General features: G+C 41.6%; 2 protein-coding genes and 1 long non-coding RNA gene across 3 annotated transcripts; all 3 read left to right on the top strand.

The window, feature by feature from the left end:
• The first annotated feature begins 17,745 nt into the window (after positions 1-17,745).
• Positions 17,746-25,111, top strand: LOC118986923 (uncharacterized). Its single transcript, XR_005066484.1, has 4 exons — positions 17,746-17,911; positions 18,794-18,995; positions 19,122-19,246; positions 23,605-25,111. It is a non-coding gene; the product is annotated as an uncharacterized LOC118986923 (long non-coding RNA).
• Positions 25,112-48,285: 23,174 nt separating this feature from the next.
• On the top strand, positions 48,286-121,433 carry MTMR8 (myotubularin related protein 8). Its single transcript, XM_037046000.1, has 14 exons — positions 48,286-48,309; positions 66,473-66,595; positions 70,348-70,510; positions 75,709-75,866; positions 78,373-78,501; positions 79,656-79,790; positions 82,775-82,907; positions 84,507-84,616; positions 93,890-94,015; positions 94,879-94,928; positions 101,552-101,752; positions 103,714-103,842; positions 118,354-118,477; positions 121,044-121,433. Exons 1-14 carry the CDS (start codon positions 48,286-48,288, stop codon positions 121,431-121,433), a joined length of 1,995 nt encoding a protein of 664 aa, XP_036901895.1.
• A 2,407-nt stretch (positions 121,434-123,840) lies between these two features.
• On the top strand, positions 123,841-130,083 carry ASB12 (ankyrin repeat and SOCS box containing 12). The gene is made up of 3 exons (XM_037045993.1): positions 123,841-123,995; positions 128,559-129,405; positions 129,838-130,083. Exons 2-3 carry the CDS (start codon positions 128,610-128,612, stop codon positions 129,969-129,971), a joined length of 930 nt encoding a protein of 309 aa, XP_036901888.1. The 5' UTR covers positions 123,841-123,995; positions 128,559-128,609; the 3' UTR covers positions 129,972-130,083.
• Positions 130,084-133,590: the final 3,507 nt, after the last annotated feature.

The raw sequence follows: 133,590 nt of genomic DNA, 5'->3' as shown, positions 1-133,590 counted from the left end.
TTCAATGGAACTCCTAATGTCAACAAGCTCTAGAAGCTTTAAAGAAAAAAATGACTTAAAGCTTCCACTTTGATAGGCCTTAATTATCAGCTTCCTTTCTTCCTTTTCATGTACAAATACAGAGAAAATGCTTTAGGAGTTTTAACCCAGAAACATGGAGATACCATAAACTGACAGAATAGTATAGCCAGAAATTAGATTTAGTAGCAAAAGGGCTTCCTCCCTGCCTGAGGCCCACCTCTGGTAAGCCTTGAATGCAAACAAATGGGAGAAATAGTTAAGGGGCTCCCCTGCCATTATCTATGTTTCTCATTGTGTTGAATCTTTACTAAACTCTCATGACTCAACACTTCTCTGTCAGTCAACTGGCTTCTTATAAAGTACTCCTACTCTCTGAACCTAATATTACCTTAACTCGGTGTAAAGCCTTAACTCAGAAGTTATGCTACCTTGTTTATAGGATACAGACATTAATGACTGTGTATTTATTACTGACTCCCTTTCTGTTCCTAGGAACAGTTTATAGGAAACTCATATTGACAATGCTGTTATCTTGTTTCACACCTATCATCTGTGTGTGCTGTAAAGTTAAATAATAACTCTCCTGCACCCACCAGTGTAAAATAAGTATGTGTTTCTCCATTTTGCTTTTTATTCAATCTGACAGATTTCTGTTTTCTTTTTCTCCTGCTCCCTTAATCTACCATCAGTGGATTTCATGTAACCCTCTTTACAGCTTTTCCTTTGATTGTAATGTGTAAAATTGCCATGCCCTGGAACATTTTCCTTTTTAGTTTCACTGTTGTTCAAGTACAGTTTTCTGCCTTTCCCCCCCACCTCCCTCCCCTGATTCTAACCCCCTTGGTTTTGTCCATGTGTCCTTTATAGTTGTTCCTGAAAACCCTTCACCCTTTCCCCCGCATTATCCCCTCCCATCTCTCCTCTTGTTACTGTTCTGGAACATTTTCTCTTTTTTTTAAAGATTTTATTTATTTATCTTTTAGAGATGAAGAGAAGGATAGAAGGAGAGAAATATCGGTGTATGGTTGCCTCTCATGAGTCCCCTGCTGGGAACTGGCCTGCAACCCAGGCATGTGCCCTGACTGGGAATTGAACCGCAATCGTGTGGTTCACAGGCCCGCGCTCAGTCCACTGAGCTACACCAGCCAGGGCTGGAATATTTTCTTAATTTGTTGAGATTTTGCTTCTGAGAATGTCCTCAAATTTTCATTCTTTTTTATTTTTAAAATGTTTTTATTTTTATTTTAGATTTTAAAGAGGGGGAAGGGGGAGAAAAAGATGGAGAGAAACATCAATTGGCTGCCTTCTGTATGCACCCCAACTGGGGACTGAACCTGCAACCCAGGCATGTGTCCTGACTGAGAATTGAACTGGCAACCCTTCTGTTTGTGGGACAGACCTAACCAACTGAGCCACACCAGTCCAGCTGTCCTCAAAATTCTAGCTCAAATAAAGTCTTATAAGACTTCTCTGTAGATTGGGCATTCTTTTGTCAAGAATAGCAATAATTTTTTTCAAGCTGTACCCAGATTCCCACAGTGAAAACTCTAGCATGAGGGGAGACCCCCAAAACAGAATTTATATATAAAAATTGTGTATTTATTCTTAGATGTTTAAACTTCAGTCTCCTTCAAAGTACTCTCCATCCAATGCAATACACCTATCTGGATGTTTTTTCCCACTGCTCAAAACAGTTTTTGAACTCTTCGATTTTGATGCCCTTTAGTGCTGCTGCTGGTTTTTGTTCACCCCTACCACATCAGGAAAACATTCCCTTTGAGGACTTTTATCATCCAGGCAAACAAAAACAAGTCACTCCAGGGCAAGACCAGGTGAATAGGGAGGGTGAGGCACCAGGGTCATGGGCTTAGGGAGTGATTCAGATAGGTTTGGCCTTTGCCGCACTGCTCCTGAGGTGCCATGGCTGACAGTTAATCCCCAAATGCTTTCCAGATCACCCCTTCCCTCTTACACGCATATTTGCCTACACATTGGAAGCAACTCCTGCCTCTCAGTGCCCTTCCTGCTCTGCAGAAGCCGCTACCAACTGTCAATGATGTTGAGCTTCTCAAGGTGAGGACTGTTTTTGCTGAAAAAAATGATTGATGGCTGGGTGGGAGGGAGTAGTGGGTGGGTGATGGAGACAACGGTACCTGAACAACAATAAAAAATGCCATTAACAAGAATTAAAAAATAAAAATAAATATCAAAACAAATTATTGAACATTTATTATGGGCCAGGCACTGTGGTGGAGGTTTTTACATACTCCATTTACTTTTCAAGACACAAGTCTGCATGCGAGGTGTTATTATTTCTTTTTTACAAATTCACTTATTCACATAAGGTCCTGGCTGCATCTTTCATTCATTTAATTCAGCCATAAATGTTTATTGAGCACTCATCACATGGCAGGCACCTCTTCCAGGTGCTGGGAAAGTAATAGAAAACAAAACGAACCAGAAAGCCCTTTGAGGTTCCTTCTTACAGAGGGGGAAACAACCAGATAAACAAATATATATAAACTGTGAAGTAAAGTAGAGCTGGATAACAGGGTAGAGTGACTGAGGGGGTACTTTGGACAGGTAATTCAGAAAAGACCTTTCTGAAGAGGTGAAATTTGAACAGACACCTTGAATTCATTTGATGAGGGAGGAAGTCAGGCAGAGTTGGGAGACAAACGTTCTTGGCAGAGAGAACAAGTACAAAAGGGCTAAAGGCAGGGATGTGTTCAGTGTGCCCAGGAAACTGCAAATAAGCCAGTGTGGCTGGAGTGCAGTCAGTCAGTGAGGAGGAAAGTAGTAGGGGATGTCAGAGAAGAAACAAGGCGCCTTTTTCTTATTTTTACCCTGAGATGAGAATCACTGGAAGGATTTGGGTGAGGGAGTAACGTGATGTGACTTACATGTTAACCGGATATATCAAACTGTTGTTCTGAGAACATGCTGTAGGGGGCAACAACAGAAGCAGGAAAGAGGTTGCTGCAGAAATTAGAACTAGTGGAATTATTTTCTCCCGCTACCTTCAAAGAGTTGACGAGGTAACCCACAAATACAGATATATTGTACATGTAATTGCATTCGGTCATAATACACACAAATCCCAATACAAAGACATATTGAAGCAGGCACATTTACATGTAGGTATATAATACACCAACATAAATACCAACATCCACACATGGACCCACACATATCATTGTACATCTAGACACAAACACATGTATACAGAAGCACACACTAATTCACATATATATTCACAGGCACAAATAAATACAAATTTACATATATACATATACATACGTATGTACATAGATGGGCTGTTCTCTGTCTGGTATATGCTGGTACTACCAGACAGATTGCTCAGTGTCTATGTTGCCTAGGTCTTAAATATTGTAATTGTCACCCCATCACAACACATACACATACACAGACCCCCTCCCCCCGCTTCCCTGACACTAGTGGAAACATATTAAAATGGTCACATCCCACTTATGAAGATTTTTACCACTATGTCGCAGAAGCCAGTGGTTTTGTGAAGGAGGATTCCCACCATGTGTGTGGCCAAGAGAGCTGCAGCATCAAATGGCCCCTACTGATTCTGTATCTGAAGACCACACAAGGAAACGGGGATGATGGAATCCTCTGAAGTCATTAAAAGGCCTGGGGAAGCTTCAGACATCCTGATAATGGAGTGATCGGCCAGATGTATTTATTGGTAATGGAAAAGAGCAAAGTGTAGAACAGTATCATGGTAAACTCTCATTTGGGTAAAAAGATTACACACAGACACACACACAGGCACACAGGGTAGGTTCTGGACAATAAGCTCTTTTTACTATAACTTAAGTGCCTGATATTAAAGCTTTCGATTGCCAAGGTTTTCACTTCAAGGGTGTCTATTTCAAATGAATGTGGGTCCAGCTGTGTGACACAGTTACTAGCTATACCCCTAAATAAGGATACAGGCCCCCCAACTGCCACCCATAAAGTTTTCCTTTTAGAAAGCCCTGGTTAACGTAGATAATGATTAAATGGCCCCACTTTTCCCTTCCCACTTCCTAATTCCCACTCTCATTCTTTAATTTCCCAATAAAGACTGAACCTATGAAATTTTAGTCACTCAATGCTTGGATCTCAATAAAGGCAGAGCGCCCTCCCCCACATCCCCCGCCAATCCCAACACATACACTCTCTGCACCTACAACCTCGCTGTGTGGCCCCACACATGCCGTGTATTCTCTGTGACCCGTGAGTAATACACTTTGGTTTTCAAAGTTCCCTGATGGTTGTTGCAGAGGTGTATCTTACAGTCATAATAAGAACCATGAGGGCTGGCCCAGCCACGACAGTCACTCTCGTGGGGAAAATCTCTATGGAACTGTCACGAGTAGTAGGGCCCAGGTGAGCGTCGCCGGCATTCCTAGCTGATAGCATCACTATCAGATAGTCTGAGATCCACATGAAACAGCACAAAGGAATAAACTGTATTTCCATTCTACTTTTAAAGAACATGGAATGAAAACAAAGATTGCCAATTCGTGCGATATCTGCCCTTGCAACATCATTCCTCTTGAGTGTTTCACTGGCTGATTCATTCACCTCTGAAACAACATGGCAGTCTCTTCAGGTGTAAATATAACCAGCATGTTCATACTCTCTTCCATTGCCATCATCTTCCTTACTCTTTTCAAATATTTCTAGTAGCATTCTAAAAATATGTAAATGCCATCATAAGGGCCTCCAAGGCATGTATTTATAATGGGGTGATCAACAAAGAATTATAAAAACAACAATGGTAAACGTGAGTGGATACAATTGAAACAAGAAAACCCCAAATCCTTACAAAAGCTGTACAATGTCTGCAGAGCAATAGAGCTTGATTGTTACTACAACCTGCATAAAACTCAGAGGGTGAAGTCTAGATAATAAATCTCTGTTCCTCATTCTCTCCCTCTTGTGCACTTACTCACTCTCTCCCCCCCCACCCCACTCCCACCTCACAGAACAACCCACACACATTCACACTCACACAGAGTCTGGGGGAGGAAGAAACAATAATTGCCATTATCTTCTTTCAGAAAGCTTTTCTGAACATTGAAGAGATTTTTAAATGTCAAATTTTACAGTTTGAATGTATAAATAGCCTTTGTTCTCTCCAAAGCCAATATAACAGTTCGTAACCTTTACATTTCCCAACGTAAATAAAATCACCAAACCAGAGAGGGAATTAATAGAAGGCACTAGGCCGAGAGCAGTACCTGAGTTCTGTGGAAAAACTGACTGGTGAGGAAGAATGGAGGGAGGAATGAAAGGGGGTTCAGAGGAAGAGAGTATTTACTCTCTGCTGCCTTTTTATGACATCTCAGTGATATTTCTGCAGCAGGAGACAGGTTTCCAGACTTACACTTCTAGCCTAAACCTTTCCTAGTGGACCAGGTTCTGGAGCTGGCTGGGAGGTGAGGTCACTGGAAATCTAGCAGTTCTTAAATTCATTCATTTTCCCTATCTTAGGTAAACTGGAGTGCTACTTGCCCAAATGGTACCTTTTTGAATATTAGAAAGATTGTAAAGGTTAAAAGATTGCTCTTTGAAAAGACAAAGCTCTGGGCAGAAGCAAATACCTTGGTCAATGATGGATGGGCTGATCTTATCTCTCAATTGCCTTTTTACTCACGTCCATGAGTTTCTTGGGGCCTAGCAGTCCATGCAACAACTTCTTGCCCCAGACCCTGGGGCACCAGAAGGAATCAGAAGACAGAAGCTGAGTGGCCCAGTATTTCTTTTGCCCTGGGTGGCGTAGCTCAGGGGATTGAGCACAGGCCTGCAAACCAAAGGATTGTGGTTCGATTCCCAGTCAGGGCACATGCCCGGGTTGAGGGCCAGGTCCCAGGAGGGGATGCATGAGAGGCAATCATACATTGATATTTCTCTCCTTCTCTCCTTCCCTTCTCCTCTAAGGATAAATAAAGTCTTTAAAAAAAAGAAATACTTTTTACCTTGCAACCAGGTACATACTCACCTATACCCATACACAGACATATTTATAACTGAAACCAAACTTCCAGCAAAAATTCTTTGGTACACTCTGATATCTCCTATTCTATTCTAAAATCTGGTAAAGATTCAATAAACTGATTGCATGACCCTCTAAGGTGTTGTAACATATTGTTTAAAGAATCAGTGTTTTACTAGTGCTCATAGTAATGCTATGCTAATAGGAGCTTCGGGGAGTTACAAGTCTCAGTTTTCTCATCTGTGCAGTGGGAGTAATCGTGCTGGTTATTTCATATGGCTGTGGTGAGGACTAAATGAAAAAATACAGAGCACTCAACAAAGGGTCTGGCATATTCTCAGTGCTCAGTAGTTTCTGGGAGCTGTTACACATTCTGTGGCAGTGAGCTGAGTGGACCGGTCATGTTGGCAGGTGGATATCCAACATGAGGGGTGTTTCATTAAGGAAATGATTTGTAAACTGCTCGGAGAATCCCTGAGTATTCCATTAAGTGTTCTCAAGTACATCCATCAAGGTTATGGTGATAGCTAAGAGGGTAGTGTCCAAGGCCATTCATTTCAACCAAGTAATATTAATTTACATCATGGTTGATGGTTTCACTTGATGGCCTTTGAATGGGAAAACTGGCTTTGAAAACTCCTGAGGAAGAATAAGAATTGGTCTCTATCTGAGTGGTGACAGAGGCTGGAAATCCTTGCAATGAGCAAACTAGCTGTGCCTCTTCCCAAGCTGGATAGTGGGGTGGAGGCAGGGGTTGAAATGTATCATTTTCTGAAGGTATCCACCACATTCAAGATGATGACAAAGCAGGGAATGAAAGTAGATTGGACATCCGTTAAATTTTAAAAAGAATGAAAATACACGTCAATATGTCTTTTGTCAGCATGTTGCTAACCAGAGGTATGATTTCTCCACCAAATGAATTGATTCTTTTCCCAACAGTAGTTGCAATTGGGTGGGGGAAGAGACAACATGAGAGGTACATAACTGACGTAAGGGGGGTGTCACAACTTAAACAGTCCCCAGGCCTGAGGAAGAGGCTGAGGGTAGACTCAAGAGGCCAGCTTGATCTATGGGAGAGGCTGAAGGTGGCTCTGAAACCTGATATCATAACCCACATTCCCAATTGTGTGTGCTGGGAAAGAAGGTAGTGGGGACTGTGTTATAGCATCTCCTGGGGTGGAGTATAGTCTTTCCTCTGTTTATAGAGTAGCAGTTGCAGATACTTGTAACAATTGATTAATGACACTAATCACATCTTGACTGGTAGGAAAACAGAGAACTGAGAAATAAGTGGGGGCTTCCACAGCTGGCAGAAGGGCTGTTAATTCAATTCAATAGGCAAAGATGGTACCAGAGGTTGAGGAGTTGAAAAGGGGGCGGGGAAAGAATGGAAACGATCCAAATTGTATAAGGCTTTAGACTACAGAGTTCTAGCATTCCTCTTGGCAGCTGAGCATCTTTGGGCAAGTTCATTCATTCATTCATTCATTCTGTGATTCACTCAACAAACATGAACTGGGCACCTAATAAGTGCCAGGCACTGTAGTTAAGCTAAGAGTAGTTCAATAAACATCCTCACAATCTGACCACAACTGAGCCCAAACAATGGACTTTATTTACCAAGTATATAATCAACAGATATGATCAAGTACCTACTTCATATGAGGTCCTGAGCTTGTGGCTGAGTATGGAGTAGTGAACAAGACAAAGACTCAAGCCCTAAGGAGCTTACTCTCTAGTGAAGGATGGTGGGCAAGAGAGGAGACACACAATAAATATGTAGCAAATGAATAAAGAGAACTAACGCTTCTGTTATGTAATGTTCTGAGGGAATAAATGGGATGACATATTTGAGAGTAACTGAAAAGCAAGGTAGTTATTTAACACAGGGTGGTAAGGGAATGTTTCTCAGCTGAGACCTAAAGGATAAAAGAAAGCCAATTATGCAAAGAAGCAGGAAAAGAGCAATTCAGGAAGAAGGAACAGCTAGTACAAAGGCCTTGAGATGGGAAGGGAATTGGGCTGTTAGAGAAACAAAAAGGAGGCCAGTGTGGCTGGAACATAGTGAGAAAGGCTAGGTGGGCAGACCTGAGTGGTACCAGAAGAAATAGTGCAGATAGAGAAGGGGTTCCTTCTGATATTATTTATCTTTAAATTGGATATAATAAAAACAATAATAGGTCTATAACTTTAGTGCCTAGTACAGAGCCTGGCACAAAGTGGGCTCTCAATGAGTGTCCGGTTGGTGTATTTTTTGCCTGATAGCTAAGTCAAAGTGAAGAGCGGAGGGCAAGACCCACTAAAAAGTGTCTCCTTAACACCTATGCCAGAGGGTGCTGCAGATAGTGGAAAACACATGGGAGAAAACATAGGGTCTCTGGGAAGTCCGCTTACCGCCATCTCCAATGCAAGATCTTAGAAGGAAAATGTGGTGCGCTGGGCTTTCTAGAAAAACCAAAGCTCCTGGGACCAGAAGGAGTTTCTGCTGGCACTCCTGAAGTCTACAGCTAAGCCCAGTGACTGGGCTAGTGTCTATGTCATATTTTGGGATATTAAAAGTCTCCAGTCAAGCCCTGGCTGATACGACTCAGTGGATTGAGCTCCAGCCTGCAAACCAAGAGGTTCCCGGTTCAATTCCCAGTCAGGGCACATGCCTGGGTTGTGGGCCAGGTCCCCAGTTGGAGGCACACAAGAGGCAACCACACATTGATGTTTCTCTCCCTCTCTTTCTCTCTCCCTTTTCTTCTCTCTGAAAAGAAATAAAATCTTTTCTTAAAAAAGTCTGCTGTTGAATAGCTTAGGATTGCTGGCATGCAAGGACCAGGGTGGTTTCTCAGAATCTGTTTCCATGTGACAGGGCAAAACATCTCATCAGCACATCCAGACATGATGATCACATATTTTAAAAATGGGCTTTCATTTCTTTTCCCAGCTCAAAATCTGACATGATTTTCCCATTTCCCCAGTCTTGAAGCCTCAGATCCTAGACCCGTAGAACTTCTGGGCAGAAAGAACCCCAAAGGCTACTTTATCCAACTTGTCAGCTCCCTGCTAGGTGTGATTACACCCCCTCAGATGCTCAGAATGCCTCGATGTCTTCTATGACCCTGCCAAAAAACAGGGACATCACCATGAGTGACATGTTTACTGTGTGTCAGACCCTTGGCTAGACATTTTGCACACATAAAATAATTTATTTATCAAAAAAGGTTAATTTCAAGCCCTGGCTGGTGTAGTTCAGTAGATTGAGCGCGGGCCTGTGAACCAAAAGATCGCGGTTCGATTCCCAGTCAGGGCACATGCCTGGGTTGCAGGCCAGTTCCCAGCACGGAATGCATGAGAGGAAACCATACATTGATATTTCTCTCCCTCTCTCCTTCCTTTCCCCTCTAAAAGATAAATAAATAAATAAATAAATAAATAAATAAATTTTTAAAAGGTTAATTTCACAAATGTGGAAATTGAGGCTTAGAGAGGCGAAGAGATTTGTACAAAGCTATACAGTTTCTGATTGGGGCAGTATTCACGCTCAAGTTTTCCATGATGTCACACTGCCACTAGTAATCTTAGTCTGTTTAGAAATCCTCCAGGTATAAGGAACTCAGAGGAATCAGACTGTATTCATGATACTTCTGAGAGTAGAAATCTGAAGTTGGTTCCCTCTGTCTTCTATTCTTGGGGCCTCACATGAGTTGTCAGACTTTAGATGCTCAAAGACAAAGATCATGTCCTTCAAAAGTTTATCATGAGTCCTGCCCTGGCTGGTGTGGCTCAGTGGATTGAGCGCAGGTCTGTGAACCAAAGGGTCGCTGGTTGGATTCCCAGTCAGGGCACATACCTGGGTTGCAGTCCAGGCTCCCAGTAGGGGGTGTGCGAGAGACAATCACACATTGATATGTCTCCCCCTGTCTTTCTCCCTCCCTTTCCCTCTGTCTATAAAAATAAATAAAATATTTTTTAAAAAGTCAATCCTGGATCATGAGTTTGAATTGTCTCTACAATGTGCTCCTTTCTTTCCAAACCTGTACCAGTATCCTTCAGTACGTGTACATAGATTCTACCCCGTCTTAGTCAATTTAGGCTCCTATACTGGAATACCATAGACAGGGTGGCTTATAAACAATAGACTTTTAGTTCTCACAGTTCTGGAGGCTGTGAAGTCCAAGATCAAGGTGCCAGCAGATTCAGTGTCTATTGAGAACTGGCTTCCTGGTTCAAAGATAACTGTCTTCTCACCAGGTCCTCAGAAAGCAAAAGGGACAAGGAAGCACTCTGTGGTCTCTTTCTTTAGAACTCTCATCTCACCCATGAGGCTCTTGCCTTATGATCTTATCACGTCCCAAGGACCCCCACCTCCAAATACCATTTTGGGGGGTATTAGGTTTCAACACATGTATTTGTGGATGATACAAATATTGAATCCATAACATAACATTTACTTTGATCTCCACATCCCCAACAATCAGTTACTTGCCAAGTCCTGTTGATTACAATACTGTGAGATAAATATTGTTAAAATTATACTCGGTTGCCTCGGCTGGTGTGGCTCAGTGGATTGAGCGCCAGCCTGCAAATCAAAGGGTCACTAGTTCAATTCCCGGTCAGGGCATATGCCTGGGTTGTAGGCCAGGTCGTCAGTAGGGGGCACACAAGAGGCAACCACACGCTGATGTTTCTCTTCCTCTCTCCCTCCCTTCCCCTCTCTAAAAATAAATAAATAAATAAAATTATGCTCACTTGACAAGATGGAGAAATTGAGACAGAGCAACTGAGCAACTTGGCCAAAGTTCAAAGTCACACGGCTAGCAAATGGCAGAGCGGGAAATTTGAACCTGAACCATCTTATTCCATATATGTGTTATTTACTATCACACTAAGTCACCAATCAAATGACGATCATTACAATAATGACCACAACTCCCAACTCCATCTCTACTGAGTTTTATAGTTTTCTCAGTCACATTCACCTGTGCACTCTCATCAGCTTTGCCCAGCTACATGTGGTGAGTAGCCTCGTGACCCTATTTTATAGAGCACAGGTGGCAAACACAAGGTCCATGGGCCCAACTGGCCTTGTTTCATCCGGCCTGGCACCTCGTTTCTACCTAGTGGCAGGGCCTAGTTCTCACTTAACAGTTCAGGAGTGGTTGAGTTTATACAGTCCTAAAATTACATTCAGCCCTTTGAAGGCAACCGCGAGGCTGATGTGCCCCCCTACCCCCATGAAAATGAGTTTGACATCTCTGTTATAGATTGGAGAAATTGAGGCCCAAAGAGGTAAGTGTTTTGCTCGAGTTTACAAAGCAAGCTAGTGGCAAAGTTGGGGCTGGACCCCATGTTCCCTGATGTCCCATTTCTTATCCCTTTCATTTCAACAATAGCCAGGGTTTTACTGTGTACTTGGCTCTGCAGGGTACAAGTAGTGATTGCTGTGAGTATCTGTAGTCTGGAATTTCTGTACGCTGTGTTACATTTAAGTACCAAATTACCTGTCTGAAGTATAATGCTGTTATTCTTGGTACTTTTAGAAATCTAGGATGTGAGTCATAATGTGTTCAGATGTACCAAGAAAATTATATTTTGCATTACTAAAGTTTTAAATTGGACGAAGTTGCACTTGTATGAGCATCATGACCACAGCACTCTGCTGTTTAAAACTCTTCTGCAGCATCTTGTTTTTGTATTCCAGTTTCCCCAGGATTCTAGCAAACCTGAACATCTTTTCTAACGTTTATTAATTATTTTTATTTCACTCAAGTTCATTTTGGGCCTTATTCTACTTCAGAGGTTCCAGGAGGAGTCATCTTAGATTTAGAGGTGGGGGTGGAGGAAAGGGAAAGATGTTAAGCAACAGAGGAAGAGCTGGAATTGGAGGACTAGGGGAGGATAGAAATGGAAGAAGAAACGTAACCAAATCCAGTTCTCAGAAGTGTGACTTGTTGCCCACCCCTCTCCCTATTCTCTCCACTTCTTTCACTTTGTTTTCCTCCAGAGGCAGATCCATTCTCTGAGGTCTCATCCCTCTTCCCCTAAAATATTTATTTGTTTATTTATTTTAATCCACACCCGAGAATATGTTGATTGATTTGAGAGAGAGAAACATGCTTATTGATTTGAGAGGAAAGGAGAGATAGAGCAACATCAATTGGTTGCCTCCCATATGTTCCCCAAAGGAAAATGGGGGTGCTTACCACCAAAAGAAGGAAGGATGCTATATAGATAAAAACAGTAGATACCTACTAACATATATAGTTTAATTTATTTTTTCTTCCCAAGGGGAGAGCTAATTATTCCCACACATTTTATCAAAGGCTCCATCTTCTTTCCCTTGAATTGAAGTGCTATCTCATCATATATTCATTCTTACCCACACATAGGTCTGGTTCTAGACTTTCCATTCTGTTCCACTGATATATTGTTTTGTTTCATTTGTCTGATCATCTACTCATACACTGAGACCACATTCTTTTCATTATTATGGCTTTATAATCATTTGGATGTCTACTATAAGAGCCCTCTCACTGATATTTTTATACTTTATGCAAAATTTCAGGTAGGCAAAATAAATACTGAAACATATTGCAAACATCTAGGTACCCATTCCTACATTGCAAATAGTCAAAGACCCTTTCTTTATGACATGACCCTACTAACTTCCCCAGAGATAACCACTCTCCTGAACATTTAATTTGTGTAGTATTTGCCACTGTGAAATAGAACACGCACAGAGAAAAGTGCATACAACACAGATTTACAGTTTAATGAACAATTATGTAGAGAATGTAACCACCATCTAGGTCAGGAAATAGAACACGATCAGCTGCTCCCATCCACACCCACGGACCTTCTGTGTGCCCCTTCCTCATCACAGCATCTTCTTACCTGAGGTGGCAACTGCTCTCCTGACACCCTAAATAATCCCTAAGGAATATAGTCGTGCCTATTATTATATTTATTGTAAATGGAGTTATATGATCTATATTCTTCTGTATTTCTCCTTTCATTCAACATTTTGAAAGCTTTATCCTTATTGTGCATGGCTCTATTTTGTTCATTTTTTGGATGCATTTTTAAATTTTTTTACGTCGTATAATTCAAAATAATGTTAAGACTTGCTTTTCTTACTCAATAGTATATGTGTGAGATCTGTCTCTATTTTTAAGAGTAGCTCTAATTCATTCATTTCTACTGCTGTATTGTAACCCATCAAATCAGTGTAGAGCCATTTATATTTCCAACTTGGCTCCTCTGTTGATAAATATGTATATTGTTTACAATTGTGTCACCATTTCAAACAAATCTGCTCTCAACGTTCTTGCACATGTCTTCTTGTAAATGTGTACAAGAGTTTTTCTAAGTCATTAACAACTTTACCAGATGATGCCAGGATCCTCTCCAAATTGGCTTACTATAATGTACCCCAACCAGCAGTGTCCAAGGACACCCATTTTCCAAACATCCTCATACTAATTATTCCAGGACTTTTTAATGCTTGCCAATACAATGGGGTGCAAGGTTAATGCACTGTGGTTTTAAGTTTCCTTTTGTGATTACTAATGAGTTTGGGTATCTTGTCTTGTATTTACTACACATCAACTATTTTTTGGGTTTTAACAGCCTATCCATGTCATTGTCCATTTATCTACCACATTGATTTTTTTTGTTGATTAGCATGAATATCTAGTATTCTGTATACTAATTTTTTGTTGAATATATGTGTTGAAAATATCTTCCCCCAGTCTATGGATTGTTACTGTACTTTGCTTTGTCTGTCAGCACAGAAGGTTGTGACTTGAAGGTTGTTAAATTCATCACTATTCTCCTAGATGCTTTGTGATTGTGTCTTCTTAAAGTAATCCTTCCTTCTCCTAAAGATTAGAAAGGTAGTTTCCTCTCTTTTCTTCTGAAATATTTGAAGTTTATATTTTCAGATTTAGATCTATGCCTGGTGTGTGTGTGCGTGTGTTTCTACATGAAAATAGTCCTAGCATTGTTTGCTGGAGACTCCATCATCTCCACATGGATCTGCAATGCCACTTCTGTCACATATTTTTTAAAGACTTTATTTATTTTTAGAGGAAAGGAGAAAGAGAGGAAGAGAAACGTTTATGTGTGGTTACTTCTTATGTGTCCCCTCCCCACTGGGGACCTGGGCTGCAACCCAGGCATGTGCCCTGACTGGGAATCGAACTGGCAACACTTTGTTTGACAGACTGGTGTTCAATACACTGAGCCACACCGGCAAGGGCTTCTGTCACGTATTAATCATCCACATATGTATTGTTTTGTTTCTGGGCTCCCTATTCTGTTCCAAAAGCCTTTCTGTCTACTCCTATATCAACACACCACTGCTTTAGTTCCTATGTGTTAAACTGAATGTTGATATCTAATAGAGCAAGTCCTCCAACTTTGATGTTTTTCATGGGAAGTATCTCTTGCTGCATAAAAGCCCCCCAAAACTTAGTGGCTTAAAGTGACAGCTTTTATTACGTCTAGTGATTCAGTGAGTGAGTCATTTGGGCAGGGATGGAGTGGCCATTCCATTGGTACCAAGTGGGGTTAGTTGTTGCTTTTGGTGGGGAGCTGGGCTGCATTGGAGGGTCCAAGATAGCTTCACTCATACGTCTTGTGCCTTCTAAGAGACAGTTAAAAGGCAGAAATCAACTGGATTTTTCTCTCTAACCATGTAGCCTCAGGGCCAGCTCACTGGTCTGTCCAGCAGGTATTCAGATTTGTTACATGGTGGCTCAGGGCATGAGTTGCCATATACGGCATATAACAATAGGATATCTCCAGAAAAAAATTGTTGCTCACATAAACAATAAATATTGTTTTTAGTGTAAGCATGTCTATACAAGATTTGCAACATACTCATGCTAAAGTTTATTTGCTGTTTTTCTGAAATTCAAATTTAACTAGATATGCTTATTTTATTTGGCTGCCTTCTTCAAAACTTGTATAGCCCAAGACAGAAACTGTAGTCTCTCTTAAAGTTTTAAGTTCTACTTAAAGAACACATATTCCTTAAAATGATCTGATTCACATTATAATGACAACTTTGTCTTATCAAAACAAGTATTCATACAGCACTATTATCACATACTAATTCTGCTTCAAACATGGACAACATTAATAAATATTAACTTCAGGCAAGCCATTACTTAAGAAAATCCTCAGGGGGTGGGATAATTGGTTGTTGTAATTTGGGAGTTGGTTTTCTTTTCCCTCCTTTTTTTAAATAAAAAGCACACATTACTTACAATTCAGCACATTTACTTACTTGGTTATAGTCAGTGCTTAAAATATAAACTACATGTGTCGAGATTATAGAGTCCTTATTACTGGCCAAGAAATAAATTACCATATTATGAGCCTGACACTAAACAACATTCCTGTCTGCGTATTCAGCTGCCCACTCTTGGTAAGTAAATGAGTGGTACAGAACTTCTATTTATTCACATCCACCACCAAATTAAAGGTTAAGAGTACATATAATGTATTTGTCTTTCTCCAACTAACTTCACTCAGCATAATACTCACTAGGTCCATTGCAAAAGGACCTAGATTGCAAAAGGTAAGATTTCCTTCTTTCTTACAGCCATGTGGGATTCCATTGTGTAAATTTTGTACCACAGATTTTTTATCCCCTCATCTACTGATGGGCACTTGGGTTGCTTCCAGATCTTGGCTACTGTAAATAATACTTCAGTGAACATAGGGGTGCATATATTCTTTTGAATCAGTGCTTCAGATTTCTTCAGGTATATTCCCAGAGGTGGAATTGCTGTATTACAGGATTGTGTATCCAAAACGTATATAATGTTATTAACCAAGGTCACCTCAATTAATTCAATAAAACACTTAAGAAGAGTCAATAAAATGTAGATGTAAAATATGTGATAGCTTTACTTCCATTTTACAAAAAAGCAAACACAAAAAGAAACCTTCCACCAAGTTATCTGAAATAAAATGGTAGACAGCTTTCAAACAATCAACAACTTTGATTAACAGATCAGCTCTGATATGAAGCCTTGCTTTTGGAATTCACTGTACAATTGTCATTCTTCTGTCCTTTCACTTCATGTTGTTATGCAGTATGTCATTTTGTTGCTTGTGGTCTTACTTCATGCTATTTCATTTTCTGTTGTTTCATGTCCAATTTCTTCTGAAGTCAATCCCTGAAGGTCATAGTCATACCTTTTATTGGCAGGGTGAAGATGATAAAACCCAAGCCCTCCTGCCACTGTCTGCCTCTCCTAGCATCGCTCTTCATCACCGGTGGATATTGCAGCAGCTATGTGAGTCACTTTTGCCCAGTTCGTAGAAGCACAGACACAAGAATAATTTCCCAGAAGTGAAGTTCATCAAATATTGCATTAGTGTGTCCAGAAACTTTGGGATCTCTCATAGGGATGTCTTGTTAAACCTGAGGTCCTCCAGCAGTCTCAGAAAACTTAAGTTGGAAAAATAAGAAGCGGCATGGATCCATGGTGGTTTTTAGGCAAAGGATTATAGATAAAGGGGTGAAATTAAATGATCTTTGGAATGCTATGGATATCTGCATTCCCATCAGCTGGACATTACCAGTAATAGAAACCCGAATAGAATTGGACTTGGAATTCCTTACCATCCCAAATCTGCATTATTTTAATTTTACAAAGAGAAATAGCTGAGTGTCTCCTCATTTCCACCCTATCAGAGAGTAGGCAGCTCTCCTACTCTTTTGACAGGAGGCTTTTCCCCCTTTGCATTGGGGAGGGTCATCTACTAAACTTATCTCTTCCCCTAAACTAGGGTCTTGGTCTTGCATTTTGGTAGGGACAATGGTTTGAGATTATCTAGAAAGAATGAAATTAGGATCCTCCTTACAACCTGAGCTTTAGTGAACCTGGCTGAGTGGGGGAGGAAATGAGGTTTGGCTGTGGGTTGTGCCTCTGTAAATTGAAGATGTTGGAGATCTTTTTGTTTTTAATTTATTGTTGTTGGGTTACAGTTGTCCTGCATCTTGAACCCTAGGTCTGCTCTGGTTCTGATGGTCTGTCTCTGTCTTAGTCCTTAGCCTGGGGGACAAAGAGGAGGACACAGAGTGCTTCAGGACCATGGAGAGATTACCTGGTGCCTCATTCCACCCATCACCTTCATCTCAGTGTCCCAGAACAGACTCTCCTGGGAATTGGACATTGCTGAGAGAAATAGGAAGGGGAAGGGTACCTCCCAGGTGAGGTTTGGGCTTAGTTCAGAGGAGAGAGGTACAGGTTAGTAAGGGTGCAAGTGGTAGACTCAAAGAACCAGAAGGGACATCGTCCAGAGCTCCCAGAGAGAGGGCACCTATGCTGTACATTCTCTCCAATGCAACCAGCTGTGGTTACCCAGCGCCTCCTCTGTGCCAGGCACCGTTTTAGACACAGAGAACAAAAGCAATGAATTACACCAGGGCTCCCATTAAGGTCCACTCACGTGGGGTGGTCAATCAGTTGTTGCCCTAATCTCCACTTGTCTCTCCACTTCATAATCAGCAAAAACCTGGAATAAACCAGTCTCCCCGACCCCGCTAGAAGCCGTAAGGCGGCTTCCAGGCGAGCAGTGGTGAGAAGGGAGGGGCAGGGCGGAGGCAGCCAGGACGCCGTGACCTGATTTCAATTGCCACGTTTCTCCTTTCTTGGTCGCGCCCACGTGACCACCTTCCCCTAAATAAAGTTGAACAGTTCTAGGCTGTGCTCAGTTGCTGAGGGAGACAGCACTAACAGTGAGCTTCCCTGGCTGCAGCAGTCCTCTGCTGGCACCCGACCCCCTCAACACACACACAGCCCTGCACCCTTGGATCTGAGGCATCATCCAGAGCGCAGCTCAGTTCCTAGTACACGAACTGCACAGGTAGGAAGCCTCGCTCACCCATTCAATGAAAACGTGGGTGGGTGGGTGAGTGGGTAGGTGGTGGGGCTTTGGCACTGTCAAACAGAGCTGGGCTGGGGGTAATGGGGAGTCAAGAGGTAAAGACTGAGCTCTAGGCATGAAGAAACACTTGTAAGGACCGGATGAGGTTTGTGCGTGTGGGTGCTGCTGAGCGCGCGAGGCTTTGGGGAGGCGGCGTTGGACTCCAGATGAGAAAAGTGCAGTGTTCTGGGACACCAAAAGCCTGGGATTTCTCCCTAACCCAGCCTCAACCTTGCAACATAACCTTGAGCCAGGAGGCTGTCTTAACCTCTCTTAACCTCATTTTACCCATTTGCAAGAACCAGGCTCAGGCTCCCGCAGATTTCAGCTAGTAATGCAGCTGAAGGCGCGGAAGAGACAATGGCGGAAAGCGTGGCGCACCTGTGCGGAGGGCTGCGGACTTGAGCCTCTGTGACAGAGCTCTCCTTTGGAATGGGGATGGGACAGGCATACGGGGGCGGAGCCGGGCGTCCACCTCTGGGGCGCTCGCCCCTTGTCCCCCGCATCCGGATCCAGCTGCAGCAATGGACAGAGCTGGGGTCTTTAGGGCCCTATCCCCAGGCTGCTGACTCCCTGCAATCGGGCCAGAATCCAATCAGATTCCTGGGCCCTACTTGTGGCGATGGGACCCTAACTTGCTATATAAGGGTCCCCAGAATGCCTAGGCTCCTCCCTGGCCACCCCTCCCCAAGGATGCTTCTGCTCTGGGATTACTGGGAGAAAGGGAGGGGGAGGGGATGAGAGTGGGAACCGAAAGGGAGGGAAGCAGTATCTGTGTGTGTGTGGTGGTGGGCGGTGATACTGTCCCTCCGGAATTCTCAGTCATCCAGCTGGTGCCAAGGACGCCGGTACTAAATCTCCAATTCTTCACGAGGGCCCTCTACCCCAACACACTTCTGGAGGTAACAGCTGAGACGCCACGCCCCGCCTGGACGAGGGGTGGGAAAGCAGGAAGCTGACCCTCGGGGAGCCCAAGAGCAGTGATCCCCCAGCCCAGACCTGAGAGCGCTTTTGAGACACACAGGTTTCATCCCACATTGAGGGAGAAGTGGTGGAAGGAGGGAAAGGGCGGGGTGGGAGGGGCGGGGCGGGGTGGGGTGGAGCAGGCACACTACTGGCCTACGCAGAGGATGGACCCTATTCATTTCAGATCCGTATCTGGCATCTCCGTCTGACGACAGTAGCAGCTGCATCAACCATCTGAATGGCCCAGAAGATGGAAGCCTGAGGGAGAGAATAGTGCCCTGAGACTGTGCCTTCTGCATCGGACCTCAGGTATCCTGGGGAAGGTTGGAGCCAGGGAAGAGTATAATATCCTTCAGTTCTTTCCTCCCTTTGAATCCTAGACTGCCCTACTCCCATTACCTTCACGGAACTATGACACAGTAGTGCTCCTGTCTTCCTATCTTTTTTTCTATCTTCTTATCTTGAAAGTAAATACCTTATTCTGCCCCTACTAGCAATGCGTTTTCATATGCCCTGACTTGGGAGTGGTAATAATTTCCCTCTCAGAGTACCTATCACCTCCATTTCCCATCAGACCTGAGGTAGAATTCGAAGAAGAAATAGTAGTTCAGTGATGCATTCTGGGGGGTAGGGCAGATAGGTAACCATTAAGGTGATTGATTACCCCTCCTCAGATTAAAATGGAAACCAATGTATACCCACCAATAACCCTGATTTGGGGTGGGGGCAGGGAATTCATCTGTGAAAGCAATACATCTAGACTTGGGCAAGAGAATAGACTCACAGATAGTTGTGGAAGAATAAAGAGGTGACAATAATTTTCAGTGTGTGGTTTTCAAAGATGGTCCCTAAGCATGTGCAGACCTGCAATGCAACCCTGGCTGTCCCATCTCCCTTCCTTTCTGGTGGCTTTAACTGGAGACTAGCTCAGCATCAGGCTACCAAAATAAGAAATGTGCTGGTGCCTGCCCCTCCCTAGGACAACTGTAGTCCTAGAAAACTTGACTGGGGACTTAGAGCTTAAGTGCCATGCTGCTTTAAGGGTATCTGTGTTTTATGTTTTTATTTTAATACTATCTACATTTGAAAACCTTTTAGATCCAGATTAATGGAAGACATTTTTATTACCACCTATGCTAAAGTACCATTAAAATAGACACAATGGTCACCAATGACTCTTACAAACATATATAAAAGAGAAAGTTTTAGGCCATGGAGTCTCAATTTCTGCTTTCTTTTTCTTTTCCCTGTCTACTGAAGTAAAATCCATAAATCATATGGGAGATAATTTTTCATGGGGAGGGCTTATAGGGTAGAGAGGAAGGGTGTGGGAGGAGGGAGTGAAGACAAGAACATATTCTTAGAGACAGTGGTAAGTGATCAATTTGAGTTGGTTTTAGGAAGTTCTTTGAACTTCAGATGCTGAATTTCAGGAATGAGAAAAAGAACAAGCTGATAGACTTGGACATGTAACGCATACATTGATAGGACTCATTTTCACGATGGTACCCGAGGCAGGGTACTGAGGCCAGGAGGCTGGAGGCCTTCCCTGTGTCAGTAGCTGAATCCCGCCCCTCTGTATCCTCTGCATGCACCACACACACGTGCACACACACACACACACACACTTTAGTTTGATGAACATTTGTTGGATTCACTTGAAATCAAGGAGTAAGTGCCTAGAATTGGCATAGGGACTGATTTTATCTGTGGCCTCCAATTACCCCACCCCCACCTTCATTCTCTGTCCCTTGGAATTTCTCCTTAGAGTTTAAACTTTGCTAAACAGAGGAAATGTGACAGGACATTGCATAGACATAATGAAATCACTACTTGTCTCATTTGAAGCTTCATTATGTACCCTCCGTTACTTAAAACCAAATCTGTACTTACACTGAATGACTGGTATGGCCAATTGTGAAAGCTCCTTCTGATGTAAACCATCATTCACTCATGTGATTTGACAGTGGCATGGAAGAGAGCGGGAGCTCTGGGTTTGTCTTCCCTCTCTGGGCTACTCCATTACGTTAATGAGATTCCAGTTTTGGAGGGCTAAGGTGGGGGACTGGGCACAGAGCTGAATGGGGACAGTTTTGCTTTGGTCTGAGAAGAGCGTGTTTTATTTGTAATGAGCTTATTATTATTTTACACAAAGACATTATAGATGGAGAAGAGATGGCCTGGTAGAAACCACCATCCAAGAAGTTTGGCCCCAGCACACGACAGTTGGTGACAGAAATTATTTTGTGGGTGGTAGTCTCCTAGTGGAGCCAAAGTCAGTTGCCATGAGATGATCTCCATGGTCTATTGAGCAGCAAAGGTGAGACTGGCTCATGGCCACAAACTCAACTGCATAGTCAATAAGATCTGCTTCCATCAAACTGAGACTGCTGTAAGGAATGGGGACAGTTTTTAAAGGTTATTTGAAAAGCAGTTTGCCAGAGCACACTACTTCCCTTGCTTGCCAAATCAAGCTCAGCAGCAGTTCTCCAATCCAGACAAGTACTTCACGCTGAATCTTTAATCCATGACTTAACTGGCATTGGAAACTTGGTATTTCATTCTCTGCTGCAGGCAGTGTATCACTTTAAAAGTTCCAAACTGGTCTCCCATCTTCCTAGTTGGACTCTCAGCCTGTTAAACTGAAAAATAAGGGGAGTAGGTTTAACTGCTTTAAAGCCTCTGCTAGCTATGGCAGTCTAGGACTCTATGATTTGATGAAACTCCAAAGATATATCTCCAACTACACAGGTTCCTTTAATGAAGCCAGAAGACAGATCTGAAAGGCGGGGTGGGGGGGGGAAGGGAAGATGATCTTTAAAGAATAATCCGGGCCCTGCCTGGTGTGGCTCAGGGGATTGAGTGCCAGCCTGCAAACCAAAGGGTCGCCCATCCGATTCCCAGCCAGGGCACAGGCCTGGGTTGCAGGCCAGGTCTCCAGTAGGGGGCGCAGGAGAGGCATCCACGCATTGATGTTTCTCTCCTTCTCTTTGTCCCTCCCTTCCCTTCTCTCCAAAAATAAGTAAAATCTTTTTTAAAAAGAATAATTTGGCCTCTTGGGGGGAAGAACATACCCAGGGCCTCAATACATCTCTGCCTTCGAGTATCTGAAAAGGCCAAGGGAAGAGAAATGTAAGCCTTCCCTTTTGCCTGCCTTGCTCTACCATGATACATGGGTCACTTTTAAAAGCAGAAGCTACAAGGTAGGGGCTGTTGAAATGTAATAAAATGGAACCCCAGTTCCCCTCTCAAAAGCTAAATTTACCTTGTCATTTTTATGTTGAATTTTCTGTTTTATCCGAAGAGATTTACATAATGGTGTAGTCATTCAAATCTTTGGATGTGAGTAAAACATAACCCCCACATACTCATCGAGGGACTCTCAGAAACTGCATTTTTCAAATGGTACCCACCAAAAAGAATAATTGCTCAAAATGGGGATTATTCTGAGTTAAATTTTGGAGTCACTGATGGGAGGATTTTTCTGAAGCACCTCTGCACTGTGTCATACATTTTGGGTGGTAGAACATAATGTGTCCTGCCTGTAACATGAACTTTGACCTTTGACTAGTTTGTTTACATTTCCATAATTTTATACCACTGTTTTATTTCTCATGTGCGTCCCCTTACAACTGCTATCCTATCTTTTTATCAAGGTGCATCATATTTCTGCCCCCGCACCCCACTTCTCTAAAATCCAGCATTTAAACTGTTCTGGAAATTAACATATTGTGGGAGCATATGTGCTTTGATTAGGGAAAAGTGCTAATTTAATTTAGTTCATTTTAATAATAAAAGTATGCCAATTTATAGTAAACAGGGGTGTGTTAGAATTGGAAAGTGCTCAACAACACCGTTAATTAGCAATCAGGCAGTGAGTTCCCCTTTACAGGGAGGGCTACTACAGACTTCCATGAAAAAATTTATTATGTGGGGATGGCTGGGGTGGGGGGGAGTGGCGGGGAAAAGGTGGACAACTGTGCTTGAACAACAATAAAATAAAAATTAAAAAAGAAATTCACTATGATTGTGGTATATATAATTATCCCCCCAAAAAAGTTATCACTCAGAATTCCCCAAATTGTGGAAGGGTCTCAGAGCAGTACTGGGGTTAAGGAGAGATGGCAATTATGAAAATAGCAGCATATAAGTATATGGTTTGAAAAATATATTTTAAGTGTATGTTACCTTCAGATTTGTTGTTATTCTACATTAACTACATTGTCAGAGTCCTTGCATTGAAACCAGCCAATCAAGGGAACTACTCTAGGATGGAGGGTGAAAATAGTATTATGCTGTTTATGCCACAGGTTACATGGGTTGGTGTGTATCCAAAATGACTGTTTTCGCCTGGTTTCAGATAATGTAGTTCTTTAACTAGAGTTAAAAAGCTTACCAAATACCTGCCATTTTGGCTCAGGTTATTTTTTCTAGATTCCCAATTTTCTACAATTTTAGAAAATGCTTAATTTCTCCTTAAAGACTTTAAGGGGCATGCTTGTTGCTAAAGGGCATGAATACTAACATCAAAGAGAAAGGAGACAGGGTTCTGCTGCCTCTCTGAAGATATCATGAATGTACCCTACCCTACTCAATGAACTGCCTGTGTCTTGTGTATGTTGCAGTTACACTTGGGGTTTTAAAACTTGTTTAACATTTAACTTCAGGAGTCCAGTATTAATGGAAAGTTGACTCCACTCTCTTCAAAACCAGCTTCTGAGGCCACCTAGTGGAGATTGCTACCATTTTCCGGAACAGAAAATCCAAGTCTACTCTCCAGCTGTCTTCAAGCCAGGAAGCTGTGAGAGGAACGCTTTCATTGTTGCTTTTTCTTCCAATGAGATCACCCTTCAACTTAGCATTCATGCCTGCCTTCTGGACTTCTGAGGACTATGAGAATGTTGATAAGCTGAATGCAACCATAAAGGCTGAAGCCACCCATCTGGAGGCTCCTCTGTCTTCCACAGTGGCCTTGATAATAGTGTTGATAATTATTTTCTCATTGGTAATGACCTCCTTTGTGACATACTGTTTTCACAAGTGGAGGCTGAAGGGCCGCAAGCTGCAGAGAGCCCAGGAAGAGTATCAAAGAGATCAGGAGAAAAATATATTTCATAGCTTTCCTGATCTTATTTCCTAAAAATGCAGTAAACTGACATGTGAAGTGTACCATCTGTGACAAAGCAACATAACATAATATGACAAGAAATGAAATTACAAGAAAGAAAGAAATTGGACATGAAACAATAAAAAGTGACATAATACGAAATAAAACCCTGGGCAACAAAATGACATACTGCAGAACAACATGAAGAAAAAGGACAGAAGAATGACAATTGTACAGTGAATTCCAAAAGCAAGAGTTCATGTTGTAGCTGATCTGTTAATCAAGCTGTTCATTGTTTGAAAGCTGTCTACAGTTTTATTACAGGTTTTAAGCAACTTGGTAGTAGGTTTCTTTTTGTTGTTGTTTTGTTGTATAGTGAAAGCAAAGCTATCACACATTTCACATCTACATTTTATTTACTCTTCATCTTTGATTTAGTGGTGGGTGTGAGTAAATAGAAGCTCTGTATCGCTCATTTACTTAACAAGGCTGAGCAGCTGAATACAAAGATAGGAATGTTGTTTAGTATCAGGCTAATAATGTAGTAATATCTGTCATGAAGAGGAGAAAAAGAAAGTCTATAATCTTGGCACATGTAGCTGATATTTTAAGTACTGACTATAGCAAAGTAAGTAAATGTGCTGAATTGTAAGCAATGTGTTCTTTTTTTTTATTTAAAAGGAGAGGAAAAAAGGAGAACCAACTCCCGAACGACCAATTACCCCATCCCCCTGAAGTTTTTCTTAAGTAATGGCTTGCCTGAAGTTAATATTAATTAATGTTGTCCATGTTTGAAGCAGAATTAGTATGTGATAATAGTGCTGTATGTATACTTGTTTTGATAAGACAAAGTTGTCATTATAATGTGAATGAGAGCATTTTAAGGCATATGTGTTCAAGTAGTATTGACAATTGAAATATGAAAATTTTCTGGATGTTGTAAATGAAACCTACTAAATAATATATAGATTTATTATAGAATGTGTTGTGAAGCATACCAGTTATTGGATATGAAAGCAAATAAGCAAGCAGTCATACTTTATATGCATTATAAATAAAATGCTAGTATTTGGATGCTAACAAAGCAATTGTCTTTGTATAAAATTGTGGTCATTAAGTACTTAACATAGAGAAGGGCTGGGGGTCCAGGTGTGTGGAAAGCAATTTCTGCACACCAGAGGTTGTCTGAGAAAGGAAGATGGAGTGAAACTGAAGCAAAAAGATTTCTATAGGACAAGCACAGGGTTTTAAAGTCTCAGAGAGCAAAAACAGAGATAAAAATACATTGTCTCTCTTCACAAGAAACATAAATTGATACTGAAAATGGACACTTAGGACAAGTGCTAGGAACATTTACAAAGCACATATAAGGGAATTCAAATACATATAGTTAACCAAATTGCCTCTGGGCCTCACTAGCCAGTGGATACATACACAGTCCATTAACATCAAGAGCATGTGGTTCTCATTCCCACTCCCACTTGCTAACAGGGGGCCTCCAATATCTCTTACAACTTTACTGGGAGTCTTCAACGTGTGGGGGTGAGGTCAGGGAAGGGGGCAATGGTATTTACAATCAGTATTTCCTCTGTAGTCACAACACAGTGATTGCTGTGTTTTCATTCTCATGCACTGGTTCCCATTTGGCAACATCTGCCTCCTGCAAAGCTGCTCTGAGGAGCCTCCCTGTTAACCCTTGAAGATGAGGCCCATGATGTGGAAGCCAAGTGTGCGCCGCTGATGCTACTGCTCACTTCCTACAAATCGCCACTCCCTGAGGTGCCAGAGTAGTGTGAGGCTCTGTATGGAACTGAACAGAAGGACCTTTATCCAATTCCATGCCAGTTGTCTCACCTGGATTCCAAAACAGCATTGCTAGTTCCCATCTAAACAAAATGGTTGTGCCTCACCCTCCAAAACATCTGAGGCTTGCACCTGTCTGAGGTGCACTCTTTCCCTTGAATCTGACTCCCCATCTCTCCTAAAACCCATGTCCCCCCTCCTTTTCCCAGTTGCAAAACAAATTCCTCTCTCTCCTTCCAATATCAGTAAGTTCAAAATGGACAATGGAAGAAAGTAGGAGAGGTTGTAGCCAAACTATTTAAGCCCCTTCCCCTGCCCCCCTGAAAAAACAAGCTGTTATGGTAGTTCGGGATGCCAAAGGGTATGCATAGTAAGAGAGTAATGTAAAAGGTCGTGTGAAGTTATAGGGATTTCATTCCCATAAAAGGATTTTGAATCCTATTTTGAAGAAAAGGAAGAAAGTAATAAAAAGAGGAGGAATGGGAAAAAGAGGATTAGGATTCCTACTGGGATAATGACACTTGCAAAACTTTAAATATTTGAACCACACCCTCCCTTTTTCTGAGGCTTCTAAGGGACATAAAGAGTTTGCTGTGGATGTATGTGGCTTATCCACAGTGGCATGTGAAGCTGAAAGATGGGCAAGCTGCACTGAGGGTCAAGGGGGAGCCTCAGTCTTTAAGGCAAAGAAGGCATTGAAATGAATCGTTCGGGAGAGGGGAGACTTCAGACAAAAAAAGAGCTTGGGAATTAGTGAGATCTGGGAAAAAATGAGTCTGTGGAAAGTCAGTCCCAGGCCAGTCTTTGAGCCATTTGATGTCACCCTCAGCAGCTTTTTACATGCATGCCATACATGCAAACAGCTGTAACAAATAGAACTAAAGTTTACTCCCAAGAATGTCACTAGCAAAAGGATTCTTGTCATCCCCCCTCCCAAGATGGCCATCAGATTCAAAAGAAGGTTTACTGAAAACAAAGTAGAGGGCAGGAAGAAAGGGAGTTTGGTCCATCGAGGGAGCACACACCAATGAAGAATATGGCTGCCCAAACTGCTGCCAGGGTCTGGCTTATATATGGCTGGGTTCTTCACGCAGACATGGAGTCGATGTCTTTGTTTTACTTGACGTGAGCAGGTATCGACTGGCACGGCTGCAGAGCAGAACTCTTTGCTTTTCAGGAGCGCTTTGCTTTTGCTGGCAGGTGTCACCCAGTGCATGCACACACAGCAGAGCTCTTTGGGGAATGCCTCAAGGGAGCTTTTAAACTTATCTAAGAGAGCCTTAAAAATAATTGAAGAGCCTACCCAATCGCTTGAAAGAGGCTCAGCCTAAGAATAACATTTTTTTTTCTCTTTCATGGAACAATCCAATGCAGAAGTTCCAAGCCTGCTGGTGGTGGTAGGAGAGATTGCTTATTGGTGCATTCAGGGACACAGGATAATGGTGGAACTGCTGTCATCTCCACATCACCTAACAGATAAGAGCTCAGACTGGCCAATGTCTTCATTTCAGCCTTGTGAGAGCCAAGACTTCTTGTCTTGTACAACTTGTAAGCAGTGAACCCAGCTATACTCACCCAGACTTCTAACAGTGAATTTTGAGCTAATAAACACGTTTTGATTTCAATTGCCAAGTTTGGGGAACTTGTTACACAGTTCTAGAAAATAATACAATGGTTGAGCAGAAACCTTTGGCACCTATATCTCATCTCCATAGACCACCACTGAGTTTTAGCCACAGCTGTAATGGACAGTCCTGACTCCTTCCTAGCGGCTAGTGTCCTACCTCAAAAACACACAGCATCTTTCTCAAATCTACCCTAGTGCTTTTTCTGTTGCTGGGGAACTTTCTCAAAAGAACCCAGAAGTGAGTGCAGGGAAGATAAGATAAATGCTCCACACAGGCGACCCTCAGTCAGTGGAGGAAGGGGAATGGGATTAGCTGCATCATGGAGCCTCTGAAACATATTTGGGTAGACAGTTCTGGGAGGCACAGAGGTCCTAGTGGAATTGAACTTCTGTTGTCTAGAGCAATGACCTCAATAATGCATCTTTATACTAAATTTGCTCTTTTGATATCTCTCTCTGCTCCCTCACTTGTGATTCCTGGGATCATCTCCTAAATAAATGTTTCTAAATACTAATGTTTCTAAATACTTGCTGTTTCTAAATACTTGTCTCAGGCTCTATTTTTGAGAGAATGTATAGAAGCCAGTGCTGCTGTAAATTAATATGTAAAATACTAAAGCAGAGAGCAGGTATGATGGAGCAAGTAGAGATAATAATTTCAGCTTAAATATAATGAATTTAAGGGTCCTGTAAGATAGTAAGTAATTCATTGACTCATTCAAAAATATTTAGTGATCATCTATTATGTGATATGGAAAAGTGAAACAGTGAACAAAGCAAACTACTTGTAATTTTTCTGATGCTAACAGCTTGACAGGGAAGGTAGACCATGAAAGAGCTCTTTGAATGTCGGAAGAGCAAGTGCAGAGGGCTTAAAGGCTTATACTAGGTGGACCTAACCTAGCTATGTGTACTCTTGGAGGGTTTATTAGAGAAAGCAACTTTCCAAGTAAGATCTTATTACAGAATGGACCTGTGGAGGCGGGGGGCAGGGGGGACAAAATACTATTGTCACAGGTAACCAGGTTCTTGGTGATCCGGGCAAAGAATTGAACTGAAAACCCAGAGTTTATAGCAGAGAACATGGAGCAGGCCATGTCCAAGCAGAGATTGACCTCATGGGCTGGAGAGATTCTATTCTTACAGGGTGGATCCTTCCTGGCTAGTTTTGGTGGGTTTTTACTGCACATGTACAAATAGTTGTATTACTTTAAAGGTACTGCACATGTGGTCTCCCACGATTTTCCATGATTGGCCACCAGGGAAGGGGGGCCTACAATGTTACCAAATTGACCCCCCTTCTCCTGGGGTTCCCCTGCACTAGGTTTGCCTTTCCCTTTGCCAGAGAATTAGAGCTCTCCATGTTAGAGACTGGTGAAAAGGAAAGGAATTATTTATTCAAGTTATACAGCCTTAAGAGTAATGACTTAATGTCTTCATCAAAATCCCAAAGTCCCTTAAAACACCCACAAACACACACAGTCCTTCCTTCCCCCCTTTGCCGGGTCTGGGCTACCATATCTCAGGAAAAGAACTAGAAGTCCGTGGCTCAGGCAGCCCCTGGTTCTTCCCAGTAATCCGTGCTCAGCTGGTAGGCCTCCCTTGATTCCCAGCACCATCACTATGTTGCCAGGATCTTCAGTTCTTATTCCAAAACCACATGGCCAATTGGTAAAAAAGTCCTTTCCCCTCTTTCTTCCAGGAAGACTCTCCTGCTTCCTAAGCCACATGGCCAAAGGGAGCACCCCAAAGCCATGGGGTCCTCACTCTTGCCAAAGTCGCAGTGGTCCCCCCGTCAAAGCTGCGGGGGTCCCCACTCTGGCATAACCGCATAATTCTCTCCTGGCAAAGCCGTGTGGTGATTCTCTGCTAAAGCTGCATGGTGATTCTTGTCATGGCTGCCACACCTGGGTTTAAATCCCAGCGCTAATCTTCCTCTACAGCCCCATTTCCGACTCTTCCCACAATCGGCTACACTTGCCAGCACTCCCATATTTCCCAGCTTTTCTGGGCTGCTGTGGTAAGTCTGGGCACATGTGGCCCTGTGGCGTGGAGCCAATCATCTCCAAGCTCTCCTGCAAGCTCTGTAACCAGGGGGAGTTGCCTCCCAGTTACATCTTGGGTGGAAGTCACTCCCTTCTCCCTGACTCAAAGCATGGCCACAGCTATTTAACATATCTATGAAACCAGTTAAATGTCATAAACATGTTAAATGACTGTTCTAGAGGTTATCTGCAAAACTGTTGCTATGCAAAACAACTCAATGGCCCTGCTCCATGTGTCCCATCTCCCAGCTCAGACTTGTGGGTGTGAGGACAACCCAGGTTTTTAATATTTCCTGGACACCCTGAATTCTGGACTCCATTACAAATCCTTCTTTTGGAGGCCCCCTGGTTGCACCCTCTTATGCTATTGTCAAATGGATCCCCCTCTTCTCCCTGGATCCCCCTGTACTAGGTTCACCTTGCCCGCTGCCAGGGAATAATATCTCTCAATGCCAGAGATCGGTGAAAGGGAAAGGAATTATTTATTCAAAAGGTATACAGACTTAGAGTCATGACTTAATGTATTCATCCAGATCCCAAAGTCCCTTAAAACACCCATAAACACACAGTCCTTCCTTCCCCTGTTTGCCCAGTCCGAGGTACTGTATCTCAGGAAAAGAAATAGAAGTCCATGGCTCAGGTAGCCCCTGGTTCTTCCCAGTAATCCGTGCTCGGCTGGCAGGCCTCTTTCTCAGTTCCCAGCACCATCAGCTGTGTCATGCTGTTGTAACAGGGCACAGCCAAGAGGGGGGCCCCAGAAAAGGATTTGGGATGGGGTCCAGAGCTCAGGGTGTCCAGGAAATATTAAGAAGTCCTCACCAGGTGTCAGTTGGGGGAAGGGACAAATGGAGCAGGGCCATTGAGAGTTGTTTTGTATAGCAATAGTTTCACAGCTAACCTCTGCAATGGTCATTTAATATATCTATAACCTTTAACTGGTTTCATAGATATGGTAAATAGCTGTGGTCTTGCTTTGAGTCAGGGAGAAGGGAGTGGCTTCTACCCAGGATGTAACTGGGGGCTGGTCCCCTGAGATACAGCACCTGCATGAGAGCTTGGAGTTCATTGGCTCCACGCCATGGGGCCACACCTGCCCAGACTAATGATGGCAGCCCAGTAAACTTATAATAATATGGGAGTCCTGGCAGGTGTAGCCAATTGTGGGAGGAGTCGGAAATGGGGCTGAAAAGGAGGACCGGCACGGGGATCTAAACCCAGACACTGCAGCCATTGGGGAGAGAGCCACACGGTTTCAGCAGAGTAAGGATACCCTCTTGGTGAGGTGAAAGAGAGAGCCATGTGGTTTTGGAAGAATGTAGACCCCTGCAGCCAGGAGGAGAGGGCCATGCGGTTTGGGCAGAGTTAGGACCCCCTCTTGCCCAGGTGAAAGAGTACTACTCGGCTTTGCCAGAATGGGGACCGCTGCGGCCAGTTGAAGAAGAAAGCCACATGCTTTTGGCAGAGTGCAGACCCCTGCAGCTTTGGTAGAAGAGGCCCACGTGGCTTTGGGGTGCTCCCTTTGGCCTCGTGGCCTGGAAAGCAGGAGAGACTTTGCCTGGAAAAATGGGTATGAAGAACTCTTGCCAGTGGACCGTGCAAAGGTGCCACATGGCCACATGACTTTGGATTAACTGGAGATCCTGCCTGGACGGCGACACAGATGACAGTGCCAGCGACCTGAAACACAGATATGTGCTTCTTTTTCTGAGATACAGTACCCCGAATTAGGGCAAGGGGGAAGGAAGTGCTGTGGGCATGTGTGGTTATCCTAAAGGACTTTGATATTTTTATGGGGACATCAGGTCACTACTTTAAGTCTGTACGTCTTTAAATAAACCTTTCCTTTCCTTTTCACAAATCTCTGGCATTGAGAGATGTCTTCCCTCTGGTGGCGGACAGACGAGCCCAGTAGGTATTAGTGTATCATCCTTGGGAGGGGCCCCTTTTTTCTGTAGCAGTTTTTGGCATCCTTCAGTGGGCCAAATATTGCCCCCCACTTTGGGCCTCTGTTTGGTAACCTTGTGATCTCCAGATCTTAATCCAAACCCACGTGTCCCCTTCTCTTGGCCCATCAGCAAGAGTCCTTTCACTCCTTTCCTCCCCACAGCATCTCTCCTGCATTCTTCCAAACTACTAAGAGAGAGCTCTGCATCGCTGCTACGTCTTGCTTTCCAGCTTCCTAGGCTGCATGGCAAAGGGAGCCCCAAAGCCATGCAGTCCCCCTCTTTCTTGCCAATGCCACAAGGTCCCCTTACTTCAAGCTCTCACAAAAGCGATATAACCAGGTGGAGCTGCTTCTCAGTTGCCTCCTGGGTAGAAGTCACTCCCATCTCCCTGGCTCAAACCTTGGCCACAGCTATTTAGCATATCCATGAAACCATTTAAAAGATAAATGTGAAATGATCATGCCTGGGGTTAGTTGCAAAACTGTTGCTATGCAGAACAACTCTCAATGGCCCTGCTCCATGTGTCCCATCCCCCAGCTTGGACTTGTGGGGGTGAGGACATCATATATATATCCTTGACACCCTGAGTTCTGGACCCCCATTACAAATCCCTCTTTGCCCCCCCCCTGGATGTACCATATTATAATTTGAGGAATGAGAAGGTATTATCAGGCAACACTCAGGGACAAAAGTGAGGGGGGCAAACAAGGAAAGGTCCAGGCAAAGAGAAATGTATGCAAAGGTCCTTAGGTAAGAAATATCTTGAAACATTTGGTCATAGCTGTAGTTTAGAGCAAAAGAGTATGGTACAAAGTGAAGTTCAAGAGGTAGCTAGGGCCTGACCTTGCCAGGCTTTGTAAGGTATGGAGGGGTTTTCCATTTTTATTCTAATAATAGGATACACACAACTGGAAGCTACAAGGGTATTTTTAGCAGGAGAGTGCCATCAGATTTGCATTTTAAAAACATTACTGTAGCTGCTTTGTGGAGATGAATTGGCAAGGTGGTTAGCCTGAAGGCAGGAAAACTAGCTAAGAGGCTAAATTCTAGGTAAAAGATGTATGTAGCTTAAATTAGTATGTTTCAGTAGCATTGGAGAGAAAGTAAACAGACTCGAGAGATATTCAGGATGTATAATTAATAAGACTTGGTGACTGACTACATGTGAGAGTGGGTTTCCAGGAGAAGGATGCGTTGAGGATGGCTGCCAAGCATCCGCCTAATCATCTGGAGAAATGGAGGTGCCACTTCTATACAGAATGAATAATGAAATCGCATCAGTGTAGATGTATGTAATCCTTCAATATCTCCCTCCCTCCCCATTGCTCCAAATTTGCTGTTCCTGGATCTGATTTCCTCAGAAACCTGTGCTCTACAGATTAACTGACTAGAGCTAATGTGATAAGCTAAGTCATGTATTAATTAAGACTAATTAGGTTAAGACGCCCTCTCTCTAAGACCGAGCTTGGCATTTTGCCAGAGACTTTGAATGAGGATGCCTGTACTCAGAGAGGCACTGTGGAAAATCAAAGACACTGGAGAAGTTTGTAGACAGTAAGGTTTTCTTGTGAGGGGGACGCAGCACCAGGTCTCTGGTAAGTAGGGTCAACACCCAAAGGACTCAAGGCTCATGTGTTTGCAAACCTCATATTCGGTATGTGTCTAATTTGGCCATGTCAGGAATCTTGGGGCTAACTGGCAGGTCCATATCACTGGGATCCAAATTTTATCCTAGCCAATTTGACTTGTATTAGCTAGTGAGAGAGAAATAACTTAAATTTTCAGGAATTTCGTGACTAGTTGATAGATTGCATTTGGTTACAATGGGAGAATTCACTTCATGGAAATTGTAAAATGCTACAAATTAGGGCTTTCCCCCACCTTGAAGAATTTTGCACCTCGTTGCAAAATGCTTGCCATCCTGCCCCAGACTAACCGTGTGGTTTCATTTGTTTTTGTGGTTATAAATATCAAGTACGTTCTGAAAACTCCCAAATTGGTATCTCCACACCAGACCTTCATTCTCAATGCCAGACTCACTTAACCAACTGCCTATTTAACATTTGACATTTCCACTCAGATCTCTAATAGGCATCCTAAACTTAACATGACCAAAAATAAGTTCCTCACCTATGAACCCCGCAACCTCCTCACTACAAACTTTCTTCTGCTGTCTTGTACATTTCATCAAACTGCAAATTCTTTCTGTTGCTCAGGCCCTAAAAAAGGTTGTTATCATCGAATAGTCTCTATCATATTGTAACAGGGTGCAGCCAAGAGGAGGGCCCCCCAGAAAGGATTTGGAATGGGGTCCAGAACTCAAGGTGTCCAGGAAATAGTAAGATGTCCTCACCACCCCACCCCCCAGGTGTCAGTTGAGGGAAGGGACAAATGGAGCAAGGCCATTGAGAGCTGTTTTGCATAGCAACAGTTTTGCAGCTAACCTCTGAAGTGGTCATTTAACATATCTATAACCTTTAACTGGTTTCATAGATAGGTTAAATAGCTGTGGCCATTCTTTGAGCCAGGGAGAAGGGAGTGGTTTCTACCCAGGATGTAACTGGGGACTAGTCCCCTGAGTTACAGCACCTGCATGAGAGGCTCCATGCCATGGGGCCACACCTGCTCAGACTCACTATGGCAGCCCAGTAAAGCTAGGAGGATGCAGAAGTCCTGGCATGTGTAACTGAGTGTGGGAAGAGTTGGAAATGGGGCTGCAAAGGAGGACTGGCCCAGGGATTTAAATGCAGATGCAGCAGCCATTGGAGAGTGGCCATGCGGTTTGGGGCAGAGTGAGGACTCTCTCTTGCCCAAGTAGGAGATCCATGCGGTTTTGACAGAGTGAGGACCTCTGCAGCCATGTGAAGGAAAGAACCATGCAGTTTTGGCCAGAGTGCAGATCCCTGCAGCTCTGGTAGAAGAGGCCCACATGGCTTTGGGGTGATCCCTTTGGCTGCATGGCCTGGGAAACAGGAGAGACTTTGCCTGGAAGAAGTGTGAAAGAACTCTTTGCCAGTAGACTGTAAGAATGGCTTTGGAGTAATTAGAGATCCTGCTTGGATGGCGACATAGCTGATGATGCCAGCAACCTGAAACATGGACGTGTGCTTCTTTTCCTGAGATACAGTACCCCGAATTGGGGCAGGGGGGAAGGAAGCACTGTGGGCATCTGTGGTTATCCTAAAGGACTTTGATATTTTTATGGGGACATTGGGTCACCACTTTAAGTCTGTATAGCTTTAAATAAACCTTTCCTTTCCTTTTCACAAATCTCTGGCATTGAGAGATGTCTTCCCTCTGGCGGTGGACAGACAAGCCCAGTAGGTATTAGTATACCGTCCTCAGGGGCTCCTGTTTTCTGTAGCAGTTTTTGGCATCCCTTGGTGAGCCAAATATTGCGCCCCCCTTGGACCTCTGTTCTGTAACAATATCTCACATCTAATCCGCCGTCAAATTCTGTTTTCTTTATTTTCAAAACACATTCAGATTCTGACTGCTTATTTCCATCTCCTCTGCTACCATCCTACTCTGTGCCCCCACCATCTCCTACTTGGATTGTTGCAGCAGCCTCCCCCAACTGCCTTCCTTGCTTCCTTCTTTGCCTTCGTTGCCTCCCTTAGGTCTTTTCTTTAACATTGCCTATGGGTAAGGTAACTGCTGTGGTCTGAATGTTGAAATCTATAATGTTAAAATTCATATGTTGAAATCCTAACCCTGAAAGTTAGTAGGTGGGGCTTCTGAGAGGTGGTTAGGCATGAGGGTAGAGCCCTAATGAATTGGGTTAATGCTGTCATAAAAGAGATCCCACAGAGCTACCTAGGCCCTTCCATCATGTGAGGACACAGCAAGAAAGTACTGGCTATGAACTAGGAAAAGAGTCCTCAACAAAACACAATCATATTACAGAACAGACCTGGAGCAGGGCAGAACCAAATACTATTACTGAATGGACACCCTCCCCCCACCCTGTTCTCCCGGGATCCCCCTGTACAAGGTTTGCCTTACCCACTGCCAGGGAATGACATCTCTTAATGCCAGAGATTGGTGAAAAGAAGAGGAATTATTTATTCAAAAAGTTATACAGGCCCTGGCTGGTGTAGCTCAGTGGATTGAGCACTGGCTGGGAACCAAAGGGGCACAGTTTGATTCCCAGTCAGGGCGTATGCTTGGGTTGCAGGCCAGGTCCCCAGTGTGGGCCATGTGAGAGGCAACCACACATTGATGTTTCTCTCCCTTTCTCCTTCCCTTCCCCTGTCTCTAAAAATAAAAAAAAAGAAATATTTAGAAAAAAAGTTATACAGACTTAGAGTAATGACTAAAGTCTTCATTGTGATCCCAAAGTCCCTTAAAACACCCAGAAACACAAACACACACGGTCCTTCCTTGCCCCCTTTTCCCAGTCCAGGGTACTGTATCTAAGGAAAAGAAGTAGAAGTCCATAGCTCATGTAGCCCCCAGTTCTTCCCAGCAATCCATGCTTGGCTGCTGGGCCTCCCTCAGTTCCCAGCACCATCAGCTGTGTCATCGGGATCTACAGTTCTTAATCCAAAACCACATGGCCCCTTCTCATGGTCCACCAGCAAGAGTCCTTTCACCCCTTTTCTTCCTGCAGTGTCTCCTGCACTCTTCCAAACAACTAAGAGAGCTCTGCATTGCTGCTACATCTTGCTTCTCAGTTTCCTATGCTGCATGGCAAAGGGAGCCCCAAAGCCACATGGTCCCCCTTTCTCAGCAAAGCCCTGTGATCCCTTCTTACTCCAAACTCTCACATAGGTAGGTGCTATAGCCTGGGGGAGTTTGCCTCCCAGTTGCATCCCATCTCACTGGCTCAAAGCAGGGCCACAGCTATTCAACATATCCATAAACCCCATTAAAAGTTATAGATTTGTTAAAAGACCATGCCTGGAGGCTAGCTGCAAAACTTGCTATGCAGAACAACTCTCAATGGCCCTGCTCCATGTGTCCCATGCCCCAGTTCAGATTTGTGGGGGTGAGGACATCCTATATTTTTTTAATATTTCCTGAACACCCTGAGTTCTGGACCCTGTTACAAATCCCTTTTGGGGGGGGGGGTGCCTGGCTGCACTCTGTTATAATCATGCTTTTCTTTCTGTTTTGCCACTTATCACCATCTGATTCAATTTGTATATTACTTAATTTTGAGTATTATCTGTCTCCTAGACTCAAATGTAAGCTCCATGAGAGCAAGGAATTTTCCCTGTTTTATTCACTGTTGAATTATCAGTGCCTAGAACACTGTTTGAAACAGGGTGGGTACTCAGTAAGTATCTGAATGAATGAATGAATGAATGCATTCTCTAATACCACTTACTACACTGCATTATCATTTATCTGTTCACAATAAGTATACAGTAGGCACTCAATAAATATTTGCCGAATGAATGAATGGCAAAAGCCTTTCATAAACCATAAAGCACTCCGTGCTTTATCATTAGGAAAGGGCCACCCTGTTCTCCTCTGTGTCACAAGAATGAGGCTGCTTGCTGCTCTTCCAAAGAACCACTTCCATCCTTTATACAAGAAGCAACACTTTTTTCTTATCCCCTCACCTCAACCTCTGGCCACCCCAAAATTTGTTAAAGCCTCTGATACAACTGGCACTTAGAACTCAGTTTCCAGACTGTTGTCAACCCCATGGAAGCTCAGTCTGCACCCCCACCCACTTCCAAGCACCTGCCTGAAGCTAGGTGGCTCTAATTTCACCTGCACACCCAACCCCATGGTTGGCCTGATAGCTAGAGCACTTTACACTTCCCAAAGCAGTTTGTGCACATTTTTTCACTTGATCTCCACACCAACCCTGCTGGTATCAACATCTCTATTTTCTAGGTAAAGAACCAGAGGCCCATAGAGGTAAGTGGTTAGTGCATGATTATATACCTAATAAGTAAGAGTTTGGGGCTGGAATTCATGTTCTCAGAATCCAAGCCTTTTTATTCTATTGTAAAGGCACTGATACACAATCCATCTAGAAAATAAATAAACATGAATAAATAAATACACTGCATGTAGCACTGTAAGTTAGTGAAGAGAATGCGTATTCTTTGCAATAATGAGCAAGGGCGGCACCCAAAGGGAGTTTTTCATTCAGTTTCTATACCATTAATTGTGTGTACCATTCGCTTGGCATAGAGTTCATACTATGCAAGGTACATAATAATCACATGAAGCCTCAAAACCATAGCTAAGTATTTCCCAGAGTGAGACACCCCGCTGTCTAGAGGCCAGGGAATTAGTGACTGGTACTGGGGGGTGGGGGAGATGAGGGACGGAGAGCGATCACCAATAACATCCCTTCATTCTCATTTAAACTGCTGGAAACCAAGGAGAAGGTTTGGCTGGAAAGCTATTTCTTTCTCCGTTAATTTATTAAGTCTGCCATTCATTTAATAATCCTGCAAGTTGTGTATTCATTGAGAACTCTGTAGCACCGAAGTCTACTAATGGGGTTGCAGCCACATAGTCATCTCTAGGGGAACTTACAGGCTAATAAGGGAGAGAAGATATGTTCATGCATAGTAATGACTGAAAGTTGAAAGAGTTAAGTGTTATGACAAAGGTGCAAAGAAGGAGGTGAGGGATTCCAAAGCATGGGAGAACACCTCCAAAACTGGGGAATAAATGATATCCTTTGAGAAATGGGGCCAGCGGCTGGGCCTCAAAAAATGAGTGGTACCTGTCCTTGAGGTTGTTAGGGAATGGGAGGCGGAAGGTAGGTGGTGGTGAATTCTGAGAACACTGTGTGGAAAATTGTGAAGCATGTCCAGAAAACAAGGAATTTTGCAGTGTGGCTGAACTGCAAGGTGCAAGAGTGGAAATGTGGGGCACTAGGGCTCCAGAGACAAGTGAAGGCTAGCTTCTTTTTTTATATATAATATTGACACTTTTTAAAAGGATTCTATTTATTTATCTTTAGAGGGGAAGGGAAAGAGAGAGGGAGAGAAACATCAATGTATGGTTGCCTCTGGTGCATCTCCCATGGGGAACTGGCCCAAAACCCAGGCATGTGCCCTGACTGGGAATTGAACTGCAGTTTGGTTCACAGGCCCACACTCAATCCACTGAGCTACAGTAGCCAGGGCTGAAGGCTAGCTTCTGAATCCCATTGTGGGCACCCAAAACACCACGGGGACACAGGATGGATTGAGAAGAAATGGGGCTCCCATGGTGACTTCTGGGCATAAAACAGCCCAAATGAGTTTCTCCACACATTTGCTTCCAGCTTATTTTTATGCAAGACACATTCAGTGTCTATGGAAAGAGTTCACCATAGCAACAGGCTAGGGCCATGGCCAGGTCCCGTGCTTCTCTTTGGCTAGATCAAGGGCAAGGATCTCTGCCGGTTGGCTACAACATGAGCTTGCTTCTCATTCCCAGTTTAGCACCCAGGGCCTCATCAGCCATAGGCCCAATGGAGCTTTTTGTTCAATGGGGTATCTGGGAACTCTAGTTTCATTCTTCAAATGAAGAGTTTGCCTGAACCCCTCTAACTGGCAAGGACATTTTACCTCAATAGCCTTATTTTCTGAACATATGTCTCTTTGCTTGGGAGGTCTAAGCTGGAAAGAATTATGTAGAAGGCTCAATTATCTTAAGGATTCACCATCAGCCTTCATCTCACCTCCCTCTCTTTCTCTTTAGGGAAATGTACCATGCCACAGTGGGGATCTAATGAAGCCACTTCCATGTATAATTTTTTTTCTGACTTATTGACCTGCCACTATTTCAAACTTTTTTCTAAACAGTAGTCAGGGTAAAAAAGCCTTAGGAGGTTTAGTGAACCAGGAGCTCAATGAATTAGAAGTATGATGTGGCTGCCAACAAAGTAGTTGCCGGTGCTTTTCAGACCATAAGACCCACCTAGGTTTTAGAAGGAAAATAGGAAAAAAAATGTTGAAGCAAAAAATGTGGTAAAATATTTAATAACATAATATTTCAGCAATGTAAATGTAAACAGAACTCAACAGAAGCATTAACAACCATTATTCCTCTCAAATTTTGGTGGGAGGGGAGTGTGTCTTATAGACAGAAAAATATGGTAAGCCAATTTCATTAGAGAGGGCCCAGAAGGAGAGCGATGAGAACTTTTGCTGCACTTTGCTGCTCTACCCTGGGAGACAGCATCACTACTATGCTCGAGGATGCTGCAGGCAAGGAAGGAAAGGGAGCATTGACCTCGGAAGGTACAATCCCATCGGCCTCCTGATGGTTCTTCCACAGATCAAGCATGCTTCTGCCTCAGAGCCTCCAAATGGCTCTTCCCTCTGCCTGCAACACATCGCCCAATTCTTGACATGGCTCACTCTGTTACCTCCGTAGCTCTCTGCACAGATATCCCCTTTCCAGAGAGGCTTCCCTGACCTCCATATTTAGAATAGTCTCATTCATCACTCTCTATCACCCTCCATCACCCTCTATACCAGGGATGTCAAACTCTTTCACCCAGGGCCACATCAGCCTTGTGGTTGCCTTCAAAGGGCTGAAATAATTTTCGGACTGCATAAATGGAACTACTTAACTGTTAAAGACTTGAAATTACATTTGGCCCTTTTTTTAAAAAGTATTTATTTATTTTTAGAGAGAGGGGAAAGGAAGGAGAAAGAGTGGGAGAGAAACATCAGTGTGTGGTTGCCTCTCATGTGTCCCCTACTGGGGACCTGGCCTGCAACCCAGGCATGTGCCCTGACTAGGAATCGAACCAGCAACCCTTTGCTTCACAGGCCCATGCTCAATCCACTGAGCTACACCAGCCAGGGCCATTTGGCCCTTTTAATGCAGTCACAAGGCTGATGTGGCCCCTGGTGAAAATGAGTTTGATACCCCTGCAGTCTATACTGTTTTTTGTTTGTCTTCATGACACTTATACCATCTCCTGACACATATTGTGTTTCTCCCGTTAGAATGTAAGCTCCACGAGCAATTAGTTTTTGTGTATTTTTGTCCACTGCTGAGTCTACAACAGTGTCTGACCCATATCGGGGGCTTGATACATATTTGGAAACACGAATTTTTCATAGCATTTACTTCACTGTCCTGCAATTTATCTCCATTAGGATTTTGTCCATGAAGCTTCTTTTTTGGACATTTTCATTAATGAGTTAGCCAGCCAATGCTGGCATAGAGTGTGTTGGTTGGATGGGTGGATGGATGTAGTAGCACAACGTTGCAGAGGGGTGTCAAACATTAGATGAGGTTGCCCTAGACCCACGCCACACAGTCTGGTAGCCACTAGATGCTTGTGACTATTGACCACTTGAAAGGAGGTTTGTCTGAATTGAGATGTGTAGCAAGCGTAAAAAACACACCAGACGTTTGTTAAAAGATTGTATTTATTTTTAGGCAGAGGGGAAGGGAGAGAGAAAAGAGGAAGAGAAACATTAATGTGTGGTTGCCCCCTGAGCTCCCTGCACTGGGGACCTGGCCTGTAACCCAGGTACGTGCCGTGACTGGGAATCAAACCGGCCACCCTTTGGTTCACAGGCTAACACTCAATCCACTGAGCCATACCAGCCAGGGCCAGATTATGAATTTTGGGCATAAAACATGTAAAATATTTCATCAATAATATTTATATTGATCATAGGTTTAAATAATAATATTTTGGATATACTAGGTTAAATAAAAGTATTCCTAAAATTAAGTCCACCTGTTCAAATTTTTTTAGTGTCACTGCCAGAAAATTTTAAATTACATATGTGACTAGCACTATATTTGTATTGAATGTCACTGATGTAGAAATTTTTGACAAACTCCATGTTGAAACCCGGAACTTTGCAAACTCATGAGGTTGTGTGGTTGGGGGGTGGGTACAGGTGGTTCCTTGTGATTAACACAGAAGAGGGTTCTTTTTAAAAAGACTTTATTTATTTATCTTTAGAGGGGAAGGGAAGGAGAGAGGGAGAGAAATATCAGTGTATGGTTGCCTCTCATGGTTCCCCTGCTGGGAACTGGCCTGCAACCCAGGCATGTGCCCTGACTGGGAATCGAACCAGGATCCTTTGGTTCACAGGCCTGCACTCAATCCACTCAGCTATGCCAGCCAGAAGAGGGTTCTTTATACTCACTGCTCCTGGCCACTGGTGACAGCAGAGTCAAATAAGCACCATGGTTTTTACGCAACCTCATCTTTCTCATTTCTTCTTTCTCTCACCCCAGTTTTCCCAGGGCTGTCAGCAATAAGCCAGATCAAATTGTTAGAATGTTTCACCTCCTTTCTTAACTCCTGCCCACCGATACTTTCTGTGATGGTGATAACAATGAACAGATAAATGGTCCGAAAGTGAGCTACAACTTGGAAGAAGAAAATCTAGTCACAAGCATCCTGGATCACCCACACCCAGCAGAAACCCCAGTTTGGAAAAATTTCTTCTTTTCCGATAAGTGATTTTATGCATGTAACGAGCTCTCCTGGCAGATTCCCATGCTGGGTTATCCCAGGAGAGAAAGAGAAAAGTAGAAGACACACCACCTGCCCTTTAAGAGATTATAATCAAGTTAAGAAACAAAAATAACTAACATGTGTGTGAAAGTTAAATTTGAACATAGAACATTCATCCAAGAAATGTTGGGCAGAGTGTAATTAAAGGCCAAATAAATAATCCAGAAAATTAGTACTCTCAGAGTTCAAATCAAAGTTAGCCCCAAGTATCGAGACAGATTCCTTGAGGTGGTAGTGCTTGAGCTGGACCTCGAAGAATACAGTGAGGTTACAAAATTCTGAATTTCCAGAGCTTGAAGGGCTCTTAGACATATAGTGTACTCCTCGTTGAACAAAAAACAAGACTGAGGCTCAGAGAAAGAAAAATTTTATAGTAAGTTGAGAAACAGTTGGTATTAGAACCAAGATTTTCTAGTCCCCTGTCCACTACTTTCAGTATTCTCTCGTCCAGGGGCTGAGAAGGGAAGGGTGATGTTTTAGGTATAAAAAAGGCTAAGAACCCCAAATTTCTTACCCATCCCCCAACGCACACAAAAATACATATACAAGCACACACAGATATACTTACACCCACACATTCCTGCAAACCTGATGAGACCTCCTTTTCTTTTTCCTTCACTACCATGTTAATTTAGCAAGAGAAACAGATAAAACTGAACTCAAATTCCAGGTCAAACAACATCACCTTTTTCTTTTGTTAGAAATGGGCAGCGCATTGATGAAGGACCTCTCCGATGTAATCTGCCATCTCAAAAGCATTCAGATTGAGAAGCAATCCTTCTGGTCCTTTTTGTCCTATCAACACAAGATACACAGACTTGATCTGAATTACTGTCACTTCCTGGCTGCCCCAACTCTGGCTTTTGTTGCAGAGGTCTATGGTAATGTTGCCCTCCATGTCCAGGTTGTCCAGGATCAGCAAGCATTTAGTACCCCCAAGGGTGATTCCCTGAAGAAACAACTTCTCTCTCCATGCTCTCACCAGCAAGCTCTGAATTTCTTCCTGGGCTGCCCAGAACAAGTTGCCTTCAGCATAATAAACTAACAATCAGGGTGGAGAATTGGTGATTAATTGCCACAGCACAGCACATCCTACTCTTCGGGAAGAGGGTGATAGTCTTCGCACACCTCTGGGCTAATGTCCTTTAAGTGCTGCATGACTTCAGTAAGCTGTCTCTTAATGATGAACAAAGTGCCTTCTGGCAAGTTGGTCTTCAAAAGATGTTTGATGGCAATTAGCTCAAGATGACTGAGAAGCAGGGACTTAAACCAGCTAAAAATACAGTCGGTTGCTGCAGACCTCTGGTGGAGAGAGGTCTTGATGACTTGTGTGAAGTTATGACCCAGCTGCCCTCTGCTGTGATTTATCCAGCTACCTCTGGAGCAGGAGTGAGGTCACACAGATTCTAAGAGGTCATCCTCCACCAGATCATGGGTGACCTTTGGCAGTAGCTTTCTGAGGCTGTGTCTCTAGCTGATGAGATGGCTGGGTTCATGGGGGATATACCTACTTACTTTCCTAGGATACCATGGGAAGAACACCAACCCTTAATAATGGAAAAAGCCCTTGAAGTAGAACGTAAGTGGGCAATAAATGAGTAAATGAGTTGGAAGTGTGGATATATAGAAGGACGAGTGAGATTTGCTGCAGCAACTAGTATCTCCAATGTTGGCTAATCTCGCTGAGACTCGAGCTCTAGGTGCAAAGTCAAAAAACCACAGGCTCACCATTCACAACTGCTTTGGGGACGACCAAAATAGCCTCTACATTGTTTCCCTGCCTCTCAGGGGTGTCAGTCTCATTTTCACTGGGGGCCACATCAGCCTTGCGGCTGCCTTCAAAGGGCCGAATGTAACTTTAGGCCTGTATAAATGTAACTAATCCTGAACAGTTAAGTGAGAGCTCTGAGCTGCTGCCGGGTAGAAACAAGGTGCAAACAGGATAAAACAAGGAGGGGGGGGGGGATTCGGCCAGAGGGCTTTGTGTTTGCCACCTGTGCTCTAGGTTCTTTCCTTCTAGTTTATCTTCTGCCCCACACCAGCTGTGAATTTTGAGTCATTCATCATCATCTAGTCCCTCAGCAAGTATTTATCAATCATTCACTATGTGCCAAAGACTGTTCTAGGCACTGGGTTACAGTACTGAAAAGAAAAACCTCATGGAGCTGACATCTTAATGGAAGGAGAGAAATAAATAATAAATAGAAAATAGTATCCCTTTCACTGAAAATACTTTATGAGTCTAATATTTTCATCTTCAAGATTTTCCCAGGCTTTCTTTGCTTCTGTAGGTCCAATTTGACTTCTGGCTCTTCTGCAGCCTCTAGCAAATCATTGCCTGTGCCTTAATTCCTTCTGAAATGACACCAACTCGCTTTAAAGAGGGACTGTTAGAAGGAATGGCTGAAATTAATGGTGGAGAAAATCTAGGATAGCTTTGAAAATCTATTTATTCAACAAATATTTATTGAGTACATACGGTGTGCCAGGTGTATGGTAGACTTTGGAGATCAAGCAATAAACCCAAAGTCCCTCCCCTCATGAAGCTGACAACCTAGAGGAGGAGACAAATAATAAATAGCAAAAACATTTATAGTATATCAAGTGGTGTTAATAAGTATGAAGGAAAAGGGTTAGGAGGGTAGAGAATTCTGGAGGAGTGGTGGTGGTTCTACATTATATAAGGTACTCAAGTAAGGATTCTTTGATATGGTGACACTTGACCAGAGACATGACAGAGATGAGGGAGTGAGCATATGGATATCTAGAGAAAGGATATTCTAGGCAGAGAGAACAGCAAGTGTAAAGGTCCTGAGGCAAGAGCATGTCTGGAATATTTGAGAACAGCAAGGGGACCAATATCACATAAACTGAGAGAGAATTGGGCAATAAAAGATGTAGTCATAGAGGTACTGGGCTTAGATCATATGTAAGGCTTCATAGGCTGTGATTAAGAGTTTGGCTTTTACAACTGAGAAGGGTGGAAATGGGAGGGAGGGGGGAGGATGGGGGGTGGGACGGGATGGGAGTAATAGACAGAAAACTGTACTTGAAAAATAATTAAATAAAAAAATTGAAAAAAAAAAGAGTTTGGCTTTTGTCCTGAGATGGGGTGCAACTGGAATGTTTTAAGTAAAGAAGTGACAACACTATAGAGTCTAGAGACTGAAAGATGCTATGTGGAGAATAAATTCTAGGGAGGACAGGGACAAAACATGGAAACTGAACTGCAACAATGATCCAGGCAAGATAAAGGCTTGGGTGAAGGCACTGGGGTGAGAAGAGGTTGGATTTGGAGATTGTGTTGAAAGATGAGCTGATAGGATTTGATTCTGTGTCAGGCTTGGGATGTGAGAAAGAGGATGCCTCCAAGGCATTTGGCTGGAGCCCCTGGGAGGATAGAGTTGTCATTTCCTGAGATAAATACTACAGAAGAGCAGATTTGAGGATGTAGGTAGAAATCAAAAGTTTGGTTTTGGGTAGAGTAAGTTTGAGATGCCTATAAGACATTCAAATGGACATGTACAGCAGGCTGTTGGATATTATGTAAGTCAAAGTGCTCAGAGGACAGATCAGGACTAGAGACAACATCTTGAAGGTTGTGTAGAAATAAATAGTATTTAAAGGCATGGGACTGGATGACAGCACTTAGGAAATAAAAGTAAGTGGAGAAGAGAAAAAAGGTCTGCGTCCTGGCAGGATTTCAATATGCAGAAATAGGTAAGATGAGGAATAAACAGCAAAGGAGCTTGGGAAAGAAAAGTCAAAAGAAGAACAGTAGTGTCCCTAAAGTCGAGTGCAAAAAAAAAAATAATTGTACAAGAGGAAGACAGTGATCTGAGACTGCTGAGAGGACAAGAAGAGGAGAGAATTGGGTAATAGATTTTGCAATGTGGAAATTACTTCTAAGCTTGACAAGGGCAGTTTGGTGGGGGGGGTTGGGGGCAAAATGTGACTACAGTTGTTTCAAGAGAATGGAGGAGAGGAAGAGAAATGGGGGGAAGGAGTGAATTTTGAAAAAAATATTTGGAGGGGTTTTGCTATGAAATGCAACAGAGAAATGGGGGAGGTGGAAGGTCAAGAGTAATGTGGGCCAAGAAAATGTTTTTCTTTCTTTTTTAAAAAATATTTTATTTTTAGACAGAGGGAAAGGGAGGGAGAAAGACAGGGAAAGAAACATTGATCAGTTGCCTCTCACTCATGCCCGACTGGATTAAACCCACAACCCAGGCATGCACCTGGATCAGGAATTGAACTAACAACCTTTAGCCAATTGAGCCATATTGTTAAGGGCAAGAATGGACATTTTTAATAATTGAGTTGAGGAAGGAATGGTAACTGTCAGTATTCACTATGCCCTTAAGATGCTCCTGTCACCTTGTATTGTATATATTACCTCTTTGAATCCTCAGAAGCACCTTATTAGAATGGGTTTACAGATGATAAAACTTAGATGCAGAGAGGCTGTGTGACTTGCCCAGGGTCATATGTAGCTTGCCTGGGATCACATACCATTAGTAAATAGCAGAGCCGAACTTTGAATTTGGAGTCTACCCTCCTTTTTACTGTCCCAAACAGCATGGAAATGAAGTGTTTTTGGTTTTTTTTCTGAGAAACTGGGTGTATTGTGATGGCATTAATAGGGACAAGGAAAACCTGAGAAATAGTAGGTGACAGAGGTGTGAGAGTTCAGGGATCAGGAAAAGGGTGTGAAAGATGTTGGTTTTTGGCCATTGTGCCCTTAATATGCTAGCAAGAACACCCAAGTGGAACTGGGTGAGAATAGTTGGAAGTTTGAAATTTGAACTCAGAAGAAAACTCACAGGACTTGAGATATAAATTTGGGAGTTTTCTACTAGAGGGTAAGAATTGAACTTGAAGAAGAGATCAAGATTACCAAGGGAAAGAAAATACAAGAGGAATGAGGACAGAGCCAGGGAAGTAGCTAAACAAGGAAGAGGAGCTTGGAGGGAAGCAGAAAAGGAAAGGTTAAGGATGAAGACAGTGAATCTACTTTATAACAAAGTCTAAGTGTTAAAAGAGAATCGATGGTGTTAAATGCCATCAAACAATTGGAGAGTGAGCGCAGAGAAGAGTTTTCCTGGCAATGTAACTCAGGTTTCCAAGGCCCAGAGTCTTTTTTCCATTAGAAGTCTGATTTAGAAGACACCAGAGTGGTTGCACCCATCTGCACCTAATCAGAGATGTGGTCCAGAGGGCAATTGGTCCTTTTGTTAGGCAGGATAGATAGTAAACCAAGGCAGGAAAGAGGAGAGACATGTCTCACCCATTAAGTCAGCAGTCCTGAGCACAGCCCAATAAGATTTTTGGGCATTCCAAACATCACAAGCAATGGTAGCACAGGAGGAGGGGAGTCCTTGAGGTTCTGTGCTAGGAAAAGGAGTCTCTATAGCAATTTCACTAAGACAAAAAGTCTTTACTGCCTGAGAAGGAAAGCTTTTGTAACTATATTGATCCCAAGGTCTAGAAGGGGGAGAAAGAGGTACCTAGAAGCTAGCTAAAGTGTAGAACTCTTGGACCCTAAATAGTGGGGTAGTTTTTTTGCTCAAGTGTACAAATAAACTTGCTATTTCATTTCCACTATATGTGTATAAATAAACTTACTATTTCATTTCCACTATATGGTTGTCTCTGGATTGAATTCTTCTCTTGCACTTGCACTGGAGGCAAGAACTGAGGAAGTGAAGAAGTCCCCACTGCTTCCACCCCACCCGCCATCTCCCCAGTAACACTTTTACCACATTTGTGATGAAAAAAGTTATGACAATACTGCAATTGTCCAGCCCATACCTAGGTTAATGGCAGTAGACTTGTAAAGGAAAGGAGTAAGAGGAGGATATGCTTATAAACCATTTAAAAAATATATTGTATCATGACTTTCTCACGGTATGACAGCTAAGAAGCTCTTCGGAAAGCCAGTTGCCACGAAAGTCCAGTCTGGTATCTCCGCAGGGTGTCATCACTATTAACATTAGAGACTAGTAAAATGATATTGGTGCTCAGAATCCTTACAGCATCAAAAGATGTGAGAAGGGTGGCTGTACTTGGGTTTGAAACTTAAGAACTCCTGGACCAAACCTGGAGTTTGAATCAGAACTCAGCTCCTCCAAGGAAAAGGGCATTTGCCAGACACCAAGATGGCGGGAGCGACCAGCGGGGAACTGTCGCGATAGGAAAGTCCTCGAGGATCAAGTGACGAGAACTTGAGCCTGAGAGCGTTAGCGGCAATCGGAGGGCGGGGGCTGGAGCTCTGGTTGGGTGAGCCGGCGAGGCGGCAAAGGCAAACTGGCCGCGGAGGCAGCCTGTGGAGGGCTGAGAGGTTCGAGCTGGGACCACAGTCATGGACCACATCACGGTGCCGAAGGTAAGGAGAAGAGTTAGGCGAGGCCGGAGCCCGAAATCCCCTGTCGGTCTTGAGCGGGGAGCCCGTAGTTACCTGTCGGTACTTAGCCCGGAGTGCGGGCACACCCCCTCATTTCCTCTGGATGCTCTTTGACGTCCCATTCCCTGTCCCGTCCCGGACCCACATTGTCTCTTCTTACTTCGCACCCCCTTTTAAGGAAACTGAGTTCTTCCCTCAAGTTTTCCCCTTAGAACCCTCCTGCTGGCGGTGGCAGCACGGAGCTAAGGTGGTTTGCGCCAACCGTTCCCCGGAGCCGTGACCCTCACTAGCAACACACCCCAGCCATTACTTCGCACACCCCCTTTTACACACAGTCCCCGTACTCGTCACCGCCTTTCTTGAATATCCTACATGGCATTGCCTCTGGGGGGGGGGGGGGTTACTTCTTTTTTCTCGCATTTCCCGACTCTTCTCTTGACTCGTCTGAGCCCCTAAACCTGCCCAGGGGCTTGTGTGGACAACCGTTACGGCCCCCAGCCCAGCTCCCCAGCATGTGTGGGTGGGTTTGGGGGGGGGGCGACAGCCTCTCTTCAGCCCCACCCGAGCTGTGGGAAGACAAGTTCTACCAGGACCTGGCCCTGCTCAGCCAGGAGCAAAAACCCCAAAAGTAGCATTCACTGCCAGGCTAGTAGGTACCCGTTTTCGGCGGACTCCTAGTGAGAGCGACGTCTTTTCTCTTCTTTCCGAACCCTACTCTTGCCTGTCCTCCCCAACATCAGGCACTTTCCAAATCCAACTCCCTCCTGTCAGTTTTCTTTCTACCATCTGAGGCTGAGGATCAGAGAATAGGTCACAACTAGTCTCTGCTTGATTTTTGTTTTCTGTTGATCTTTTTTTAAATTTAATTCTTATTCAAGTACAGTTTTCTGTTTTATATGATCTTAAGAAACATGTTGGAGGCTAACTGAAGTCCGCATCTAAGTCCAGTATGTTGTCATTGAAAGGGCATGGATTTTGAAGTCACGAATGCTGGTCCGCGCAACTACTAGCTGCTGACTTTTGGATAAATTATCCATATTTTGCCGTGTATAATGCCACCCCCCCCACGTTTTTGGCTCAAACTTTCAGGAATAAAATGTTTATTTCAATAATTAATTAGTTAATATTTAGAAAGTAAACTGATTATCATATTCCAGGGGATTGTTTTGCTTATAGATATCGTTATTGCTTTCCAGAATTACACTTTTAACACATAAAAATAAATAAAAAAATTAAAACATTTATATAGATACAGAATTTAGTACTACCCATGTACAGTGCACATCTCTATTTTTTCCTCAAAAATTTGGGCAAAAAAGTGTGCATTATACATGGCAAACTATGGTATTTAACCTATTTGAATCTTTTCTCCTCTACCAAATGTGAAATTTGCTTTGCTCACTTCAGAGACTGGTTGTGAGGACTAGATAATGTGTGTGTAAGCTTTTTTTTAACTAGAAAAGTGTTCTGTGCCCTTGTTGACTGAAGATCAAGATGCTATGTGATGGGCATCCAACCTTCAAACCTCTTCTTTCCTGACATCTTCTTTTTTTTTAGTTTATTTATTTACCTTTAGAGGGGAAGGGGAGAGGGAGAGAAACATCAATGTATGGTTGCCTTTTGTGCGTCCCCTGCTGGGAGTTGGCCTGCAGGGAACCTACGGGCAACCCAGGCATGTGCCCTGACTGGGAATCCAACCAGGATCCTCTGCTTTGCAGGCCTGTGCTCAATCCACTGAGCTACAACAGCCAGGGCTCCTGACATCTTCTTTAAGCCCATTCTCTGTTAAAGATAACCACATCCCTTGTAGCTTCCATCCTTAACTTTTTCTTGATCTCTTCCTTTCCAGATCATGTCATTTGGACCCATTTCCCTACTGTCCTTGTGCTTGAATGTTATAATATTTAAAATATTAAAATCTCCCTGTTGGGGGACTAAGGCTATAAATTGGGCTAGCTGTATTGTAAGGGAGAAGATACCATTATTCTCCCCATATCAAAATAATAATAGCAGCTAACATATTGAGTATTCAACTATGTGGTAAGCACTGTGTTAATTGCTTTACATGAAATAGGTATCGATCCTTAAAGCAACCTATAAGGGAGGTATTATTATTATTATTATTCCCTCATGTTACACATGAGGAAGCTGAGACCCATGGAAGTGAAATGCCTTGCCTAACAAAGGTAAAAGTGCTCAGTTTCAGACTGGTGGGGAGACAGAGTTAGTGCTCAAGAAAATTTTAATGTACATCATGGCCAGACTTCACTTTTACTGCATGGATGGTATTATAAATCCTGGAATGCAAATTAAAACTCCAAATGAAAGCTTAGTTCTTTAAATAAAATTGACATTATTTCTGGTGCCTGGAAGGGTTTTGAGTGCCCACAGGTGGTATGTTGCCACAGCTCTATTTTTTCTTTTGTTATTATTGTAAGTTGCTGGGAAGGATTAGGCTTGCAGTAATAGCTAGGGATGAAAATGGCCTCTCTCTTGTTAAATTACCATTTCTACAAAAGGGAGAGACTTCAGCTTTCTTCATCTGAGGTCAAAGAGATAACCATGAGCTTGTCAGTTATTAGTTCTGCCTGTCAAATACAAAAGGGACTTTTATTTGTGGTTTTTGCTTCTATTTACTTCTGTTCTTGGGAAGACTTTCAATAAAACTATATTGAAAAATAACATATGTATAGAAAACTTTATAGATTATAAGTTTGTACTTTGTGAATGTTCACAAACTGCACATACCCATGTAACCAACACCCAGATCAAGAAATAGAACCTTACCAGGAGTCTTCTCATTCCTCTTCTAGTCAATACTCCTCTCAAGGGTAACCACTATTCTGACTTCTAACAGAATAAATTAGTTTGCCCTTTTTTGCACTTAATATAAATGGATTCATATGTGAATCCATATGAATTTTTTGTGTCTGGCTTATTTTGCTTGACATTATGTTTGAAAGCTTCATTCATATTATTCCTGAGAGTTATAGATAATTCTCTTTGCTGTATAGCATTCCATTTTGTTAACATGCCACCTGTGGTTTATATTGATTTATTGAGTCTTCTGTTGATGGGGAATTTCTAGTTCTGGCTGTTACAAACAGAATATTTTCTTGATGGGTATACATATACATTTTTAGGTTGGAATATACACAGGAATAGAATTTCTGGATCATAAGATATGCATATATTCAGATAAAGTAGATATTACCAATTTTTCACTCTTACCCCCTATGTGTGAGAGAGTTGTCTTTTTAAGTTATAACCTTGGGATTTAACAACGATTTTTTGTATCACATCAGAGCTACCCAAAGGTTCAATGACTGTCCTGTCTGAACCAGAATTTGTTCTTTGTACTTCCCCCCACCCTGTCATTTCTGTGTGTCAGTTAGCACCTACAATTCTCCTAGGTGTCAGTTAGCACCGAGAATTCTTAATAACCTTTCTGTTCTAGAATGGAACCTTATTAATTAGGATTTTCAGTTAACATTGAGTTTCAGCTGGCTTGGAAATATATACTGTAGTGATTAAGAGTATATGCTTGGAGCCAGACTGTCTGCATTTGAATCTCAACTCTTCTAAAACTTTACTAAATTTGTGATCATGGCAAATATGTACCTTCTCTATGCCTGAGTTTCTTCATCTGTAAAATGGTGGTGATAATAATAGTACCCATTGCACAGGGTTGTTATAAGGATTAAATGAATTAATATTTGTAAAAGTGCTTAGACCATTGCCTGGTACATCATAGATGCTTAATTTAGCTATCAATTACTGTCATCATTATTAGTTATTAGTTACAAAACCCCACAATGGGACCTGTTAGGGTATTAGCTGTCTCATAGCAACTGCCCTCTAGGATCTCTCAATCAAGTAAAGTGATGAGAGCAAGCATAAGATCCAAGGATGAAAGTGAGAACTTTCATAAGAGGGACAAATGAAATACTGTTGGAGTTTAAAGGAAAAAAAGGTTCCAGTTGTAGATGAGGTGTAAGAAAGCTTTGTGGAAGGAATGGCATTTAAGCTAAGTCTGAATAATAAATAGGATTTCATTCTTCTGAGATTGGGGAGGTGAGAGGAACTCCCTGCCAAGAGAAGTACAAGAGCGTAAGCTCTGGGGCAGATAACTCATTTGAGCAAGGCAGTGAGAGAGATGTTTCAAGGAATTAAGTTGGAGAGATACATTTTGTAGATTGAAGAATTTGGTTCTGGTCCTGGCTGGTGTAGCTCAGTGGATTGAGCACGGGCCTGCAAACCACACGATCGTGGTTCGATTCCCAGTCAGGGCACATGCCTGGGTTGCAGGCCAGTTTCCGGCAGGGGACTCATGAGAGGCAACCATACATTGATATTTCTCTCCTTCTCTCCTTCCCTTCCCCTCTAAAGATAAGTAAATAAAATCTTAAAAAAAAGAATTTGGTTCTGTAGGTAGCAGAGCTGCTAAAGCTTTGTAAGTCTACAAATGTAGAATATAAAAGTTAGAATGTTTTAAAAGATTATTTAAGGGGAGAGGGCAAGAACAGTATGGGAAATATAGAATCTAAAGAACTTGTGACATATGGACATAAACTAAAGAGGGGGGAATGGGGTGTGCAGGGTGGAGGGGAATGAAGGGGGGAAATAGGACGACTGTAATGGCATAATCAATAAAATACATTTTTTTTAAAAAGATTATCTAAATGAGGATTGGGAATGCAGTTTCTTTTGTCATGGTGGAAATGTTCTAAAATTGTGGTGTTGGCTATCCAACTCTGTAAATTCACTTTAAAAAAATCATCGAACTGGGTGCTCAAAACAAGTGGATTTTATGGTCTTGTGAGTTCAGTAAATCTGCCAATGAATGAATGAATGAATGAATGAATGAATGAGATCATTTGGTCATAGCCCAAACCTCTCATTTCACAGATGTGAAGGCTGAGGCCCAGCTGGCTCAAGTTTCTTGCTAAGTCAAACATTTAGCAAGTGGCAGAGCCAGCATTGTCTTATTGTTGTTTAGTATGCACGATTGGTTCAGACTGATAAATTGTGTGGAATTAGCATGGAAACAAGAGCCACAATAGTTGGAAGTGCCAGATGGGTATAGAATGCTATTCTGGATAATAATAGTAATAAGTAAAAGTACCTTATAGTACTCTTTACAAAGTGCTTTTCAATCCACCCTATGTGCTCTCAAGATTACTATTTATGTGAGGCTTTCCTAAAAGCAGGCAATTTTTGGCTTGACTTCTAGGAAACTAAGAAACAAATTTAGTGTTCAATCATATTAACTACATTAGCCCTTGTACTTAGCATAATTGCTTCCTCTACCTTTTCATGGCTTTGATTTTCTGTTCTTTTAACCTAATTATAAATCTCTCTTTTATTATAAACTACCTAAATTAATTTAGGGAAGAGGTAGGCTTAGAATAAATGAAGATAAAACTGGGTAAAGTGTTTTTTATTGTCAAGAAAATGTGATTTCCAGAGGTGAGGATAGTAGTCCCCTTCCAGTTCTCAAAGTCCAAATTCACTTGGCTCTCCTTTGATTCTTTCAGTCAAGAAAATAGTGTAACATAGTTGGGGCGGGGTGGGGGTGGGGGGACATGAACAGACAGAGCTGGGTTTGAATTCCAGATCTATTATTTCTTAGCTCTGAGTTCTTGGCCAGATCACACAAATGCTGAATATAATTTTCCTCATTTGTGAAATGGGAATAATACTTACCTCTTGGGACTATGATGAAGATAAGGTATGATAAGGGCCTGGCACATACTAAGTGCTCTATAATTGTGTGTTGCTTTCAGTTTTCATCTGATCCAAATAGTGGTAGAGGCTTTAGTATACACTAGTCCTGGCAGGTCTCAAAGATCTGCCTGTCTCAAAGAGGGAGATTTTCCTGAGCATCCAGAGTGGCTCTTGGACTACAGTGCAAAGACAGAGGCTACTCAGGAAGCTCTGATGGCAGTGGTCTGGCATTTTGGCCACTATTTTATAAGCTTTGGAATCGTATTTCTCACCACCAAAACCTCCTTGGACCTCACTTTGTATTTTGCTATTATTTCTAGAAACCACTGGGATTTGTTTTAGGGTTGTGTGTTTTTAGATATTGTTTTGTGGTACAATACTTGAATGCTTTAGAGAGATTTTTTAAGAGTTAATAGGTTAATTTTAATAATTATAACTATAGACATAGAATTTTTAAAGGTTTTGTAATACTTCCAAAGATTTTTTTTGATCACTGCTAGGTGTTGTCTAGATCTCTTGGCTGTAAGAGGTAGAAAAGAAAAGGTAAACAAATGTAGAGACATATATAACTGAATAAATAGATTTAAACACCTTTGCTCTGGCTAGCATTGTTCAGAAATTTTCTATTTTGGAAGTTCAATTTTTTTTAGCACTTGGTAAGTTTTATTATAAATAAAAAGTTTTCTCAATGGTTTACTATATTTCACCCTATGGCTTTTATGTGTTAAATATTTAGTTTGGTTACTCCTGATTTTTTTTTTTACTGTTCAGTTACAGAAAGATTTTTTGATGAGCTCCAAAGACATTTTCTTTATTTGAGAAATCCATTCTGAACAGGGAGTCAGGAGACCTGGGTTCTAGTCCCAGCTCTGATACTGACATGCTGTGTGACCCTAGGTTTCATTTTGCTTACGCATAAAACAATGTCTACCCTTTATCGAGCAATGACAGTGTGCCAGGCACTATTCTAAATGCTTTATGTAAGCACTACATATTTATATACTCACGTAACACAACAATGCCATTATTATCTTCATTTTTAAATATGTAGAAATCAAGACCCAGAAAGCTTGGGCAGGTTGCTGAGAGCCACAATATGAAGCAGACAGCCCGTGACTCAAAAGCCTGCACTACGGCTTCAATAAAGTGAGCAGATTGGATTATACTAGCATTTCCTAAACTTTGCTCCTGATGATTACTAGTCCCACAAGATACATTGTTTGAAAAAAAATAAAAAGGATTTCAAGGTAAAATATGTTGATACCATACACACTGTGGAGATCTGTAGTGAATTTTCGCCATTAAAATCTCTGAGAAACCCCGTAATAAAGAATCCTACTTATATATGTTTAACCCAGTGTTTTCCTATCCTGACCACACTGTGTGTGTGTGTGCGTGCACCAGTTAACATCCTTAGTTGGAACTAAGCTTCATAGAACCTAGTTTCAAATTTGCTTTAATTGGAGGAGTGCTGAAAAATAGAGTGTGAGGAGACATAAATTCAAGGCATGTCTAGGTTACATTTATTTATTTATTTATTTATTTATTTATTTATTTATCTTTAGAGGGGAAGGAGAGAGGGAGAGAAACATCAATGTATGGTTGCCTTTCCTGCGTCCCCTGCTGGGAGTTGGCAAACAGCCTCAGCCTGCAACCCAGGCATGTGCCCTGACTGGGAATCGAACCGCGATCCTCTGGTTTGCAGGCTTGTGCTCAATCCACTGAGCTATGCTAGCCAGGGCCTTCTAGGTTACATTTTTAACACTTGCTTCAAATGACTTTGTATGTACACAAAAGACTTCATTTGCCCTCTACCTTTTCCTTTCCTCCCTCCTGCCCCTTACATATTTTCTCAGTTATTACTTCAAAGAAGAGACTTAAATTAGAGATGCTTGTTGTGAAAGTAGGTGAAAGCCTTTCAAATATGTGCAGGGCTGCCGCTGTTTTCACGATGAACTCTTTCTGCTGTCCGAGGTGATGCCACATGGGGTAGGGCTTATGTTGGACATGTGTACTGCTGATGGATCTCATTACACTGTTATTTTGCCTGGAGCCAGATGTCTCATTTGTATTTATTTTTGTAGTGTATCCAAGTTATTACCAACAACAGTGGAAAATCAGGATGGTAAATGGATTCTGAGAGCTGTGATATGCACCTGATCTCTTCCTTTCCTTCCTTCTCTTCCTGGAAGGGAAACGGAAAAAAAAAAAAAGCCCAGCTTCCCCTAGAGCAGTGATTTTCAACCAGTGTGCCGTGGCACACTGATGCACCGCAAGAGGTTTTTGGGTTTTGTTTTTAAGTTATTTTATGGTTCTTCAATTATAGTTGCCTGCATTTACCCCCCACCAAGAGTTTTTAAAACATAAGATACCTATTAGGTCAGGGGCACTGATCTCTTTTCCCTTAAATTGTCATACACAAAATGACAGCAGCCAACACAACAATAGCTGTCCAGTGTGCATAAATCAAAATTATACCTATTTTTGTCAGAATGGCAAAAAATTTATTTTTTAATGTGCTGCAGAATTTTAGTAATTAGTTTATGTGTGCCATGAGATCAAAAAGGTTGAAAATCACTGTCCTAGAGCAAAGATTTTGTAAGTGTCAGTGCTCTGTCTATCACCAGGGAGTGCAAAACTAACAAAGCAATTGGGTGTCCTGCTTGGAAATTAGAGTCTGTATAATACCTAGCAGTGGTCAATCTCCCCTCCCTGCCTCCCTCTTTTCTTTCCTTCCTTTCTTCCTTCCTAATACTCCCCTTCTTCTCCTCTTCTTCCTTTCCTCCTTTCTTTCTTCCCTCCTGTTCTCTGTCATTTCTCTCCTTTTTTCTTCATGTTCTTTCTCTTTCTTCCTTCCCTTTTCTCCCCTGCCCTGTCTCCTTCCCTCTTTCTCTCCCTGTCTCTCCTACCTTCCCTCCCCTTTCCTTACCTCCCTTCATGTCTCTTATGTCTCTACCCTCATCCCTTCCTCTTTTTCTTTCTCTCACCCCATCTCTGCTCTACACACACACATATTCTATAGGACCCAGGTTTCTGTGAGATAAAAGCAGGTCTCCTATAAGGTCTCACCTGTAAATGGACACATGTTCCCTGCAGTGTGGAGCCCTAAGGAAGTACATATCAAATCTTTCAGTATCAACAGTCTCCACTCCAAAACTTCCTCCAGTACTACTTACTGTCCAAGATGAACACAACACTCTTCATACATGGACATTGCAGTCTTTTGTTAGGTAGTGTCCTGGGCTTTAGTAGAGCTTCCAAGTGGCCAGTGTTTCCCATTGAGCATCTCCTGCCATTCAAGTCTGCCTGCCCTGGGACAGGTGGGAGAGAGCTAAGGATGGTTTTTGGTTTTATATATTTTTATGGATGTTTTATAGTTTAAATTTCTACTACTCAACCTCTTGCCCATTCTTTTCCTGAATTGTGACTTTTCATGACAGTGAGTGAGCCTCTATTCCAACTGGCACTGATTTCTCCTATTAACTTAATCACAGTTCCTCTGGCAGTAGTGAGCATACTTTCGTTTAACTGTAGATTGGCTAATGAGATCATGTGCTTTTACCAAACTATTCTTATCAAGTTTGTATAGTCTTCTGCATTCAGATTAGCAAATGCCTACCTACAACTGCCCCATCAGGAAAGGAAATTGTATGCACTCATGTTTCTCTTGCAGCATTACTTGTAGCTTTTCCCACATACCTTTTTATGCCCCACCCCCACTCCTACTCTTCTACTTATTCTGTGCCTAAACATTACTGAGGATTCTTTTCCCCCCTCCTCTTTCTTAATCCATTTGGGATGCTGTAACAAAGTACCACAGACTGAGTGGCTGATAAACAACAAATGCATTTCCTACAGTTCTAGAGGCTGGAAGTCCAAGATTAGGATGGTAGCATGGCTGGGTTCTGATAAAGTCCCTTTCAAGGTTGCAAACTGTCAGCTACTCAGTCTTCACATTGTGGAAGGAGACAAGGAATCTCTCTGGAGCCTTTTTTTTAAGGGCACTAATTCTACTAATCCTATTTATGAGGGCTCTGCCCTCATAACCTAATCTCCTCCCCAAAGGTCCCACCTCCAAATACAGTAATATTGGGCATTAGGATTTTAGCATAAGACTTTTGTGGGGACACAAACATTCAGAGCATAGCAACTTTCTTCTCCATTTGGGGTTTTGACCTTAAAATGTCTCCTGGGTTTTAATAGGGTTTTTTCCCCCTTTATCTTACATTGGACCTGCTGAGTCTGGCTTTTTGTTTATTAACTCTACTCCTGCTCTGGCCTTAGCCTTCCACCTTACCTCCCTCCCTTCTACAATTGCATACTTCTTGCTCCCCTTCCTCCTCTTTCTCCAGCCACTGTGTAGCCTTCTGTATCTGTCCTTGTCGCAAGGGACTCTGCTGGAAATACATGCCTTCCTAGCCTGTACAGGAATATGTTAGGTTTTTTTTTGGGGGGGGGCGGAGTTTGGAAATGAGTATTTTTATTGCAGTTAAAAAATAACATTAAATTTATTATTCATTTTTAGGTGTACTATTCAGTAGTGTTAAATATATTCACATTATTGTGCAACATATCTCTAGAACTTTTCACCTTACAACACTGAAACTCTCTACTTACTAAACACTAATTTCCTCTCCCAGCACCCCTCCCCCTAGTCCTTAACAACCATCTTTCTACTTTCTGCTTATATAATTTTGACTACTTTAGATACTTCATACGAGTGGAATGATAAAGTATTTGTCCTCTTGTGACTGGCTTATTTCACTTAGCACAATATCCATGTGGCAGGATGTCCTTTTTAAAGGCTGAAAAGTATTTCATTGTGTATAAATACCACATTTTTTTATCCATTCATATGTGCAGGGACATTTGGGTTGCTTCCAGCTCTTGGCTATTGTGAATAATGATGCGGTGAACAAGGGTGTATGAATATCTCTTCAAGATCCTGCTTTGAATTATTTAGATATATATTCATAAGTGGAATGCTTGGTATATTTGGTAATTCTTTTTAAAAAAATTCCACCTTTGCTTTAGTTTCACTTACTTTTATTGCCTGTGCTTTTTGTGTCATTCACTTTGAAGAAATAATGACCAAATCCACTATCTTGAATCTCTTCCCCTGACCTTTATTGCAGGAATTACATAGCTTTTGGAATTACTTTTAGGTCTTTAATCCATTTTGAGTTAATTTTTGTACATTACATTAGGCAAGGGTCCAACTCCAGTACAGGTTTTTACAACCTTGGTTAGGTTTATTCCTAGGTATTTTATTCCTTTTGTAGCAAATGTGAATGGGATTGGTTTTTCTTAATTTCCCTTTCTGTTGGTTTGTTACTGGCATATAAAATGCAACTGATTTCTGGATATTAATTTTGTATCCTGCTACTTTGCTGAATACATTTATCATTTCTAGTAGTTTCTTGGTGAAATCTATGAGATTTTCTGTGTACAGTATCATGTCATCTGCAAATAAAGACGATTTTATTCTTCCTTTCCATTGTGGGTACCTTTTATTTCTTCTTGTCTGATTGCTATGGCTATGACTTCCAGTACTATGCTGAATAGGAGAGGTGAAAGCAGACATCCCTGTCTTGTTCCCAATCTTAAGGGAATGCTTGTAGTTTTTGCCTGTTGAGTATGATGCTGGCAGTAGGTTTATTATATTTGGCCTGTATTATGTTTAGGTATGTTCCTTCTAATCCCACTTTGCTGAGAGTTTTTATCATAAATCGGTGTTGGATTTTATCAGATGCTTTTTCTGCATCTATTGATATGATCATGTGATCATGTGGTTATAATCCTTCATTTTGTTTATGTGGTGAATCACACTTATTGATTTGTAAATGTTGTACCAACCTTGTATTCCCAGAATAAATCCCACTTGATAATGGCGTATGATCTTTTTGATGCATTGCTGTATTTGGTTTGCTAATATTTTGTTGAGGATTTTAGCGTCTTATATTCATCAGGGATATTGGCCTATAATTTTCTTTCTTTGTAATGTTTTTATCTGGTTTTGGAATTAGGATTATGCTGACCTCATAAAATGAGTTTGGGAGCCTTCCCTCCTGTTGAATTTTATGAAATAGTTTGAGAATGGGAGGTGTTAGATGTTCTCAGAATGTTTGGTAAAATTCCCCTGGGAAGCCATCTGGTCCAGGGCTTTTTTTATTTGTTTCTTTTACTGCTTCAGTTTCACTAGTTGTAATCTGTCTCTTCAGATTCTCTGATTCTTCACTATTAAATTTTGGAAGATTGCATATTTCTAGGAATTTATCCATTTTATCCGGTTTGTTAGCATATAATTGTTTGTAGTATTTTTTTAATAATCCATTGTATTTCTTTGGTGTCCATTGTTATTTCTCCTCTTTCACTTCTGATTGTATTTATTTGGGTCCTTTTTTGTTTTTCTTGATTAGTCTGGTTAAAGGTTCATCAATCTTCTCAAAGAACTAGCTCTTGGATTCATTGATCTTTTGTATCTTTTTTTAGACTCTTTTTTAAAATTTCTGCTCTGATCTTTATTATTTTCTTCCTTTGGCTCAGTTTGGGCTTTGTTCTCTTTCAAGTTCCTTTAAGTGTGAGGTTAGATTGTTTATTAGATCATTGTCTTATTTCTTTGAGATAGACCTGTAATGTTAAGAATTTCCCTCTAGCCCTGGCTGGTGTAGCTCAGTGGATTGAGCACGGGCCTGCGAACCAGAGGATCACTGTTTGATTCCCAGTCAGGGCACATGCCTGGGTTGCAGGCCAGTTCCCAGGGGGATGCATGAGAGGCAACCATACATTGATGTTTCTCCCCTTCTCTCCTTCCCTTGCCCTCTAAAGATAAAGAAAGAAAGAAAGAATTTCCCTCTAAGAGTGCTTTCCCTGTGTCCCACCGATTTTGGATTGTTGTGTCCTCATTTTAATTTGTTTTTAGGTATCTTTTGATTTCTTCCTTGATCTCCTCGTTGACCCACTCATTGTTTAATAACATGTTATTTAGTTTCCATGTCTTTATATGTTTTTCTGTGTTCTTTTTGTGATTGATTTCTAGTTTCATGGTATTGTGGTCTGAGAAGATGCTAGATATGATTTCAATCTTCCTAAATTTATTGAGACTTGTTTTGTGTCCTAACATGTGGTCTCTTCCTAGAAAATGTTCCATGTGCACTTGAAAAGTATGTATATTCTGCTGCTTTGGGATGAAATGTTACCTGAAGATATCAATTAAATCCACTTGATCTATTGTGTCATTTAAGGCTGCTGCTCCTTATTGATTTTTTGTCTGGAAGATCTATCCAATGAAGTAAAGGGGTGTTAAAATCCCCAGCTGTGACTATGTTTCTGTCGATTTCTCTCTTTATGCGCATCAAGATTTGCTTCACATATTTAGGTACCCCTATGTTGAATATGTAAATGTTGACTAGGGTTATATCCTCTTGTTGGATTGTTCCCTTTATCATTATGTAGTGCCCTTTGTCTCTTACTGTAGCCTTGGTTTTAAAGTCTATTCCGTCAGATGTTAAGTACTGCTGCCCCAGCTTTTCCCCCTTTCCATTTGCATGAAATATCGTTTTCCATCCCCTTACTTTTAATCTGTGTGTATCTTTGATCCGAAATAGGTCTCTTGGAGGCAGCATATAAAGACCCAGCATATATGGGTCTTTTTTTCTTATCCATTCATCTACCCCTATGTCTTTTGGTTGGAGCATTTAAGCCATTTATATTTAAAGTGATTGTTGATAGATGTGTATGTAGTGCCATTTTATTTTTAGACTATTTTCTTCCAGATTATAGGGGAAGGGAGGGAGAGAGGGAGAGAAACATCAATATGTGGTTGTCTCTCGCACGCCCCCTAGTGTGAAATTTGCACACATGCATGCAATTAGAGGGAAGACAGGATGAAGAGACCTAGAGAGAAGATGGCCATCCACAAGTGAAGGAGAGAGGCTAGGACAGATTCTTCCCTCATAGCCCCAGAAGGAACCAACCCTGTTGACACCTTGATTTAGTACTTTATCCTCCCAAACTGTAAGGCAATAAATTGCTGTTGTTTAAACTACCTAGTTTGTGATACTTTGTTACAGCAGCCCTAGCAAAATAATAGACTAATTTTTTGTTGATGATTTTGCCTATGTCTTCATGAGAGATATTGGTCTGTACTTTTTCCCCTTTTTATTGTTATTAGGTTATGAATATTTATCATAGTACCTATTCTCTTAATAATTTTTAGAGTATACAATACAGTCCTGATAATTATGGGTACAATGTTGTGCAGCAGAAATCTTTTCTGGTTTCTCTAGTAGGGTAATCCTGGCCTTACATAATGAGTTAGGAAGCATTCCCTCTGCTTCTGTGTTCTAGAGGAGATAGTAGAGAATTGGTATAGTTTCTTTTTTAAGTGTTCAGTAGATTTCACCAGTGAACGCATCTGGACCTGGTACTATGTTTTTTTGAATATTATTAACTATTCATTCAATTTCTTTAATAGATATAAGCCTAATCAGATTATCTATTTGTCCTGTGTGAGCTTTGGTAGAGGTATTGGTCCATTTTATCCAGGTTTTCAAATTTGTAGGTGTACTATTATTTATAATATGTATTTATTATCCTTTTAATGTCTGGTGGTGATGGCTCCTCTTTCATTTCTGATATTAGTATTTTGTGTTTTCTTTCTCTTTTTTTGTGTTGTTAGTTGACCTGGCTAGATATTTAACAATTTTACTGATCCTTGACTGAATTAACTAGCTTTTGGTTTCATTAATTTTTCTCTGTTGTTATTTCTCTATTTATTAGATTACTTTGTGCTCTGATTTTTATTCTTTCTTTTCTTCTTCTTACTTTGAATTTAATTTGCTCTTCTTTTTTCTAGTTTCCTAAGGTGGAAGCTTAGATTGCTGACTTTTAGATATTTCGATGTATTCAATGTTGTAAATTCCCCTCTAAGCATTGTTTTCACAAAAATTTTTATTTTCACTTATTTCACAATATTTAAAAAAAATTTTAAAAGATTTTATTTACTTATTTTTAGAGAGAGAGGGACAGAGAGAGGGAGAGAAATATCAGTGTATGGTTGCCTCTCATGTGCCCCATACCAAGGATCCGGCCTGCAATCCAAGCGTGTGCCCTGATTTGGAATCAAACCAGCGACCCTTTGGTTCACAGGCCAGTTCTCAATCCACTGAGCCACATCAGCCAGGCCTAAAATTTCTTTTGGAAGTTTTTCTTTGACCCATGTATTACTAAAAAGTGTGTTGTTTAATTTCCATGTATTTTGAGATTTTCCAGCTATCTTTCTGGAAGATAGTTTGTCTATTGTGTTCTGAGAGCATACTTTGTATGATTTCTATTCTTTGAAATATGTTAAGATGTATTATATGGCACAAAAGATGGTGTATCTTGGTGAATGTTCCATAGGAGAACTTGAGAAAAATGTATTCAGGCTATTATAGGATGAAGTATTCCACAGACATCAATTAGATGCAGTTGATTGATGGTGCTGTTCAGTTCAACTATGTGCTTAACGATTTCCTGCCTGCTGGATCTGTCAATAGAGAGGTGTTGAAACCTCCAGCTATAACAGGTGATTCATTTATTTCTCTTTGCACTTCTATCCATTTTACCTCATTAAAGTTTGTTGTATCATCTTGGAGAATTTTATGTAATGCCTCTCTTTATCCCTGATAATCTTACTTAATATAGCTACTTCAACTTTTAGTGTTAGCATGGCATATCTGTCTCCATCCCTTTACTGTTTTTTAGAAGATTTCATTTATTTATTTTCAGAGAGAGGGGAAGGCAGGGAGAAAGAGAGGAAGAGAAATATCGATGTGCGAGAGAAACATTGACCGGTTGCCTCTCGCACACCCCCAACTGGGGACCTAGCTCACAACACGGGCATGTGCCCTGACTGGAAATTGATCTGGCAACCTTTGAGTTCACAGGCTGGTGCTTAATCTACTGAGCCAGGGAACCCAGGGCTCCATCCCTTTACTTTTAATGCATATGTGTCTTGAAGTTTAAAGCAGTATTTTTAACTTTATTTTTGTATTTACACTATTACAGATGTCCCCTTATCCCCTGCTTTGCCTGCCTCCCCTACCCTTCGCCTTCTCCCCCTCTCAGTCATCACCACACTGTTATCTGTGTCTGTGGGTTACTTATGTTTATCTGTTCTTTGGCTAATCCCTTCACTTTCTTTCATCCAGTCTACCTCTCCTCCCACCCCTCTGGAACGGGTATCAATCTGTACCATGTATCTGAGCTTGTTTCTGTTTTGTTTTTCAGTTTTTGTTTATTAGATTCCACAAATAAGTGAGATCATATGGTATTTGTCTTTCACAGACTGGTTTATTTCACTTAACATACTAATCTCCATGCTGTTGCAAAGGGTAAGATTTTCTTCCTTTTTACAGCTGCAAAGTATTCCATTGTGTAAATGTACTGCAGCTTTTTTATCCATGCATCTACTGAAGGACACTTAGGCTGCTTCCAAATCTTGCCTATTGTAAATAACACTGCTATGAACACGGGGGTGCATAGGTTCTTTTGAGTTGGTGTTTCAGGATTCTTAGGATATATTGCCAGAAGTGAGATATCTGGGTCAAAAGTCAGTTCCATTTTTTAATTTTGGGGGCATCTGCATACTGTTTTCCATAGAGACTTCACTAATCTGCATTCCAACCAACAGTGTACTAGAGTTCCCTTTTTTCCACAACCTTGCCAGCACTTGTTTGTTGATTTGTTTATGATGGCCATTCTGACTAGTGTGAAGTGGTATCTCATTGTGGTTTTAATTTGCATTTCTCTGATGGCTGGTGATGCTGAGCAAATTTTCATGTCTATAGACCATCTCTATGTCCTCTTTGGAGAAATGTCTTTTCAGGTCCCTTGCATATATTTTAATTGGATTATTTGTCTTCCTGGTGTTGAATTATTTAAGTTCTTTATAAATTTAGGCTATTAACCCTTTATCAGATGCATCATTGACAAATATATTATCCCATACAGTGGGTTCCCTTTTTATTTTGTTGATGGTTTCTTTTGCTGTGCAGTAGCTTTTTAATTTGATATGATCCCATTTGTTTATTTTTTCCTTTGTTTCTCCTGCCCTAGGAAATATATTGGCAAAAATATTGCTTGAAGAGACATCTGAGATTTTACTGCTTATGTTTTCTTCTAGGATTTTTATGGTTTCACAGCTTACATTTAAGTCTTTTGTCTATTTTGAATTCATTTTTGTATATGGTATAATCAAAACAGCCTGGAACTGGCATGAGAACAGGAATATAAATCAGTGGAACAGAACAGAGAGCCCAGAAATAAACCCACACCTTTATGGTAAATATTTGACAAAGGAGGGAAGAGCATGCAGTGGAGTAGAAATAGTCTCTTCAATAAATTCTGTGGGGGGGCATTGAACAGGTACATGCAAAAAATGAAACTAGATCACCAATTTATACCATATACAAGAATATAGTGGGTTCATATAGACAATGTCAGATTGGGTCCTTTTTTTTTATACACACTAACAATCTTTTTTCTTTGGTATATTCAGAACATTGGCATTTAAAGTAATTTTTTAAAAGATTTTATTTATTTATTTTTAGACAGAGGGGGAGGGAGAGGGAAACATCAATGTGTGGTTGCCCCTTGCATGCCTCCTACTAGAGACCTGGCCTGCAACCCAGGCATGTGCCCTGACTGGGAATTGAACCAGTGACCCTTTGGTTCACAGGCCGGTGCTCGATCCACTGAGTTACACCAGCCAAGGTATGCACCTCTTTATTTTAAATGTATTTCTTTTAGACTGAATATTGTTGAGTCTTTTGTTTTAATCCAGTCTGTAAGTCTGTCTTTTAATTGGTAAGTTAATTCATGCACATATGTTGTAATCACTCTTACATTGGGATTTATTTCTGGCATTTCATTTTATACTTTTCATTTACGGCACTCTTTTTTGTTTTTGTTTTCCTTTCCTGCTTTCCATCGGATAGATCGAGTTTTCTCCTGCTTTATACAAAGTTATATATTATATTTTCTTGCCCTTTAGCTTAAGATCTAAACTGTTGTTATTTACCCCTATTGATAAACACATATAGTAACTGCAACTTCCTTCCAATGAGATAATTATCTCAATAGGCTCTATGTCTTGTTTATCTTCCACCCACACCTACCCCATCATGGTAACATCATGTAGAAGGTTAGTCCTTCCTATAAGCCATGTTTTCTTCTCACTTTTATAGTTTCTCCAGGGCTGATTTAGGAAAAAGAAACAGATCATATCAGTTTAACACCTTGGCAGGAACTAGAAGGCCTCAAAGAAGTTCTGTAGCAAATTAACAGCATTAATAAATGGCTTTGAATAATCTCATTTTAAGCCATCAACTCAACACTTGTAATTAATCAGTTTCCTCCCCACCCCCAATAACAGGTAGAAAATGTGACATTACTGGATCATTTTGCGGGTAAGACACTATCTAATGGGATTCTGTATCTTACTGCAACTCACCTGATCTATGTGGAGGCTTCTGGTGCACCACGGCAAGAAACATGGGTAAGTTCATGAGGTTTCAAAGGGTCTTGAAGAGTTGGGTGTATATACTTTCTAATATAGTAGTTTCTTAAAATTTCAAGTAATAAATTGCTGTAAAACCTTTTCTTCAAAGGACCTATTCTAGGGGTCTTTTCATAGCTTGAATTATATGACCTTTCACCCCTCAAGTTAACTTTAGTCATCTTAGTCATTTTCAACCACTTGGGAATTTTCCTCAATACTTTTAGGTAGAGAAGCCTCTGTTCCTTTTCTGATTCTCAACAATAAGCATCCTTATGAAGTAGAAGTAATTTAAAGCCCTACTACCCATAAAATGTGGTCCAACAACTAGCAGTATCTGTTTCACATGAGAGCTTATAAAAATACAGAATCTCAGGCCTAATATTTTGAAATTTCTAGAAAGCTCTCAGGTGATGCTGGTGGCCCATGGACTATACCTTGAGTATCAATGATTTAGACCATCTCTTTGACCTAAGACAGGGTGTGTGTTGTGTGTATGTTTCCCATTACAATTTTCAACAATATTTTCTTTAATTTTTTTCTTTAAAGATTTTATTTATTTATTTATCTTTAGAGGGGAAGGGAAGGAGAGAAGGAGAGAAACATCAATGTATGGTTGCCTCTCATGAGTCCCCTGCTGGGAACTGGCCCTCAACCCAGGCATGTGCCCTGACTGGGAATCGAACCAGGATCGTGTGGTTTGCAGGCCCACGCTCAATCCACTGAGCTACACCAGCCAGCGCTCAACAATATTTTCTAATTAGCTTAGTACCTCTTAATACCCATAGCTTAGTACATGGCTTTACACCTTCCCCATCCTAAAGTAGCATCATTTAATCTTAACTTAATCATTAGCCAGATTGATGCTTAGAAGTCTTTATAAGAAGTACAACATACTTCAGGTGTACAGCATAGCATAGTGATTAAGATCACAGGCTACAGAGGCAGTCTGTTCAGTGTGCAATCCCAGAATTAACATTTGCTACCATTATAATCTTGGGCTGATTTATTTAAGTTCTCTGTGTCTCACTTCCCTCATCTGTAAAATAATGATACTGATAATAACCTTGTTATGAGAATAAAAATGTTAATGTTTTAATCGCTTAAAACAGTGTCTGGCTCATGATAAATACTATTGACTAAGTATAAAATAAATTAAACCAAATTTACATAGGAAATAAGTACATCTGATGCTTGAACAGTGTTAGGGGGTACCAACCCCTATGCAATTGAAAATATTCATACAACTTTTGACTCCCCCAAAACTTAACTACAGTCATCCTTTCATATTAGAGGATGATCAGTTTCAGAATCCTCTACAGATACCAAAATCTAGCAAAGCATGCCATTTTTATGCATTGGACTTTATGCAAAGGACTTAAGCATACAGTTTGCTGTCTACACTCATGGATTTCCAACAACGGATTGAAAATACTGTTGTGGTTGAATCTGTGGATGTGAAACCTGTGGAAACACAGTACCAACTGTTTGTTTATTTTTTTAAAAAATCCACACATAAGAGGACCCTACCCAGTTCAAATCCATTGTTCAAGATTCAACTGTATTTTAATACCTCCTTTTTAAGACAACACGAACTTTCCCCGTCTGATATTGTACTTGCTCCCTTTGGTGTGATGAAAAGAATGCCAAAAGAGGAATCAGGAGACCTGGTTCTGCCTAGACTCAGCTATGCACTAACTGGCTATATGGCCTCAGGTAAGTGACTTGCTCTCTGGGCTTCAATTTTCTTATCTCTAAAATGAGGTGGTTAGATTATATAATTAGCAGGGATTCTTCCATTTCTAACAGTTCGGGAAGCATTTCTTTAGTCCTGTGCCATAAGCCTTTCCTCTTTCTACCTGCATTTATAGACAGCACACATTTCCCTAGATATGTTCCTATTGGGTATTATTTGAAACCCAGGGGGCTAGATCTGGATGGCAAAACTTATATTAATAATTTCTATATATCAAAGGAGGATTATTTACCCAATTAGTATTGTTACTGAAGTTCTTCTCAGCCTTCATCAGCTTCACTTTCCTCTTCTTCCCAATTCACCACTTTTTTGCCTGCTGCCCAAGCTTGGTGATCAGTACTGTACTACCCAAACATACATCTCACGTATTGATCAAGAGGGCTTTGATTTTCCTGAAATTTGATGTATTAATTCCTATTACATTGTCAGTAGTTTTTTTGACCCCTCTACAACTGCCATGGCAGGAACTGAGTTTGACAAAGCAATTAAGACAGAAATTAAGATGGAAAATCCCTGCTAGGAATATGTGAATGATCCCCATACCTGCCCCATTCTTAGATGATGGGTGTGATTGAAAGAGTTCCAGGAAGAGATAGCTTTTCCAAATGAATTAGGGCTGGGGCATGGCATGTGAAGAATGGAGGAAAAGAAAAGACAGTGATGATCAGAAGGCCATTCCTGCCACAGGGCAGGGGATCCAAAGAATGAAAAGATTACATTCAAGTTCTAGTTGCAAGAAATATTACAGACAGAGATAGGAGGAGAACATTAAAGGCTAAAATATAAAACTATGATTCCATGTTTTTTTAATCTATAAAGAAAGAATTGTATTATTTGGATACAATTCTTTTTTACCAGTTTACTTTTCATGCATTTTTTTTTTTTTTTGCTGGCATCAGCATGGCATGGAATGATGCAACTAAAGATTTAATCATCCTTCAAAAAGTCAGATTCCTGCCCTGGCTGGTGTAGCTCAGTGGATTGAGCTCAGGCCTGTGAACCAGAGGATCGCAGTTCGATTCCCAGTCAGGGCACATGCCTGGGTTGCAGGCCAGTTCCCAGCAGGGGACACACGAGAGGCAACCGTACATTGATATTTCTCTCCTTCTCTCCTTCCCTTACCCTCTAAGGATAAATAAATAAAATCTTTTAAAAAATCATATTCCTTAACCTGTACTCCCATGGGACACAACTTTATTAGCTATAGTATAGTGCTTATGTATAGTTCCTTTAGTAACTAGTCTTATAGTCTCTACTCATTTCCTAAGTTACATAGGTCAGCTTTTCCCCCATTTCAGCTTTGCTTTACTGTCACTAGAGTGTAAAATATGGGAGAGAAATTTTCTCCCTAATATTTCTAGTTAAATCCTAATTCCAGGACTAGAGTTTTTAGAATTCTTAGAGAAAGAACCCTGGACTTGGAATTAGACTGCCGTGATTCAAGTCCTGTTTGTGCACTTCTTGGTTGTGTGACCTCTGATGAGGAATTCACTTTTCAGAGCTTTGGTTTCCTCATTCCTGAAACGAGATAATTATACCTCAAAGGGTTATTACAGAGACTAAATAGTTAATGGTCGTGGATCACCTCACGAGAAATAAAGCACAATACCAGTTATTAATTTTAATTAGTAATTTAGTAGAACAAAAGAAAGTCCTATTTTTCTCTGTGACAATTATCCTACCATGATTGTCAATTTCACCATAGCATGCCAGAAGCCACTGTACTGAGCCAATTTACCACAATTGCCCCAAACCTGGTAACCTTATATCCTGAATGAGGGAGAAGTTGTATAACACTGCAATTTTCTTCTCATTGCTTTAGCACTATTTACTTCTGTTTGAGAGAAACCCAGTTGTGCCTTACAAAGAATGGTTGATGGCTATATATGTGATCATGACTCTGGTTATTCTGTTGCCGTTACTGAGAGTCAAGGCCACTGATAATGATAGAACTTATGCATGACTGAATTTGTTTTGGTTCTTTTCTGTTTTGCAGATTGCAGTGCATCACATTGCCACTGTGGAGAAGTTACCTTTAACTAGTGAAGGCTGTCCCTTAATTGTGCGCTGCAAAAACTTCCTGGTGGCCCACTTTATTTTAGACTCTGACACAATTTGCCAGGAGGTTTATATTTCGCTGCTCAAGCTTTCTCAGACAGGTAGTTATGATAGTATTTTTATCTAAAACCATTTTAGGTTTTTTCCCCCAAGAACTGCATACTGGAGAGATCATGGGCTATGAAGTTAAACAGGTCAGAGTTTGGATCTGGGTTCTATTCCATGGTATTTGGACAAGCCCCTCATTACAGCTTCCTCTTCTGTAAAAGCAGTGATAGTATAAGCTCCACTCAGGGGTTGTTTTGAGGTTTAAATGCATTTGTGTATTTCACTCTGTACTTGCTATATAGAGTAGATATGTAATAGAGGTTATCCCCTTCTCTTCCCCCCCCCACTTTTTAAGTATAATCTTTACTTGTGGGCCTCAGTCACCTCAGTCTCCTCAGACACGGTCACCTTAGGCTTTGCCGCCCCCACCTGGATCACCTGTTATCCACCATCTGGCCCATGGGCACACCCTCTGGGCTATCTAAAGAGAGAGATCTTCACATGGTTCCATGTAGGTGGGCTCCACAAGAAAGTCAGCTCTCCCATAAATCACCAGTTCCATTTATGATGCTCTAACTTCTGATAGGTCTGAACATTTTTGTTCATGGATCTGCTCTGACTCTTAGGGCTACTTATGAGGGAAGGGCTCTCTTGAGGTGGACGAGTCAGCTGGTTAACCCTCTGAAGAAAGATAGTTCCCATTTTAAAGGTGGGAAGTCTGGGCCTGGGAGAAGTTAGCAGGCCCAGCTGTAGGGTCTTGATATGCAAAATGATGACAGAGTAGGTAGTTGCTACACTCCCCTCCTCCTAGGACCAAACTGAAATTACAACTAAAGTATAGAACAATCATCCTGAATAACCAACTGAAGGCCAGCTGAAGAGAAGTCTTATAACCACGGATTTACAGAAGAAGCCACATCGAAACTAGTCCAGACAGGTTGCTGAGGTACAGTCACAGGCAGTACCAGGGTATGTCACGAGAGACCTAGAAACAACACACCAAGACAGACAACATCCGAGCAGGACTTAATAAGCTTCATAGGCAGCATATCCAAAGGGAGATCTTGGCAGGCTCCAAACCCTGCTGAAGCAAATCCTGCTTAGTGTGGTCAGCAACAGCACAGCAGCTCGCATGTCGTGGTCAGGGGTGAGCCTCACAGTCAGCCAGCCTGTGGGTTGATCCCATACACAAATGGGCCAATAGCAATCAATACTCATTTACAACAGGAAGGCCAACATTACCCACACAAGGGGCATTCCTGGAGCACCCAGCTCAAGTGGTCAGGAGACTATACCACTGGACCCCACAGGACCCCTAGTACATAATACATGAGGCCATCCCAGGGAGAATGAGAATCATAGTAGATGTATATAAGACATAGAAACAAACACAAACAAGGAGCCAAATGGAGAGAAAAATAAACAGGCCCAAAATGAAAGAGTGGGAGAAATCTCCAGAAAAAGCTAAATGAAACAGAGGCTAGCAATTTATCAGATATTGAATTCAAAGTGATGGTTATAAGAATGCACAACAACATAAAAAAGGACAAGGAACCCATAAAAGGGCCAGTCAGAAATAAAGAATACACTATCTAAAATGAAGAATGCACTGGAAGGAATAAACAGTAGGTTGAATGAAGCAGAGGGTTGAAATAGTGATTTGGAAGACAAGGTAGAAAAATACCCAATCAGCAGAAAAAAAGAAAAAGCATTTAAAAAAATCAGGACAGTTTAAGGGAACTGTGGGACAGGATCAAGCATAACAACATCCACATTACAGGGGTACCTGAAAGAGAACAAGGGATCAAGAAACTATTTGAAGAAATAATGGCCAAAAACTTTTTCTAACCTAGTGAAGAGAAAGAGAGTCCCAAACAAGATGAAACCAAAGAGGCCCAAACCAAGACACATCATCATTAAAATGGAAAAGTGTAAAGACAAAAGTAGAATCATAAATGCAGCAAGTGAAAGACAGTTACCTACAGTGGAGCTCCCATAAGACTGTCAGCTGATTTCTCAAGAAAACATTTCAGGACAGAAGGGACTGGCATGAAATATTCTAAGTGATGAAAAGCAAGCAAGGACTGACAATGAAGACTACTTTTTATCTATCAAGGCTATCATTTAGGACTTCCGCCAAGATGGAGGCATAGGTGGAAACACTGTGCCTTCTCCCACAACCAAGTTTGGATACAACAAAAGTTTTGGAGAACTAAGACACACCCAGAGACCAGAAAACCGAATTATACGGAAGTCCGACAGCTACGAACCGTTCAACGGGGACGGTAAGAGAGGCAGAGCCAGCAGCGGAGCAAGGTCGGGAAGGACAGACCTAGGAGCGCAGGCAGCCCGGACCTAGTCGGGGTGCGGGGCAGACTGACCAAGGTCGCACATTCGTGCGCAGTGAGACGGACCACGCAGGCCCCAGGGGGCGAACCCAGTGGTGGAGGGCTGACAGCGGTGGCACACTCGCGTGCAGTGGAGTGGGGCGAGTGGCCCTGGTGACGGGGGTGGCTGCGGTGCTGGTGGGGGTCGCGGAGGCGGGCGCCGGAGGGAAGCCATTGTCCCTCTTTGACCCCGCCCCCACATACAACGTCACAACCCAGCAACTGAGTTGCCCTGCTCTGGTGAAAACCTAGGGCTCCGATCCGGCTACTTAACAGGCACAAACAACCCAAAAGATGGTGCAAGAACTCAAAGTCCCAGAGCCAATAACTCTAAGCGACCAACAGATTGCCAGCCTCTCAGAAGCCCAATTTAAGACACTATTTATCAGGATGCTCACAGAACTGGTAGATTATAGTCACAAATTAGAGGAACATAGTCACAAATTAGAGGAACATATGAAGGCTAAACTAATTGAAATGAAGGGAGATGCACAGGAAACCAATAGTGATGGAAAGGAAACTGGGACTCAAATCAATGGAATGGACCAGAAGGAAGAACAAAACATCCCACCAGAAAGGAATGAAGAAATGAGAATTCAAAAAAATGAGGAGAGGCTTAGGAACCTCCAGGACATCTTTAAACGTTCCAACATCCGGATTATAGGGGTACCAGAAGGGGGAAAGAAACAGCCACGAGTGGAAAACGTATTTGAACAAATAATAAAGGAGAACTTCCCCAGTCTGGCAAAGGAAATAGACTTCCAGGAAATCCAGGAAGCTCAGAGAGTGCCAAAGAAGTTGGACCCAAGAAGGAACACACCAAGGCACATCATAATTACATTAGCCAAGACTAAAATGAAGGAGAGAATCCTAGAAGCAGCAAGGGATAAGGGGACAGTCACCTACAAAGGAGTACCCATCAGACTGTCAGCGGATTTCTCAAAAGAGACCTTACAGGCAAGAAGGGGCTGGAAAGAAGTATTCCAAGTCATGAAATCCAAAGACCTACAGCCAAGATTGCTTTATCCAGCAAAACTTTCATTTAGAATGGAAGGACAGATAAAGTGCTTCTCAGATAAGGTCAAGTTCAAGGAGTTCATCATCACCAAGCCCTTATTATATGAAATGCTAAAGGGACTTATATAAGAAAGAGATGATGAAAAATATGAACAGTGAAAGGACAGCAAACACACAGTTATTAACAACCACACCTAAAACAAAAGCAAACCAAGAGGACAGCTAGATCAGGAGTGGAACCACAGAAATGAAGAACACATGGAGGGTTAGAAACAGGGGGGTGGGAGGAGGAGAAGGAGGGAGAAGGCACAGAAAATAGCATAGATGGTAGGTAGAAAATAGATAGGGGGGAGGGCGAGAATAGCGGGGGAAATATAGAATCTAAAGAAGTTGAGACACGTGGCTATAAACTAAGGGGGGAGAAGGGTGGGGGAGGGAGTGTGCGGGGGGAGGGGAATGAAGGGGGGAATAGAACAACTGTAATGGTATAATCAATAAACTATATTAAAAAAAAAGGCTATCATTTAAAATTGAAGGAGAAATAAAGAGCTTTCCAAATAAGAAAAAGTTAAGGGAGTTACCACCAAACCAATATTACAAGAAATATTAAGGGGGAAATAGGAGGAGGAGAGGAACATAGTTAAAATAATAAAATGGCAGTAAATATGTACCTATCAATAATCTTCCAAAACTGAATCAGAAGGAATTAAAAATTGAACAGGCTGAATACAACTAATGAAATTGAAACAGTAATAAAAAAGAAAAACTCTCAGCAAACAAACCTCCTGGACTGGATGGCTTCACAGGGAAATTTTGCAACACCAGCCAGGGCTGAAACCTGCATAATTTTCTTAACCAGTGTCATCCCAGTAAATTCAATAAACAGGAAAAGAATTTTTAAAAAGTTTTAACTTGTGAATTTTTTTCATTAGTTCAGGAAGGAATTCTGCTTTGGAGTAAAATCTGTTTCATGTTGTCTCATAAACTTTCTGTTCGGCCCACTGTTCCCACCCTGATCTTCAGTTCCAACTAGAAGACTATGGCCTTTTATCAGAGTCCTTAATAATGCAGTTATCTCTGCTTCCTCCAGTTCACCCTCTCATCCTACAGCCCCACCTCTAGGCCAATCCATCAGCTTCATCTGATTTAGTCTGTGGGAGTTTTATGCTCTTAATTTTCTCTCACCCTTTACCCAGAATAATTTATGAGAATTTGCTGGTATTTTTTTGACAGAGGTTACCTGTCAGCTGGCCCAACACTTTATAAACTCCTGGCAGATTCCATCCATCTCTGGAAAAGTTGTTGCCCCATAAATTAGGCAGATGAGTTATTGGTTGCATGTTGCATCTTGTGAAGGGAGAAGTGGGGTTGACTAGAAGAGAAGAAATGGCCGTTTATCAGCCAGAAGTAGGCATTGGCTTGATAAGCAGATTTGAAAACATTGTTAATGTTTTGCAACGTGTTACAACAAACAGTACTCTTAGGATATTGGAGCTCAGTTTAAAAAAAAAAAACCAAACAACTTTTGTAAGGACCACTTCCCCAACATGTGAATCCCTGAAGCTTCATCTCAGTTCATTATTCAACAATTCACAGAAAGCCAGACAGAATGTTCCTGCCTTGTGTTGGTATCAGAAAAACTCAAATCATTTTTTAAAAGAAAACTCAAAAGCAATGTTCTAGTTCTTATTCCTTACATCAAGGCAACCTTGTATACAAGCCATTGTCTTTTTCTGGGGCTGTTTGACAAACATTCCCCTTGGAAGAAAGGAAGTCTAGCCTTTTTAAGCATTATTTGGTGTAAAGTTTTACTCATTTTTGTTTTTGTGTTTATCTCCATTATCCAGCATTACTTGAAGATCTATATGCTTTTTTTTATAATCCCAAATCTACAGAAGAGATGAGGGAAAATGGATGGAAACTGATTGACCCAATATCAGATTTTGGGCGTATGGGAATACCCAACAGGTACTGGACCATAACAGATGCCAACAAAAACTATGAGGTAATTTTGTCATTGTTGTTTTTCTTTAGATCCACTTAATTAAAACAGAAAAATTTTAGCAAACAAGGTTTTGAAAAAAGAAAAAATTATAATCTCTCCTTTTCATTCAGCAAGTAGTCATGCAACAAACATTTCTTAACTACCTATTGCACTCAAGACACTAAGTAAGAGTTCTCATAGTCTAAAGCAGAGAGTGCTGTGAGAGCATAGATGAAGGATATGGGAAGCCAGAAACAGTCTGATGATTTGGGGAATAGCATGGAGAAGGAAATCTGTCTTAATTTATACAGGGAGAGAAGGAGGTCAGGAAGTGAAGTGAGATCATGAAGGGCTTCATAGCCAAATTAAGGAATTTGAATATTATCATCCTGAAGGCAGTTAGGAGTCACTAGAGTATTTTCAGCTGGAAGGTAATGTGAATATACTTATAGTTTAGAAAGATAACTTTGATAATAGTGTGGAGAGCTGGTTAAGAATGCAGAATGATATGAGAACCTGAACTAAGGCTTTGAGTATGGATGGAGAGGAGGAGATGGTTTGAAGAGATATTCAAGTGGTATACTTGAAAATCCAAAGAATGTGGCTGGGAGAAGGAGGGAGAATTTTAGTATGCATCCCAGGTTTCCTGGTTTCTGGCTTAGGCGACCAAGTAGGTGATGGGTATGTTAACCAAGATAAGGAGCCTGAGAAGAGGGCAGTGTCTTCAGTTTTAGACTGAGTTCCAGGTGGTTCAAAAGATGTCAAGTATATATTTAAGTCTGGATCTTAAGAGAGAGGTCTGGGAATGTGTTGGTGGTTCATAGGACCAACCCTCAAGTTGAGCGATTCACTAGGAAGACTCATGGGACTCAACATGTAGTCATAGTTGTGGTTGTGATTTATTAAAGTGAAAAGATATAAGGCAAAGTTAGCAAAAGGAAAGGGGGCAAAATCCAGAGAAAACCAGGCACAAGCTTCAGAGTTCTCTCCCAGTGGAGTCACACAGGACATGCTTAATTCCTCTAGTTACAAATTGTGGCAATGTATGGAGAATGTTGTCCATAGGGAAGCTTATTGGATAATCAGTGCCCAGAATTTGGAGGTGGGGAGCAGCTAATCACATAGGCACTCTCTGCCTAGTATATACCAAAGTTTTGGATGCCCAGAAGGAAAACAAAAGTGCTTGGCATAAAGCACATTGTACAAGCAGTTTAGACACAATTAGTCACTCTAATCAGTTAAGGGGTGGTGGGAACCCTTCCAAAAGTCAAGTTCCTGGGCACCAGCTGAGGGCCAGACTTACAAGCAGGCCTTTCTAAGGATAGCAGTCAGACTTGCTGTGAAAACTTTTCTGCCCAGGGAGTCATTGGTGTTTAAGTGGTATCTCTGAATCATTGGAGCTTTACTTATAGATTTTTAGTATCGTTAAAAGAAAGAAATTTTAATGACTTTCTGATAACCATTTTGAATATCTGCTAGATAGGAAGATTGATGAACTGTCACTTAGCAGGGCCATTTGTGAGGTGGCTTGTTAAGGTCATTACACAGGAATGAGTAGAGGTGGGGTGAATTCTTTTTGGTTCTAATATGGGGCTAAGTCCCCCAAATGAGCTCTGAAATATATGTATTGGTACCTTGGATGCATGTGGCTCTCTGAGTCGAAAGAGAAGTTCTACTTATTTCTCTTCATATGACTTGCTCCTCCAAAGTTTAAGTCCGGGTAAGAGGATGGTCATAGAACATTTTCTCTGTCAGAGTTCTGCATTGTGAGGACATTGACTTCACTTAGTTACATAGAACATTGAATCTGATCTACCTCGAACTTTTTGCCTGTTTATATTTTTATTTGATCCATTGTCAAATGTTTATGGGTGTTCTTTACTTAGAGCAGTGATTAGAGCTAACTTGGCAATGTCAAGTCTGTGCTATTATAATATTTTATCACTGTCTCTTTAGAAAGATATATTTGGTAACCACTAAAAGCTGGTGAATTTGAGAATATTTATCAGTCTTTTTGTAGAATGAATGTCACACCTAAAACGTCAACACTTCCTCCCCCAGACTAGTGTTTTAAAGGCCCCCAAGATATTTATACTAGGAGCCCAGTATGCATTTTAAGAAAGAGCAAATCATGTTCTCTTCTTTTATACCTGTCTGCTTTATATTTGAGTATATTTGTTTTAATATACTTATTTACAATATACATTGTTTGCTTTGATAGGCAAGTATACAAATTCCAGGATAGGGTTATATGTGTGTTTCTACCCATAATGTGCATTTCTACCTATATTGTTGGTACGTTTTGTTCTTATATGACTTAATACCTTACTTTCTAGAAAATAATGGCATACTTGGCAAAGCTATTACACCAAGGATATTTATGTTCCTATTTCTAAGGAATGGTTGATTTCTGGATGATAAATAGCGGATAGCTAGTGTGTGAGTAATTGCTATTCCAACCTGCTAATAGCAAGTGAAAAATGCAAAAAAATATATATGGAGTTTAAAAAATTGAGTTTTCTTTTAGATATGCAGTACCTACCCTCCCGAAATAGTGGTTCCTAAGTCTGTAACCTTGGGAACATTGGTTGGAAGTTCGAAGTTCAGAAGTAAAGAACGGTTACCTGTGCTCTGCTACCTCTACAAAGAGAATAATGTGAGTTGAGCAAACTTCTCTCGTGAGAACTAAACTTGGCTCTAGAAGACCTGGGTTTCAGTCCCACCACTGCTACTTCATGGCCGTGTGACCTCAAGCAAGTTACTTCCCTGAACTTTAGTACTCTGAGGGTTTTTAAGTGGGTCACAAGAGGGGAAAATATATATGTACTTTGTAAATTGTAAAGTGTTGTGCAAATGTTAAGTGGCATTTTTAGTGTGCTCACTTGTTTCTTTCCTTCTCTGGTCTCCAGCCTGAGGGGAAGTTGTTGAATGAAAGGATGTTTGAGGACTCTGGCCTTTTATTGGAACACAGATGTCCTTGATTCTTTCTCACTACTTTTAATATAATTTAAGGTAGTGGGGAAAGGCACTTAACTCATTCATTTGAGTCCCCTTCCCTAGGAAGGGATAATAGTTCTTGCCTCTTGTGGTCCTTCTGAGATCTGGAGTTAGAGAAATAGTCATTTTCTCAAGTAGGTAAACTATTCAGGTGCTAAAAGAGTATAATGAAATGAATGGGTATTTTTGTGTCAAACTATCAAAGTGAGTAGACCCTTAAAAACCACACTAGAGTGCAGTACAGTCCATTAACTACTCATTACCAAACATACCGGCTAAATAACTGTTTTTATATCAACATGGCTTTAAGCAAAGTAGCCCCTCTGATTTGACATTAATGCGTGAACTCTGCTCTCTTAAGACTAAATCTCTGCCCTATCTTGAAATCTGCTGCCACTGCAAGCCTCTAGTGTATATGAGTGTTATGACTGGGACTCTAAAAGAGCAGGGCAGTTTCAGAAAAATACTGACCCAATACATATTGAGAATAGAATTTTATTGAGGAAGAGCTCACAATGTGGTTTTCCTATTGTCTGGATTTGCTAAGACTAGGTCGAGAATCCTCACCACATAGAAGGGGAAAAAAGACTATTCTGAACAGCAGTTTGTGGTAACACAGCTCTCATGCCTGGGGAAGGCAGGAGACTGAGCTCAATGTCAATGGAACAGCTGGGCTTCAAAGCTACATCTTACTTTGCTTCACTGTCCTGAGTTGGTTCATCTTCTTTCTCTGCTCACCAAACCTGGGATCAAAGAGGCTTTTTGACCACCTGTGTAATATGATCCCTCAACTGACAGATTTTTTCCTTACAGGCTTCCATTTGCCGCTGTAGCCAGCCTCTGTGTGGGTTTTACACTCGCTGCGAAGATGACGAGCGTTTGCTAGAGGCTATTGGACAAACAAACCCAGGGAGCCAGTTTATGTATATTATAGACACAAGACCAAGGGTATTTATCAGTGACCTCTTAGATATTCTTACTTCACTCATTTTGTGATCCCCGCCCCTACATGTTGAGCTTCACAGTGTTATTGGGAAAGTTATGTTTGTGTATGTGGGCTTATTGTGTCAGACTTTGTGTAAAATCATTTTCAAAAGCCAGTGGGAGCCCATTTTTATAGCCCATCATCACTGTCAAGCAAGACATGTCCTTGATGCTTTCAAAGGTACTTTGAACAACCTGGCCTTGCTACCTCCTGAATTCGTGACATCTGAATTAAATGCCTAGAGGCTCTTTGATATTCCCTCCTCTTTTTCACTAAATCTATTCATCAATTGGAATTTTCAGTATTTTCCTTCTGTGGTATAAATTTACTATCAGATAAAGCACTTCAACTTAACACTGGCAACATTACTACCAACATGTCTTTTTGTAAGTAATGCACCAAACCACAGTGGGTAAATGATATTTTGACATCTCCTGAAGGAATTGGGTTCACAAATGTCACTACTATGTGATTAACAGAAATTCTTTAGTTTATGTGGTAGTAATTATTTTAGCACCCTGCGCTATTCACTGATTAAGTGTTTCCCAACTCAATGAAGTGAAGTTTAAATCTTGGTCCCAGAAAAAAAGAAAAGAGCAGGAACATAAGGTTGCCATGGATTTTGGCAGTGGACATGGCCCTAGTGAAATTGTTTGATTTTTCCAAGAGCCAGGTACTGTGTGGTCTGTTACAATGTGTTTTTCCAGGTTCTGTCCCTTTCAAGTGTGAGTGTGACAGAAAGGAGGGTCCTCAGATCAACCTAAGTATCAGTCTAAACTCTTCTTCATTAATTCTTTGACCTTCCTCATTTTGTCTATATCTGTAAGGGATTGCCAAAGAATTAATTGTGTCCCATGAGGCAAGTAAAGGACAGACTCCCTTTTCTTAAAGGATGTCCTTTATACAGACAGCTCCAGAAAGAAATATGTTTGTAATTTGATGTGCGGAGTGTGGCTGACTGGGAGGTTTCATTGTTCACTAGTAATTGCTAAGTCAGTGATTCAGATATAAGCCTGAGCCAGGTGGTTGTGGTATCACAATTAAGCAATTGGCTGTGCATGAAATCAGATGGTGGCCTTAGACCTTAGACCTTAGACCTTAGACCTAACTTCCTATCCCATTTTGGGATCACTCACTGGCCAGTCTCCAGAGTTACTACCTAGGGCTGACTGGGCTCAAGAGAGGAAATCTTTTCCCTTTCTGCTCAGGCACTATCTTTGAATTTCTCCTGAGTTTGCTGTCTTGCTTCAATCATATCTGCATCTGCCATTCCAGATTGGAAAAAGTTTAATCAAATCCGTATTTGTCAAGATGAAGTCATCTTAAAATGGTAAAGGGAAACATACCATGCTTTTGAAAAACTGAATGATTGGTGCTTTCTGTCCAAACCCAAGGCCAAAAAGCCCCTTTAACAGGTCTCCTTTTCCTCTCAGAAGGCTTAGAAATATTGAGCAGCATTCCCCTTCTGGATGGCTACAGCTATACTTTTAGTAGAAACTCTACTGTAGCTGTAAAAAATTACATTTTTAGGAGTCAGACAAACCTGGAGTCAGATCTTCCTCTCAGCCCTTATCCATATGACACTGGCTGAAGTTGCTTCAGCTCTCTGAGATTGTTTTCTTATGGGAATAACAAAAATGCCTATCTTGAGGGGTTGTAGTAAAGATAAAATGAAGTAATATAGGTAAAGGACCTAGTATAGGGTCTGGTATGCTAGGAGCTTGGTAAATAATATATTTCTTACCTGCTTGAACATCAGGCTGCTAATACAGAGCTGTTACTCAAATCTTCCAGACATATTCCCAAAGATTGTATAGTAATGCCATGTAGGTAGCTATCTGCAGTAGCTGGCCTTTTAGTGCTGCCCTGACCAGGAGAGGGGCTGCTGTAATTCTTGGTTTGTTTGCTGAAACATTCATCAGTCATAGCAAACTTCCTTGCTATGAGGTGGCTATTGCTTGTACCTCCACAGGTGTACCTTTGACATTTGTCATTAATATCATGGAATCTCAGTGGCATTGACTGTGTGATAAGTAACCAAAGTACCATCACATTTCTCCCTTTAAAAGTATCTGGCATTCTAAACAGAGCATGTTGACACAGAGGCTATTTTCCCTGAATGTGTTAAAATGAAAGGTTTCTTCTTCTGAGGGTTTAATGGCATTCTTTTCTATCAATACAAAAATGATATCCTGTCCACATATATGCTCCTCCTGTCTTTTAAAATGCATGATACTGGGAGGTGAGAAAACAGGCCCAGGCAACAAACCCATTTGATTAGTAAGATGGTTATCATCGTAGAGGTTATTTTGGCCTTTTTTCCTAGTTATTGTATTACTATCTCCTGACTACATCTCATTTACTCTATCCTGCCCAATATTCTCCTTATGACCTAGAAATATTCTGATTACCACAAGCTGAACATAGTGTTAAAAACAGGTCTGGGTATCTCCATTTCATTTTATCAGTGAGTGAAAGTCATTTGTCTTGTGCATGTTTTAGACATTGTTCTAGAATAGCTATTTAGAATTAATTGTCCCTAAAGTTCTTAGACTTCTTTTTAGAACTTCTCAGTTGAAAGAATTTTTGAACTTTCACATGTTTCCCAGTATAAAACCGTTTCAGCTGAGAAAACATTTGTTTGTGATAAAGCTCAAAATTATTTCAGTTCGACCAGCTATCGTCATAGTTGCCATATCCTTGAGTCTCTTAAGCAGGGTTTTAGTAATAAAACAAAAACACTAAATCTTCCTCCATGCTACTCAGTTCCTTAAGATGACCTTACCTAAAAACCATTGAAATTCTCTCCATTCCAGAACGTGCCCTGATTTAACTTTTTTTTTCAATGGATAAGATTTAAAACTGTTTAGAATAAGGCATTAAGATTGGCGAATCCTGTTATTTTATCACCTGCCCAATCTGCTCTATTATTCCTCAAATATTGCAGTTGAATGCCTTGGCCAACCGAATAGCTGGGAAGGGGTATGAAAACGAAGACTACTATGCCAACACTCGCTTCAGGTTCATTGGCATTGAGAACATCCATGTGATGCGGAGCAGCCTGCAGAAACTCGTGGAAGGTTAGAAGGATTTCACCTTGGATAGGCCAGAGCCCCTAGTGTTGTGTACATATACATACATATGTACATATGTATTTGTCTACACACATGCAACATGCTTGATTTGGGGTAGATCCTAAAAACAACTAGGTGAGCAGGCCCAATAGGTGATAAGGTTTTTAAACTATAGTTTGAACCCAGCTTGCATAGTACCGAATTATAGCAGTCTTGGTCCGGCAGAGGAACTAAGATGTTCAGTTTCACAACCTAGTTAAGTCCATTTGGGTTTAGTTGCTGCCGAAATTATTTCTCTCTCTAGAATTACAGAGTCAGGCATTTAGGGGTGGACAGGTCAACATAAGTATATAAGTGAATTTGGAATTCATTGCATCATCCTCAAGGTAAGAAATCACCTCATTTAATCTACTGTAAAGAGTCAGTCGGATTTTATCACTGTGCTGAAGGGGGTGAATTTAGACTTCAGAGGAATGAAGCTGATGTCAGACAATATGGGTCATCTGTCATCAATGCAAAATAATTGGGGTCAGAGTGGGGGCAAGGTGAGATTGGGGCTTGACAGGACCCTTGATTCTGAAACATTTCTCTCAAAGCCAGTACCCAGGATTCCATGATGCAGTATGACAACTCAGGAAGAGACGGTGAAAACCTGCCTTCTTTAGTGAACTCCCTGTTTTTCCCCTCTTTTCTTCACTTTTGTTCTTAGGTTACAGGCCAAGACCTCTCCCTTACATGGTCCTCATTAAATCCTGTTTCCGCAGTCTGCATCCTTTTTAAAGTATTAGTGTTCCTCTTCCTTGGATCTCTTCTTCCTTTCTTTTTTGTCCCAGAATATTTTACAGGTGTAGAGGAGAACAGGACTTTTTACAGATTTTTTTTGAGGCAAAAGATTGCCCTCTGCTGGATAACTAGTGCAAAGTACACGGAAATAAACTTTTTTTCCCCTAACCCGTTGAGACTGCACAGGGATATAAGGAGTAGGTGAGGGTGTGGGAATACAGCTAGATATTAAGGGCCTGAAGAGTTAGGATGAGTGGGTAGAATTAGTATTAAATGTGTTTTTTAAAGAATTTTTTAAAAAAATTTATGTATTTTTAAAGAGAGAGGGGAAAGGAGGGAGAGAAACATCGATGTGTGAGAGAAACATTAATCAGATGCCTCTCACATACCCTCAGCTGGGAACCTGACCCACAACCCAGGCATGTGCCCTGACTGGGAATCGAACCAGCAACTTTTCAAGTCACAGGCTGGCACTCAGTCCACTGAGCCACACCAGCCAGGGCAAATGTGTTTTCTAATCAGAGGACATGTGAGTGTTTTCCTGTGGTTACTGACTCATTCTTCTGGCTCTTCTCTTAAGAGATTTCTGTGGGCTTGGGGTGGGTTCTACAACTCAAGAAAGGAGAGACCAGTGGTGGAAGATATAGTAGGCCCTAAACCCTAATCCTGTCCCTGACTCACTGTGTGGTTTCTATCTAATCATTTAACCTTTCTGTGCCTCAGCTTTCTTGTTTACAAAATTATGGTCCACTTTTTCCTCTTTCTTGGTGAATAAACTGAGGTTATTGTGAATTTCAATATCTGCTTCCCTTTCTACCTTAGTTTGTGAATCGAAAACTCCAACAGTGACTGAATTTCTTAGTGGCCTGGACAGCTCAGGGTGGTTGACACACATTAAAGCTATTATGGATGCTGGAACTTTCGTTGCAAAGGTAATAATTAGGACTTTTAAGAGCTTGCACTGACTTTAATTATGGGATCTCTTGAGGTAGCAGTGTATCATGATGGGAAAAATATTGAAAAAAATCTTAGTTTCTAGATTCACCTCGGCTACTGATTCACTGTGTGCCCTTGGCAAATTTCATCCCTTTTCTGGGCATCAGTTTCTTTATCTGTGGAACAAAGTGGTCGGACTAGAATCTAATGATATAAAGTTTGTGGGGTCCAGAGAACTATTTGGGAATAGTATTGACCCTCTCCTTCTGGAAAAATATACATATGGCTACACATACAGAAAGTAGGCCTTAATTTCAGAGGCTTCACAGACCCCTGACCTCAGGTTAAAAACTCGTAGATGATGTCTATTGGTCTTTCCAGCTCAGATATTCTTTGTTGTATTTTGGTGTTGATTTTAAGGTATCAAAAAGGTATCTTACTTATACTTACTCAAGTATAAGTAAGAGTGGATGTAAAATAAATGTAGAGCTTGTACATCTATGGTATTCAGACCTTCAAGTATAAAGCAGACCTTTTATGACTTCTTTCTGTAGGTCTGCCTCTGAGTGGAGTCTAGGCAGGCTTCATCACTCATTCATGCTGACATTTATTTTCTGACCTCCAGAACCCTAGCTTCTGTATCACTGGTTAAGTGATACAAAAAAGAAGAAAATGGGAGTGAACACTTTCTTATTTTGAAGTTTTGTGTATATGTATTCCTACATGAGAACTCTCCCTCTTGGCAGTACCTCCCCCTGCCCATGTGTTATTTGTAGAAGTAAAAGGAGAGAATGACTTTTCACCACTCTGCTGTCATTGTCTCAGTTGAAACTAATGAGATATATCGCCTCTGGCTTAAAATGTTTGAAGAGTATATGTCATTAATTGCCTTAAATATCTAGCCCTAATGCTCTTTACTTCCTAATCCTGTTGTCTACATGTTTTATTATAATGTGCTACTAATGTTTACTGTGTGACCCACTTCATTATTTGAAGCCCACAGTTCTAACTGTTCTTCATACTGTTCCTTTTTCACATGCCCTATACCCATACATCTGTATTCCCTTTCTGAAGCTGACTTCATTAGGCCAAAGAGAGTGAGGATAGAAAAGAGGGATCAATTTGGTAGACAGTACAACCTTATAAATATTGGTTGAATGTTTTTTATTCTTTTTTTATTCTTGTTTAAGTATAGTTGTCTCCATTTTCTCTCCACCTCTTTGCCCCGCCCCACCCAACCCCACTTCCCAGCCTCAATCCTTCCTCCCTTTGGCTTTGTCCATGGGTCCTTTATACCTGTTCCTGATGACCTTGAGTGGGTGAAAAAGATAGGCTTGGGATTGCATGGTTATATTGTGCTCCCCGTCTCCAGCACCACGTATCCGTTATCACTAGCTTGAAAATTCAATCAGCCTTGAATTCTCTCTCTTCTCCTCCATCTGGCAATTGCCTACTTCTAGCACTACTACCTCACAGGTGTTTCTTGAATCTATTCATTGTTCCCAGCCTCAACTGCTATTTTCCTATTAAGACATTCCTCATTCCCTTGCTTAATAACTACACAACTTGTTTGCTTTTTTATTATTTGTCACATTTAGTTTTTATTTTTTAAATTTTTAAAGATTTTACATATTATTAGAGAGGGGGGAGGGAGGGAGAGAAAGGGGGAGGGAGGGAGAAAGAGGGGGAGAGAAACATCGATGTGTGGTTGCCTGGTGCATGCATGCCCCCCTACTGGGTACCTGGCCTGCAACTCAGACTTGTGCCTTGACTGGGAATCGAACCAGCGACTCTTTGGTTTACAGGCCGGCAATCCATCCACTGAGCCACACCAACCAGGGCTGATCTTTTTTAAAAATATATTTTCTTGATTATGCCATTATAGTTGTCCTATTTCCCCCCTTCATTCCCCTCCACCCCGCATACCACTCCCCCACCATTCCCCCCCTTTAGTTTATGTCCACGTGTTTCAAGTTATTTCGATTCTGTATGTCCCATACTATTCTTGCCCTCCCCCCTATCTATTTTCTACCTACCGTCTATGCTACTTATTCTCTGTACCTTCTCCCCCCTTCTCCTCCTCCCACTCCCCTGTTGCTAACCCTCCATGTGATCTCCATTTCTATGGTTCTGCTCCTGATTTGGCTGTCCTCTTAGTTTGCTTTTGTTTTGGGTGTGGTTGTTAATAACTGTGAGTTTGCTGTCCTTTCACTGTTCATATTTTTGATCTTCTTTTTCTTAGATAAGTCCCTTTAACATTTCATATAATAAGGGCTTGGTGATGATGAACTCCTTGAATTTGACCTTATCTGAGAAGCACTTTATCTGTCCTTCCATTCTAAATGAAAACTTTGCTGGATAAAGCAATCTTGGCTGTAGGTCTTTGGATTTTATGACTTGGAATACTTCTTTCCAGCCCCTTCTTGCCTTGTAAGGTCTCTTTTGAGAAATCAGCTGACGATCTGATGGGAACTCCTTTGTAGGTGACTGTCCCCTTATCTCTTGCTGCTTCTAGGATTTTCTCCTTCATTTTCATCTTGGCTAATGTAATGATGATGTGCCTTGGTGTGTTGACCCTTCTTGGGTCCAACTTCTTTGGGACTCTCTGAGCTTCCTGGATTTCCTGGAAGTCTATTTCCTTTGCCAGATTGGGGAAGTTCTCTTTTATTATTTGTTCAAATAAGTTTTCCATTTGTTGCTCTCCCTCTTCCCCTTCTGGTACCCCTATAATTCAGATGTTGGAACATTTAAAGATGTCCTGGAGGTTCCTAAACCTCTCCTCATTTTTTTTAAATTCATTTCTTCATACTTTTCTGTTTGGTCAATTTTTCTTGGTCCACTCCCTTGATTTGAGTCCCAGTTTCCTTTCCATCACTATTGGTTTCCTGTGCATTTCCCTTCATTTCAATTAATTTAGCCTTCATTTGTTCCTCTAATTTGTGACCAAAATCAATCAGTTCTGTGAGCATCCTGATCACCAGTATTTTGAACTATGCATCTGATAGGTTGGCTATTTCTTGGTTGCTTAGAGTTACTGGCTCTGGGGCTTTGAGTTCTTGAGCCATAATGTTTTGGTCTGTTTACACCTGTTATGTATGAGGGGCAGAGCCCTAGGTCTTCACCAGGGTGGGGCAACTCAGTTGCTGGATTGTGACACTGTATGTAGGGGCGGGGTCAAAGAGGAGCAATGGCGGTCCCCTCTGCTGCTTCCTGCCGCTGGGGCCTGCGCAGTTTGTCTCACTGCTGTCTCCTTTGCCTGGTTTATCTGGGCACGAATGCATGACCATGGTCAGCCTGCCACCTTGCGCCCTCACTTGGTCTGCCCATTGCAACCTCACCCCTGGGATCTGCCAACCGCCGCTCGTGTGCCTGGGTTGGTCTGACCGAGTTTTCCTGCGTGACCCTGCTCCACCAGCAGCTGGCTCTGCCCCTCTTACCGGTCTGGCTGAATCGTTCGTTGTCATCGGACTTTCATATAGTTCAATTTTCTGTGTTTTGGTTGCGTTTTTGTTACTAAAACTTTGTTGTCTTTAAACTTGGTTGTGCGAGGAGGCACAGTGTTTCCACCTACACCTCCATCTTGGCTGGAAGTTGATCTTTATTGTATTTTCACCTGTTTGCTACATTTGGCACTGTTAATCCCTTTCTTTTTGAACTATTTTTGTAGTTCTGGTTTTAATCCAACTACTCTTTCATGGTTTTCTTTCTACCCTTCAGGCTGCTTTTTCACAGGCTGACTCTCAAAATATCCCCCTTCCTCTACTTTCCCTTTAAAAGTCACTGCTTTTCCAAGTCTTTCCTTTTTTTTATTTTGATCTCTGTCTGGACAGCAGCAGCCATGCCCACAGTTTCCACTACCATCTCTATTTACTTAGTGAGTGGGCAGTTCTGCACTCTGGACTTCAGAGTTTCCAGCCCCCTCTTGGACTTTAGACACACATATCCAATTATCCACTGGGCTCACTATTGGATGTCCCTTAACTACTTCAGACTCACCATGGCCCAAACTGAAATCTTCTTTTTTTGTTTTTTTTTACATATATTTTATTGATTATGCTATTACAGTTGTCCCATTTCTCCCCCTTTATTCCCCCCCGCCCTGTAAACCCACTCCCACCCAAATTGCCAGCCCCCTTAGTTCATTTCCATGGGTCATACATATCAGTTCTTTGGCTTCTCCATTTCCTATACCATTCTTAACCTCCCCGTGTCCATTTTGCACCTACCATTTATGCTTCTTATTCCCTGTACCTTTTCTCCCATTCCCCACCTCCCCACTGATAACCCTCCATGTGATCTTCATTTCTGTGATCCTGTTCCTGTTCTAGTTGTTTGCTTAGTTTGATTTTGCTTTTAGGTTTGGTCATTGATAGTTGTGAGTTTGTTGTCATTTTACTGTTCATATTTTTTATCTTTTTCTTAGATAAGTCCCTTTAACTTTTCATATAATAAGGGCTTGGTGATGATGAACTCCTTTAACTTGACCTTATCTGGGAAGCACTTTATCTGCCCTTCCATTCTAAATGATAGCTTTGCTGGATAAGTAATCTTGGACGTAGGTCCTTGCCTTCCATGACTTTGAATATTTCTTTCCAGCACCTTCTTGCCTATAAGGTTTCTTTAGAGAAATCACCTAACAGTCTTATGGGAACTCCTTTGTAGGTAAGTGTCTCTTTTTCTCTTGCTGCTTTTAAGGTTCCTTATCTTTCATCTTGGGTAATGGAACTATGATGTGGCTTGGTGTGTGCTTCCTTGAGTCCAATTTCTTTGGGATTCTCTGAGCTTGCTGGACTTCCTGGAAGTCTCTTTCCTTTGCCAGATGGGTGAAGTTCTCCTTCATTTTTTTTCAAATAAGTTTTTCATTTCTTGCTCTATCTCTTCTCCTTCTGGTACCCCTAGGATCTGGGAGTTGGAATGTTTAAAGTTGTCCTGGAGATTCCTAAGCCTCTCCTCATCTTTTTGGGTTTTTTTCTGAGTTTTCAAATTTTATTTTATTTTTTAAAATATATTTTATTGATTATACCATTACAGTTGTTGATCTATTCCCCCCTTCATTCTCCTCCACCCTGCACACCCCCTCCCCCACAATTCCTCCCCTTTAGTTTATGACCACATGTCTCAAGTTCATTAGATTATATATGTCCCCTACTATTCTTGCCCTCCCCCTATCTATTTTCTACCTACTGTCTGTGCTATTTTCTGTACCTTGTCCCTCCTTCTCCTCCTCCCACTCCCCTGTTGCTAACCCTCCATGTGTTCTTCATTTCCATGATTCCTCTCCTGATCTAGCTGTCCTCTTAGTTTGCTTTTGTTTTAGGTGTGGTTGTTAATAACTGTGAGTTTGCTGTCCTTTCACTGTTCCTATTTTTCATCTTCTTTTTCTTATATAAGTCCCTTTAACATTTCATATAATAAGGGCTTGGTGATGATGAACTCCTTGAATTTGATCTTATCTGAGAAGCACTTTATCTGTCCTTCCATTCTAAGTGAGAACTTTGCTGGATAAAGCAATCTTGGCTGTAGGTCTTTGGATTTCATGACTTGGAATACTTCTTTCCAGCCCCTTCTTGCCTTGTAAGGTCTCTTTTGAGAAATCAGCTGACAGTCTGATGGGAACCCCTTTGTAGGTAACTGTCCCCTTATCTCTTGCTGCTTCTAGAATTCTCTCCTTCATTTTCATCTTGGCTAATGTAATGATGATGTGCCTTGGTGTGTTCCTTCTTGGGTCCAGCTTCTTTGGGACTCTCTGAGCTTCCTGGATTTCCTGGAAGTCTATTTCCTTTGCCAGATTGGGGAAGTTCTCTTTTATTATTTGTTCAAATAAGTTTTCCACTCGTGGCTGTTCCTCTTCCCCTTCTGGTACCCCTATAATTCAGATGTTGGAACGTTTAAAGATGTCCTGGAGGTTCCTAAGCCTTTCCTCAATTTTTTGAATTCTTGTTTCTTCATTATTTTCTGTTTGGTTGTTTCTTTCTTCCTTCTGGTCCACTCCCTTGATTTGGGTCCCAGTTTCCTTTCCATCACTATTGGTTCCCTGTGCATTTCCCTTCATTTCAATCAGTTTAGCCTTCATATGTTCCTCTAATTTGTGACTATAATCAACCAGTTCTGTGAGCATCCTGATGACCAGTATTTTGAACTATGCGTCTGAGAGGTTGGCTATTTCTTGGTTGCTTATAGTTATTGGCTCTGGGGCTTTGAGTTCTTCTTGAGCCATATTTTGGACTGTTTGTGCCTATTATGTACGAGGATCGGAGCCCTAGGTGTTCACCAGGGCGGGGCCACCCAGGTCACTGGGTTGTGATACTGTATGTGGGGGTGGAGTCAAAGAAAATCAATGGCAGTCCCCTCTGCCCCCTCCTGCCGCCAGGGCCACACGGTCCATCTCACTGCTCACTCCTTTGCTGGTTTATCTGCATGCACGAATGTGCAACCACGGTCAGCCTGCCCCGCACCCTCACTGGGTCCACGATGCTACCCCGGCTCCCTGCGCGCCTGGGTTGCCTGGGTCACCTCAGTCGCCTGGATGGGGGATCTTTCCTGCCCGACCCTGCTCGGCTGCTGGCTCCGCCCCTCTTACTGGTCCCAGTTGAAGGGTTTGTTGTTTTCGGACTTCAGTATAGTTCAGTTTTCTGTTCTTTGGTTGTGTCTTTGTTTACCAAACCTTTGTTGTATTGAAACTTGGTTGTGGGAGAAGGCACAGTATTTCCACCTACGCCTCCATCTTGGCGGAAGTCCTCTCATCTTTTTGAATGCTTGATTCTTCATTCTGTTCCTGTTGAATGTTTGTTTCTTCCTTCTGGTCCAAGCCATTGATTTGAGTCCCAGTTTCCTTCCTGTCAGTGTTGGTTCCATGTGCATTTTCCTTTATTTCACTTTTCACAGCCTTCACTTTTCCTCTGTTTTGTGACCATTACTCAACCATTTTTGTGAGCATCCTGATTACCAGTATTTTGAACTGTGCATCTGATAGGTTGGCTATTGCTTCATCAGTTAGTTGTATTTTTTCTGGAGCTTTGATCTGTTCTTTCATTTAGGCCTTTTTTTTTTTGGTCTCAGTGTGCCTGTTATGTAGTAAGGAGTGGAGCCTAAGGTTTTCAAGGAGCCAAGGCAGGGCAACCCACATTGCTGTGTTGTGGTGCTGTATGTGGGTGAGGGGTTTGGGAGGGAACAGTGCTGCCTGCTTCACTCTCTGTAGGCTTTCAGTCACTTCCTCCACTACCCACAAGCAAATTGGGCCCTTCTGGTGCTGATCCCTAGGTGGGTGGGTTTGTGTATATTCTAGAATCTTATGGGTCTCTCTAATGAACTCTCCTGTGAGGCTGGAAGTTTCTCCCGCTGCCGCCTCAACACCCACAGGTTGTTTTCAGTCAGAGGTTTTGAGGCTTTATTTCCCTGCTCTGGAAACTTGGGTTGTGTGGTCTGTCTCGTGCCCTGGTTGTCCCTTCCATTTTATTCTCATGAGAATGTGGGACCACCCACTCTGCCAGCTGCCACCTTGCCCCATCCTCCAGCCACCACCCTGCTGCCCGACTCCGCCTCTCCTACTGGTCTGGATGAAGGGTTCTTCTTTAACACTTTGGTTGTTGGACTCCATATAGTTCGATTTTCTGGCAGTTCTGGTTGTTTTTTGTTTTTAAATTTGTTTTCTTCTTTTAGTTGTGCAAGGAAGCGCAGGGTATCTACCTATGCCTCCATCTTGGCCGGAAGTCCCCAAACTGATATCTTCTTACTTACTCTCCACACCAAGCAAAACTTGTCTCTTCTTCTGTGTTCGCTATTTATACATTTCAGAATCATCCTTGACTCTTCTCCTTCGTCCCATATCTATTTTCATTCTTACCATCCGTCTTCTCCTTTTCAGCCCCAATACTACTACCTTAGTTCAGACCTTCTTCGCCTTTCACAATTTTAGTGGCTCTGTAACTGGTCTTCCTAAATCCAAACTCATGTGTACCCAATCCATTCTCCTTACTGCCACCACAGTGAGCACCTCTTATCATGGCACTCCTCTGCTTTTAACACCTCAGTGGCTCTCTCTTGTCATCAGATGAAATGCACTTTTGTCAGGCTAGCCCTTGTCCTTCTGGGCAGGCCTTTCTCTCATTCCCTCATTCCAAGCCTAGTTTCAATCAAGGTACTTAAGAGTTCCTCACCTATGCCATACCTCCTTGCCTTTCTACATGCTGTCATGTTGTGCCCCCTGCCTGGAATGTCCTTTTCTCATCAATCTGACCAATGCTTACTCATCTGAGAAGCCCATTTAAACTCCCTCCTGTTCTTTGGTTATTTTGTGCCTTTGTTGTACCTGTATGGACTTTTATTATTTTAATTATCATTGGTTTGTTCATGTAAGTGTTTGTCTCCCTTGTATCCCCACTACACACTGTAATGTTTGTTGAATAGTCACTCAGTAATTATTGGCAAGGTGGGTGGATGAATGAATGAGTGACTACATTAATTTCCTTCTCTTTTCTCCCTTGAGGAAATCCTACTCTTTCTTTAAGGCTCAAGCTTCCCTGGCTCCTACAAAAGGATACAGTTACTGCATATGACTAGAAAGCAGTAGGTTTTTCACTGTATTGTATTTATTTATGAGATATTTACCTTCAATCTCCCTAGCTTGTGAGCTCCTTGAAGGTAGAACTGAGTCTCATCTTTGTATCTCTAATGTCTAGCATGTAACTGGTACTGAGAGATACATAATTAACTATTAGAATGAAAAAGTGAATGCTCAATATCCATCACTGCCAAAATCGCCCAAGTTGGGTCACTACCCAGATCTTTACATCATTCTGATTGTACAAAAACAGACCTAAGACAGGTAAACCTCTCCATCTTGAGTTGGAAATTTGTTAGTAAGACTAAATGTCTGAAGACTCCAGAGGAAATTATTGTCAGATCTAGGACTGGAATGCAGAACCGTTCTGTATTTTGGGGGCATGAATTCTTCCTCTCGCGCACTCCTTTCTCTGCTAGTTGATTCTTGTCTTCAGAAGTTTTGTGAATTTAGAACTCCCTTATTTTTTTAATGCTGAATCATGTATTGGTTTTCCTTTTCCTTTCCTGTTAGGTAAGTTCACCTTTTTTTTTTTGCACTCCATTTTTTCATTCTCCATAAAGTATGCCAATGTTATGATAAGAAATTAATGTAGTCCAGTAAGGACAGGTTTTCTGTGCAGTAGAGATGGTGTTTGGGAATCCTATTTATTCACCAAGTATACTATGTAAAAGTTATTGGTGCTACTTTTTGCCTCTTATCTTCACAGGCCGTAAAGGTAGAAAAAGCCAGTGTCTTAGTCCACTGTTCTGATGGATGGGACCGCACAGCACAAGTCTGCTCTTTGGCCAGCATCCTCCTAGATCCATTTTATAGGACATTCAATGGTCTCATGGTAAGAGAGTAAACACTTGTATTTTACTTCGCATGAGTGAAAGACTGGATAAATCAAAAAGAACTTTCAACCAACTTGTTTTCTGCAAGGAGTTCCAAATCTATAAAAATAGTTCTGTTTTTCAATTTAGCTTCTTTCTACTAAATTAAGCATTTACAGTCTATACAGTTTGCATTACACACTGAGCATAGTTTTTTACCTATCAGAACGTAAGTTGAATGTAATAGACTGCTGTAAAGGGTAGGAGAGACTCAAAAGTGTGCAAAGCTGAAGTGGACGACTATTCAATAGGCTATCAGATGGTTTCATCTTCAACATGTCAGCTATTCAGGTATCACATTTATGATTGTTCTCTGGCAGTGAATCCAAAGCTTCTTGGTTGACCTAAGAAACAGAACTCACAAAGGAGATTATCCTCATTTTTTTAGAAATGCTTTAAAAAAAACAGGTGAAAATAGGGTTGTACCAAGATTTGTTCTTGGTACAAACCCAAGTACTGACTTTGGAGTCCTGTTTTTTCATAGGTTGAATTTGAGATTATGTTGATCAGGATTGCATTTAGTTATGTCTCAACGGCTTGCCACACATCATATAAAGGCCGAAAGAAGTGTGACACTGGATACATATCCAGAATAATTTCTCCTGAGAGCATTTGAAATTTGAAGGAAAACTGTATAGGCCCTTAAAGGAAATACAAGTTACTTACTTAGTAATCACTTGGGAAATTAACATTTTTTATTATCAGTTCAACCCAAACTTGTACAAAGTTCATTTCAGCAAAGTGTTTGAATATTTTTATATATATGGTTAATTCATTTTATATTTTTCCTAATGCAAACTTTTTTTTTGTATAACAAATGAAGATCCTGATTGAGAAAGAATGGATATCCATGGGCCACAAGTTCTCCCAAAGGTAAAAAGATCCTCATTTTAAAGGAGGAGGCTAAGAAGAGGTCACTAGGGTAAGGTTTATCAAAACCCAATATGTTCTTGTATGAAGTAGCAGTAAGTTGAAAATGGCAGAAATCTCTTTTCATCAAGAAGTATTTTAGGCACTATGCTAGGGGACTAGGGCTACAAAGGTGAGTAGAATATTATCCCTTCCTTAAAAGTGTACAAATAATTTTATCAAATTCTTAAATATATTAGGGAAGAACAAGGCATCACAGACCACAGAGGGAAAAAGTGCTTAACTCTGCCTGAAGAAGTCAGGATAGGCATCCAGCAATAGGCAGCATTTGAAGATGAATTTTAGGGGATGAATAGGACTTTGCTAGACAGAACAGTGAACTGAAGAGGGCATCCAGGCAGAGGGAATATGTGTAAGACAATGCACCTTTTAACATTTATAGAACAAAGAAAGGTGCAGATTTCCATTCTCTAGTAAGAAGTGGTGCTTATAAGGCCTTACATGTGTCTAGTGTCTGCTATAAGGAAGATAGCCTCACTGAAGATTTGTTATCAAAATAATCAACAAATATTTATCAAATACCTAACAATATGCTACATACTGTATTAGACACTGAGCTGGTTTCAAAGACACATAAAATGTTTTACCCCCAAGGAAGTTAAAATGCAGGTCGCATTCTTTTCCATTGGTGTGTATCCATTTAATTTCATTTGATTACCAGGGAAAGGGTTTTCAGTGACAACTATAAAGGGCACATGAAGAAAACCAAGGGGGGGTGGCTGGGGTTCAGGGAGAGTGGTGGGAGATAAATGTAGACATCTGTACTTGAACAACAATAAAATGATTTAAAAAATAATTTCAAAAAATAATTGCATTTGATTACAATTCCTAGTCGTTTAAATCTATCCATTTGCTCTTCTTTCATCAGCAAACACTGGGCCAGGAAATATGCTAGGTTTTGAGGAGACTATGTTGAATCAAATACAGTCTCTGTCTCTTCTTTTACACAAAAGAAAATCGGTGATGACATTATAGTTTGATAAATGCTACAACAAAACATAAAAAAAAGAACCTAACCCATTCTGGAGCAAAGAAGGCTTCCTAAAATTGGTGCCATTTTAGAACATTCAAGGATATAAGGTTGAGGATTTGAAAGAGACAGTGGGTGTTTTGTAGAATAGGATTCCTAAAGAGACAAGAGGGAGTGAACACTTCCCTTCAAATGAAAAGATTAGTGAGCCCTGGCCAGTGTGGTTCTGTTGGATGGGCATCATCTCACAACCAAAGCATTGTGGGTTTGATTCTTGGTCAGGGCACATGCCTAGGCTGCAGGTTCAGCCTCTGGTTGGGGCATGTTTGAAAGGCATTCAGTCGATGTTTCTACCTCACATCGATGTTTCTCTCCCGTTCTTTCTCCTTCCCTTCTCTTCTCTCTCTAAAATCAGAAAGCATGTCCTCTCATGAGGATAAAGCAAAGAAAAGATTAGTTAAAGCTATAACTAAGAACACTTCTTTTATGGAGACTGGATGGAAGGACAGGCAGTGTAAGAAGTAACTGTGTGAGTGTCAGAGACAGAAGTTAGATATTTTTTTCTTTTTTTCCCTTTATTTTTAAATATATTTTATTCATTATACCATTACAATTGTTCTATTGCCCCCCTTCATTCCCCTCCACCCACACACTCCCTCCCCCACCATTCTCCCCCCTTAGTTTATAATCACATGTCTCAAGTTCTTTAGATTCTATATTTCCCCCACTATTCTTGCCATCCTCCCTATCTATTTTCTACCTACTGTCTCTGCTATTTTCTGTACCTTCTCCCCATTCTCCTCTTCCCACTCCCCTGTTGCTAACCCTCCATGTGTTCTTCATTTCTATGGTTCCACTCCTGATCTAGCTGTCCTCTTGGTTTGCTTTTGTTTTAGGTGTGGTTGTTAATAACTGTGAGTTTGCTGTCCTTTCACTGTCGATATTTTTCATCTTCTTTTTCTTATATAAGTCCCTTTAACATTTCATATAATAAGGGCTTGGTGATGATGAACTCCTTGAATTTGACCTTATCTGAGAAGCACTTTATCTGTCCTTCCATTATAAATGAAAGCTTTGCTGGATAAAGCAATCTTGGCTGTAGGTCTTTGGATTTCATGACTTGGAATACTTCTTTCCAGCCCCTTCTTGCCTGTAAGGTCTCTTTTGAGAAATTCACTGACAGTCAGATGGGAACTCCTTTGTAGGTGACTGTCCCCTTATCTCTTGCTGCTTGTAGGATTCTCTCCTTCATTTGAATCTTGGCTAATGTAATTATGATGTGCCTTGGTGTGTTTTGGATCCAACTTCTTGGATCCCTTCTTGGGTCCAACTTCTTTGGGACTCTCTGAGCTTCCTGGATTTCCTGGAAGCCTATTTCCTTTGCCAGACTGGGGAAGTTCTTCTTTATTACTTGTTCAAATAAGTTTTCTACTCGTGGCTGTTCCTCTTCCCCTTCTGGTACCCCTATAATTTCAATGTTGGAATGTTTAAAGATGTCAGGATGTCTCCTCAATTTTTTGAATTCTCATTTCTTCATTCTTTTCTGTTTGGTTGTTTCTTTCTTCCTTCTGGTCCACTCCCTTGATTTGGGTCCCAGTTTCCTTTCCATCACTATTGGTTCCCTGTGCATTTCCCTGCATTTCAATTAGTTTAGCCTTCATATGTTCCTCTAATTTGTGACTATAATCAACCAGTTCTGTGAGCATCNGTCACCATCTTGGGATTCCTAAAAGTTCCATCTCTGAACTAATGTTTTGTAAGCAAAGTTTGACGAGACAATGGAGTCTGTAGTGAGCACAGGAGACACGCAGAAGAAAGGATGAGACTTTGTATGTTTGTATTTTCTTTTTTTAAAAAAAAGGTTTTATTTATTTATTTATTTTCTAAAGAGAGGGGAAGGGAAGGAGAAAGAAAGATCAATGTGTGGTTGCCTCTTGTGCACCCCCTACTGGGGCCCTGGCCTGCAACCCAGGCATGTACCCTGACTGGGAATCGAACCAGTGATACTTTGTTTTTTAGGCTGGCACTCAATCCACTGAGCCACACCAGCCAGGGCTACCTTTGTATTTTCAGTGGCACTTTTTACCTACCTTTTGAATAAGGGACCTCCCACTTTCATTTAACACTAGGCCCAGCAAATTATGTAGCTGGTCCTGCCTATTAATGACAGTGGGCAAGGACCAAGGATGGGCCTGTCTTGGTGGTTCTTAGCATCATTGGAGAAAGGAATCTGAAATGCGATGCTTCCAGGCAAAAGGGAGAGGATTGGTTTCCTATTGCTGCTATAACAAATGATTGTGAATGTATCTTACATTTCCAGATGTTAGAAGTGCTAAAATCTTATATTTCTGGATGTCAGAAGTGTTAAAATAAAGTGCTAAAGTCAGCAAGGCTGCATGTTCCTTCTGGAGGTTCTGGGGGAAAATCCAAGTCCTTGCCTTTTCCAGCTTCTAGAAGCTGCCTGCATTCCTTGGCTTGTGGGTGCATTGCTCTGACCCACGTTCATGGGCATGTCTCTTTCTCTTATTCTGATGTTGCTGCCTCCCTCTTTTCCCTTTTGAGGGCCTTTGTGATGACAGTGGGCCTGCCCAGAGAATCCAGGATAATCTTTCCATCTCAAGATCTTTAATTTAACTGTACCAGCAGAGACCCCTTTGCCATGTAAAGTACCTATTTACAGGTTTCAGAGATTAGGACATGGATATCTTCATGGGGGGGGGGCAATATTCTGGCCACTAGACAAAGCTATTTGTTTTCCAGGTTAAATCTTTAAACATCTACCCAGGGTCCATCAGGTTTTGGGGGTTCTGAAGCTTATACAATTTTAACAGCCTTTCAAAAAATTAGAATTTAAAAAAAATATTATATTTATTTATTTATAGAGAGGGGAAGAAAGGAGAAAGAGAGAGCAAGAAATATCAATGTGTGGTTTCCTCTCACATGGCCCCCACTAGGGACCTGGCCTGCAACCTATTGATTCCCTGACTGGGAATCAAACCAGCAACCCTTTGGTTTGCAGCTCAATCCACGCTCAATCCACTGAGCTCTGCCAGCCAGGGCCAGAAATTTTGTCATTAAAGTAAATATTACTTTAGAATGAAAAAGAAATAACAAGATATTAGATTGAGGTCCTTGTCTTCTGAGGCCTCTTTTGGCAGTTATCAGTAATGATGACAAGCACCTTGGTCCTTTCCCCACCTAGAACACTCTCCATTCCCAGCAACCCCTTTGCAGGCGAGGCCCTGAATGGGCCACGTTAATTGGTCAACTGCCTGTCTAGCCACCAAAGGGAGAGGGTTATCTCCTGCTGATTTGTCCTCACTGGCTGGAGCCAGCCTTGGAAGGGGTGGGTGTTTCCTGAGGAATGAGAGAAGGAAAGAAGGAACTGGAAAATACACAACAGCTTTCATGATAAGCTTTCATTTATAATGGAAGGACAGATAAAGTGCTTCTCAGACAAGATCAAGTTCAAGGAGTTCATCATCACCAAGCCCTTATTATATGAAATGTTAAAGGGACTTATCTAAGAAAAAAAGATAAAAATATGAACAGTGAAAGGACAGCAAACTCACAGTTATTAACAACCACACCTAAAACAAAAGCAAACTAAGAGGACAGCTAGATCAGGAGCAGAACCATAGAAATGGAGATCACATGGAGGGTTAGCAACAGGGGAGTGGGAGGAGGAGAAGAGGGGAGAAGATACAGAAAATAAGTAGCATAGATGGTAGGTAGAAAATAGATAGGGGGATGGCAAGAATAGTGGGGAAAATATAGAATCTAAAGAACTTGAGACTCGTCATAAACTAAAGGGGGGGGATGGTGGGGGAGGGGTATACAGGGTGGAGGGCAATGAAGGGGGAAATAGGACAACTGTAATGGCATAATCAATAAAATATATTTTAAAAAAGAATGTACATAAAGATTATTGGGGATCAATTATGTTGTAGGTGAGTATGGAGACTTTGTTTTAAATGGCATCAGTTTGCATGGTTTTATAATATTCTCAAGCAGCATTCATCAGTCAGGGTTTGGGAGTAGAGAACATAGCTTCTTAGGTTCATCTATAGTTTCATTTGAAATGAGAATAATGTCAAGAAAGACCAGAAAGTTGAAGAAAATGGGGAGAGAATAGTTGTTGGAGCAGATCATAGAGCATAGGCTGGATAAGGAAGACAGGGAAGCCAGCAAGAATCTGGCAGGTTGAGAGGTCCAGAGATGAGGACTGGAGGAGGTAATATGAGAAGCCTTTGGAAATACATTATAGGGTGGTCAGAGTAGGATATTGAGATTAAAATTGCAAAGTGGAGTATGAACCTCTAGATAACTTTAAGAACCAGCCTATGGCCATGGATATGGAGGGTTGATAGTGGGGCAGAGGAAGACTTTGGTGAAGGTAATTGGATTTGAGGTAGTTAAGGAACCTGCTAAGTCAGTGTAGGTCATCTGCGTGGACCCCAAAGATAAGACTTAAGACAGGAGTCAGATTCTTCAGGAAACATGGGGGAGTGACCCAGAGATTGGTATAAGACAATAGTGAGGAAGGGGAAGGTAGTGTAAACTCAACAGCATGACCCATAATGGAAGTGTTTTTTAGAGAGTGAAAACAATAGTAGAAAACAGTGGTAGAAGCAAGGAGAAAGTTGATCCCACCTCTGCCCTGTTTCAGGATTATGCTTTCTGAGAGGGGAATGATGAGCATTCTCCATTTGATTTGGGCCCCAGGAAGAGATGGTGTCCTTGGTGAGACATATTTAAGTTAAATAAGAAGGTGGAACATACAGTGTAAAATATGAGGATGCCATGTTTGTTTTCAGTGGATAGTAGAGTTGGTAAAGAGGGCATCACAGGAGAGGAAACATTAAACAATTCTAGGGTGGGGTTTGTTCATTCATATAAGTGTTTATTTTCTATTCCGTGCCAAGAACTGTACTATAAACAACATAGTTATGGTCCTTGTTCACATAGAGTTAAATGTGGCTGTTAAAATTAAATTAATTAAAATTAAATACTACAATAAAAATTCACTTCTTGCCATGGCTGGCATAGCTCAGTGGATTGAGCACGGGCCTGCGAACCAGAGTATCGTGGTTCAATTCCCAGTCAGGACACATGCCTGGGTTGCATGCCAGATCCCCAAGTAGGGGGTGCACAAGAGGCAGCCACACATTGATGTTTCTCTCCCTCTCTTTCTCCCTTCCTCTCTCTCTAAAGATAAGCAAATCTTTAAAAAAATTCTGTTCCTCAATCATACTAGACACATTTTAAGTGCTTAATGAGTTAGTGACTACCATATTGGACAACACAGATATGGGACATTTCTATCATTGCAGAAAAGTTCAGTTTTAAAGATGGTGTAAGAGGAAATTGAATAGGTGACCAAAGGGCTTACAGTCGATGACAGTGAAGGAATGCCAGTAGTTAAGAGGTCTGTTGCTTGGGTTTAACAAGCTTTGAGATTCCACATGACATTTGGCCTGAGATGTTTCTTTCCCAATGCCAACAGAGACAAAAGGTGCCCTCATTATAGCCTATTCCAATAATGTAACACCTGATGTTAACCACTGTCTTTTTTATCTTTATATGTATCTCTCAGGTGTGGCCATCTGCATGGGGACTCTAGAGAAGTATCTCCTGTCTTCACCCAGTTCCTAGACTGTATCTGGCAATTGATGGAACAATTTCCTTGTGCCTTTGAGTTTAATGAAATCTTCCTGCTGGAGATCCATGACCATGTTTTTTCCTGCCAGTTTGGGAACTTCCTTGGAAACTGCCAGAAGGATCGGGAAGATAGGAGGTAAATTCAGTTTGTGAGAAAACACTGAATAGGGAGATGGGGTGAGTACAAAAGGAATATGCTAACACCCTGAATTTAAGACAGAAGTTCAGGAAAGGGGGATAGCATGATAAAAAGAACTTTTGAAGCATAAAGCACTCAGTGTTTGCATGGGGATTCCTCAGAACCTCAGATTGCTCCTCTGTTAGCGGTAATACCTACCTTTCAGAGAAATCACATAATGGTAGCTCATTAGCCAATTCTAGCTCAATAGGCATGTGTTGTTTAGTGCGTGGTGTATTTTTTAAACTGTGAGTTAGTTGTCAACATTTAAATATCAGGATATTTCTCATAAAAATCCATTTATTTTAGGATTTTTGTCCTAAATAGAAAAGCCATTGTGCCAAGATATTCTTCTGCAACCAGACCTTTCTTAAACTCTCTCCCCAGGTGCTTTTAGACACATTAGTTCTGTCTAGGAATTAAAACTCAAGATCTATTTCATATTCTTTTTTCCACTCTCTTAAAATGAAGCTAATATAGCCTAGACCCCATTCCCCACACAAATGTGAATCTCTGTGTAAAATACAGAAGTTGAACATTTTAACACATATTAAAATAGTGATTACTTAGCCCTGGCTGGTGTAGTTCAGTGGATTGAGCGCGGGCCTGCGAACCACATGATCGCGGTTCGATTCCCAGTCAGGGCACATGCCTGGGTTGCAGGCCAGTTCCCAGCAGGGGACTCACGAGAGGCAACCATACATTGATATTTCTCTCCCTCTCTCCTTCCCTTCCCCTCTAAAAATAAATAAATAAAATCTTTAAAAAAATAGTGATTACTTAAAGCAGACAGAAGTATCATTCACTCATAAAAGGAAAAGCATGGGCTCTAGAATCAGAGAGACCTGGGTTCAAATTTTGGCTCTGTTACCCTCTAGCTATATTAACTTTAAAAAATTAATTTTGGGTCTTATTTTCTCATTACTAATTTGGAGATAAAATCTCACAAAAAATGAATGAGGGTATTTACATACAGTCTGAAACAGTATTTGACACATAGTAAATAATAAATATTAACTACCTTACCTCTGCAAGATTTTTTTCTATTTTTACCCAAAAACAAAGAAAGATATACAGGGTCCTTGGCCTTCCTGGAATGGTCTGTAAAAGTTACAAGACTACAATTCTAGGTCCTACCACCCCTACCACTCCTCTTTGCTCTCTCCCTTGAGATGATATGTGCAAATGGCCTCTGACCGCATGGTCATGCAGCAGCTCTCATGGGCGACCAGTGGATCCCACGCTTTCTCAGTTGTTAACTAAGGGGCTTCCTTGCTTGAAAAGCAAGGTCCCATGGTCTCGACTAAGGTATAAGAGTTAGTCTTACAATATAAATATCACAGTCTTTAGGTGTTCACCTAGGATAGCTTACAAGTATTTGCTAATATAAATTACCAACTGTCTTTCACCATTTTATAAACCTTCTAAGAGGAAGAGAAGCTGGCTTGAAATGAAATGAAATATAGAAGAACCAGAAATTCACCCTCTAAGCTATCTGTTAACTTACCAGAATTTTAAAAACTATTCCAGATTTTTTTGAAACTGGAAAGGTGATCAGTTCATAGAGTCCTGGATTTAGAAGAGAAGAGACCTGAGAGGTCACATTATATGAATGAGAAGACAGGCCCAGAGAAAGCTAGGGTCATTCCTAAGATCACATAGCTACCCCACAGCAGAGGCTCTCTGATATGGAACGTTAACTTCTTGCTCATTTAAAAATGAGTAAATTGAAGTCCAAAAAGTTCATTATTCAATCAATGCTCATTAGCCCCTTACTACCATTTTCCTTCTGTCATGTCCTATCCCTCTCCCTTGAGTTGGGTTACTTATTAGTAACATTTGGCTGATTATCTTGTTCAACAGGACTATTGAGTTTACTGACTTGCTGCTTTTAATTTGGGGGCTTTTTTTTTTTACAGAGTCTATTTGAAAACCCATTGTGTGTGGCCTTTCTTGGCTCAGAGGAAACCAGACTTCAAGAACCCTCTCTACAAAGGCTTAAATATGTATGGGATGCTTGATCCTAGTACTATGCCCTGCAACATTCAGTAAGTTCCTGAGCCGTCCCCTCCTTTTTAACAGCAGGCCTCAGGGCCTCAGCTTCTTTGACTCTCCTTGTGTAGCTGCCATTGTCTCCACAAGTCGATGTGGAGTAGACACTCTCCCCACAGCACCCATTCCTTCCTGGCCCCCAAAACAAAGTCACCCTCCTTTTGGTTTTCAGGGTTTTACTGTTACTCATATAGGGAAATAAACAAGAAATAATAGTTCATTTGTAGTAATACAACCAGTCAGGATGTTGCTTCCATCCTTAGTCTATCCGTGTATCTTGCTCTTCTTTCCCATCTTTTCCTCCAACATAGAGAAGGAAAAACAGAGAAATAGAAAGGGTTGGTATTGTTTCCTATACTTTTCCAAAAGAGTATAAATACAGGCTGTTGTGTTCACTGACCACAACTGAATGGAGTATAAGACAGAGCTGGATATGTTTATTATCTCTAATAGTTTATTTTGTGTATTCCTTAGGATTTTGCATATATAAGATTTTGTCATTTCTGAATAGATATTGTTTTACTTCGTCCTTTCCAATATGGATGCTTTTAATTGCCAAATGGCCCTCATTAGACCTTCTCGAAGTTTTTTTTTAAAGATTCCCACTATGGTTTCTTTGATCAATTGGTTATTTAAGAGTGTGTTACTTAATTTCCACATATTTGTGAGTTCTCCTACTTTCCTTTTGTAATTGTAATTAATTTCTAATCTTATTCTACTGTTGTCAGAGAACATACTTGGCATGATTTCAATCTTTTAAAATGTATTACATCTTGTTTTAAGACCTAATATAAGTTATATCCTGGAGAATATAAATAAAACCTATTTTTAAATGATGTGTTATTTGAGAAGAATATATATTCTTTTGTTGTTAGGTATACTGTTTTATTGTGTCTGTTAGTTCAAATTGATATATAATGTTGTTCAAGTCCTCTATTTTCTTACTGATCTTTTTTCTGTTCATTATGGAAAGTGGAATATTGAAGTCTCCAGCTAATACTGTAAAACTGTATATTTTTCCCTTCAGTTCCATCAACTATTTCTCCTTTTGATTCCATCAATTTTTCCTTCATATATATTTTGGGATTTATTATTAGGTGCATATGTGTTTATAATTATATATTCTTGATGCATCGACCCTTTTATGAATATGTAATATCTTTATTTGTCTTTTGTAACAATTTGACTTAAAGTCTACTTTATCTTCATTTTATCTTCATTAACATAGCCACACCAGCTCTCTTTTGGTTACTGTTACATGGAATATCTTTTTCTGTCCATTGACCTTTTTTTTAAAGATTTTATTTATTTATCTTTAGAGGGGAAGGAGAGGAGAGAGGGAGAGAAACATCAATGTATGGTTGCCTTTCGTGCGTCCCCTGCTGGGAGTTGGCCTGCAACCCAGGCATGTGCCCTGACTGGGAATCGAACCTCCATTGACCTTTTTCACTTTGAATCTAAAGTCAGTTTCTTGAAGATAGCATGGAGTTAGATCATGTTTTTGTAAAAGGCGAAAGATTCATGAGATCTGAAGAGAAACCAGAGTATAGAGATCATGTTTTTGTTAACCCATTTTGCAAACTTTGCCTTTTAATTGGACAATTTACTCTATTTATATTTAAAATAATTCCTGATAAGAAGTGACTTCTGCCACTTCGTTTCTTATTTTCTATGTATTTTATATCTTTTTTTAAAAGTGTTTATTTATTTATTTATTTTTCGAGAGAGAGGGGAAGGGAGGGAGAAAGGGAGAGAAACATCAATGTGAGGGAGAAATATCAATTGGTAGCCCCTCACATGCGTCCTGACTTCTTGCACACACCCCAGCCTGGGACGGAATGCAACCCAGGCATGTGCACTGACCAGGAATCAAACCAGCGAACTTTTGCTTTGTGGGACAGTACCCGACCAGCTGAGCCACACCAGCCAGGGCATGTATCATATCTTTTCTGTTCCTTAATTTTTCCATTACTGTCGGAAAATGTATTAAATCAATATTTAAGTATATCATTTTAATTCCTTTCTCTTTCCTTTTCTGTATATTTATTAGTTACTATTTGTCATCCTGGTAATTACAATTAACATCCTACATTCATAACTATCTAGTTTCTATTAATACCAACTTTACTTCAATTGTATGCAAAATCTTATATTCCCATACAGCTTCATTCCCCCTTTATATTATTGTCTTCACAAATTACACCTTATACATTGTGTGCCCATTAACATATACCTATAATTACTGTTTTGAAATTTTTTAAAGAGGAATTACAAATCAAAACTATAATATTGCTGGCTTGTGTATTTATCTAATTAGTCATTTCTGTTGCTATACTTTATTTCTTTGTATGGCTTATAATTACTGTATAGTGTCTTTTAATTTCAGCCTAAAGATCACTTATTTTGTTTTGTTTTGTTTTGTTTTGTTTTGTAGAGCATGTGTACTAATGATTAGCTCCTTTGGTCCCTGTTTATTTGGCAATATCTTAATTTCTCCTTTATTTTTTTAAATTTTTATATATATATTTTATTGATTATACCATTACAGTTGTTCTTCTATTCCCCCCTTCCCTTCCCCTCTAAAGATAAATAAATAATTTTTTTTTAAAAAAGAAGAACAAAGGTGGAGGAAGCATGCTACCTATATCAAACTATACTATAGGGCCATAGTAATCAAAACAGCTTGGTACTGGCATAAAAACAGACATATAGATCAATGGAACATAATAGAGAGCCCAGAAATAAAACCACACCTTCCTAATCAATTAATATTTGATAGAGGAAGCAAGCACATACAATGGACTAAAGATAGTTTATTCAATAAATGGTGTTGGAAAAATTGGACAGATACACGCAGAAAAATGAAACTAGATTACCTTCTTATACCACACACAAGAATAAANTTTGCTGGATAAAGCAATCTTGGCTGTAGGTCTTTGGATTTCATGACTTGGAATACTTCTTTCCAGCCCCTTCTTGCCTGTAAGGTCTCTTTTGAGAAATCCGCTGACAGTCTGATGGGTACTCCTTTGTAGGTGACTGTCCCCTTATCCCTTGCTGCTTCTAGGATTCTCTCCTTCATTTTAATCTTGGCTAATGTAATTATGATGTGCCTTGGTGTGTTCCTCCTTGGGTCCAACTTCTTTGGGACTCTCTGAGCTTCCTGGATTTCCTGGAAGTCTATTTCCTTTGCCAGACTGGGGAAGTTCTCCTTTATTATTTGTTCAAATAAGTTTTCCACTCGTGGCTGTTTCTTTCCCCCTTCTGGTACCCCTATAATTCAGATGTTGGAACTTTTAAAGATGTCCTGGAGGTTCCTAAGCCTCTCCTCATTTTTTTGAATTCTCATTTCTTCATTCTTTTCTGGTTGGATGTTTTGGTCTTCCTTCTGGTCCATTCCATTGATTTGAGTCCCAGTTTCCTTTCCATCACTATTGGTTTCCTGTGCATTTCCCTTCATTTCAATCAGTTTAGCCTTCATATGTTCCTCTAATTTGTGATTATAATCAACCAGTTCTGTGAGCATCCTGATGACCAGTGTTTTGAACTGTGCATCTGAGAGGCTGGCTATTTCTTGATTGCTTAGAGTTACTGGCTCTGGGGCTTTAAGTTCTTCTTGAGCCATATTTTGGACTGTTTGTGCCTGTTATGTATCAGGATCAGAGCCCTAGGTGTTCACCAGGGCAGGGTAACTCAGTTGCTGGGTTGTGATGCTGTACGTGGGGGCCGGGTCAAAGAGGAGCAATGGCGGTCCCGTCTGCCACCTCCCACCACTGCCGCCGCAGCTGCCACCATCACCGGAGTCCACGCGTTTCTTCCCACTGTACTCGAATGTGCCACCGCCATCAGCGCTCCACCACTGGGTTCGTCCACTGAGGCCTGCGTGATCCGTCTCACTGTGCATGAGTGTACGACCGCAGTCAGTCTGCCCCACACCCCGACTGGGTCCGGGCTGCCTGCATGCCTTGGTTGGGGGATCTTTCCTGCCCGACCCTGCTCCGCTGCTGGCTCTGCCCCTCTTACCTGTCCCGGTTGAACAGTTCGTTTTTTCGGACTTCCGTATAATTCAATTTTCTGTTCTTTGGCTGTGTCTTTGTTCTCCAAACCTTTGTTGTATTGAAACTTGGTTGTGGGAGAAGGCACAGTGTTTCCACCTATGCCTCCATCTTGGCAGAAGTCCTTAATTTCTCCTTTATTTTTGAAGGATAGTTCTGCCAGACATAATTCTTGGTTGACAGGTGGTTTTTTCTTTTAGCCCTTTAAATATGTGATTCCCACTGCCTTCTGGCTATGGTGATTTCCAATGAGAAGTCAGCTGTTAATCTTATTGAGGATCCCTTGTGTGTGGTGGGTAGATTCTCCCTTGTTGCTTTCAAGATCCTGTCTTTTGATGTTTGATTCATCCTACTTGGAGTTTCTTAAGGTTTTTAGATGTTTAGGTGCATATCTTTCATCAAATATTCAAAGGCCATTATATCTTTCAATATTCTTTCCCCCCCTTTCTATCTCTTCTGTCCTTCTGGGGCTACCATTATGTGTGTGTTACTGTGCTGGATAGTTTCCCACACGGCCCTCAGTCTGTTCACTTTTCATCATTGTTTTTCCTTTCTACCCCTTAGAGGGGGCAATCTGAATAGACCTCTCTTCCAGTTAATTATTCTGCCTGCTCAAATTGATTGTTGAATTCCTCTAGTTACCTTTTTTATTTCACTTATTGTACTTCTTATCTCCACAATTTCTATTTGGTTTCTTTTTATAATTTCTCTCTTTATTGATACTTGTCACTTGGTGAAATTTCATTTTCCTGGTTTTCTTTAGTTCTTTGAGCATATTTAAGAGAATGGGTTTAAAGTATTTGCTTAATAAGACTAATGTCTGGGCTTACTCATGAACAATTTTTGTTATTTTTTCCCATGAATGGGTGATATTTTTTTGTTTTCCTCCATGCCTCTTATTTTTTTCTGTTGAAAACTGGGCAGTTGGAATATTACAATGTGATATTCTGGAAATCAGACCCCTCCCTTTAAGGTTTGTTGCTGTCTGTCATGGGTTGTACAATAGTCATCTGATTAGTGACTTTTCAAAACTATTTTTGTCAAGACTATATTCTTTGACATGTGTGGTGACTGGATCTTTTTTCCATTAGCTAAATGGTCAGCTAGTGATTTGACAGACATATCCTTAAGTGTCATAAAATAAAAGTAATTTTCAGTCTTTGCTGATTGGCTCTGTGTTGGTGTGCACCTTCAATGCTTAGCCAGGCCATTTATAACTCTCCCTTAGGCTTCACTTCCTGTGGTACAGAGCCTAAAAGTCAGCAATAGGCGAAAGCTTAGAATCTTTTTCGGTCTTTTCTGAGCATGTATCTAGCCTTAGGCATATATACCTGGCCTTCTACATACCTTGTTATATACAGGAATATTTCAGTGCCCTCATTTTCCCATGTACAGGTATTGTCTTCCCAAACCTCTTTCTTCCAAGACTTTTCAGTATGTCTGCTGCTTGCCCCATCTATTATCCCTTGCCTCAGCTGACTTTGTTTAGTACATTTGCCTTTAAATTCTTTTGACCTTGTCTGGAAGGCCACCCCAGTCCTGATAAAGTTCTGAGTAGGGCAAAACAAGCTCCTGAGCCCATGCATTGGGGGATACTAGAGAAGTCAAAATACACAACCACAATATTTTGATAAAAAGGTCTGTATTGTCCCCTCTGGCACCAGAAAGCCACATTGTTAATGTAAACTGCCATTCCCAAAGCCACGACTGGGTTAGGGAGTGAAAGCCAGCAGGCAGGTAAGTCAAAATGTTATAACACATTCTTATAGAAATGTATCAGCTTTAGTGTGCATTGGCATTCTCCTGGTTGTTACAAGTTTTTAATTAGATTCTGAACTTTCAAAAAAGTTTTGATTATACTGTTTTAGCTCTTAATTCTAGGTATTTGATGCATTCAGACCCAATATTTGTATATGGTGTAATGTAAGTGTCCAACTTCATTCTTTTGCATATAGATATCTCATTTTTTCAGCACCACTTGTTAAAAAGACTGTCCTTATCCCCTCTGAATGATCTTGGTATACTTATCAAGAATTATTTAACCATATATGTGATTGTTTACTTCCAAGCTTTCTATTTCTGTTTCATTGGTCAGTTAGTCTCTCTTTATGTTAGCATCTACACTGTTTTGATTCTTATGGTTTTCTAATAAGTTTCAAAGTCAGGAAGTGCTAGGCTTCCAACTTTGTTCATCTTGTTTGAGATTGTTTTAGCTATTTGGGGTTGCTTGAGATTCCATATACATTTTAGCATGGGAATTTTTTATTTCTGTAAAAACTGCCAATGGGATATTACAGCAATTACATTGTATCTATAAATCATTTGGATAATATTGACATCTTAAAATATTCTTTTAATTTATGAAAAATAAATATCTTTTCCTACTTATTTGTATCTACCTTAATTGATTTCAGCAGCATTTTACAGTTTTCTGTGTACAAGTCTTTTGCCTCCTTGGTTAAGTGTACTCCTAAATATTTTATTGTTTTTGATGGGATTATAAATAGAATCATTTTCTGAAATTCATTTGAGATGATAATTGTTAATGAATAGAAACACAGTAGATTTTTGTGTTGTTTTGAATACTGAAACTTTGCTGAATTTAAACTTTTTTGTGTATGGATTCTGGGTTTTCTACATATAAGCTCATGCTACATGCAAACAAAGATGATTTTACTTATCCCTTTCCGATTTGGAAGCCTTTATTTATTTTCCTTGCCTAATTGCTTTGGATAGGACCACCAGTCCTGTATAAAACAAAGTGGCAAGAATAAGCACCCTTGCCTTGTTCCTTATCTTGAAATGCTTTCAGTCTTTCATCTTTCATATATGACCTTTACTACATTGAGATACTCTCCCTCTATTCTAGTATATACATTGAGTATTTTTTATCATGAAAGGGTGTTGAATTTTGTCACATTTTTTTCTGATTATCATGTGTTTTTTCCCAATTATTGTTAATGCAGTATATTACATTGATTATTTTTGCATATGTTAATTCATTCTTGCCTAGGAATAAATCTCACTTGGGTAAAGATTATATTCTTTATTTTTCTTTTCTTTTTATTTATTTTTAAAAATTACATTTATTGATTTATGCTATTACAGTTGTCCTAATTTTTCCTTCTTGGGCTCCCTCCAGCCAGCATCCCCAACTTCCTCAGGCAATTCCCCCACTTTCTTCATGTCCATGGGTCATGCATATAAGTTCTTTGGCTCCTTCATTTCCTATACTGTGCTTTACATCCACATGGCTATTCTGTAGCTACCAATTTATACTTCTTAACCCTCTTTCTCACGTCTTCACCTGTTCTCCCATATACTCCTTCAATCTGGCAACCATCAAAACACTCTGTATCCATGGTTCTGTCTCTGTTCTTCTTGTTTGCTTAGTTTGTTTGTTTAGACTCAATTGTTGATAGGCATGTATTTATTGCCATTTTATTGTTCATAGTTTTGATCTTCATTTTCTTAAATAAGTCCCTTTAACATTTCATATAATAATGGTTTGGTGATGATGAAATCCTTTAGTTTTTTTCTTGTCTGGGGAGCTCTTTATCTGCCCTTCAAGTCTAAAGGATAGCTCTCCTGGGTAGAGCAATCTTGGCTGTAGGACCCTGTTTTTCACAACTTTGAATATTTCTTGCCAATTCTTTCTAGACTGCAAAGTTATGGGCACTTCCCTGTATGTAACTAATGGCTTTTCTCTTGCTGCTTTTAAGATTCTCTCTTTATCTTTAAACTTTGCCATTTTAATTATGGTGTGTGTTGGGGTGGGCCTCTTTCCATTCTTCTTGTCTGGGATTCTGTGTTTCCTGGACTTACATGTCTATTTCCTTCATCAAAATAGGGAAGTTTCATTTCATTATTTTTTAAAATAAATTTCCAATTTCTTGCTCTTTCTCTTCTCATTCTGGCACCCATATGATGTGAATGTTGGAACTCTTTCAACTTTAAAATTTTTTTAAGTATTTTATTTATTTTTTCGAGAGGGGAAGGGAGAAGGAAAGAGAGGGAGAGAAAGATCAATGTGTGGTTGCCTCTCGTGCACCCCACACTGGGGACCTGGCTGGCAACCCAGGCATGTTCCCTAGCCTGGGAATCAAACCAGCAGCCCTTTGATTCACAGGCCAGCACTCAATTGCTGAGCCATACTATCCAGGGCAGTTGTGGGAACTCTTGAAGTTGTCCCAGAGGCTGCTTAATACTATTCCAATTTTTTTTGTTTCTTTATTTTTAGAGAAGGGAAAAGAGAAGGAGAGAAACATCAATGTGTGGTTGCCTCTTGCATGCCCCCTACTGGGGACGTGGCCTGCAATCCTAGCATGTGTCCTAGATTGGGAATCAAACCTGTGACCTTTGGTTTGCAGGCCAGCATTCAATCCACTGAGCCACAACAGTCATGACCCTCATTTGGGGGGATTCTTTTTTCTTTTTGTTGTTCTAATTGGCTGTTTTTTGCTTCCCTAGGTTTCAAATCATTGATTTGATTCTTGGCTTCATCCACTCTACTGTTTCCCTGTAAATTGTTCTTTATTTCAATTATTGTATCCTTCATTTCTGACTGGATCTTTTTATGCTGCTGATATCCTCACTAAGTTCTTTGAGCATCCTTATTACCAGTGTTTTGTGCTTTGCATCTGATAGATTGCTTATCTCCATCTTGTTTAGCTCTTTTTCTGGAGTTTTGGTCTGTTCTTTCATTTGGGCCACGTTTCGTTGTCTCCTTGTTTTGGCAGCCTCCCTGTGTTTTTTCTATGTATTAGTTGGAACTGCTATAACTCCATGTCTTGGTAGCATGGCCTAATGTAGTAGGTGTGTCCTGCAGTGCCCAGTGGCACAGCCTTCCCTATTACCCATCTCAAGCTGGGTACTTGAAATGTGCCCTTTGTGTGGGCTGAGTACACCTTCCTCTTGTAGTTTAGCCTTGGTTGCTGTTGGTAGATCAATGGGAGGGATTTACCCAGACCAGTTAGGGGCAAGGACTGGCTGTGGCCACTGACCATCAACTTCCACCCACCATGGAGAATCAGCTGTGCAGGGGCAGGGTGGTGGAGTTCCACTTGTGTTCTTCCTGGGAGCACCCTGCTTGAGTTACAAAGCAATCTACAGATGACTGCTACTTGTGCTGGGCTTGGAGGTTCCCAGGTGAATTCAAGCTGTGAACCTAGGCTGGCTTCTACTAGTGCCGGGGCTGGGGCCACTTAGCAAGAGGTGTGGGGGCTGAGGGTTCATTGAGGCCAGCTATAGCTTGTTTGAGAGAATTTAGGAAGTTGTGAAGCATGAGCCAAGACCAGCCATTCATATGGAAAAGAAACTGTTCACAGCTTGGGTGGGCCCATAATTTGGGTGGGCTGGAGCCTCAAGGAATCTTCAAGGTGGGGCAAACAGTGTTAGCCAGGTCAATGGAGCCTCAGATATGCCACCTACCTGCCAGCTCTGTGGCCCTGTGGGGAAAGGGTTTAGAACCTCTGCCCACCTTTCTGGAGGGAGAAAGCTGCCCCTAGTGCTCCCCTTGATGCCAGACATTTCATTTCAGTTCCTCCCTGTGTGCCACTGATACCTTTCAAGCTTCTTCACCAGTGCTGGGGCTCAGAGGGAGTGAGTCTGAGTAAGTTCATGTGTGGGTTCTTTAAGAGGAACTGCTTGGGACTTCAGAAGTTTTTGCACTAACTCAATCCCTGCTGGTTTTGAAGACAGAAGTTGTGGGGACTCACCTTCCTGGCACTGGAACCCTGCGCTGTGGGGCCTGGTTTCGGGCTTGAACTCCTCGTTCCCAAGATATCCCTCCTGAATTTTTATCTAGTACATGTGGGTATGGGATGAGCCAGTTTTTCATTTCCGCCCCTCCCACCATTCTGAATGGATGTGGTTTCTTTACTTCCATAGTTGTTGGACTCCCATTCAACTTGCTTTATGCCAGTTCTGAGTGATGGCTCTTCTATAGTTTAGTTGTATTTTGGATGTCGTTGTGCAAGGAGGCAAGCCATGATTACCTATGTTGCCATCTTTCTGGAAGTCTCACTGTTAATCTTTTAATGGCTCTCTCATATTTAAGAAGTCACTTTTCTTTTGCTACTGTCAAGATTCTCTCTTTGTCTTTGAGAAACTGTTTCATTTTAATGTGTTTTGGTGGGGATCTATTTGGATTTATCTTACTTGAAAATTGCTGAGCTTCCTATACTCTATATTAATTTTTGTCCTTAAATTTAGGAAGTTTTCGGCCATTATTTCTTCAGATAGCCCCTACACCCTTTCCCATTCCTCTTCCCTTTCTGAGACTCCTATTATGCCTGTATTGGTATAATTCATATTGTCCATGATTCTCTTAGGCTCTGTTTACTTTCTTTTTAAATATATTTTATTGATTATACCATTACAGTTGTCCCATTCCCCTCCTTCATTCCCCTCCACCCTGCACACCCATTCCCCCCCTTTAGTTCATGTCCATGTGTCACAAGTTCTTTAGATTCTATATTTCCTATGCTATTCTTGTCCTCCCCCTGTCTATTTTCTGCCTACCGTCTATGCTACTTATGCTCTGTACCTTCTCCCCACTTCTTCTCCTCCCACTCCCCTGTTGCTAACCCTCCATGTGATCTCCATTTCTATGTTTCCGCTCCTGATCTAGCTGTCCTCTTGGTTTGCTTTTGTTTGAGGTGTGGTTGTTTTTTTTTTTTAAAGATTTTATTTATTTATCTTTAGAGGGGAAGGGAAGGAGAAAGGGATAGAAACATCAATGTATGGTTGCCTCTCGTGAGTCCCCTGCTGGGAGCTGGCCTGCAACCCAGGCATGTGCCCTGACTGGGAATTGAACCGCGATCGTGTGGGTCGCAGACCTGTGCTCAATCCACTGAGCTACACCAGCCAGGTGAGGTGTGGTTGTTAATAACTGTGAGTTTGCTGTCCTTTCACTGTTCATATTGTTTATCTTCTTTTTCTTAGATAAGTCCCTTTAACATTTAATATAATAAGGGCTTGGTGAAGATGAACTCCTTGAACTTGACCTTATCTGAGAAGCACTTTATCTGTCCTTCCATTCTAAATGAAAGTTTTGCTGGATAGAGCAATCTTGGCTGTAGGTCTTTGGCTTTCATGACTTGGAATACTTCTTTGCAGCCCCTTCTTGCCTGTAAGGTCTCCTTTGAGCAATCCGCTGACAGTCTGATGGGCACTCCTTTGTAGGTGACTATCCCCTTATCTCTTGCTGCTTCTAGGATTCTCTCCATTTTCATCTTGGCTAATGTAATTATGATATGCCTTGGTGTGTTCCTCCTTGGGTCCACCTTCTTTGGGACTCTCTGAGCTTCCTGGATTTCCTGGAAATCTATTTCCTTTGCCAGACTGGGGAAGTTCTCCTTTATTATTTGTTCAAATAAGTTTTCCACTTGTTACTGTTCCTCTTTCCCTTCTGGTACCCCTATAATTCAGATGTTGGAACATTTAACAATGTCCTGGAGGTTCCTAAGTCTCTTCATTTTTTTGAATTCTTGTTTCTTCATTGTTTTCTGTTTGATCATTTTTTTCTTCCTTCTGGGCAACTCCACTGATTTGGGTCCCAGTTTTCTTCCCATTACTATTGTTTCCCTGTGCATTTCCCTTCATTTCACTTAGTGAAGCCTTCATTTGTTCATCTAATTTGTGACCAAAATCAGCCAGTTCTGTGAGCATCCTGATCACCAGTGTTTTTTGGTTTTTTTGGTTCTTTGTTTGTTTGTTTGTTTGTTTTGATCACCAGTGGTTTGAACTGTGCATCTGATAGGTTGGCTATTTCTTGGTCACTTAGAAGTATTGGCTCTGGGGCTTTGAGCTGTTCTTCTTGAGCCATAATGTTTTGGTCTGTTTGCTCTTGTTACTTGTGAGGGACAGAGCCTTAGGTGCTCATGAGGGTGGGGTGACCCAAGTCACTGGTTTGTGACGCTGTATGTGGGGGCGGGGTCAGAGAGGGGCAATAGCGTTTTTTCTGCTCTCTCAGATTTTGGTCCCCTCTGCTGCTTCCCACCAGCAAATTTGGTCCTTCTGGTGCTAATTCCCAGATGTGTGGGCTTGTGCACCCTCCAGGACCCTGTGGATCTCTCCAGTGAACTCTCTGTGAGCCTGGGAGCCTCTCCTGGCACCTCGACCCCCGAAAGTTTTTCCAGTTGGTGCTTTCAGGCTTTATTTCTCAGTGCTGGGGCCCTGCATTGTACGGTCTGTCTCAATGTTAGTTTTTTCACCTGGTTTATCTGCGCGTGAATGTGTGACCACGGTCAGCCAGCTGCCTTGCACCCCAGCTGGGTCTTCCTGTTGCCATCCCATGCCTGGGATCTGCCAACCACTGCTTGTGCACCTGAGTCTGTCCAGCCTCGTTTTCCTGTAGGACCTGCTGGCTCCGCCCCTCATACCGGTCTAGATGAATGGTTTGTTGTTGTAGGACTTCAGTACAGTTTAATTTTCTCTCTGTTTTGGTTTCATTCTAGTTTTCAAATATTTGTTGTTCATAAACTTGGTTGTGAGAGGAGGTACAGTGTTCCACCTACGCTTCCATCTTGGCCAGAAGTCCCTCTGTTTACTTTCCTTCATTCTTTTTTCTTTTGGTTCCCCAGACTCATTATTTTCAAATGACCTGTCTTCAAGTTTGCCAATTCTTTCCTCTGTCTAATTAAATTTGTGTTGGGCCTAGCTAGTGAATATTCCAATTTAGTGTTTTTGTTTCTTAACTCCCGAATTCCTGTTTGGTTCTTTCTTTAACATATTTATTTCTTTAACGACATTCTTATTTTGATTCTAAATCATTTTCTTTACGTTGTTTATTTGTCTTTGTCCTCTTTGAGCTCAATAAACATATTTAAAGCAGTTTTAAATGTTTTGTCAAGTAAGCCAAAGGCCTGCTACTTTTTAAGGTTTCTGGGTATTTGTTTCATTCCTTTGAATGGACTATGTGTCTCTGTTTCTCTGTATGATTCATCATCTTTTCTTGAAATTTGGGCATTTAAAAATTTGATACTGCGCCCAGTCTTTGAGGACTTGTCTCCATTCAAGGGAAGGTCTATACTAATCAACCCAGTTTAAAAGTTCAGGGTCCATTTAAACCTTTTCTGGACACGTATCTCCTCTGGGCTTGTGCATATGCTTTTAATCCCATTCCCCATATACTCAAGTACTTTTACATGTACTAGTTTTCTGAAGAGCTTCACCACTGCTTCTCTTATAAGCCTTGGAAGTTCTATTGTATTCCTCTGTCCATAATCTCTTGCCCCAAGGCACTGAGTGTTGGCACAATCCCTGCACCTCTCACCTGCCACTGCTTTGACCATTCCAGTTAGTGCTTCATGGCAGGGGAGACAGGAATTAATCCTTTGGGCAGCCCATAGACAAGCCAGAACATTGCAAGTAACTCTCAGTCTTTTCCTTGCATCCTGATGGAGAAAGTGGAAACTGAGCACAGTTCTCCCATTTACACTGTGCTGCACTGAGGATATGGCGGGCAAGGATGAGCAAAAGCACTATGAATTTTTCTAAAAATTTGAGTAAAGCCCTGGCTGGTGTGGCTCAGTGAATTGAGTGCCTATGGACCAAAGGGTCACTGGTTTGATTCTTAGTCAGGGCACATGTCTGGGTCGCAGGCCAGGTCCCTGGTGGGTGGGGATAGGTGAGAGGCAACCACATATTGATATTTCTCTCCCTCTCTTTCTCCATCCCTGCCCCACTCTCTAAAAATAAATAAATAAAATCTTTTAAAAATATGATAAAATTCTGGATACAGTTTGTTTTGGTTAGGCATTCACTCGATTGCTCTAGCTTCTTACATTTTTTCGAGTTCTCACAAAGTCACTTTGGTCCATCTGTTTTATTTTTATTTACTTATTGTTTCCATGTGAGAATTAGGACCTGGAGCTTCCAAATTTGCCATCTTACTCATATCATCCCCTATTAACTATTAAAACTGCATGTGAATCTATATTTTTTCAAACTAAAAAGTTTCACCTGCTCTAGCTGGTGTGGCTCAGTGTAGTGAGCACCAGCCTGCAAACCAAAGGGTCACCAGTTCTATTCCCAGTCAGGGCACATGCCTGGGTTGTGGGCCAGGTCCCCAGTAGGGGGTGCCCCAGAGGCAACCACACATTGATGTTTCTCTCCCGCTTTCTCCCTCCCTTCCCCTCTGTAAAAATAACATAAGTAAAATGTTTTTTAAAAGTTCCACTTAGTTTTTAAAAAGACGCTCAAATTTGCTCACATCCGAAGTATCTCTTTCAGCAGAGTTCTTTCTGCTTTGAACTTTACTCTTCAGTTATGAGCATCTCCAGTCTTTTTAATGTCATTAAAATTACCTTATTTTTGATATGTGCCCACCTACCAGGGTAATATTTTCTTGACATAAGGAAAGAAATAGTAATTTCTTTCTATTCCTAGTAATTTCTTTTCTATTCCTCCAGCTAAACTCATGCACTTTTTTCTTTTTGTTTATTCAAGGTTCTGGTGTGGAATGTATAATCGCTTTGACAAAGGGCTACATCCCCAGCAAAGTGTGATAGAGAGCCTCCTGGAAATTGAGAAACAGAAAGTGCTGCAGGTAGGTGTCCACAAACGAGAAATGGTTCTGGGAAAAGTCTCAAAATGAGCCCCTCTTTCCCATCCTGTGTAGGCCCAGCCCACTTGGAGTTGATTTGGTACTTGTGAGAAGGTGCCTGGCTGGCTTGTTATACTTTCTGGCTTCCAAGGTGTCCTGGGTATACAGAGTCTGAGGCACAACTCTTTTTCTTACTCCCCATAGAATGTTGTAGATACCACGCTTAGCTAGTGAAACAGGTGGATTGGTTTCCTTTTTGATTTGGATGTAATTACTAGGAGAAACAAGAGGGAACAACAGGGAAGTCATACTTGGTGTTTGTTATCTGTCAAGAGCATGAGTATAACATATTGCATATACTGGTAAGAACAATGGAATTGTAATATTTTAAATTAGGAAAATCTTATAAAAATTCTCGTTTTCTGCTTCAGAAAGCAGAAAACTGCTTTCTTTCTCTTTTTCTTTCTTCCCCCCTCTCTCCTGCTTCCTTTCTCACTAAAATCAATACATATGTCTTTGGGTGAGGATTTTTAAAACAAGAAGAGGAGGCCCTGGCCAGGTAGCTCAGTTAATTAGAGCATTGTCCTCATATGCCAAGGTTGCAGGTTCAGTCCCCACTCAGGGCACATATAAGAGTCAACCAATGAATGCATCACTAAATGGAACAACAGATATCTATCTGTATATCTCTATCTCTGTCTCTCTCCCCCCTCTTTTTCTAAAATCACTAAATAAACTATAAAAATTTGAAAAGATAAGGAAAATTGAAACATGACTTAAAATGATAGGAAACAAGGGAAGCAAGCAGTCCTGGGAAGACCAAGTCCTAGGCAGAACTGAGAAGTAGGAAAACTTTCCTGGGTCCCCTGCCTCCTCTTTTAGCTATTAGCAACAAGGCCTCCAGAGCAGGCAGGTCACTTCTAGACTCAGCCATCTAACTTATTTCTACCTGATTCCTGAGAGAGAATCAGATTCATTCTAGATAGAATCAGATCATTCTCTGATTATAAAGTAAAAAATTAAGTAAGGCTTTAAAAAATATATACATAATGGTAAACATCATGTTTTACTTTACAGAAGAAAAGAGTGGCCCCTAATGTTGTTACCAAAAAAAAACTGTCAAAATTTTATTTTTTATTTTTTGAAAAAAATATATTTATTTATTTTTAGAGAGAGGGAGGGAGGGAGAAACAGAGGGAGAGAAGCATCAATGTAAGAGAGAGACATCCAGTTGGTTGCCTTTTGAAGGCACCCCGACCCAGGATTGAACCTGCAACCCAGGCATGTGCCCTGACCGGGAATCAAACCAGTGACCTTTCACTTTGTAGGACAACACTTAGCCAAGTGAGCCACACTGGTTAGGGCAACCCTGTGGAAAATTTTTAAAGGTAACTAATGTGCAAAGTTAGAATGTACACAATACAAAAGCATATAAGATGAAGAAATGTTTAAAAAACTTCCCCAGCTATCTACCCATTTAGTTTTTCCCTGCAGGTGTTATCACTGTGTATGTAAGTGCATGAGCAAGATAGAGACAGGAACAGATTGACTGATTAACTGATTTCATGGTATCTGGAAGAAAATGAATATGCCTGTTCTCTAGGGCAGGAGCTCTTAACTGGAGTCCATGAGCCCACAGGTGTCCACAGATGCCTTTGGGGCATCTGTGATGGCCCTGAAATTATATCTAAAATTTGTGTATATTGCTATCTCATGCTCACATATGTGCGTGCACGCAGTTTTCTGAGAAGAAGGTAGTTCCATTATTTTCTTCAGATTTTCAAAAGGGCCTATGACCACCAGAAAGTTAAGTATCGTTGAATCATTGTATTGTCCCTGAAAGTGCAAATATCCATTGGAGGTAGCATGAAGTACCTGACAGGTTATAGACAGATTATAGGCTTTGGCATTAAAAAAGAAATAGAGTCACATCCCAGCCCTACCACTTCCTAAATGTGCGAATTTGGGTGACCAACTTATATTTTCTGAGCCTCAGTTTCCTCATCTGTAAAATACAGCTAATTAGTAGGATTCTTATGAGTATAAGAGGTAATGCTGTATGTAAAGTTTCTGGCACATAGAGACATTCAACAAATGTTACTGAGCCTCCCCCTTGCCCTCTTGCTCCCGGTAATAAAATTGCATTTATTAGAAAAAAAGACTTTTATAAATAAATACATAAGACCCTTGAGGATTTTTTTAAAGTTTATTTGCTTATCTTTAGAGGAGAAGGGAAGGAGAGAGGGAGAGAAATGTCGATGTATGGTTGCCTCCTGTGCGTCCCCTGCTGGGAACTGGCCTGCAACCCAGGCATGTGCCCTGACTGGGAATCAAACCGTGATCCTTTGGTTCGAAGGCCTGTGTTCAATCCACTGAGCTACAGCAGCTAGGCTTGAGGATCTTTTAATGGTTGGACTTTTAAAGCACTATGTCAAATGATAAAGAAAAATGATTAAGGGTAAAGTGGGGAGGACAAAAGTCATTTGATACATTATAAGTAACAGTACGCAGGATCCCTACAGGTCTGTGTGATATTTTCCTAGTTGTTCTCCTGTTTATAATTCTTTTCAACCATTCCTTGCTCCCATAACAGAAATTGAATGCTCTCGATGAGCCACCAGAAGAAATCTTTACCAGCTGTCACTTTGGGGATTTATTATCTCAGCATCCGGAAAGTCCTTTGACCAATCCTCTTGATTTTATGGGAGACCTGCATGCTTTGTCCAGGGAAGGAGGCCTCCAAGCTCAGAAGGATCAAGCAAAATGCCAGTGTGGCGACTGCCAGTATGAACAATTTGAGATTATAGGCAGCTTTAAGTCCATAAGCATTTCTGAGAATGTGGGCTTCTCTGGAGACCCAGGCATCTCTGAGGCCATGGGTGCCTCTGAGGCCACAGGTGCCTCTGAGGCCACAGGTGCCTCTGAGGCCACAGGCATCTCCAGGGCTAGCAGCGAGGAGGCAGGATGCTCCCAGCAACAGTAAGCTACTTATCTGCTTCTGTGCTGGGTGCACCTGTAGCACCCACAATAATCCCTGTGCCAAAGAAGGTTATGCTGTTTTCTAATTGGTTTACATGGGCAGGGCCTGGGCACCCGTCCTCCCACTTAAAAATCTGGAAGGAGATTTAGGGCATTTACTAATTCAGCAACCAGTATATGTGTGTCAAGCTGGCCTGAAATGTAAGCAAGAGAGAATATGTTATTGTTCTAGAATGGGATTTAACTTTAGAGATGTTGAACTGATATATTACACTGGTTCCACTATTCCATTTTCCTTCCCTACTTCCCACCCCCCTCACTGCTGTAGCATGAGAACGAAGTGGAAATGTTATCATAGTGGTGAATTAAGATCCTGCTGAGGGAGGGGTCGGAGAGACGGTGTGTAACAGATAACTGACTTACAGAGTGGTTTAAAAGAAAATTTCACTTTCGTGTATGTTTACTCATCGGATGTAAGCTATTGTTATTGCCAATAAAGACCCTGACATTTGAGAAATAAATCATAATGTTCCTTAACTATTAACATGGGTGCATGAGTCCTTGATGATTTAGAACATACAAGGGAATAATTCTCTTAAATTACACTCGCTTTGTCCAACCCACACCCCAACTGGGTTCTATAATACCCACTTAGCCAACTCCCCTTTTCATATAGTCCATTAGTAAACTTGAACCAGCTGCATTCTAAAATGATCAGTTCCAAATTTGTGGAGTCTGAATGAATAGCACAGATTATTAGCATTCTCAATATCAGTTCAGGAGACAATTGAAAATGTTAGTGCTTTAGACCCAGCTTACATGTGGCCTGTGGGCCCGTCCAAGTTTTCCTGAAACAGGCCTACTCTTAGGTTTTTTGTGAAAACTGGTGGTTTTGCTTCTCTAGCTATCACATCAAGTTTGTGGATTTTTAGATACAGTTGGCACAACTTTTATAATTTGGCCGGTGTATCACTTTGTGCTAATGTACACTTTTCAAAGCCCATTTTTCCAGTAAGCCTAATTACTCCTTGGGTACGGGATGAGTTTCTTTTTGTTTAAACTCCAGATTTTCCCCTTGGGATTGATGACACTCTCTGTACATTTTCCTAGTCGATATTCAGTCATGGTTTATCCACTTTCACCTGCTGGGGGAGGGTAGGCCTCCGGCAGTTTGGGTCATGCAGTGTACATCGTCAGCATTTTCAGAATCCCATCGCCAACAGAATCCGGGTTCTCACCCAAGGTGTCCAAATACTCTGTGTCTGGTTTACACTAAAAAATGAGATACCTTAGTGAAAGAGCCATCTCTGTACTACCAAATCCAGTTGTAAACACCTTTCTAAAGGCTCGCCTCATTAGTTACTTTTCTCTGTGCGAAAGAGGTGCCTTTTAATATAACAGTGAGAAGTAGCACAGGAGAGCCAGTATAGCTCCTTGATTTCTTATCCAGACATAGCTAAACTGGGAGCACAGAACAGTCTTCCTCATTAGAGGAAAAACAGTAAATCATTTTGGCTGTCCTTTTTTTATATGTAAATAGTCTTTTTTACTTACATCCTGTAAATAGGTAAGCCAATTCTGTATTGTTAAATTTTGTATTTTTAAAGAACTAGCTTATTTTGAGTTTTTTTCCATTTGTAAGTAGGAACCATTTCTTAATTTACCTTTTTTTGATAGTTGCCTTGTTCCTTTCATGTTAAAGCAGTAAAGTGATTTCTTGTTGCATCTTCTCTGATCCTTCTCTTTCCACTGTTTGGTCTTTGGCTTATATAACTTAAATCATCAGATGCTTTTGGTTATAATTTGACTTCTGGAAAAAAAGTGGCATTCGTACAAATCATTTTGATCTGGTTTGATGCCTTAGGTGTGAGAAGAGTGGGAGAGCTATGGGCATTTTCTTCAGGCTGGGCCTGGTGGGTGAGTGGACTGAGGAGGACTTTATACATGATCAGGACCTTATTGAACTTCAGAAAACCTTGTTGGTACACATTCCAGTATGGAGGTCTCTGCTTCCCACTGCTCTTGGGAGTGGGGGTGGGGGGATCTTGATGGACCTTCAGGAAAGAAGAAGGAAATCCAGAGAGGCTACGTTAGGGAGGGAAAAAGAGTCTCCTGACCAAAGGCAGGTGTGGCCCAGAGGAAAGAAGCTCAGGGGTCTAGTCATGTAGCCCACTTGAATGGTGGGCAGGGGTACACAGGGACACATTGGGAGCATGAGCCCTGACCTCGCCAGGCACCTGTCTGTATGTCAGTCAGTCCTTCCAGGACTTCCCCATGGAATGGCCCCCCTCCTCTGGCTGAGATCACTCCCAGAATGGCACTAGTAAGATAACACGGCCCTGGGAGGGGGGTGGAGGGCAACCTAAAATTAGCCTTTATGAACCTAGTCAGCCCAGGGGCTGACGCCTAGCCTTTAGGCAGTGCTAACAGTGGGAACTGAGAGTATCTCCTGCTCCAGCCTTGGGGTAGCAGGGGCTCCCCAAGGACGAACCACCAGGGCCCAGTGGTTCTTAGAGAGGTGGGAACAGTGGCAACTCTGGGCAGTGCAGCCGCAGGCAGAAGCCTGGTGAGTACCTGCAGCCTAGGACCCCACAATGCTGCCATGGAGTAGTGAGCCTGCAGGCCCATGGGTTGTTCCCATTGTATGTGGTTTCTGGGGGCACTTGGGAGGTCTGTAGGTAAACCTACCCACAGGGGGAAAGAGGGATATGATGACAGCTTCCTGCTGAGTCTGCCTAGGCTTTGGAGTCCAAATGGACCTACTTCTTGAGATAAATGAACCTTATACAATTCAGAGACTGTTGAGATTTGTCTTTGTGTCCTTGTGTGGTATTTGTGAGTGTGTGTGGGGGGGATGCAGCAGGGTGGTCTCAGGGCAGAAAGGCAGACAGAGCTCCTCAGGATGTGGGAAAGGTGAGTCTAAGAAATGCGCTACTAATGCCTGGGGACTCTTCCGGGGCCTGTAGAAACTAGCCACTCTCCACTAGGAGCTCTTAACCTAGATTTATAGACCCTCAAGAGGGCTTTAGACAGATTTCCAAGGGTGCAAAAATATAGATGGGACCTTTTATTCCCCTCATCTGTGACTAGAAATTTATCATTTCTTGCAAGGATGAATGCAGGCGGCAAGTGATGGCAGTATTACTAGTTTATGTAACTTGGTCACCTGAAGAAATAGCAGACATTTCATATCATATTACAGTCATGGCAGATTTCTGGAATTGTCATTTATATTCATCAACATAGAAATCACTAGATCTTGTTATGTAATGTATTAATAAGGAACATTTGTTACTATATCAGAATCTTTTAAGTATTTAATAGTTGTCTCTCAATATAACTTATTTGCTTTAAGCCTATGTATTTTTACCTTACTTTATTTAATTTTATTTTATGGATTAAGAATCATTCTCAAATGGGACCAAAGATTGTCATAGGGGCCAATGTCTCTTTTACACACACACACACACACACACACACACACACAGCACTTTGAGAATCAGGAAGGAGATCCTTGTATACACCATGGTCACATAATAACTATTGATTAGTAAACCACAACAAGGTGAAGTTAGACAAGTAGAGTAGATTTTCTTATCTAATAAGGCACAACCCACTAAAGTGCCCAAGCCAACCGGGGACCGTGGCTTGATTTCCCTCTGGAGGCTCATTAGATGGACCCTGTTGTGGGTTCCCTGTATGATCCCGGGGAGACCTCTGGCATTTTCCTGCATACCTCCTGCTTTCATCTCCCTGGACACAAGTCCTCCCTCACAAAAAAAAAATATTGAGAAGGAAGTCCTTGCTTTTTGTCTGAAGAAATGATTTGTAAAGAAACCTTCCATGAATGAAGCCCATGGAATTCAGCGTGGCCCTCACAGCTGAGGATTCTGGGAGCTGCAATGTAAATGTGGAGACAAGGGGCAGGAGAGTTGTGTGTTCATTGGTTCAGGTCGAAGTAGAAAAACGGGATGGGGAATAGGGAAATGTGGATAACACCATTGCATTAAAAACAGTTACTGAGTACTCCATTCAGGTGCCATTCTAAACACTTAATGTGTATTAACTCACTTAATCCTAACAATCACCCTCTGAGGCAGGTAGTACTATTACCTTCTCTGTACAGATGAAAAAATGGGCACAGAAAGATTAAGTGATCTGCCCTAGGTCACACAGCTATCAAGTGGTGGATCTGGGACTGAAGCAGAACACCAGAGCACGTTTTACCACTACCTCATATGGCCTTTCGTCTCCACTGGAGCAAAACAGACCCATATAGAAGCACTTAACACAGTACTATGACTCCTATAGTGCTATAAAAGCACAGACCTTGAAGGAACTAACCCGTCAGAAGAAAATGCACGTGACAGAAGAAGGTATATTCATGGAGGTTCATCATTTCTCTTATCGCTGAATCTTAGGGTGTAAGTACAGGATTAGTAGAAAGTAAGGTTGGAGATGTTGGCCAAGATTTGCTCATGAAGGACCTCTGAGCCAGGCTAAGGCATCAGGGCTATACTGTGAAAGAAAGAGAAGCCATTAAGGGATTTAAAACATGAGTGGCACAGATAAGGTTTGTATTTTTAAATAATCATTTCAACCACAATGTGGAGAAAATATTGAGATGAGAAACTAGCTAGGAGACCACTATAGCAATTAAGGCAGAGGATGATGGGGGCCTAGATAAAGTGCTGGCAATGGGATGGGCCTGAGGGCAGCGGCCTGTTATAGAGATCTCTGGGAAGTAAAACCCACAGGACTTGATCAGTTGGATGGGAGTGGAACAAAGGTATAAAAGGACTGAGAGATGAGTTGAGTTTTCGGTTTAGTTCAGGTGGATGGTAGGAAACTGAGTCATGGATCAGGTTTTGTGATACGGCAGCTGGTGGTGGTGTGATCTGCTGACTTTGAAGCGCCTGAAGAAACTCAGTGAATGTATACTATTTTGCTAAAGAGAGAGCTGATAAATATGACAGCAACAGCTATAGGACTGAAAAGAAGAGGATCAAGGAGAGAACTAGGGAAATAACTTTCAAGGGAGAGCAAAGGGGAGAAAAATCAGGAAAGCATGCTGACCAGGAATCTAAGGGAGGACCATGTCGGAGGAAGTGGTCAGTGGGGACAGATGTCCCAGGAAAGTCTGAGAAGGAAATATCTGAGAAGCAGCCAGTAGATTTAACCACAAGGATGACTTTTTAAAAGAGGTATCTCAGTGAGCGATTGAGGGTAAGTAGCGTCAGACTGAAGAGGGGGAAGGAAGGAATAAGAGGTGGGGAAGTAGGCAGTAGGCAACTCTTTGGATATGTTTTCTAAAGAAGAGAGGAAGGGAAAGGTATCTAGAGGTGGGACAAAGGACCATAGAAGTGTTTTATTTTGTTTCCTAAGATGGTTGAGGGGGAGGAGCCAGTGAGGAGATTGAAGGTACGAAGAGAGGAAGCTCCCCTTCAGGCAACAGATCTAATATATGGTAGCTCTCTTCCCTTAACAGACTCATGAGGCAAGGGGCTATTCTTTCTGTCTTGCCGAAAAGGAAACTGAGTCCAAAGACAGGAGGAGTCCTGCCCAAAATTACTCAGCTAAGGTCTGGGGTTGCTAACTTGCCACCTTAGGTCTGCCTTATTTCTAAAATCCTCTTAAAATTGCACCCCAAAATGAGTAACATATTTTTCAGATCATAAGACGCACCTAGGTTTTAGAGTAGGAAAAAAATGTTGAAGCAAAAAAGGCGGTAAAATATTCAATAACATAAATAACATAATATTTCACCAATGTAAACATAAACAGAACTCAACAGCAGCATTAACAACTATTATTCCTCCCAAATTGGGGTGGGTGTGTCTTATAGTCCCAAAATACGGTAAATATTAAGACCATATATGAAGTTGATGCTTGTGAGTGAGGTGGGGTCTAAAGGTGAGAAAGTTTTTGAGGTGTGTGCTTGAGGTCCCAGGCTCACAAAGGTGGGGGGTGAACAGTAATTAAAAGGTGGTGTGTGGCCCTGAGGCCACAGCTGCAGGTAATGAGAGAGTGGGGAGAGTTGGGCTCTGGAAACCCTATCAGCTTATCCTGCTGACATTACAAACTGAGGTGGGCGACTGACTTTAAACACTAGAAACAGGACTGTTAAGGTCAGAGTTACCTTGAGTCAGTCATTGTGTCATGGATGATTTCACAGGGTCTGGGGATAATGGGAGTAGGTGAGGTGAGGGTTCAGGCAAAGTTATAGGCCAGGTGGGGCAGAGAGGGTGGGAAAAGACTTGACCCAGAGGGATGGGGAAGCCATGGGTTTCAAGGAGGTGCCACTAATCAAACAGTCCTGGATTGGAACAGTCTTAGGGCAGAATGCAGTTGTCACCAAAGAAGAGGACTTGCCCTGGACACCTCCACTATTTCCTGCCATCTCTTCGACTCCATTTTACTTAAAGTGGGTTCTCTGTAATGCCACCTCTTTATTTAATCAGCAAATGTCACCCCCACCCATTCTGTTGACTGAAGCATGAGGTATGAGTCTGAGGGGAGGTCACGTATGAGGGGCTGTGAAGAGGTTGCACTTCATCTCAAAGGCTAAGAGGTGGGGTCAGAATGCTCAGGGATGCGAGCTTAACATCACAAAGCACCATTCTGTTGGCCTAGAAACTGCAGGCCATGGCCCTCTCATTAGCTTACACATTCTGAACTAAGGAAGATGCATCTACCAAATCCCCAGCCATGATATAAGTCCTGTGGGGAGTGGAGGAATACAAGATGAATGTGGAGGTCCTCATCATGGCTTTTACACAGTAATGAAGCCCAGACAAGTGGAATTGTGGTGTGAAAGTTCATAGCTAAAGTCAACTTGTGATCTTTGGGAATCCCTGAGCAGGGGGAGGAGGAGATTAGGCAGGGCTTCCCAGATGTAGCAGTTTGAAGGGCAGACAGAACAGCATATTCAAAGGCACCAAGCTGTGAAAAGGCCTGATCTGTTTTGGCAGCGGTCTCTGTGGCTTAAAATAACATGGAATAGGAGTTATAAGCCGGGGACCCATGAGTGAAGAACCTGATGGTGAAGGATGGGGGGAAGGGCAAAGGCTGGTATCCAGGCTTTTGATGGGGACCCTCAGTCTTTCTCCCCTTCTTTTGTCATCCACAGACCTGGCATCTTCTCCTCATGATGAGGATAGTTCTGCTCCCATAAGGCAACATGAACTTCATGGACATCAGCAAAATGTTCTCCCTCCTGCAGCCCAACAAAGAGGAGGATGACACGGACATGGAGCAGAAGCAGGCTCTCAGTGAAGCAGTGCACAGAAACGACTCCCAAACCTTAGACCAACTTTTGCGCCAGGAGCATTATAAACGTTTCATCAACAGGAAGAGTGGCTGGGGTGTTCCTGGGACACCGTTGCACTTGGCTGCTTCTTGCGGCCACCTGAGTTGTTTGCAGGTCCTTCTGGCACATGGTGCTGACGTTGACAGCTTGGACATGAAGGCACAGACACCACTCTTTACCGCCGTCAGCCATGGCCATCTGGATTGTGTGGGCACGCTTTTGGCAGCCGGCGCCTGTCCCAGCGGAAGCATCTACAACAACTGCTCTCCTGTGCTCACAGCCGCGCGTGATGGTGCTGTTGCCATCCTGCAGGAGCTCCTAGGTTATGGTGCAGATCCAAATGTCAAGGTTAAACTACCAGTCTGGGTGCTGAGCATGAGTTCATTTTCTGGCCCCCTGTTTTTGGCTGCAGTCTATGGGCACCTTGACTGTTTCCGCCTACTTTTGCTGTACGGGGCAGACCCCAACTACAACTGCACTGACCAGTACCTACTAGCTCGTGTTCCACAGCCCCGCACCGTCCTCGAAACCTGCCTCCACCACCATTGCGATCCAGAGTACATCCAGCTCTTAATTGATTTTGGTGCTAACATCTACCTTCCATCTGTTCTCCTGGACCTGAACTGGAAAAGTAATAAAGGCATCCTGTTATTGCTTCGAGCCCGAGGTGAGTGTCAAGTGGGTCAATCCTATAAGCTTCCTGGTGTGAAGGTCTCAGGTCCCCCATCTCCAAATCATCCCCCAAGCCAGTCCTTCTGGTATGAATTGCAGAAAGCACCATCATCCTCTCACTACTGGAGGACCTGTGGAGAAGAGGTTACACATTCCTTATTAGGGACAAGATCACTAACATGAGGTAGGCGGGTAGCGGAAGCCTGATATCGTATTCTGGCTCTGCCAGCGACTGCCTTGTGGCCTTGAGCATGCGCCCTCTAGGTCCCAGTGTGTTCCTATTGGTACCATACATTGGAGGGGGGTGGCATTTCTTAGAAGCAAGAGGACATTTAGGGCTACAGTAGTGAGGGCAGGATGAATATGGCCTTGGGTGGGAGACTTGCCCTTATGATTGCTTCTCATGACCCATTTCTCCTTGCCGTAGCCACTCCACGGACACTGCTGTCACAGGCCCGGTTAGTTATCCGCAGAGCTCTGCACCAGGCCAGCAAACTGCAAGCCATTGACCACCTGGATATCCCCCCTGCTTTGATTAGCTACCTCCAACACAAATTGTAATCTTGCAGTGTACCCAGACATCCACGACACCCCCTAAAACCTCTTGGGGACCCAGGTAGGTAGAGGGCACTAGAGCTCCTCCCACTCATTCAGAGCTGCCTTCTTGTATTATCCTCCACAATAAAATCATCAACAAAATAAACCCTGGTGGCTTCTGTGTCTGGTGTGGGGGCAGGGGGCTGGGTAGTAGTGTGGTTGGCTATCAGGAAGGGTGGTGATGGTCTGGCATTTGACAGGTATGGGAGTTGTGGCCATGGAAAGAGAAAATGTGAAAACTAACCCAATGGTCCACACCCGCTTGCCTAAATCCTCGAGAGAATTTGGAGCTGTGTCATTCTAGAAGAAAGGTCTTAAAGAATTCAAGTGCGCAGAAGGGTAGCAGCAGCCAGCTCAGCCCTGTACCTCCCTCCATTTCTCTGGCTGCTGCCACATACCTTTTCAGGGCCTGTCACCCAGTTCCCTATTATTTTGAGCCAAGTGACCAGCGAGCCTCCCATTCACTCACCTTCAACCACAAGCTGCATTCCCTTCAGTCCAGTTTATAATCAACACCAAACTGGGAAAATAAACTACCAAATGTTTACGACCGAATTTAATGCAGAAAAGAAATGGGTTACATAGGTGGTAGGCAGAGAATCTGAGCTGGACAGGAAGGTAACCAAGATGTGAGTGATATTGGGAGTCCTAGACTACCCCTGGCTAAAGGACTGAGGGAGAAAGGATGTCCAGAGTGCAGGGACAGGGGCCACCTGATGAAAAGTGGGATCACAGGTCTGTCCACAGGTGCTAGAACCAGAGGAGAGAAAGACTGCCCAAACCAGAGGAAATGAAAAAAATGCCCTTTCCTTTCCCTCATTCTTTTTTTTTAAAGATTTTATTTATTTATTTGCAGAGAGAAGGGAAGGGTGGGAGAAAGAAATAGAAAGAAACATTGTATGTGAGAGAAATATCAGTTGATTGCTTCTCACATGCCCCCTACTGGGGACTTGGCCCACAACTCAGGCATGTGCCCTGACTGGGAATCGAACCAATGACCTTTTGGCTTGCAAGTCGGTGCTCAGTCCACTGAGCCAAACCAGCCAGGGCTCCTTTCCCTGATTCTTGCCCTTCAATCTGCCTCCAATGTCTCTCTCATTAGGGAAAACTGGAAGTGAACTAATTTGAGAGCCTGGGACACACAGCCTAAGGGGGGTCAGCCCCCTTGAAATATAAGGCAGATCATGGGGAGGTGAGCAATGGAGGAACAGTGGGAGGACATGGTGTGAACTGGGTCAGAAACTGGGATCATACAGCCGAATGGGGAGTGTAATAACAGTGGGAGCCATGAATATATACAGCAGACACAACCAGAAGCGCAAAAAGTGGAGGCGAGATTCTCTGGCTTCTCCACTTTTCCTACCCTCCCACCCCTGCCTCTCCCTGGTGGAATCCAGCCAGAAGATGACCGAGGAGGGATCCTAGAAATCACAACCTGCAGTGATCAGTCAGACCCCTCTGCTGTGGAGAAAAGTGGGGGAAGGAAGAAAACAAGACCTGCAGAGATAACTACACCAATTCAGAGCCAGGCACTTTTATTTTGCTAACTCTTTAACTTTCCTCAATACCTTCTCATATTTCTCCTGCAAGACATCTGTGTGGGGATGTGGAAGCACAGTGAGAGAGGCCCAAGGTGAAGGAATGAGAGAGGAGAGCCCAGATAATCTGTACCTGGGAAGCACTATATCTTTCTGGGAGCTGCCTTGACAGCCCCTCTACATCATAATCTATCACTAGGGAGGGGAGGCATGCAGTCGCGTCATGAACTGACTTGCCTCTCCTACTTCTTCCCTCCTCTGCTCACCCTAGCTCCTAGTGGCTGCACTGGACATCTAGCTCCAGGGTCCTGCCCACTCAGCTTCCAGACTTTCATTCTGATGCATTTGGGACAGTGGTGCAACTGTTTATCTGCAGGGAGCAAAGAGAACTGAGGACTGGGCTGGAAGCACAGACAAAGGGCTTCAGGGCAGGCGGCACCACCTCCCTTCTCACAGGGGAGTTCTCCAGGTTCTCCCCCCCCCCAGCCCCTTATTCAAGTCTCTTGGGGATTAGGACTCAACCCCATTTGCTCCCAGAAAAGTGCACCCTTCAAATGGGGCCTGGCCAAGGAGGCCTCCCCTGGGACATCTGGGACACAGATTCTCTGGTTGACCCATGGAAGCATGTGGCTACTCTGAGAATTTCAAAGGACGTGTGCTTGAGGAGGGTGTAGGAGCATACCAAATTCTAGACACAGAGGAAGGGCTGAAACTTTTAACTCCATTTCCCAGATGAGCAGAATAAAACCCTAAATTAAGCGCCCATGTTATCGGCTATTCTATTTCCAGTTGCCTGTGTTGCTGGTGGGCAGAGACAACTTTCAAGGCCTTGTGCCTTAGTCCCTTACACTCCCCAGGCCTAACCATTCCCATCCAGACAACAGGCCAGGGGTTGGAAAGGATTCTCTCCAATTCTGATGATGAATCTTCTGAGGCAACCTTCCCTAGGAGGCGTGAGTGTGAGGCCAAGGTGATGTCACTGTTCCTGGAGTGTAATCTCTCCCTTGGCCCTTCCTCTCTTGTTGGCATTGGTCCCAGATGATAACCTAGTCTCCCTGCAACCCCCAACACAGCCACCAGCTTCCAAGAAAACCAAATCTTAACTCTTGCAGCTGAGCTAGCCCCCCCCTTTCTGTCCCTCCTTCTCTCTGTCTCTCCCTGTCTCCTCCTCACCTCCCTTTTTCCCTCCTGACTTCCCTCCCTCCCTCCCTTAATCCCTTCCTTCCTGCCATTGCCTGGAGCCCAAAGCTAGCTCTGCTCTTCACATGCCACTGATTAGTCTGCATTCTTCCCTTGAAAGGAAAAATTATTTTCCTTCGTTCAGAAAGGTGGCCCCCAAAGGCTAGATTGAAAGTGCAAAATGGTCTGTGTCATTTCAGAAACCGGAGAGCTCCCCTCCAGCTGCTATCTTGAAGGAAAGTATGATGGAAGAGGTGGTATTTGATCTGGCGTGGAATGATGGAAAGGGTTTTAATTAGTACAGAGGAAAGAAAAAGTATTAGTGTAGGGAACTTGGAGAACAAAGACATAGAAATGGAGGGGAAAAGCAGGGCAGTTTGGATCACCAGTTAAGTTTGGTTCAAGTTGAATGTATTTGAACAAGAACTAGGCCAGGGACTAGCCTGGGGAAGGCCCTAAATACTCTGGTCTTTTGGACTGGAAGATTTAAGTTCTTGCAATGAAGTATGATGCACAGTCATCAGAATGGCTTGCTGAATGTATTCGGAACACATTCTCTGATTTCCTGGGGCAAATCTGCCAGTGTTACATTTTTTTTTCCTGGTGAGATATACTTCGAGTACAGCATTATATTAGGTTCGGGTGTACAACATAACCACTTGATATTTGTGTGTATTGTTAAATGATCACAATAAGTGTGGTTAGCAACTGTCACCATACATGGTTATGAATTCTTTTGCAATGAGAACTTTTAAGATCTACACTCTTTCAAATATGCAGTACGCTATTAATTACGGTCACTGTGCTGAAAATTACATCCCCATGACTTGTTCATTTTCTAAAAGGACGTTTGTAAGTTTTGACCC

This window comes from Sturnira hondurensis, unplaced genomic scaffold (genome assembly GCF_014824575.4).
Source record: "Sturnira hondurensis isolate 20B ecotype Veracruz unplaced genomic scaffold, ASM1482457v3 Scaffold0004711, whole genome shotgun sequence".
NCBI classification, from domain to species: domain Eukaryota; kingdom Metazoa; phylum Chordata; class Mammalia; order Chiroptera; family Phyllostomidae; genus Sturnira; species Sturnira hondurensis.
This window is presented reverse-complemented; position numbering and strand designations above follow the sequence as displayed.

Excerpts from the sequence above, each read along its gene's own strand:
- MTMR8 (XM_037046000.1), top strand. The coding sequence starts at position 48,286 with ATGGACCACATCACGGTGCCGAAG. Across the intron at positions 79,791-82,774 it reads TTATAGACACAAGACCAAGG|TTGAATGCCTTGGCCAACCG; the intron begins GTATTTATCAGT and ends CAAATATTGCAG. Across the intron at positions 94,016-94,878 it reads GGACATTCAATGGTCTCATG|ATCCTGATTGAGAAAGAATG; the intron begins GTAAGAGAGTAA and ends TAACAAATGAAG.
- ASB12 (XM_037045993.1), top strand. The coding sequence starts at position 128,610 with ATGAACTTCATGGACATCAGCAAAATGTTCTCCCTCCTGCAGCCCAAC. Across the intron at positions 129,406-129,837 it reads GTTATTGCTTCGAGCCCGAG|CCACTCCACGGACACTGCTG; the intron begins GTGAGTGTCAAG and ends TCCTTGCCGTAG.